Consider the following 121,896-nt stretch of genomic DNA (forward strand, 5'->3'; position numbering starts at 1 on the left):
AAACACTGTCAACATTGTGAAACCTGCAAAAACCTTTTTTTAAATTACATCCTCGTGAAATATATATAAGACATAAGGTTTGGTTCAAAGACCTACGACAGACTGGCAACCTGTCCAGGGTGTACCCCGCCTCTCGCCCTAAGATAGCTGGGATAGGCTCCAACCCCCCGCGACCTTGAAAAGGATAAGCAGAAGCAAATGGATGGATGGATGGATGGATGGATGGATGGATGGATGGATGGATGGATGGATGGATGGATGGATGGATGGATGGATGGATGGATGGATGGATGGATGGATGGATGGGTTGGTTCAAAACCATTGTACACTACTGTACAATATAACTACTACATAGTGGGGCTTTTCACAGATGACCTTGTAGCTTATGTTCCTACAGGTAGAATTAACAGGTACAGTTAACTTTTTTTCTTTTTTCTCCTTTTGTCTTATCTTTACTTGGCACAACAGGAAAAGCATGGTGTCTGCAGTGAAGCAGGGCTAAGATGGTGAAACCACAGCTGCCGTCACATCACACTTAGCTCATCAAAATAATATGCTACAGTGTCCAGAAGGAAAAAATACAGATCTGTATTTTTTCCTTTATGTCACAGCTATATGACATGGCAGCCCAAACAATGTAATGAAAATTAAAATAGGCACTTAGTGTTTGAAGGTCTTCTCATAAGTCCATTCCAGTCCTCCTCAACAGTCATTCCCTCTATGGTGTTGTTTTCCTCAGTTTGAAAGCTGGAAGGTCTATCAGATTGTGGTTAAGTGTTGTGAACTTATCTAGACTTTTACATCAATTGTAGGATTTAAAAGGTCTGTTCAGATCACTTGGAAAGTGAATGGCAGTAGGCATCTTTACAACCTGTATCAGTGGACAGGTCTATCTTTTTAACAGTAATTCAGATATAAATGAAGTAACCAAACTACAGCAAGGATTTGCAGAAAAATCCCTTTGCAAGGAAAAACATACTGTGAAGGCCAACCGAAGATGGCACAGAAATTCTCTTTGGCTTGTGGCTATGAAGGTGCACTGAGCTCTTTGCTGCATCCTTCTTACTGAAAGATTTTTTTTTACAATCAATAACATCATTATTTAAATAACAATCCTTATTTAAATAAAGGAAGATCATAAATGATGATGATGAATAATGAATGACTTTGTACATGTTTTAAATAAAACATCAGTAGTACTGATTAAAAACTGGAGCATACTTTGCATTACCAGGTTTTGCCTTCAGAACTTCTTTAATATTTTGTGGCATAGATGTAAACAATCGGGTTCATTCATTAGCATGAAAGCATCACTCAGTTATTGCAGATTTGTCAGGTGCACATCCATGATGTGAATCTCTCATTTCGCCACATCCCAAAAATGCTCTACTGGATTGACATTTGGTGATTGTGACCATTTAAGTATAGTGAGTTTACTGTCATGTTCGAGAAGCAATATATGATGATTTAAACTGTGAGGCTTGACCCGTCTGCTTCAAAGTTCAATATATTGCGCTTTCATAGATGCTCTTGTGGATACTTATAGCTTCCCATCAGTTTGGCCTGTCTCCTCTGACCTCTGGCATCAACAAGACATTTTCACCTAGAGACCTGCGGCTCACTAGATATTTTCTCTTTTTCAGACCTTTCTCTGTCAGCACTAGAGACGGTTGTTTGGGAAAATCCCACTAGATCAGTAGCTTTTGAAATACTCAGATCAGCCTGTCTGCCATCACCAACCATGCCATGTTAAAAGTCACTTAAGTCACCTCTCTTCCCCATTTTGATGCTCAGTTTGAACTTCAGCAAGTTATCGTCACCATATCTTGTAATATCTGGGTTGCTGCCATGCCACTGACCGATTAGATATTTAAATTAATAAACAGTTGAACAGGTGTAGCTAATAAAATGATCAGTGAGTGCATGCTAATAAAAAAAGGACTAGAATAGCATCACTGAAAAATAAATAATTGTAAATTAAATCCACTACAACTGAAATGAATCCATGATGCTGCAATAATGTAGCACTACTGGGCTAAAAAAAAAAAAAAAAAAAAAAGCACTATGTATTATATATTTGGTAAATAAGATGGAAGTTGAAATACGAGACACATACCCAAGAGCCAGAATATGCAAAGCAACATAGAATAACACAGTGCTCTGTAAACTGGGAGCTAAATGAGACCCAACATACAATATTATCTGTACCCTGCAACTGGAGCATTTGCATGGATGCTTTAACTAAAATGCTGGTGCATTTTCCCTGTGTGTTTTACAATGTCTCCTCTTGATGCGCCCGCAAGTACATTTATTATTCATACGAGAAATGATTATTAAGCACAAAGAGACCTCTATTGTGTACTTACAATGCATGCCCATGCTTTAATAAACAGGTTAACATTGGGGAGGATTCAGCTATTGTTAAAGTGTTTGTGCAGAAAGTATATCCTTAAGAAAGAACTTATTTAAGCTGTCTGAGGGCTGTAACTCTCAAGGTTTAGTTGCCATAAATCACTGTATTTTGCAACAGCCTATAAATTCATATGATGATAACCCAGATCTAAGTAGGTAGTTGGCAGTATTTTGCTCCATCTCAGCTGCCACTGCTAGCCTGGCAGTGTAGAGCAGATGGCGCTTTATGTATTTATAATTGTCCAAACATTGTAAGAACCTCTCAGTATTTGGATCTGTGCACACTAATTAGCTTGATGGATATAAATAAAGTGCTTGAAATTTAGTACACTGCTGAAAAAAGGGGGGAAAAAACTGCAAGTCTCTGTGTTTGTCAGCCTAGAAATAATGTATGGACTCAGCCTGTAGATTGTGTGTTTCGCGTCAGTGTGAGTAAGGTCCTATCTGTTTCTAAGTGGCACCTACCGGCATCCATTATCCCACTATTCAACAGGGTGTCATGAGGTTCACTCAGTGGTACTGCTGAAAATCATCAAAATATCTATAACCTTTCCCCAGCAAACTAGCAAAATGAATATGCTTGATAAAATAAAACCACCAAAAGGTTTAGGTTTTCTATTTTGCTTTAACTGTAGTGAAGACTGCAGCTGTTAAAAATAGTCCATCTTGAGCAACCATCCAAACAACCAGCGTCTTAACAATATGCTGTTTTTCCTGGAAGCTGGTAAAAAATTAATCAGTTAAAAAAAAAGAAAAAAAAAGAAGAAGAAGCAAACCTTGATGATCGTTATTACTGCAAATTATGAATCTGAGACCGGATCCGTGTATCTACAGCTAATGATGCACGCCAGCATTTTCTGGATTTCTCCTTGTAGACAAGTAATTATACAAAAATCTGTCATGCTTTTCTGCATTGCTTATGAGGTGGCTGATTTTCATAAAGCTGTTCAGAGAGGGACACCTATCAGGTTCCCTGGAAAGCCTGGGGATTGACATTGCTCGCTAAGAAGCATAAACACAGCATAAATTAGTAATTTGAGAACGACAGTAACATATTATACCAGCCGCCGCAAGGTAAGAGGGACATATCAGAAATAAAACAGATCAATCCCTCCAGTCTGACACGTCTGAGGGAGGATATTTTCCTGAGTAATGGTAGTGTAGCATTAACGCTCATCAAATGAATATCTGCAGTGGACTTAAAACGCTCCAGCTGTGCCCTGACATTGACAGCGTGCTACTGCAAACTCCTTGAAAGTGGATAAAGGGCATGTACACAAATACAGTGACAAGGAGATGTTGTATACACGATTTATGTCCATAGACTCTCAGCAACAATTGGCAGTAAAACATAAATGTGTCCTGTGAAGAGATAAGCAAGAGGAAGAACAAGGTCTTTCCATCAAAACCTACATATTGTAATTTCACTATCACACGGCGTGGGATGCTTTTGGTTACTTAATAAAAGATTAAGAGTCATTGCTGGTTGCCTGGCAACCTTAAGTATCATAAAACCTCTGAAGGTCCCTGCTTCACCGCCATTCACCAAGAACTAGTTAAAGCAAATAACTCCTCATAAAACCAGAATGATTTCTTTTGCATTTACTTGTGTGCGGATGACTAATGTGTCAGTTAGTGAGTTTTATTCAGAGCCAGAGCTCAAGGCTCATACAGATGTGAGAGAGGGTTATATTTTCTTATGTAACGCTAAGCAAATACTGTGGGCTTATATCTCAAAATGTTGGTCTATTCATTGAAGTTATGGTAAGTAACTCAGGCATAAAATAAACAGTGCAGCACTGATGAGATATGGAAAGGTTTTTAAAATAAGACATTTGCTAAATTTAAATTTATTATTTATGTAAACATTTTGCTGTCCCTAACGGCTAAAGGTTGTGGATAACGGCAATCTTGGATTGGCATGAGATCATAGACTGTAAATAAGGTCATACACACTGGGCATGGTGCCTAGTACCATAATCAAATGTCCCCTCTAATCCCTGGCCTGTGCTCACACTCTTCTTAAAGGGGCAATTATACTCTGTTGTGAACACAGACACAGACAGATGGGGACACCACGGCCAGTAGTCATTCCTGTTACACTCCTTTGAAGTCATCCTAAAGTGCGCATGGATAGCAATACATTACATGTCTCTGTGGACAGATGCAAAAACTATAAAACCCGTGTAATAATCCAGGCTCGATTGCGAATCAGTTTATAGCTAGTTTTTATATTTTTACACTTTACAGTTTTAGACACGGACAGCTGGATAGCTGGACACTGGAAAGTAGAAGCAGTCCATCAACTCACTTTGTGATGACCAAATTTATGTCACTCAGAAGCACACTCCAGGTCTTCATAAGTATAATCAAGCTCTAAAGGACAGTCGTAGATTTGAGATCTGAAATTGGAGCCCAACGGTCTTACATTTCGAACTACCAACTCTTGAGCGATCGTGGCTCAAGAGTTGGTAGTTTATCTTGTAATCGGAAGGTTGCCAGTTCAAGCCCCGGCTCGGACAGTCTCGGTCGTTGTGTCCTTGGGCAAGACACTTCACCTACCACCTACTGGTGATGGCCAGAGGGGCCGATGGCGCGATATGGCAGCCTCGCCTCTGTCAGTCTGCCCCAGGGCACCTGTGGCTAAAACTGTAGCTTGCCTTCACCAGTGTGTGAATGAATAGTGGAATTGTAAAGCGCTTTGAGGGTCTCAAAAAGCGCTATATAAATGCAATCCATTATTTGTCAGTAGGGGGCGACTCCTCTGGCTGCAAATAGACTTGAGATTCTTGGTTGTACAAAAATCCCCTCATTGTTCACTTGATCTTTGAATTTGTGGTTCCCATTAGATTTTCTAATCACTGGTCCAGTTTAGTCTCCAATTTAGCTTGTAGCCCATTAGCCGGTTCGCTGTAGGCTGTTGCATATCTGCTTATGTAACAGCATCTTCTTCATTTAAATTTGTCATACCATAAAATCATATTTCAAATGCATTGAACTGCTCTGCACAGAAATCCAGTGACTGTCTTAAACAGGTTCATCGCTACTTGCAGCAGCTGTTATACTGAAGTGGCTGTGAGACGATATTAATATGAAAAAAAATGTTTATAGCCGTCCCCAGTATAAGTCCAATAAGCACACGGTTATTAGACAGACTACTACAGCATGTTTCAAAATCCACCTTTAAGTCAAACCTTAAATATAAACACTCACACATCGTGCAGTTGTTTATGTAACATGGGGCCACAATAATTATGCAAGTACACCATTGTAATTTATGGGAAACGTGTCCTATTTTGATGTAGATGGATTAAGAAGCCTCCAAGGCTTTTTGACACCAATTCACGCAGGAATGAATACAAAACATTCTCTGCATGTCACCGACAGCCAGATCTGCATCAACAGCATTGTTCTGGGGAAAGGATTACACCGACGATGTGTATGTTCAGTAAGCACAGTCTTACAAGCAGTTTGTAACGTTCTGGGTTTTTTTTTTTATGTAAAACAGCAAAGTTGTCTGACTTCACTTTCCCACAACTGTTCTCATATCAACTGTCTAATTTTCAAACACTGTAAAAATGTTCATATGCAATTTTTGGGGGAAAATGCAGTTTGGACAGGCTATGAAATTTAATTTACTTACCGTTTAAAGTCTAGTGACCCTCCATCCATCTGTAAAGACTTCCTGGCAGATATAATTTGTAATTGTCAGTGTAATATAATTTGAAATCCAAGAAAAGACCTTGCTTTAACCGCTGTATTTGACAGCTACGCCATATCGAAATGAAATGGCTGTATTTCAAAAGAAAAGGCTTCATATCAAATAATTGCATAATAAATTGGAAAGCCCAACATAAGAATGACATTAAATATTCAGCATTTAATTTGAACATTCTCTCTACGCTGTGTTTTTTTTAAACTTCTTTCTTTTAAATAAAAATCTACCACTTCAAATTAATATAAAATGATGCTGGAGGGTGGGCAAGATTTATCTGGAATAAACAGACACTGCTCTTTGGGCAATGAGTGTCTACTGTCATCTTTTCACAAGGACTGAAAATCCTTCTGCTCCCACTTAAAACATCAACAACTCTAACCATGTGGGCAGAGTAAATAAAACGCTGTGACAGAATGATTCTGCTTTTCTAGCCTGACCCTCAACCTCAGCATGCTTGTTTTCCTTTCCTGCAAACTTCTGCGTAGGTTTGGTTTGTCGACGTCCTGTGGTCTGCATTTTGTTCAAAATTAACATCAAACCAAAGTTAACTTTTTTTCCTCTCCTTTTCCGGGTGATATTCTGCTCAGCTGTGATCAGGCGCCCCTTTGGGAGACACAAAAGCCTCCCACTAATTGAAATGACACAATAATTACATCACAGCTGTGAAGCTATTCATGTTAGTTTTTGCAGGTAGAAATTTCGACAAAAAGGAACATAATTTAAGCACTAAGGCAGAAGCTGAGCTTTGAATTGGAAAAAAATTGCATATTTACCACTCTGGAAAATTAAATTAAGACAACGTAATATTTTACATAGACAGAATTTTTTATTTTTTATTTTATATTTAAGCCTCCATGTGGATTGATACATTAGCACGGGTTGACTTTGCTGATTAAAGGGCAGGAAAGCTAGAAGCAGCTCAGGTCGTATGTATTGCTGTGAAAAGATTCTATGAGAGAAATTCACTGCGAGTCTTTTTCTCAATTAGTATGTGAGTGCCGGTCTGAAATTTTCAGTGCCTCTAGTTGGCTTTTCTTCCAAGGAGAAATTCTATAAATATAAATTAGCGACTTAAAGTGAAGCCTTCAATGAAGGTTTTATGTTACTCAAGGACATACAAATATGAGAAACGATTTGACATTGATGCATGCTTAAAGAAAAAGTGTGACCTTTTGAAAATGAAGCACACCAATCTGACTATCAATATGATGCCATTTATTTGAGAGAGAAAAAGGCAAAGGCTTAAAATAATGCAAAACGTAAAGCTACAGGAAGAATATAAATCGTAGCACAAAAACTTAGAGAATTTAGATTTGGTTGATTATTTCTATGCTGTTATAATGCTTCTTGGTAATAAATCTCATAGCACTGGAAAGTTGAGTATGCGGGTTGCAAATCTTCAATGCCCATGCCAAACTACATATTCTGCTATCCATTCTTGTTTTGAGCCTCTGGTACCACAGGTGCTGCCAATCAGGTGTCTGATTAGCACCACCTGTGAGCACGGACCTTGCTATAGTGGTGAGATGGTGTCTGCTCCAAGCATGCCATGTTTGACTGATGTGGACAGAGCCTGTGGTTTAGGGTACCTTCAAACTGGTGTTCTGTAAAAGCAACAAGCTGCGTTTTAGGATCTATGTGAGCTTTAATACGTCTTCAAATAGAAGAATTTCCATATAACGGGGGGTGTCCGATACAGTGAGAAGAAGAAAAATCACAAGAAGATTGTTTTCTTAACCTGTCAGCACTTAGAAACCGTAGGCAGTCTTCTACAGATTTGCAGCAGTTTGCAGGGCAACATGGCCGTCTGGCAGTCTGGTCAGGACTCTCTACCCAGACAGTCCTGAGCAGACTGCACACAGCCAATCTCCAGTCTCACTGGACTGCCAGGAGACCTGCCATGACTGCCCTTCACTGCCAGGCGCGTTTGCACTGGTGTTGGTAACAAGTGCACCAGAAACTGAATATGTGGGGAAATTTTATGTTTAGCAATGAATCCTGATTCTGCCTATAGCAGCTAGATTGTTGGGTCAAAGTGTAGTGAAGACACTTGCTGATTGCTGCACTGATAGGAAAAGTGTTTGCAGAACTTTTCCCTATGCAGAAAGATATCAAGATGAGATGCAACAAGTGGCAATCCCATATCTCCGCAGTCTAGGGCTGAGCTCTATCCTCTTAGATGACACCGCTTACCCCCATGTTAGGTAGAGACTACCCTGAGAAATTGGGAGTTGAGAGGATGGTATGGACTGCCTGCAGTCCTGAGCTCAACCTCACTAAACACTTGTGGAATCTGCTTGTGGGTGCTGTAGTAGCTGAGATGTGACAAATGCTGGTTAAAGAATGGAATACCATCCCACAGTGACCAAGCTGGTGACCAGCATGAGGAGGAGGTGCCAGGCTGTTATAGCTGTGTATGGTTCTTCCACATTCTACTGTGGTTCTAGTTGTTAAATGAATAAATTGTTAAATTGACAATATGTCTTTTCTTCAGAGTTCATGTATCCAATCCAACAAACACACCAAGCAAGAGTCAATACTAGAATAAGCTGTTTGGCATTGGCAGAGAAGATCTGGTAACTCTGCTGCTCAACTCCCATATGCAATTTCCTTAAAAGTGTGGCACCATTTAAGAGGAAGTAAACAGGCTTTCCGGCGGCATAACATTTTTTGCCAAGAAGCATTGTTACAACAAAGAAATCATCTACCAGTTTACTTAGTTAACCATGTCAAATTATACTATATCCACCCAGACACACATGTAAAGCTTTACTTATTTAGGCTCCTTCCAGAAGCAGTTGACAAGACTTAGCAAACTATGACCACTGAACATGTAAGCTATGTTTCATTTATTCACTTGGCGTTTCTGGGTTAATGGTCAATATTTTACAAATACAGATGATTTAAAAAAGCCCTCTATATAGATCATTTACATCCATGCAGCCAAGGTCAGTAGTATTCAGATGACAAGCAGACTACAAGAGACATGTAGAAATGTTCAAATACCCAAAATCTTGTTTCTTGCTTCTATTAAGAGAATTTAACCTTTGTCCTCTTGTGAAGTCTTCAAACGTTTCCAAGCAAAGGATGAGGCTGATACTTGCGGTACTTTCTGCTACAAATTGGCAAATGTTAGCTCACTAATCACCCAGTACTATAAAAATATCACCATGCATTGTCAATTAGAATGGTAGGATTTCCTGTTAATAAGCCACAATTTCCTGGAAGTCGGTTAGAATTTCCTTTTGATATGGACTCAAGGTATTAATCCTTGTGGCACTCGTCCGACTTATCGGTATAAAGTTGAGAGTTAGGTTGTTGTTTTGTTGTTTGTATATTTTACACAACATTGCTCATATTTTATACTTTTTTTATGTTAAAGAAGCTTTTGCATTAGCAGCACCATAGTAATCAATGGAGTGCATTTTCCTTCACAGTCTGTGTTGTGAGCCCACTATTTACAGACATGCTCAGAATGGCTGTAATGAAGCAACACAACATGTTCCTTTCAGGTTCATAGCACAGAGATAGAGTGAATAAGAGTGTATCACACAAGTCTAATCCTAGTGATTGTGTGCTTTGCCCAGGATGATGCCATTGTTTCATGGATCTGTTGTTGGCTGGTTTACAGCACTGTCTCCTTTGTCACATCTCCAGCTCATCATCCCATCTCTGTCTTTTTTTTCTTCCTGGAAGCAGCCCTCTTATCAGGTTTTGCCTCTTCTCTTTCTTCCATTGCTTTAATGCATCTTGTCAGATTGAGTGTCTCAGAGTCACAACTCTCTCATTTTTGGATTACAGAGCCCTCCAGGGTTTGTGCTTTTTATCTGAAACACCACCTCCACCGTTCTTCTTCTTTAACTTTCAGAGTTTTTTTTTTCTTTTTCTCCTGAGACAATGGCTCCTATTCCAAAAAAGCTTCTTACTCCAAACCCTCACCTCATCCTTCTCCGTGTTCTTATGAATGAAGAAGAAAAATCGTGATATCCGAGAAAGGGTCCCGTAGTATGATACTGTGTGCTTCTGTCTTTATGCATCACTGGCTCACGTTAGAAAGGGCAGAAGTCTCCACCCCTCTGAGGACTCCTTCCACTGTGTAAACAGTTATCAGTGGTTATATTTTTACTATCTAGCTGTGCCAAATAAAAACACTCACACCACAAAATCTCCTTCTGTTAAACCAGCAGCTTCACCAGTAGACTACATGTGAGTGCAAAGTACAAAAATACATCAGCTCAGCAGGAGTGGCCTACTTCAGACAGCAGTTATGTGCTACTGTTGACTAATTCAGCTGCAAGTTCCAGAAAGACTTTTTAACCCCGCTGAATGGTCTTGAGGGTCCAGACCCCACAAAAAGATCAACTTGATGCCTTTTTATCCTTAATGTCTTTGGTTTCACTGTAACAATGCATATAAAATATTCATAGAGGGACTGAGAGTTATAACAGAGGGGTGAGTTTCTGCATCAGCAAACTCACGGAATTTCCTCTTTGTTCTTCAGCTAGAATAATGGGATTCGTATCATTCATGTAATTGGTTCAAACTACAATTACACTTATTTTTTTATTTTTTTTAATGATGCCATGAATGAAATCACACACATAAGTCACAGTAAGATGATTCTTTGTGGTTTCTTATCTTAGCGGCAGCTGCTGATTTCCTTAGCGAGTTCAGTGAACTGCCGTCATTCATTAGGATTTTTGCTTGTACCTTTTTTAGTCTCTGCAGGAGGCGGTGTTTGTTAATTTCTCACATCTCTGCACAGGATGCAGAGAGTTGCCAGGATGATAAAAAAGGAAACCTTCTCCTCCTGTCTTGTCCCCCTGTTCTCTTCCTATCAGTCAGCTCAGCACCCTACGGTGTGGTGAGGCTAAGCAGACGGCTGTCCAGACTCCCCAGATCATTACACAGGAATCACACTGGGAAAGGTGTGTGGGAAGTGGCTGCGACTCAGTGTGTGCACCGGTGTTTACTGACATTCATCTCCATATGTCATGACCCCAGCCTATCAGAAGCCACGGATGTGTATCTGGCTTTGGTTTAGGTGCAGTGGACGATGTTGCATGTGGTGGTTGCATGTTACACATGTATTATCGTGCCAGATAAGATTGTATCTCCAGAGTCGTTGTTCATTTACCTTCCCTATCTGATAACTGTACGATATCCACTGTGCACACCACACAGGGTAAAACATACTGTTTAGATGATACAATTCACACACAAAAAAAAAATCTCAAATGAACACTCTCAAATCTCAAATGAAAACGACCGGCTCTTGTACCGACTCCAATTACATTTTGGCGTATCAGTATGAGAATACATACTCCGGAGCAAATTAAACCCCTTGCTTAACCAACCTCCCTCCAGCAATTCAATTCTATGCAGTGCTGAAATCACTTCCCTGACTGCACTGCCAATCTCTCCATATGAGTGGAGAGATTCACTCCAGTCTATTTCTGAAAGTCTAATAAGATGAACCCTCACACTTGCCATGCTTAGATAAGAAGTCACTTGAGTGTGTTGAAGTGTTTACCATGGCTCAGACTTGCTTTCCATATACACAATAACCCTTCTAAATATCTTAACCCTTTCATTTCCTGACAAGTTATGCTAGAACAAATTTGCAACAAGACTCCATTAGAAATGCATGGCTTCTTTGCTTTTGCATGAGTAGACTGTTTAATACAATGGGTGCATCCGTTAATGGCTCTCAGCTTGGGATGGAAACCACTGGTGGGGCTTGAAGCCACTGCAGGTTGGAGGAATATGGAGGTGGTTTCAATTGTATTTGTATGAATTTTGCTGGAAAATAAACAAAGTAGTGGTGTTGTGCTGACCTTTATGTCACTAAAATTCAATTTGGATCCTTTTTTTTAATGTTAATGATTGATTAAAATGAAAGACAGAACTTTTTTCAGCTTCTGAAGTGAGGAATGCAAAAAGAAAAAAAAATGTAGAGAGCCACTGCTTTACATACTGGATGATATTTCATTCCAGCCAAAGTCACAGTTTGTCATTTATAGAGATTCTGGATAACTACAGTAACACCAGATGAGACCGGCCTTAGATAAATATAAAGAGATTGTTCAGATGGAATTCTTTGGCATCTTATCCTATTATTAACCTTGTTATCAGCCTCGGGGCATATAGTTCTGCTTTGTTTATACATGCTCTCTATCATTTCTGTGCCATTTTGTCAGAGCCCGTTCAATTGCAAAGTTGAAGGATAGGATATCCCATCATCTAGAGTGCTCTGAATCACTTCTGTGCTTGATTCAAAGCTGTAAATATCCTTCTAAGCGTGACTCCTGTGTCCTCTAAGAGGACATCTCCAACCTCCTACTTCAGATGCATCAACTTCCCCATGCCCTCTGACATGCACACAAGCATGCAAGCCAGAGCGCGATTAAGTGCACAAGCAAAAATGTGATGTGGTAGTTCTTCATCAATGGAATTACTTTTCAAGTGACCAGGGAGAGGTTTGCAAACATGACCCCACCTGGTAATTTTTCTACACACTCCCACTCGGATAAACCAAAGTGCAAAACTGCCAAAACAATATCCAACTAGAAAATGCAAAAATAAATACATTTTTAAAAAGTCAAATTCCACCCCCAGACCCCCAAAAATGGTTTGTAGAAGGAAGTAAAGGTAATTTATTTTGCACTTTTCAAGAATAAAAGTAAGATATTTTATACTTAAAGGGTATAAGTGGATAAAACTGAACAAAATCAGGCCTGCACAGGTGGGTCTTGGGCTTCTATTTAAAGGTCTCAGTAGCATCCACAAATCTTAAGTCCAATTAGAATCCAGACTGCAGAAGGGATTTCCACAGTCTGGGAGCCACAACCACCTTTTGTCCTTAACCTGGTCCAAGGTACCATCTACAAGCACTAATCAGTTTGAGCTCAAAGACCTGGTAGTTACATATGGATGTAGAAGTTCACAAACATATGAGGCATCTGACCGTGAAGAGCTTTGAAAGTGATCACCAAAATCTTAAATTGAGCCCTAAGGTTTATAGGCAGCCAGTGTAATTGGTGTCACATGGGACCAATTTTAGAGGTCCTTTGAGAAGCCTCACAGCAGCATTCTGAACCATTTGTAAGTGATCCGGGGATAATATGCTCATGCAAAGGAATAACAAATCGCAATAATCGAGTAGCTGATTAAACAAAAACATGTATGATCATTTCTATTTAAATATTTAAAGCCTGACCCATGATATAATAATAATTCCCAGTAAATTCAGTCTTTATTGAACCTTCTGACAAATAAAAAAAGAAATTAAAGATTTATTTGCAGATATTGTATCATGTTTGCTGCACGGATCATTTTTTTGTCATTTATTGCTTAAACATGTATTGTGCAGTTTATTTCGTCACACTGAAGTCTCAAAAACTCATATATCAAATATGACACATGTTGTGGAAGTTTTCCACTTAAATAAAGCCTGCAGACGAGCGGTGAGCGGTAGCTAACATTCTTTTAATCCATGCACACAAAGAACAGACAAACAAGCTTGTGGAGCCCTCCATGGCCGCGGGACAGACGGTCAGCAGAGTTCTCCCTGAGCCTAGCATAGCTCTCAGTTAAATACCTTCTCCAGGAACAAAGGCAGTACACAGCTGTTTCACACCTTAAGGTTCACACTCCCTTGCTACTTCCCAGAGTCCTCAAGAGACAAAAGACTGGTCCTCTGGAGTTCCTGTTTCCCCAACATCTTTGCTACACCCCCTACCATTTGTCTCAAGTATGAGTGTCAGACATGTTAATACAATAACATAATGCGATTAAATACCTAGGTAAAAGAAATTCCTATACACACACTTGACTTTAAAGGGTTAAGAAGAAAATATTCCTCAGATGATAAAAATAAGTTTGTGCAAGTTAACCAACATGTTTATCAAAACGGAGTGGCTGATGAAAAGTAACACCTACATTTCTCACAGTTGGGAAGGACTGAAGATGAAATGGGTCCAATAATCTCCATTACCATGGGGACAAGTTTGGCATGTACAGCTGGATAACATCTACGCAGCAACACTAAGAGATGTCTTCAGTCACTGAAGTGGAAGCATACACACAGCAGACAAAGTCTCAGGACCGAACCTTGGACCACAGCACAAGATGAAGTGGTGGAAGGGGACATGAAATTAGCAGCAGAGACTGACAAGCTCCCGTGAGAGCGATAGAAAGAGAACCAATCCATAGCGGACCCAGAGATGCCAACTCACGTTCAAAGTGTCAGTCAGGATATAACGATCAACTGTGTCAAAGGCAACAGAAAGATCCAACAGTACGAGCCGAATATTTACCTCCATCTCTATTCAAATATGCAGCATATTTAAAAAGAAAAAGAAGTGCTTTTTCAGAAGGGGGACAATAACCAAACTGAAACTCTGTGAAATATTATGTGCGGTTACACCTTCTAAAAGTTGGTTGGAAACTACTTTTTCTCAACTTTTGGAAATAAAAGGCTACATTTTTAAGGGATGGAAGGGTCAGGGCTAAGCTCGTTTTAAAAGAGCCTATCTATACCAAGCAAAGCCCCACAATCTTATTCGTATTGCATCTCTTTGATGAAAAATTCATTTTTTTAGACATCAGTCCACTTTTTTGATGATGCTTATAGATATTTTTAGATACTCCAGCGATGACCAGTGGTTATTTATAGCCACTGATTGCACGATCACTGGGGCACAATCAGGCCATGGCGACGTGGCAGACGTGCATTGGTTGATTGTTCTCTTTGAGCTTCTAGTTCTTTTTGATTATGGCTGGTTGATTGCTCCAGACCGAGCACAGTCACAGATGCAGCTCCAAGCACACACAGATGAACTCCTTACACAATGTAACTTCTTCAGAACATGACCTGCAGTAATCATTGTAACCTTTTTGTAATCACTGTGCATGTTGATCCTGAGTTAGGATGAAGGAATGAGTTTAGACAGGGCACTCTAGAGTCAGCCGCTGTTTAATCTACTTGGCTCCTGGTTTGTAATCCTCTTTCTTATACTCTGACCTCTAGGGTTTAGAGCACAAGACTGAACACACCACTCTTTTTAGAGGATACTATAACAATAATCATCTTTTCTCCTTCTGTCCCGTTCTCCTGACTGTGCCATGTGCCACCATGAATCTTTGTAATTATCCCCGCGCTGCAGATGTTAACATTTGAATAAACTCCTCAGCAAGAAATCCCCCCGATACACATTTCTCCGGACTACAGAAAGTAATATTCCACCTGAACATTCATAGTTACAGTAGCTGCAAAGACTGCTGCAAAAGTGGTTTATCAAAGTAATAGGTGCTTTCCACTTTGGCACAGGGAGGAACTGGAAGGTAACAGATGTCTGTCTGAAGGAGATGTAGGTCACCGAGTTTCCTGCGCTCACACTGATCCCATCAGATAAAGAGGACGTCGTTTCTGTGGCCGCATTCAGCTTTGGCAACATATCAGATCTGTAGCCCCATCTTACTTCCTGTCTTTGAAGAAAAGCTGTGACTTTTCAGGCTTGTGAAGAGGTCATGTCACAGCAATTATTGCATCATGATATCATCTAACCCCATTTATCCTCTGATAGCAACAGAAGCTAAAGTCACGGGTTGTACCCACCTTTGTTTCTGCTTTATCCCTAGAAGTGACAAGCTTTTATTATGAAGCTAGATGTATTTAATTGAATGCACCCATTTTTGTCATGCTAAGGTTTGTTCACTGCTGCAGGGTTAACAAATTGCTTAATGTGGCATAATCCTCTTCAGTGACTTATCCTCTGGGATGCAGGTCAAAGTGCACGATTCAGGAAATTGAAACCCTTCAGAAATATTGAATGAAAAGCTGAGGGGAGTTGTGCCGTGTGAATAATTTAGAAAGGTGTGAAAACAAACACGTTATATCCTCCCCTGTAAAGGCCACACAGCCCTGACTTAAGCCTATATAAAGCTCACTGTAGCCCTGACTCAAATGACACCTCTCCACTCACCCTCCCTCTCCATTTCCTCCTGCTCACACATGGCCTCCACCATCCTGGCTATCCATGGTGGATTATGGGAAGGCCTCAGGGCCGGTTGACTGGCTAGTTTCACTGTCTGCCGGCTGTGACCCACATCCCTCTCTTTGGCTAATCCTTTTGTTCCTGCAATCGCACAGTACCTAGCTACATCTAATCCTTTGTGCTGTTTTATTTCAGCATTAGATTTCATCTCCTCCAAGCGTCTTCCTGACGATACCCTTCAGTCCCCTCATCAATCGTTGCAGGGTGTGAGTAGAATTTTTTATTTGCCAGTTCAAAAAGGAGGGGGAAAACAGTTCTGGTCATTTGAAGAGCTGTGTTGTGAACTCATTTTGTCATAACCCCCAAATACAAAAGATTAGCGGACACGCAGCTACTATACTGCCTGCTATATCAGGCATTTGTTCATAATCTGAACCTGTCAGCAGTCACTTCCAGATGGGAAACTGATGCATCTTATTCCCCAAACTCTTCAGTATATTCAGCATATTGTTAGTTCACATCACGTCATAACTCTGGATCTAAGCTTGTTAACCTCTACAGCAGGTAAATAAGTGGGTTAATACAGTTTGAAACATTGATTCACTTTTCTCCTTGTAAAAAGTGCAGGAGCAGGAATGAAATGTGGGGGGAAAAAGATTTGGCTTCTTGTTTTGGCTACAGTAATCGGATTGGTTTTTTCGTCTCTGGTGGAGATTCAAATCATAGTGGCTCCCAGGTTTAATGTTTTTTTAATGTTTTTTTAATGATGCTACAAAGAAAATAGGCCATATTTATTCCCATTTCTCAATCACACACACACACACTCCACAATTAAATTGGTCAGAGACCCTTGAGGCATTTGGAGCTTCCTCGACAACTAACCCGGGATCTACTTTAACAAATAAAGCCTTCTGCATCTATTATGCATTAATGTATAGACACTTATAGACACGAGGAGGAACCCTAAAGTAAAAATTAAGCAAATGCTATGCTGAGCTATAGATTGAGCTATTGAATGGATAATTTATGATAGTGAGGAATTAGATGCACACTTCTACAATAGCAGTGCAGTAATGACAGTATGCCACCAAAAACACTGTAATCCTGTGAAATGTTTCTCCTCTATTTGCTCTGCTAAATTAGCTTCTCCTCAACTTTTCATTTATATCTGTCTTTTTAGGGCTTTTCGTGACCATGAAAATACGCTCACAGACGCCGAACTCCTAGTAAATGCATGAAATATACTCTATACCTTTGTATAGAAATAGAGTATACCACTTGCCTCTTCACCTCTTAGCAGTGCAACAGTGTCATGTGACACCACCACAGCAGGAAGGAGCAGGAGCTGCACTCAATCTTCCTTGTAAGACACACTTTAGAGATTACCGGGAATTCTCTGAAAGATCTTACTGGCAGATCAGCTGCTTTCACTTATTTATTTAAAATTGGTCTTTGATTTCACAGGTAGAAAAAGAAAAAAAAAAATCTTCTCATTTCTACACCCCCACCTCCAAATCTACTTTCTGAAATGATTAATTCATCATCAGGTTCCTAACTGATTATGATAACACTGATTCACCCGATGGCTACGTATGTGGTAACATACTAAGACTGAAAGGCTACAGCTGCAGCATTGTTCTTGTAATGCACGGAGCTATAGCACTATACAAAATGAGGACATTTTTTCTTGCTGTTGTTGCTTCCTATTGTACATAGACAAGCAAGATGCAAAGCTTTGATTTATGCCTCGTCGTGGAGAGAGAATGCGTTCCGGATAAGGGTGAACCAATGTGTTTGGCTGGGGTGGCTTTGTTACTTTATCCAAATCTAATACAGAGCAGAAGCTGAACAGAACAGCTTCCACACATCAGGGAAAATGCCTGACATCAAATTTGTTTTTCCCTTTACTCTGTCGCCTGATAAAATAATATAGGATGTGTGGAATGCATCTTTGCCTGGAGAAAAGCTAGGTCATTATTAAAGCATTATTATAAGCCAGCCAGTGTGTGCAGTTTTCAATTGCATATAGAAGTGGTTTGGAAAGTGTTTAAATAAGAGGCCACCGTGCACATTACAAACTACACTCAGCAGACACTTTTTTTTCTTTTGGGGGTATACTTTGCTAGTAACAAGTTAACTTTATTAACTGCCTTAATTCTTCATAGCACAGATTCAACAAAGTGATGGGAACACTTCTCTCAGATCACACAGCTGCTGATGGTTTGTCTGTTACCCAACCAATGATGTTATTTTCTCGGTCCACCACATCCCAAAGGTACTGGTTTGAGATCTGGTGATGGTGGAGGCTATTAGAGACCATTACAGTGAAATCTTTTTTGTGTTCACATAACAGTTTGAGATGATCTGAGCTTTGTGACATGGCATGTTATCCTGTTGGAAGCAGCCATCTCTGAGTGGTCAGCAACAATGCTCAGGTGGGCTGTGATGTTTAAATGATGCTCACTTGGTACTGTGGGGCCCAAAGTGTGCCAAAAAAAAAATCCTCACCAGCACCAGCAGCCTGAACCGTTGATACAAGGCAGGATGAACCCATGCTTTCATGCTGTTATTTGGGTTACTGTTGCCTCCCTGTCAGCTCGAAGCAGTCTGGCAATTCTCCTCTGACCTCTGGCATCAACAAGACATTTTCCCCCAGACAACTGCTGCTCGCTGGATATTTTCTCTATTTCAGGCCATTCTCTGTAAACCTTAGAAATAAATGTGCCAGTCTGTGCCAGAACTGCAGCAGATCATACATGCCTAAATGCACTGAGTTGCTTCCATGTGACTGGCTGATCAAATATATGCATTAACAAGCTGTTTAATATACCTAACAAAGGGTATCGGATATATACAAGTACTTGCTAAACTCAATGCATACTGCTTGAAACCATGCAGACCTAACATTGTCTGTTATAAATTGTAATGATCTGGAAATGCTGACCACAGATTTATTATTTTTTTTAAAAGAGAGCCATTTACAAAGTCAGTTTTAAAGTTCATAATATCAATCAGCTCAAATTCATAACATTATTTTCCGATTTCCATATTTCCTGACTCTCAAGTAAGAACCTTTGCAACTGGTGAGTAAAAAAAAATCATTAATCTTTCATGTCATGTGAAGGCATTTGCAACAAAGGATTTATTCATGTAGAAAACCTGAGAATGAATACTGAAAACCAGTATTTAATCTGCATAATTGTACCCAGCGCTGTCCAGCCTTGCATGCATAAAAGGGAACTTTAACATTTAACATGTAAAATGCAATCAGAACACATTTATAACTAACAGACGGGCATAGCTACCCCATTAAGTATTATCCTAATTACCCATCTCAGTGATGTCTGTAGTTGCTTTCAGCACCTTTTATTTTCTTTTTGTTACCCAACGTCTTTGATTGGCCGCTCTACAGATTCTACGGTATGCCACATACAAGATGAACCTTTTGCATTTTGTTCTTCTGTGCTGAACTCCTACCTGGCCCATTGTTCTTTAACTTTTAAAAAGAATCCATGTGGACCTCAGTTGTAGACCGTGTATTATTATGCTGAAGAACTGACTGCAAGTAAAAAGAACTATTTAAAGCCCTGCTGTAGCCTGGTGGCCTGTCTACGGTGTACCCTGCATTTCGCCCAATGACAGCTGACCCTGAATTGGACAAGAAATTTGGTGGATGGATGGAAGAATTGATTTGATTCCCTGTGATATTTTTTTCAAAATCCAAAGGAAACAATAAAATGAATGTATGGACTGTGAGACAGCAGCAGTTATGTTTTGTCTGTGGATCCACCCGTGCTCTGCTTTTCTGTCTCAAAGTCAAAACTTGGCAGCCCAACATCATAACTACTCAATAAATTGCTGTCCAGCCTGCAGTAGGCCTTGTGTATCACGTCTAAGCATTCAGACGACAGCTTTGAAATGCTTGTGGTGCAGTTTCTCTGGAGTGATCTGCTTGCACATGCAAGCCACAATCTCAGCGTAGCAGCGGCTGACTGGGTAAAGTGTGGAAATAATTGTCTGTCGTTGCTCGTTGGCTGCTTTGACGTCTGCTCAATCCCTTCGCGGGGCAGTAACAGAGTTGTTCGGCGTCTCTGTCAGCATGTTGGGCATAGGCATGGCGTAAACGTGCGCTACATGCTAGTTCTCATCTGCAGCGAATTCTACGAGCCACACAGTGTTAGACTTGTCAGTGGGAAGACATGAGATTGGAGCGGAGGCTGAATATAAAAGCTAGAGGTCTGACCCCAACAAATGGACGAGACAGGCGCTGAAAAGAATTTCTTTCTTTTTTTTCCCCCACCAAATCTCATCCTTGGTCTTTCTTTTTGAGACAAGCCAAACATTCAGACAATAGCAGGATGTTTTGTCCAGCCAAGCCTTTGTTACCATTTAGAGTGTGTGAGCAACTGTTTGGTGCACACAGCAGTGACAGCGGAAAATTCCTATATTTTAATTGCAGATGTGCAAAAGACTCTGTTGTAAGTATACAATATAGGATGTTTTATGTGTTGCCTCTTTGATTTGAGTAGAAAATATCAGTGGAAAAAAAAGAGAAAAGAAGAGGGAAAAAAAGAAAATATCAGTGGCATTAATCACAAGCTGAAGAAAGTAAAATCGCCTCAGAGCTCACTATCGACCCTAATGATCGATGTGTCTAGTGTTTATTCAAGCATGTTCTTTTATGTAACATTTACTCCTGTAGTGCTCCCAATCAAAGCTGTAGAAAGATGGAAACCTTTAAATAACTGTAATCAACTTCTCATCCATATTGCTCTTGTCAGAGAGGAACTGTTGTTCATGAAATAAATGCCTGGTGATTGAAAACAAGAGCAGATGAGTGTTTTCTCATCATCCCTGGTCACTCTGCTCCACTGAAAGTGAGAAAGGAAAAAAAACTTCCATCACAGCGTGAAAGCATGGTGAAAGATGGTGGCCGTTTTGCATCTCGGTTATCTGCTCTTGTACTACCCGCATACTTTTAATTGCTTTTCCGAGCCCAACCGGAAAGTTCAGCAAGTGGGACGTAATCCAGGGTGAAACTTTCCATCGTGTTATCAGCTTTAGTCAAATGTCACTCAACGAGGGGAGCAGTCATCAGGGGAAAATTTTGTCCACTCGCGTGTCACTAAGTGATGGATGCCTCCAGAGTAAGTCTGGCTACAGTTGCGGAGCTGCCTGTAGGGCAAATGTGAATAGCGCCAAGGATTTTAGCACTGCTTTTCACAGGCATAGTGGAGATGCCATGTGAGGTCACAAAGTTGTAAATATATCCCAGAGAGAGTGTTAAGGACCTCGGTCCAGGTTCACATCAGATATGCTGTCCTTCCTCCAGCTCTGGAGTGAAAGGGATCAAAGGCGCTTCAACTAAGCAAGGACTGGAGAAGGGCAAGCAGTGGACCTACTGCTCCATCAGGACGTAGCATTTTCTCTCCATGTTATTCGGAGATATATCATTTGTCTTATCTAGGTTGCTGTTTTGTGCTGACTTCCCTCACTGCCAAAATTCTGTACCCTGCCTCTGAAGTGGAAGCATGAACAGTTATCACAATCAGTGCAAATGTCACCTAGCATCATCTCCAACTTGTTAAATGCTTATTACATCTTGTCTGAGTCACAGCATACCATATGGCAAGTGATAAGATTTGACGAAAAAAAAAAACTTATCCGAGCTTCACTGCAGACAGCCTGAGAAAAAAATACAATGAAATAAAGCGATGATTTTGAACAGATGTGCACATCAAAATTTGATTTATTGGGCTTGGAAACGTGATTGGCATCCTCCGGTATCTAGACTGCTGGTGCTCGTACTGATCTTTGTGCACGATGGATAATATTTGTCTTTAGAAGGGATGAATGCACGCCTGGATAAGTGAGTCTGCTGAATAAATGATGTTTATAATCACAGCCCTGGGTGTCAACTAATGTGCCTGGGGAGCTGGGGTGGGGGCGGGGGGCGGGCTGAGGGGGGAGTGGTGTTGAGTTTCTCATTTGTCCGAGCAAGCCCCTCCAAGGCAGAGGATAATGTGCATTTAAACTGCTGCATGGGTGGGTAATGGGATTGTGAACACGCTGGTGTCTTGCTGGATAAGCGGCTCTGATAGTGCCACTGACCTCCTTCCCAACAGCTGGGACAGGGAATCGTAGCAAGGGCTCATTTTGTTTGCGTGTTTAGGTTGAAGGCGCCAAGTATGAGACAAATGGGCAACGGTAGGTGTGCAGGTGGGAGGCGTGAACTTTTCCACAGCTGGAAAATAAATAAAGGGGAAAGGATAGTTTAGGAATTAAAGTGGCAGAAGGGTCATATCTGCTAAGAATCCACTTTTTACAGGAAAGTCATGGAAACTAAAGCCATATGATCACGTTTTAAACACTGTTATAACACTGAGTAATACTGAATTGCATGCAGGTTAGCAGCTTTATATTTTCTCTGTTGGGTAGTTTCAACTTGTGGCCGCTATTCCACTTTGTGAATGCAGCTCGTCTCAGGCGGCCTGTGTTGTAATGACTTTCCAGACAGTTCTTTTCGGGAAATTGAGCAATTCTAAAAAAGAAAAATAAAAGTTTTTCCCGATTTCGACTCATGATTTGTCCTCTTTGAAGGTCCATTGGTTGCCTGGTGTTCTTTTGAAAATTTGCATATCAAACTGCTCATTGCAAGACCTATTCAACAGCTGACAGTGTTAATTAGCATTCAGCTGAATATAAAGCACTGGGCCAATCTGATTAATTCACAGTTAATTCAAGCCATTTCTCTTTAACTTCAAGGGAACAAAATAAAAATCAGGATATAGATATCTATATATCTATCTCTATATACATCTCTCTCCATACTTTCTTGTATCAACATTTTGAAGTATGGTGTGAGCATCACTTTAAAGGTAACAGTTTAGGATGTTATACAAGTGTTATAACATTTGTACCACTGGATCCCAACCAGTGGTACAAATACCCAAAAGAAGACTCAGAATGATCTGAAATGACAAATTAATTAAATAACTGGTAGTCCTATAGACATGAGCATAAAAGTAAGCATAAAGTAATAGTAAATAATTAAAGTAGACAACTATTGGTCAAAAGGTGAAAAAAAGAGTAGCAATAATTTGCTTAAATTACTGCTAACAGGCTAAATTGTTAATAAAACTGATTTCAAAATTAGAGACTATTTTTTTTAATCAAATTGTCAGCTAAGCACTGGGATAAAAAGATGAAAAATGACCTGCTGAAGTTCAAACCGACCATTAGAAATGGTGAAGAAAAAGTAATTTAAGAGATTTTGAAACTGGCCTTTTTGCTGGTGGCAGGCAAGCTGGTTTGAGTGTTTCACAAACTGCTGCTGTATGGAGATTTTCCTACACAGTCATATCTGGGATTTACAGAAAATAATCCAGCATAGAGAAGATACCCAGGGAGGCAGAGGAGAGCAGCCAGTCTGCTTTGAGTGGATACGAAGACAGCAGTAACACAAATAACCACTCGCTACAACCGAGGTATGCAGAAGAGCATCTCCAAGAGCACAGTACTTTAAACCTTGAAACAGATGGGCTACAGCAGCAGATGACCACAATGGATGTCACCATTTCCTTTTTTCTTTTTCTTTTTTTTTTTGCCTGTCCCGTTTGGCTCTTTTGCAATCAGAATTATTGTCTAAAGGCGAAGAAAGATGCCCAACGGATTTACTTTACCAAATGTACCATCCCAGCCTTGCCGTAATGGTCTATTTGATTCGCCTTTTATTGTTTATTTTATTTTATTTTCACTTGCTAAATACGGGACAGACTTGACTGGGGAAAAGAAAGGGGAGAAAGAAAGAGGGAAAGAAAAACAGCGAGGAAGAGGGACAAGGGCAAAAAACAAAAACCAACAAAATAAGCAGACAAAAAAATACATATCAATCACCTGGATCACCTGTTGAGAAAGAAAAAAGAGAAAACAAGCAGAAGGAAAAAAAAGAGCAACATAATAAACAACATCACAATGATCTATGGGAATGTAACAGTAAATACTAAATATTAAACATTATTGTGCAGCACGTAAGATCGAAGGTGCACAGTGGTAGGAGCCAAAATGGGTGTAGTGTACACCTGTGAGCATGAGCGCGCTTGTATTTAAAAGGTTCCTTCATGTAATGATCTGCTAGAGGGTGTGGGGAGCCACAGCCCCGTCCTCCAGGGCATGAAGCAGGTATGGAGGAGATCAAGACTCCAGACATCCAGAGGCCCTCAGAACACAAGAGACCAAGGAAGACCAACAGAGGGGCAGCTGCGCCAATATCCCAGAAAGAGCTGAGGAGAGTCCCAGATGAGGGGTCACTCAGCAGCTGCGGAGCAGAAGGCAGGGGCCGACAGGCCGACAGCCAGCTGTGCCAGAGTGACTAAGCCCCAGGCCGAGAGGCTGAGGGCACCCCACCCCCGAAATGGCCCGAGCGAGCCCCAGGCTCCAGACAAGCAGCCACCGAGGAGTGAGCCGGTGTGTACCCGGACGCCTATCCCTGGACACAAAGAACCACCAACGCACCGACGTTTGAGGGCGTCTGTCACTGGCAGGGGAAGTGGTGGGGGGAGATAGGCCTCCATATCTTCGAGGACCTGAGATGTCCCCAGAGAGGTGGCGTCTGATACCCAACCTGACATATGGACACAGACATACAGGCACTCTGCATATCTCCCCCTCCTGCAGAGTGAGTTCCTGAAGAGAGGAGACCTCCTGCAAGATGTAACAGCCTCCCCCACCAGTTGAAGAGCCCCCCAAGTGGCTCGATGCACTGACGGCACCCTGTGCCAGGGCTGGGCCCCCAGCCCACAACCCCGGCAACACACCAACCAGGACCCAAGCCCTCAAGGCCCAGCCAGGGCCCCAGCCCAGAGACAGAGCACCCCCAGAACCGCACGCCTGTCCCGGACCCACCCAGGGTCCTAAAAACAGGACTCAGATGGGCTTGTGAAAAGTGGACAAAAGATTGGAAAACCACTGCCTGAATCAGATTGAGAACCACTGCTGCATTTCTCAATCTGTGGAGTGGGCCACAAGACAAGGAGAAAATACATAAGGTAAAACTAAGCTTAATGCACGTGATATTTTAGGGAACAGTTTGCCGATTCTATGGTGCTGACCTTTATCAGTCTTAAATTCAGCTAGGATCCTTTTTTTAAAATAGGTAACAATCAAAAACTGTGGGATGCCAGGCATCGACTTTTCTTCGGCATTTTCTGAAACCCAAGAAAAAGTTTGAGAGCCACGTTCGTTCACACTCTCCTCTTTCTGAACAAATTCTGTCTCAAAGCGCTTCTGATGTCAAATGCACATAAATAGCAGATCAAACTTAAAACCCAGTTTGACTTACAAAACATTAGAGCATCTAGATTCCCGCGACGCCTTCCTTTTGGTCTTCGTCAAAGCTTCTTTGAGCTGCATTTTCAAACAACACATAGCTTCCACTGTGGATTTTTGTGCTGGGCTGAAGTGTGCGACAGCTTTAAAAAAAAGAAAACCCCTGGAACCAGAGTGCTATCTAAATGAGGCATATTAGATGTGAGAGTGACACAACCATGTTGAAGGGATGTAAGCAGCCCGAGAGGAACATTGCTTCTAGCAACTCTTGTGTTGCATTAGTGATGATTTTCCAGGAGGCGCTCACAAAGACTCTTCAAAACACTCTCCCGAGTCCCATCACAACCCGGAAGAGGCCCAAAACAGGCCACGTGCACACGGGTGAGTGACACAACTTCACACGTTCTGCTGATAACCAACCCCTAGCCCTAACTATACCTAACCCCCTACTAGTATAAGAAAAAAAATATATGTGGGTCATTCTGGTTCTAAAAATGGCTGCCTGTCCCTGGGGCCTGCCAGAGCATGAAATAGACTTTACATCAGGTTAGAATGAGTAACGGCGACGAACAAAGTTTTTTTTTGGTCATTGCTCATTTTTCATCCTCTCTTTGTTGCTGTAATCAAACATATGGTAGTTCTCTCACTGCCCCCTCCTTCTCTTTCAGTTTATGACCTGAATAAGATATCAGCAGTTTGCCAGGTTTGGAATATGACAGGCACGGCTAAAGTCATGTAGAGATTTAGATAATGCGACTGCTGAACACTATACAATACTTTCCACCTCTGCCTTTCAAACTTCCCCCGTGCTGATAAGCGGGAATTCGGGGGTGGATTTCAAAATGCTTTGGATTTGCAAAGAGCCTGCTGATATTGCAAAGGTAGTCACATGACAGCACATTTATTTCCTACCCATTTGTGACGCTACTCATCCCGCTCAATGACTGGCAGGTGAATTACAACAATATCTAGTCTCCCTTTTGGATAGTGGCTGCAAAGCTTCAAAACAGAGTACACACACACACACACACACAAAGAAGTAAGCTGCTCTTTCCTCTGCTTTCACTTTGACAACTTGGGCTGCAGTTTTTGGAAGCAAGCTTACTCACAGCAAATTGGATAATGCAGTGAGAGTTTTATTTATTTGCTGTAGTTGGAGGACAAGAAGTTTGCTTTTTCTGCAAAACCATATTGTTTCAATTTCCCCCCCTCTGACACGACCACCTTCCTCCTCTCCATGTCCAGTGTCTAGAATCCCTGGTGGCTGCACGCTGAAATGGCCTCATGTTTATTTAAACTTAGAGGGGCAGCAGTTGAGCGCCTGGTGCCCCATTCATTTTCTGTGGTGTTTTCTTATAGCCAGCCAACCCTGGAGCCATTCATCAGCTGGACTAAGTGTAGCTACAGCATGGAGGGCTAAACAGCACTTCACCACAATGAGTGTGACATCAGCTCTCCACACAAACCAGCGGGTGTGTCAAAGAGAAGCACAATTACAGAGGAGAAGGAGAAGGGAAGAGGTGGAAAAATGACCGTGAAGAAATAAAGAAAGAGAGGAAGAGGAAGAGAAAGAGTGGCAAAGAGTGTCAGTCATGTAGCTTCTAATTTTGGTTATGGCTCGAGCACTACTTTGTTCCACCACAGGCTTTTATGCTACAAGCATGAGCAGGCTCAAGATAGACAGAGAGACTCAGAAGAGCTATTGAATTAGCAAAAACCACACTCACACAGTCACACACACACTAAAAATATACTACACACAAATACAATGAGGAGGAGAGACTTATGATAAAAATAAAAACTAAAAACTCCAAGTGGTGATGAGTATATTTGAAAATTCTGTGTCATGTATTTAAACAAGTACAGCCCTCCTCCATGAATGGCTTATTTTGAGCAATCTAACGTCCTTATAAACGTTTCACAAAAGAATTTGTAGCTATAGTAAACTATTTCAAAAACAATCTATTCAAACATAGATAAAAGACGAGGATTTGCATCCACAGTTGAGTGGAGAGCACAACAAAAGGAAAGATCAAAACCAAGAAGGAGAAATGAGAAAAAAGGAAAGGGAATTGGCAAACACCGATATCCAGCTGTGCCACAGTGAATCAAATTTTAAAAAGGCAATATGAGCCACAGCCAAATCACCTGCAAGATAAATAGATGGGAAATAATGAAAGGAAAATTAAGGCAGAATCAAAGAGAGGCCACACAGAGCATAAGTGTGTATATATCTATATATAGATCTTCATTTATTTTAATATTTAAACCCACTAAAAGTTGTAAATACAACTTTTGAATGAAAGGCACAGGAAAAATCAGACAATGCTGATATAATACTCAAAAGAAAAAATATATTACAGTACAAAAAGAGGACAGTTAGTTACGCATGAACAAATCCTTCCAAGTTGACCATCCTCCAGACTCGGGGAAACGGAAATACAGCTGACACAACAAAGGAGAAGGGGGTTCAGAAACAAAAATCCATTAGCCAAACTTGTCTTTATTGCTTTTCCAAACTGGCAAAAGGTCACATCAGCTCTCCAGGTCTCAGAGAAGGCCAAAAAATAAACAAACAAAAACTGCTGTGCTTTCTCTTTTCCCCACAGGTGGAGTGGCTCACTTTTGATTATTCGCCTGTCTGTTGACTGTGCTACACAACACTCCACTGGGCATCTGATTCACAACATCAAAACAGTTGACATATAAAACATATGGAGCCAGAGACGGGTTTATTTGATTTTTTTTTTTTTTTTTTTTAAAGAAAGATCTCTCACAATGCATTATCAACTGATCCTACGCTCATTACGCTTTAATTTGTTGGCCCACCAAGTGTAAAATCAACCCAACCTCTAAGTGGTGCCGAGTGTTTAAATATTCAGCAGACATTTCTGGGATTCAAAAAGTACAAGTCAGAAGCCATTTCTGGAGCAAGGAAGTAATTTGGTTATCTTCATTGCTTTTTATACCGTTGGCTTGATGGAGCTTACTGAACTCAACATTAGTGGGAGCATAGCACAGAAGAATTCATTTATAATTACAGATACTTAAAAAAAACAGAATCTGAAAGAAGAGGCCACTACTATTCACTTTTATCAAGTTTGGAAAAAAAAGATTTATCCTATCAAGAGGCTAACAAAGCAGAAAGGGTTTTGTGACATTTAATATGGCTAATTTATGCCTTAGATCTGCCTAGAGTTTTGGTTCTTAGGAGAGGAGAATCAGTATGCAGGCCTGACAGCTCACATAAGATGTGTGTACACATTAAAGTTTTTCTGGACAGCTCTGGTGGGGAACCAAAAATATAACTTTCTGTACTGCTTAGAATTCCTAATTTTACAACTAGCCTCTTTGGTATAGGCAAATCTGCATCAAGAGACCCACCAATGTCCAATTTGTATCTTCTTTTCCCTAAAAACAGCTGTCTCAAGCTCTCACTGGTCCCATTAAAAGGGAAAGATTTGGGGAGAGGAACAGTCCAGGATGATTGCATCAATTCTATAACTTGGAGATCAAGTGATTGTTTGGAATAGCAGGAAATTATACTTCTACAGACATCAAGGGTTTTCCTTTCGTCCTGCATGAAAATGAAAACTCCAAATTTCTGTTTATCCTCTAAACTCGATGCAGCCTGGCCTTTTCTGCTGCCAGACGGCAGATTCATGCTACTTCCACCTTCTCTGCAGCAATGCTACAGAGGGGGGCAAAGCCATGGCACAGCAAAAAAAGGAAGGAAAAAAATAAAAGAAAAACTTAAACTTGGATTCAGTTTTGAAAAGAACAGCAAATTTAAACAAGAGAAATTAGTGTTATGATCAAACACAACAGTTCGGATGGACTGAGGAATGGCAGGAGGATGGACGTGGTCGGGGCTATGTCATGTTGCCGCGGCCGCTTGGACGCTCTGGTTTGTGTAAGCCTGTGTCCAGTGAAGGATGCGTTTACCAGAGCCCTTTCTCATCTTCCCATCCCCCAGAGATGGCAGCCCACCCTGGGAGGGGAGAATTTACCTCGATTCCCTCTCCATCCTGGTTCTAACCAGAATTTTATAGCGCCACATTCCTCTTTTACACAGGAGCAAAGTAAGGTAAAAGCTACAGCTTTGAGAAATCAGCTTTGAAGTTTGATTCTTACCCTTCCTGATGCAAGAGCTAACACCTTCCAGCTCCAAAGCATAAAGGAGAACAAATGACATCATGAACAAGAACCAGGATCTTAAGAGTCCAGAGACAAAAAGTACAGAATTCAGTCTCTCATTGCGTCAGGCTAACGCCGACTCCATTCATTACCTGGCCATGGCAGAGGAGGAAGCGGCAGCTAGCTGTGTGAGGTATTCGCGCAGTTCCTTTGCTGCCTGAAAGCGGCCGTAACGTTTTTTGGGTTTGGTGCACTCGTCCAACAGAGCCTTGAGTTGTCCATCTTTGGCTATGTGGGCAGGCGGGTCGTGCAGGAGACCTCCAGTGGTGCCCCGCCATGTAGCATACCGTGACAGCAGGTTTTGACATATGGCATAGTAGTTGTGGTCCACAGTGACCCTGGAACAAAGAGAGTCCTTGGAGAAAGACAGACAGGCCTCCCTGTCGCACTCCTCAAACCGGCTCTCGTACCACACGTCGTAGTTTTCCGGCTTGTCTGCAAGAGAACAGATACACAGGTAAATGAATCCACTGCTATGAAAACGTACTAACAGCATTAGTTAAAACAGAAAGGCATCTAGTGGATCATAAGCTTTGTTTTTCCCCAGGTGAATGTAATGAAGTGAGGCTGGGTTATGTAGGCCTTGCAAACCTTTAAGAAACTCCCGGAGCTATAAAATCAAGAGCATTTTTAATCTTTTAGCATTTACACCTTTATTGAGAGTGATACACAAACATGAAACCTGGGGGGGTTGTTGGGTATGTCACGCAAAAATGGTTCAATCTTTGCATTCGGGGAATTCTGCTAAAGAGCTCCCTCAGATCTAGGCAGCCAGTTTTAGATGAATTCTTTCCTGGTGTAGTAAGAGCATTCTCTTTCAGCAAACTGTTTTTCGAAACTATAGAGAAAAACTAAACTTGAAACTTTGGTAATTACAGTCAACTGTTCCACCGCATCTGACCGTGAAGAATATATATATTTTTTTAGTTTGTGCAAATTATTACCCATGAAATCAGCCTCAGCAGAAGCTGACAAGACCAAGGTGCCACTTTTGACACCCCACATGCCCTAATGCGAAATACTACTTTCAAAGCCCAGAGGCAAACAACTCATCTACAGTTTCATTTGACAGAAATGAACCACTTTCCAGATTTATTGAGCAAATAAAATTCTTTCTCCAGCTCATTTCACATTGCTTTTTCCCCCCTTTAGAGGATTGTGCTGGGAAAGAAGGGGGCCAAGAAAATAACCTGGAATGATGAGAGAGCTATTGGTTTGTGCATTAAAAGCCAGATCAATAGCATGGTGGGGTGGGGGGGGGGGGGGGGGTGGGGGGGTGTTGGACCCAGAGGATGCAAACACATAATCAGTCTATCAGCGATGTAATGCACTTCTCCTCTGGCTCATCAGTACAACTCAATCAAACATCCAACTCTGCCCTGTTAGCAAGGGGCCTCCATGGCCCCCCGAAGAGGAGGGGCACATCAACCTCAATCAGTGTGGGTGATGAAGATGGATATGCCTGCGTATGCATATACCGCAAGCAGGCGCATACATATAAAGACGTACACGCCAAAGCAGCAAGGTGAGGTGAAAGCAATTAATGTTTTGGAGCTGGCCATGCATCACACCTCAGCACTGATTGACAGATGGCATCAGGAGAATGTCCTGTTCTTTTACCCACACACACATACAAACACAAACACACACACCTAAAAAGAAGAAGAGAGCAATAGGTTTGTTCTCAAGGACAAAGATGAGCACAGCAAAGAGAAGAAAAAAAAAAGTACTCTGAGACGCAACTAAAGGCTAAAAAGAACTACGAGGTATTTACTTGCACTTCAATGCCTTCAGTTCTCTCCTCCTGCAAGCGCTAGTGTAACAAAGCTAGAAGATTTCCAACACAAACTAAATAATTTCCAATTCAAATGAGTGGAGAGCAGCACATGAGGTAGGCTGCCTAGCCTCACTTGTCTCCTGCATATCTGGTACCTTCCATGTTAAGGAGCTCAGGCTTGACTTGTATACATTCTCCTCACACCTCTGGCTTCACTGGGCTGCACTGAGGGGACATTGGGCCTGAAATGCTTGTTAGCGCGGCCTTACTAGTGGCATTCAAGAGTACGAGCTGGTTTTAACAATGTATGCCTGTGTTAGAGTGCATTATTGAATGTAAGAGAATGAGAACGGTGGTGTGTGTGTGTGCTGCTGCTGCTGCATGTGTGTGTTTGTGTAAGCCAGGGCGTCAGGGAGAATGAGAGAGTGAGTGAAGTGTGCGTTACATTATACAGCATGTGTTTCCAAAAGCCACTAGGGGTAAACTCAATGATGGGGAATGGCTCCTTTCGCACCACTGGACTGTGCAAACACAGCGCACAGCACAACTTCAACGTGGCATGCGTTTTATCTCGCCGAAACCCATCACATCAATATGGATGCCCCTAATGAGAGGGTGGAACAGCACACGGCTTTCTGCGTGTTTGATTTGCAAATCAATTGGCCTTAGTTTAGACTGATGAGATTCGCATCACACTCCTTAGCTTGCTTTCAATCTCAGGCTCTAATTGTAGGGATTGAATTCTCTGTTTGTCGGGCCTTGGGAAGTTACCGTGGCTATTTCCTACCGCTGTCCAACACATTGCACTGACCTCGTAATACTCATTATCGCTGCCGTCCCTCTTCGTCCTGCTGTGCCCCGGCACTTGGCATGCACACAAAGAGATTCAGGCGCGCAAACATGCAAGAAGAAAATAAACTTGGGGCTTAAACTCTGAATAGCCAGGGTAAGCAGCTTGAGATGTCAACCTCTAAATGTGTCGGCCAGACCAAGGGAGTCTCAACCTGGATTGTGCTTTAGGGCTTGCAAAAAGGACTACTTGTGACAAGGTGGAAAATTGCAGCTTTTGGCACCAAGGTAAATATACACACTTTAGTGTGGTGCATTGACATATCGCATTATCACGCACCAAATGAGGGAAAAACTCAAGGGGCAAAAACTACAGGGCATGTTGGAGTACCTTCCCATGTTGTACATCAATTTGCAGTTTTCTGGTGTCAGATCTTGTAATTTGGCAAAATGGCACTTTATCTCAGGATAAATTCATCACAATACTTTCGCCTGCAGCTAAAAGAGTGCATACACACCCCCTTTCTCTTTCTCTCTCTCTCTCTCACACACACACACACACACACACAATAGCTCATATCTGTCACAGGGCATAATGGTGGAATCTCAACACCCAGCGACACAACAGTTTATCACTTTAATAGGATTTCTGCAGGAAGGGACAAATCTAAGAGCCTTACTAGGTGGCCTTGCCTCTCTCTGTAGTGGCCCCTAGAAGGGGGACAGAATTGTAGGAAACTGCAGCACTGAGCGTGTGATGTATAACCATCTCTGTCCTTGTTATGAAGTTTATTCTGAGAGGCAAAAAAAACTAGGGCAGCGGAGATGGCTCGTTATCCGAACTATCTTAGCTTTGATGGGGACGTGCGCGTTAGAGGCAGAAGGGGTGCTGGAGGAGTGTATATTCTTAGAAGAGAGGAGGCTTCGAGCATGCGTGTCCCTTGAGGCCTTTCCTCAAACCTTCATCACTTCCTCATAAGCTACAGTTTGCGGGTATAGTTCTGACATCAAATGCAGTGTTTTCTAGAAAATACAAACTGTGGACAGCGTTTAAAATCACACTCAGGCTTCGGAAAAACTTTTCCAAAGGAGGATTGATTCACGAGTAATTATGTTATAAATAAAAATAATGGTTTATCGGGGGTTCATAACGTTAGAGAAGCATCAATGACAGGTCCATCATTTCTGCATGGTGCTTTATGTGCTAATGTAAATAACACCCTGTAAAGATGAGCAGCAGATCTTTATGAAGCGGTTGTGTTTAAAGGCGTCAATGCATACATGTTCACGAACAATGACCTATTGTCATGGCAACTGGAGGGACAAACTCTGTGAGGCCTTACTCACAGACCTATGGATGTACATGTCTGTGCACACATACCCACAAAGTGAATGTGTGGAAATTTATTGTCAGTGCCACTCACTCTGCTTGATGAGCCTTTTGTCGGCCACAAGAACGTTCTCGGCGTCAACAATGATGACCTTTCCGTCACGTGGGCCGACCGCAAAGTTGTCAAAGCTGACATCGAGCAGGTAGAGGGCGAACTCAAAGTCATTGTTGGTGAGCTGCTCGGCAATGTCCATCAGCTGGCGTGCCAAGTCTACCCTCTTCTCCCACGGCGCATTGTAGAAGCTCCACAGATCCTCACCTACGTAGTTGACAGCTACCACGCGCCCACATGCTCCCAGGTACTTGGCGAACGGCCACCCTTCATCTGACGGAAAGCTCTGGGAAGGAGAAACAGATGAGCGTGGAAGACAGTTTATTAAAAAAAAAACAAAACAAAAAAAACAGATAAAAGAAGTCAGGCTGTGTAATGTAGTTGGCTGACAGAAAAAAAGAACCCAAAAACAAAACAATAACAGTGGCTCTGAACAGCAAAGGTTAACACATGAATTGGAAGAACCTTCAAATATTCAGAAAATATTTGTTTAACTTGCACACGAATCGGCTTCTTTAACACGGACAGATGAAACAAAAATCCCAAAAGGCAAACACAAAGATTCTGTGTGCAGCCTGAGGTGATGTTTTATACACAATTGTAAGCACAATAGCTGAAAATCTGCCAAGGATCACGTGGGTATAACGGATTAAATTTAATAAAAGCAAAAGCCAGTTTGTGTTAAAGCCCTACAGCTATGAGTTGATGTACGCCGCTATATTCAGTGGTTCCAGAGAACTGATAGGAGATGATTTGTGGTAACAGCAGTTAGCAGGAAAGCCTTATGTGTTGTGATGCAGCTGTGGGGCGATTTAAACTGCTGTGTGATGTCGACTAACTGAGTTAATGCAGCTTGGGCATGCTGACAAGAAATCGCTGTGTATTATAGGTTAAACTGATTAATAATAAGGTAATACCACCAAATGAAGGCGGTACTAGCGCACTAGAGCCTAATCTCTCTTGGATTTATTTGCCTCTGCTGGGGTCAGATATGCATGTGTGACCTATCATCTGCAATTGCCTAATCAAGTGGTCACATTTTTACAGGCAAACACATACACAACTGTGGAAAGTTGTACACATACAAACGCACATGAAACTTAAATGAGATAGGCATGAAGCAGCTGTATCTGGCAAATGTTGCAGGCTGCTGGGGGACTCGAATCTCTAAGTCTCATTACCGCTTCGATCTTCCTCCATGAGCTCTGGTGTCTCACACTTTCCCTGCATCAATTTCTTTTCTCTGGGGCCCATTTCATTGTCGCAGGCTGCCACAATGGTCAGACAAATTAATAGAAAATAATAGAATGAAAGCCTGTTTTTCTTTTGTTTCGTTTTTTTTCCCCGCAGACACATGGGTATTGCTGCAAGCGGTACGCCCTCCACCCTATAAACCTGCTGCCATAGGACTTCATCTTTTATAATAAACACCCAGCCATATGCTAGCCTAATGATTGCTTGCATTTCCTATGTAACAAATCTCTCCTGGGTTGCAGTTTTTGGCAGGCAGCCGCCACATGGACACAGACTGAGAATTGGGAGCACTTGTCTTTCACAGCAGCCTCGGTCGCCCTCCCTTTCTGAAACCCAATCGCACCTGCGATAAGGCAGGGAACACATCGTGACACGCAGGTAAGGTGTGAACTACTATCAGTGTTGCATCTCACTTTACACTCGAGGTAATTCAATACTTTACCAGCTTTCAATTTCTGTCATGAGGGTAGGAGGTTAAATATGCATGGCTGCCCCAACTCTTTAAACTTTAATGAAATACAAATTATTTAAAGACATACATTTTAACCCCCTCCATCCTCCTCCTCCCGCACACCACGCAGCTGCTATCTCAAAGACAGCAGCTGGACTCCTGCCACATGGAGACTGTGGCACTGGGAGGATGCAAGTGATCTGGAACCCAAAGGTTTTCAGGTGATGACTATGGTGCGATTTGCAGCTTTGCTTGTGTGCCACTGACTATTTCTGGTGTGTTTTATTTTGAACACTCTGCAAAGTATGCTGTGCATGATGCAATGAAGTCAAGGCAATTCTAAGCCCAACAAAGTCAAGTAAAGCAGCGATGACTCAACGCGACACATCGAGACAGCAGCAAACTTTTTCCAGCCTATCAGTCTGTTAAGTGGAGTAAATCTATACCTTAGGTGTATCTCTTGTTCCCATCAGTTTTAAGAAAGAGCCACAAGCTTGACTGAAGGACAATGATAAGTTGCATGCAGTGTAGGTCGAACCCATTTCCCTGAGGTGACCCGATCAATCGTGGGCCAGACAACAGTCTGTCCATGAAGCACTACTTGCTTCTTGCTGCCTTGTCTGTCTGTGCTCATCATCACTAGACTTGGCAATGACTCACCCAAACTTCTCCAAAAGCCTGTGCTTCAATAACCTTTGTCTAGACTTTTAGATACAGCAAACTCGACAAGAAGAGAAATTAAAGGAAGTCCATCACATGCTCAGAAATGAATGATAATGGTGGGCTGACTGCACTCTCAAATACTGGCTGGAGGGGAGACAATCCCAGGCTACTGAGATGCCATTAGCCACTGGGCTAAGAGAATTAGGATTAGAGATTTAATAGGCTAAATATCTAAAATGGCTTTCTAATTTCTGAGGGTGGTATATAAAGATTAAGTTGAAGCTTGATCAGTTAGGGGGTATATCCTTCTTAGGCTCGCCTCCCTTTGACCCAAATTCAAGCCTTTATGTTGCTGCAAACCTAAGCGGCTCTCTGTCACAATGACAAAACTTGCCCTGTCCAACATTATGACTAAAACCTCCTTTGCCAAGCATCAACCTCTTCTCTCACGCCTGCAGGGTGGATGGTGAGATGTGGGGTTGCGGGGGCAGCCTGAGAGCCAGAGAGCGGAGAAAAGAAGAGAATACGATGGAGACAGCAAACAGAAGAGACAAACAGAGTGTCTTTCACATCTACGCTCCAGTAGACAGGAGGAATAAACCAGCAAAGACCTGCCTGCTAAACACATCTCTCTCTTTGTTGTCAGGTTACAGCCCTGAATAGGAGGAAAAAGTAGAGCGACAGCAGATGGGGGGGATGGCTGATGGGAGGGGGGAGAAGGATGAATGCCCTACGGCTACTTTCATATACTGTCAACGGCTGTTATGAGAACGCCTTCATGTCTGTCTGGCCCTCGTTCGTGGTTCTTAACATAGATGTTGCTCGTTCGCGGTGCTGGAAGGCTCACTGCGCTGCGTCAATTACCTCTGTGCCATTTTTATGAGCTTCCTGTATTTAAATTTTATACACAATAAGTCTGAAAGTGAGAACTACCGAACAGCGTGGGCAGGCACACGAGAGTGGGCACCTGAGCTTTGGATTCAAACTCGCCTATTGCAAGGCTTGATAAATACTCTACGTGTCCCACCAATCATTCTCCCTTAGCGCTCTTTAAACGGTTACTCTGCAGAAGTCATTAACGTCCGCAATGAGGCGTTGAGTGGGGAGGGGGGGATAAATTGGAAAGCCCAGCCTAATATTACATCCACTGCACTATCTCTGAGCAGACCTGGGAGGTACTCTGGTGTGTGTGTGTGTGTGTGTGTGTGTGTGTGTGTGTGTGTGTGTGTGTGTGTGTGTGTGTGTGTGTGTGTGTGTGTGTGTGTGTGTGTGTGTGTGTGTGTGTGTGTGTGTGTGTGGTTACTGCAAAGGTAGTGAATTTTACCAGTCGTCACCCAATCATGTTATGCTATTTAAAAATGCTGAGGGTGCAAAACTGCCAATGACACATCCCAGCAACTTTTACTGCTTTTTAAAGTCTTATCACTTCTTGTTCCCTTCACTGGATAAGAACCTTTTATTTCCTGCTTAGCAAAACCTTGAACTTGTAAAACATGGAGCCCAATGCTTTTTTTTTTTCCCCTTCCTCCCCTGCAAAAATCTTTTGCCGTGTTACAGAAATAATGAGCTGGGCTCGGGAGACAATGAAAGCAAGGGTGGAAAACAGACTCTTCTCATTAAAGACGACCTCATAGTGACTTCTAGGCCCAAGTCTGACTAATCTAATCTTTAAGGTTGTGCCAATTCGCCACCATAGCAGTGACTGGGGGCGTTGTTGTGCTTTCCACCCCCTCCCTTGTAATACAGACACACTGGCGTTCTCTCGGGGGTAGATTGGATTGGGCTGAAATGTAACAGGGCCACAGACAAATGGGCAGCCTCTGGAGAAGAGGATGAAACGAATGGAGCGAGAGGCACAGGAACACACACCTGCGTCCTGACATCTGCTGACAAAGGCATGCCCTTCTACAGGGCCACTTGGGGAGGGCGTGGGCGTGCGTGTGAGAGAAAGCGTTCAAAAAGAGGCTCCTTGTTTGGGTGTGCGTGTGAGTGTTTGTGTCTACGTGAAACGCCACCCGAGTGCATGTGAATGAGAATACGCAACGTGACCAGGGCTGATAACAACCTCTATTCAAGGGCCGAGTAAACATGAGTGGCTCCCAAGATATTGCCTTGGCTGGCTCGCAGAGAACACTGGACCATCGACCATCAAACACACACACACACACACACACACACACACACACACACACACACACACACACGTATATGTTGGACGCAGAGTTGAGTTTAAAAGGAAGCAGTTGCCTTCATCTTTGCAACCACAGCTACTTTCTGCGTAAAGGAAATTAGTAGTTGCAACCAAAGTGTGCAGCTTGTTAAAGCCCTAAGCCGGGCGTGGTGTAAATTCTCAACATTTTCTGTCTTCAACAAAACCTCGCCTCTTCGTAACAAACAAGCCAGGACAAGACTCGTAAAGAGTCCTGGGATCAAACTGTAAAGTTGATGACACGTGGCGGATAGACACATTCAGTCAGATACAACGAAAGAGAGACAGAAAAAAAAACCCCAACAACTTTGAACCTCAGTATTACAAAATGAACATTATTCAGTCTGTTTATCAGGGGGGATTAGTGTTAAGAAGGAGCCACATCTGTTTTGCAAGGCTTGAAAGGCAGGAGGTGCCAAGCTGGACCTAGGGAAAAAAGAAAGAAAAAAAAAAACCCTATTGCTTTTCTGTGCAGCTCTCCTGTTGACCTTGTGTGTCTGGAGGGTGTTTGGCGAACCCCGTCTGGCACTTTGCTGGCCATTTATGTTTAAAATCCAGTCAGTTAGTCTGCAGTGAGAGCTCAGACACCGCAGGGAATCACCCTCATCCTAGCACACATGGTGCAACTTCTTTTCCGTGTCGCGCGTCTCCCGCTGCTGCATTTCCTGCTAACCTAGTTTCCCCTCCCTCTCTCCCTTTGTTCCACCCCCTAAACCTGCAATACAGGACAATGATCCCACATGTTCCAGACATCGGATCCAGGAAATGCCGAGTCACGGCACAACACTGAGGAGTGCATACATGTCTGCTGGTTGAGACAAGCCAACTGTGTAGATCTCTGAATTTAGAATAAGTGACCTCTTTCTTTATCCAGGCGTATGGTTCAAAGGCTACAAAGTTACAGCGCGTACCAATGGCAGCAGTCTTGGGGAACATCCACATCCACTGGTGTACAACTCCACCATTCAGAACCCGTATAAAAGAGGCTTTGGAAAACATGCTGATCTGGCTGTTTCTTGGACAGATGGCCAAAAAGTGTTACCTTTGTGAAGGATAACAAAGACAACTAATCTCTGATTGGGTTTAATGCATCACACAAGTCTTTGTTTCCCCACTCATAAGACTATACTTGCTGTGACCACCCAAGTATAGTTGGAATTAGTTTTTATTTTTGATCCTGTCTGAAAAAAATGTGATAGATCTTTCTAGTGCCCTCACTGTTATTTATTTTGCTACTGTCGAGCAGTCCTTGATCTCAATCAGCTGTCTCGTCTTATTCTGCAGTCAAACAGACTAACTACACTTTCTTGAACTGAGGCCAGTGACTGAGTTAAGGTTAGGGGGTTGGGAGTGCGACATGTAGAGCTAGTGCCAGTAGCTCTACATGTCGCCAGCTGCAATCAAAAGTGGTAGATTTGAAATCATGGGAGGGCCACTGTCTGGTGATACCACCAGAAATACCATGCAGTTCTGCAGGAAACACTGAAAACTAGGCCAATATATTACAGGTAGGGTTTGGTAATTTCCTTCTTTATGTCTGAGTACTCCTTTCCCATTCCCATGGCTTCATCTGACAATGGATGATGTTCATATTACTGGTTTAATATCTTATTATACATGCTATGACAGCCTTTATTTTTCATTTAAAAATCAATTAATGTCCATCTAGACAAGTGTATGAACAGCCTTATGAATATCAGAAATCTTTGCATGTATAAAAACTGAAAGGACTGCTTGTGCCAAGTGGGAGATCAAAAAAGACACTAGGCTCATATGAGAAAACAAAACCAAGACATCGAGTATAATAACCGATCAGACCACGCAGAATTGGCTTGTACAGGGCAGAAAGACTATGCACATGATTCAGTGAGCTGCTTCAAGTCTTGATAGAAATGGGTTAGCTGGCTCTTTGAGTTCTGCAGGTCTTTGCTCTGCAGAGAGAATGAGAGCAGGATGAGGAATGAGTGCACAGGACGGCACACCTCGGGGTTGCTAGTACACACTCCGCCGCTTACTGATAGCTGAAACCCTTTGCCGACCTGAACCTGAGCCACTGCACACGGAGTCACCTCATAAATCCCCTCCGCTGGAAGATGAGGAATGTATTAAGTCATAGGCAGCAGTGTTCACTCAATCTAGGTGGTATTGCCGCCCACACAGTTTGGCCTCAGACCTGTAGGCTGTGGGTTTGAGGCCTACATCAAGGGTTGTATATTTCAGAGCAGGCGCCAATTATCTCAGGGGCAACCATGTAAGCATACTGAGCAGGGAGACTGCTGTCACTGCCCCTGCACTCTAACCTCTCTACAGACCAGAGGGTGCATGAAGAGAATTCCCCTCTACAAAGAGCAAATACACATATACACACACATACATATATATATATTTATTCATTTATTCGACATGCTAGAAAAAGAGTCAAACATTAAAAGAGGGGCCTGTGAACATTTCCCTTTACATACAGTGAGCAGTTAAAATGCAGAGAGTTTTAGAACTAGCAGGGGTGGAAATGCCAAAACTGTACAGATGCTACAGATATCCCTAACCTCTTATAATTTCTCTGACAGGAACCAAGTGCCTTTTGCTTTAATGCAGTGGGCAGTTTTATTACTGCAAGCACCCGATGTGCTGAAAGGCATATTCTTGCTAACATTAGGGCCCAGGCTCTCCAGGGGACAGAGGATAGTAAAGAGCTGCTTGTTACAGATCAATATTGGCTATCTTAAGGGGTCCAGGGAGAGCTGTGAATGACTGTCTCCTGCACTGCAGAACTGTATCTTCAGGAGCAGGGCATAAGATAGGCTGGGGTGCACACTGTAACAGTAGGAAGCTTTGATGGGGGTGTTGAGGGACAAATCTAAAAAAGAAGCTAGTGGGTGGGATGGGAGGGGGGTTAGCCACAGGCATTTACCTAACCAAACACAGCTGTCAGGCGTGTGTGTGACTGTGTGTACTTGTGTGTGTGTGCGCACGTGTTTGGAGAGAGGAAGAAAGAGAGAAAGGATTATGGTAACACAAGCAGTCTGGCTCATTCAAACAGAGGAAAACACCACAAGGCTCTGGCTTGTACAACACGCACACACACACACCCGCGTGCACGCACACAGACAGTCACACAAACCCTCGGTTCCTCTCCTTCTCTTCTCGCCTTTCCACCAGGGCCTCCATCCAGCGAGGGCAGCCAAAAAGAGGGGAGTCGAGCCCAGATAACTCCCCGTCTTATCCTAACAGGATTCAGTCTGTACACAAAGGCCTATAAGAATAATGAAAGGGGGTTTGGGAGCAGTTGAAGGAGGGTTAAGCGGCGTACACAACCTCCTCTCTTATGTGCTAAGAGCGTCACAATCCCCAAGACCCAAAAACAAAGGTACTAATCACAGACTACCAACTTAAATACTATTTACTGGCCGACCTCAGCCACTGAGCCAGCCTTTGAGACAGAAGGCTCTCACTTAAGCTGCGATAGCGTGCAGCGTGTGATTAAATGAAAAGAAATAAATAAAACTAAAAACAAAACAGGTTTTGATCCTCTTTGTGAAGAGGCACGATGACCCAGAAAACCAGACCATAAGGGTTTTCCTGCACGGAAATTATAAAGGCTTAAATTCTGTCAATACTTTGCCAGAGCAAGCATATGCTGCAAAAAGGAAATTTTTTCCCCCTCCATAAATTGACATTTTTTTACAACCCACACAAATCTTAAAAACTATTTTTCTACTTGTTTTTTCTTGATATTTGCACAAAACATCACAACAACCTGTCTATATAAACTTCAATATTGTCTCCAAAAAAATTTCCTCATTTAATTTCTTTTCAACAGCAAACTGTAAAAATAATTGCTTCTGTGTAACAAATAAGGTTACATGGGAAAATTATGTGCATATTAGTCAAAGAAAATAAATAAATAAAAAAATCTCCCCAACAAGACTCTTGGAGCATGTTTCAAAACCACACCACCGTTTTAAATTTACAGTTATAGTCATTTAAACTGAGGGATTTAAATTTATGTTACCAACACAAAAATAAATCGAGGTGGTGCAGGTCGCAGCTGAGGTACCACATTTGCCTCACGTTGTGCCAGGAAAAACCCCAAACACAAACTGTTTATTCTGGCTTAGCTTCCTGAAGTGACAGAACATTGTAATGGATTATGCAGAGCTTCATTAATCAGCAGCATACCAAAGAGGCATCCCCCCCTCCATTTTTTTAAAGATTCAAACAAGCTACTGGTGTGTTTGCTCAGAGAGCTGTGAATGTTTCCTTCAATATTTTCATTAAAATGTTGCTGTCAAAACTGTTAGGAAGAACAGGAGATAAGGTCATCCATGTAATCTCTCCCCTGATTTAGCATCAGTGTCAGAGTTCTTGGGGGGGAAAAATACAGTGTTACGTGTCTCCTTGTCAGGTGGGGCCAAAGTGTTGAATGAGTTGGTGGATCTGCAAAAGGTGGGGAGAGACTGTAATAGAAAAAGAGGCAGAGAGAGCTGAGAGGTGGGGTGTCTGGGAGTGCACAGATTTGAGTTTAGAGGAGATGAGAGCGCCGCTGACTGAGTTAACCCCACAGGCCTGTCACATCCTATTCTCAGCTCCACTGAGCAAGACAGGGCTGAGGACCAAAAAGGGTGCGAGTACAGTCACATGCTTCTGGCAAACTCGCTAAGCTTAATGATTTGGAAGCGAGGACTAGGCTAAATTGTACTAATTTAAGGTTGGGCCAGATGTACTCCATCAAACACAACCATCACCTGATGAATCGGTGAGTCATCTAGCCGCAGGAGAGACGGCACGGATGGCAAGTAAGATTCGAGCCATGGAAATGAGAAAATGAATTACTCGCTTCTCATGCAAACCGAGTTATTGTTGAATAAGAGGTAAAAATTAAACAGCATCATGTAATTCCGCCGCTTGGCAAAGAGACAACCCCTTGAACAAGCAGATTTATCAAAGTAAAAGAGAAACCTTTCCAGGGTAACTTAAACTGCGCCGCTAAGAGGAAATGAGGGGAAAACGGATGAAACTGGATAAGACGACTCTCATTGCACAAGGATTTTTCCTTGTTTGGCTGTCGTCATTTTTGTCTTCCAAAAATATTTATTCCCCAAAGCCAAATTGTCTTCCACGTGACAGAAAAGTGGGGGTGGTGTGTGTGCGTGCAGCACACAAGTGTGCACTCATAGACACAGAGAACACAGAAAACACATTGTTGGCCAGACCCAAAACAACACAGCAGATTGTTTCCCACTGACAAAGAAGGTCTGGTTTCTCATAGTGAATCAGGGCCGATTTACTGCCTGTGGCTTCAAAAGACTGGAAACAGAAGCCTTTCTAAGAGAGAGTGCAGCTCGCTGAGCAGACAGCAGAAATGTTATTCGCATTATTCAACTGTATAAAGCCATAGGAGGGAGAAAGGAAAAAGAAATAAAAATGAAAAAAAAAAATATCCCTAAACCACAACACTGCTAGCTGATGACTAAAGGAAATTATTTACGCTAAATATAGCAAAGTTGAATTATAAAATGAGTGAGAGTTTCCTTTATTCAACCTACTGGAGAGGTCTCATGACAAGAAGGCAGAGTGATAAATAGTTGAAAAAAGGCCCGGGTTAGATTAAATAACGAGTCATAAAACTCGGCCCACATTCCTCTATATCTTCTGTTAAAGCCTGTCCCCACGCAGCAGCTCAAACCTCTAGCAAAAAATAAAGAAAAAAAAAATAGGTAGACCAAGGTGTTGTAGTACAGCACGTCTCCTGTTCAATCTCTATAGACGCTATTAATTCTTTATGGTCTGCTGCTGCCCAACCTTGTGCATAGGGCCCTTTCAGTCTCACAGCAAATTTTCTCTTCTTTTGAGGTTAGTGATGCTGACGAACAGTCAAAGTACTCAGGATCTGCGAGTCTCTGAGAGGTCTCGCACATTTCTTTGTGCGTTATCTATCCCGGCAGTCCACGCGCGCCATCTGCTATCCTGCGGCCTTGCGCGAGCAGAGACCCAACGGTTCCTTCTTTTACCCACAGGTCACAAGTTCAGGGTGAGATCAACAATTCATGAGTCCTTGTAAACATGTAAAGTCTCCACGGAGCGGGAAGTGGAAGGAGTTGTGGACAATGTGAGTGCATGATGTGTTTGTGCGTGATGTCTTAAACTGTGTGTCCAAGATAAGACTAAGGCCGTGGTGGTGGTGGGAGGGGTGATTCCCTATGACTCTGAACTGAAATATAACTGAAGTGATGGAATTGTCTGCACACGTGTGATGAAAAAGTAGGGGAGGAAGCCATAGAGAGGAAAAAAAAGGGATGTTGTGAGAATAGGGGAGAAAGGAAGCGAGGGGGAGGGTTGAGCGACCGCACAAAGCTAATCAGATTTTATAGATTGACCAGACTAAAAAGCTGATCCCGCCTTTTGTCCTCTGAAATGCCTGGAGGTGTCCAGTAACACATGTGGGGGACAGTGAGGCGGGGAGGGGGGGGAGCTAGTGGTGGAGGTCAAAACAAGTTATTGAATGTCTACACGGGCCAAGACCATTGTTGTTCTGTCCCCTCGTGAGACCCTCAATGCCAAACAGAAATTGGAATTGATTGGCCGCCTGTTAATCAGCCGGTGAAAAGGATGCGGATGCAGAGGAATACGCCTGCTTTGACATCAGGATGACTGAATAAAGGTGGGTCAGGGTTTTTCTCCTAACCTCGTGTCAAAGCTAGACGTTAAACTTTTTTTTTTAAAAGCATCCTTTTCATTTCAGCAAGATGAACCGTTTGTTTGGTTAAAATGCGTCAAAATCAAGAATGTTCTAATCTTCCCTGTACCTGTACAACAAAGCATCCTGTTGCATTTTCATCAAAACTAAACAGTACATATCCCAAAATCTTCTTTAAAAAAAAAAAAAAAAGTCATAGATAAAGTAAAACAATTTCTTAAAACTGTTTTTTCTTATAGCAACACTGAAATTCACACAGAAAAAAAACAAGTTAAAAAATATTTTGCAGGACAAATTAAGGATCAAGAATACTGGCACTGATACAGTTTAGCAGCCCTGCAGAGACTGCTCCGTTCCAGTCACACACAAATGAAGACAATCCAGTGGACATAGACTTATATTAAAATTAAAAACAACTTGGACCATTTACAGATGCATCCTTGAATAATTTAAAACTGCCCTACATATGGTGTTAAATATGCAGCACTGCCGCCAGCCAAAAATTGCCTTTTTCCCCTCTCAGAGGCCACAGCTCTTAAACCCTTCTCCATTCTAAGCAGAAGAATATTCTTGCTCCAAATAGCCGGCATGCAGTCTTGAAGTAGCCCTGAGTTTAGGGAGGACTTGATAGCCTGTCTCAGATCTAGGCAAGAGGAAGGAAAAGGATTCCCGCCCTGTAATTTAGTGGGGGCTTTGTGGGCCAACACGCTGTTGCACTGATATTCTGAATCTCCGGGAGTAATCCAGGAGCCGCGTTTTATCATCTGCTCTGAAACCAGCTGCCGCCACGGATCAATTGACAAAGAGGTCTTTGTCAGATGATCCGTGCATCTTTATCCAGATGCAACATTTTCCTCGAAGCGTGTATTTGTCAAACATGATTTAAAACCAAAACAAAAAACAACAACCCTATCAGCTCTAAGACTGCTTTATACCCTGTAAACACCCAGATTTTAAGAAGTTCAAATGTAGACACAGTACCTGCAATACGAGTGGTTCCGGGTTAAATGCCAGCGTCATGAGCAGCTGCATTCTTTCCGTGTCCTTGAGGTTCTTTAGCAGGAAGCTGCCAGAGTCCTTGGTTTCGGCGTACCTGCGGACCACACGGTCCAGCAGTCTCTGAGAGGGGCAGTGCACCAAGTCTGACCAGCCCTCTACCACATCTGGAGTAAGCAGTCGAACATCGCCGTTGATCCGGGCAAATTCAGTCTTGTACATTGCCTGGATGAGGTCACATCGCGGCCTGCCTGTGGCCCTCTTGCAGATTTTCTGGTCTATCTCGGCCAACTCCTGGTTGGAGCCGAGCCGTTTGAGCACCACGCGACGAGTGCCCTCCCTGGGCTCTCCGTACTGCGCGAAGTAAACATTCTTGACATTGAAAACGTCTAGAAACCGCAGGCGACCCCAGGTCTCAAAGGAAACCTGGCCGTTCATGAACTTGCGGCACCAGCTGGTGCCAAAGCAGGCGGGACACTTGTTGAGATTGATGAATCGTCTGTCCGTGAGCTCATTCTTCTGGAAGGACGCGAACAGGTTGTGGGTGTTCATCAACAAGATGACAAACAATCCCACCACCAACAGGAGCTTTAGACAGCGGTACAGGCGGCCAAGTTTGAGAGGCAGGAAGCGCAGCATGATGTGGATGGGTCAGGAGTGGGGTGTTGAGGGACAGGGGAAGAGGAGGAGAGGTATTGAGATGATCGTCAGGGAGCTAACCTCAATGCCTCTCCGTCATGGTGCAAAGGGGAACCTTCTAAAGCGGCAGACAGGGGCGAGGTTGGCACAGCTGCACTGTGCCAGAATTTGGCAGTGGCCAGTGCGTCATGTTCTCTCTGCAGTTTGTATGTAAACTTGGGCCAGCAGTTCTGAAATCAAGCAGACAAAGAGACGGAAAAAAATCATTACATGAGGGAAAATATAAAAGCTACACCTTATAATACCAAAAATCCAGCGTCTTGCCTTAAGTAACAGTGGAAAAAGGTTGATTTAATTTCCTTCTCACCATAAATCCTTACATGTGATCCCACCTTGTAAAACAAAATGCAGCTTCTCTGGAATATGAAATAGTCGCACAAATTTGAATTGCTTGGGTCATTTGAGAGATTTCATTACTTTTTGAGCAGAAATGAGATGGCCCACAGCCAATGCAATAAACCTGCCTGTGCCTGTTTGAGTGTGTTCTCTTTGGGAAATCATTTCTTGTATACTCAAAGTATAAGAAAAATAAATAAAAAGGGAAAATAAAGTGTCAGTGATCAAATTAAGGGGAAATGTAAAACATCGTCCGCAAGTATTAAAATAAAATGTCCTGCATTCAGAGGAAGAGTCCCTCAGTGGGCCCTCCCTCTGCACCAATAAAAATATCCATCACTTTTTCTAAGATGTACTGCAGAATAACTTGCCATCTGAATACCTCAACGGTTACTTCTAAGCTCAGGAATCTTGATTTTGTTTCTCTTGCTTCAGATGGAGGAATCTCGGTTTGCATTGTGATGAGAGTCACACCGTGCAAAGTTTAACCTTTGATCAGAGCTGCCCTGCTTCGTTTTAATCATGCTTTGATGCTGTTTCTTTGAAAATGGCTGCTGTCGCTAAAATAACGTTTCTGGTCGAGAGGGGGAAAAAATGAATCTGAATATTTCTACTGAGATTATTAATTTTAGCCAAGAAGCAGGATGGCAAGTCCTATCTGAAGAAGAAAAAAAATCTGGGATCACAGTGAGAGAACAAAGCACTTAGAAAAACCCTACAAGCCCACTAAAATCTGTCCACGATGAAACCATGTTAGAACCCCCCCCCACCCCCAATCCAGCTTTTAGGCAGTAAGTATTTTAAGTCGCTTTAAGAAATACAATGACTCAGACCATGCAAATTAGCCATCCTCAATTAGAGCTCATTAGGGCATGCCTATTAGGACAGCTGACTTGAGAGGGCATGGCTAACGAGCAGGCACAGTAGTGTGATTAGTTTGTGTGTCGATGGGTTCCCTTGCTTTTAGATCGAAGAGGCGGAGATTCTGGTAGGACACGCGGGCTAAAAGCAACTGAGAAAGCGGCGGCTGTGAGAAACGTGGGCCTGCAGCACGCCAAATAAGAGCCGAATGGAGAAGCTTTTACCCCACACCTCTGTCTGGAAATACCTCGAGCTGATCAGGCCAAGTTGCCTAATGTAAAAATAGACCATATCCAAATAGGGAACTACAGAGTGCCACACTGCATGTTTTTAAAAGGCAAAGAAAAATGTTATTCGAGCATTTCCCCCCCCCCCCCCCCCCCCCCCATTCTCGCCACAACACGCGCAATGTGACTCAACTCAGCAATAAGAACATGATTTTTTTTTTCCTGACATAAATAAAGAGTGAGATAATGAGTTACTGAGAAACTTTACAGCCGCATTTTCTACATGGGTAAAAACCTTTCAATCAAGCTTAAAATGCAATGATTTTAAGTCCTATGACGGCATTTTTTTTTAATTCCTCTATTACAACACATTACACTCAAAGTTTGAGATGCACTGACTTATCAGACAATATCGACCACTTTCACTGTGTGTCTTATTCAGCTTTTCATTAACTCGTATTATTGAAGCTGGACTCTTGTGAAATAAAAAGCAGGAAAGCCGTCATTGCCTGGCACAAAAGGGATAATGTATAGCTACAGAGACACACAATGACAAAACATCTGAATCTGAAGTGGCCTTTGGCTAAATTGTTATTTTAAACATTAGACTTACTATTGGCCTCAAATTAACAAATGGTGCATCCTTAATGATGGTAATATTTGGCTGGAATCATCTAGAGAGCACTTCGTGAATATATTGCAAGTGCTACTGATTCTCACATTATCTCATCTCAAGATAACTCAGAAGCGGGTAAAAAAAAAAGGAGAATAGAAACTTTTTTTTTTTCCTCCAATTTATTTCTAGACAGCATTTGAAATTAGCTCTCTGAATAGGGGGGGATAAATAGATAAGTAAAGTAGGCCCACACTGGGCTGTCTTAGACAAAAGTAGTCAAAAGGATACATGTCTGTGCCTTTTACTACAGGGAGTGAGAGAAAGCTGATTGCTTGAGGGGAAAACCGAATTTCCCGTTGTTATAAAATCTCGATTCAAGTGCCATTTAGCATCTGACACAGGCAGCCACGACACTGACGTGACTGCAAGATCTTGTGAGCAGATATGAAATTTATCTAGGATGAGCTAAGGGCTCAGAGAGGACGAACCATAACCTCAGCGAGGCCAAGAAGTGTTTCACCTCTTCATCCGTGAGAGAAAGAAACAGAGAGCCGGGGCAAGCTTAAACAAACCCTGAACAAGACCTGGACAGCACCGAGTAATGAGAAGCACAAGCTGGCAGCCGGCATGAAGAGAATACATAGCTTTGTATTCCTTGCCAGAAAAAGCGTTAGACCACAATTACATATGGAGCATTACCACCTGCATTATGTTAGTAATCACACAATGCGAAAGGATCATTTTCTTCCTCTTAATGAAAGACAACTTTAACGCTCAAATTATTGTCAATGAAACACACAAATCGGCCATCTATGGGTTTATAGCATGCCACGATTAGCATGGCGCATGAGCGGGTGCAGTTTGAAATGCTAGTGGATTTGAGGTTTTTTATAACCTGCTGCTGTTACAAGCACAGTAATAGTGGGAATAAGATGAAAACATTCAGCTTTATTGGGAGAATGACATGGCAATTTAAGACGGGGATCTCTTTCCCTGGTAATTACCCCACTAGACTGCTTCCTCGTGAATTTTACACCTGCAAAACCATTTATTTAACTCCCTCACTGACTATTGCGGTATGATGGGAGTTATTTAAGAGAACGTGGCGAGAAAGAAAGGCAGACTGCATAGGGCTCTATGACAAGGTTGCCTACTCAGGTTCTCGCTGAGGGTAAAGTTCACTTAAAGTTCTAAATTAAAGCCAGATGTTTTTATTGAAGGGCATTGAAATTTAAAGCAGTGTTTTCTTTGGGGCAAACCTCACTGTGCCCACAGAAATCTGTTTCAAATTACCCCCCTTCCTACCAGACAACCGTCAGTGCCTCTTCAAAAGATGGGAGGGATGTAGAATACCAAGAGGAGGGGGAAAAAAACTGTTTAGAATAAGCACCAAATTACTTCTCATGATACAGGGCCGCTGCCAAAAGTGGGCTAAGAAAGTTTTTCAGCATACTCAGTCTACAAAGTATAGCGGTGAGCGCTTCGAAAGAGAAGCAAAGAAAAGAGGGCAAATCAAAGGATGCCTGACTCCTCATGCATGGAAGATGAGTCTCGCATTCAAAATGTTCCAAGTTTGGCAGATGTTAAGAGCCGCAAAATGGCTCATTACTGGGACTGAAAAGGCAAAAGATGAAGCAATAGGCCCCATGTTGGCTTAAAGCAGAATGACAAAGGTTGAGACAGAGGAAGATGACATGGTAATATTCTAATATTTCAACTTTTATTAAACTTAGATTTTAAAAGAAAAACTCAGATAAAGAGGAGGGGATTGAAAAGGAAATTTCTTTCTTGAATAATCTTTCCTACAGCTCATTGTGTAAGAACCAGCTTCAGATAATGGTGTGCAAGGGCAAGGCTACTCTCCGGCTAACCCATTTCTTGACTCCACCTGAGGCTAAACTTCATTATGATATAATGAAGTCAAGCCACACAAGAACATGCTTGATTAATTCCAATGGAAATGCAAAAGAGAGTGCACGGTGGGAAGTGGGGAAAAGGACTGAAATACAGTGGAGAAGTCGGTAAAATAGAGAGAGAGAGAGAAAAAAAAAAAGATAACTGATGTATAACTAGCGGCCAGCAAGAAAAGAGAAGCTTTGAGTTATTGCTCTTGTGATTGAAATGACTGGAAATAGATCACTTGAATACAGAGCAGCACTTCTCCATCTCTGAATGGATGCACACAAACAAACACACGCGAGAGCGTCTACCTGCAGGACCGCTGGCATTACCCCCGAATCCTCAAAGTTGGAGGGGGGGGGAGCCACCTCTGCCCTTCACCACCACCGCAGCCGCCACCACCGCCACCTCACTTGCTTTGCAATGTGTGGTTCTAGCTGGAGAGAGGAACTACTGTTGCCAGGATTATCGACCGTGGGAGTCAATAATGTTTGATCACAAAAACATTCAGCCGCAGCCGGGTTGCCTCAGTACAGCAAACACATAGACAGTGATGGATAGATACAAATGACAGTAACATTCGCACGCCTAATGGAAAATTGAGTCCTCGGATTATAAGTACCAATTAGCAGCATCCCCACAATGAACATTAGTCCATTCATCTCTGGCCCAAACCAAACACGAGAGGGGTTTTAATGAGAATATCAATAGTATCTGCTTTGCGCCAAAATGACGCAGCTGTTAAGAACACACTGCGAAGACCTACTCTGGATTCCCCAACTGAAAACAGCTTCTCCCTTTTCTGTTTAATTTAAACAGCTGCACGGTTGCACAACCCACGATCTCTCTGGAAAAGTTTGAGGAGTTGGCGTGGATCTGAATCCCATGTTAATGCTACTGCAAGGCAAACATGTCAGCCGAGTGAAATGATTAAAACAAGCTGTCAAAGCGAGCTGCAGTTTAAACAATCGGAAAATGCGTTTGGATGGGGAGGAAATGAAATCGATTACCTTAAAGACATTCGTTCTCCCACCTTTGTCTGTTTCTCCGTCTGCTCTACAACTTTATCTGAGACTGATTTGGCAAGTCTGGAGGTCAAAAACAAAAATATACTGCTGCTGTGGGAGCTTTTAGGCTGCAATTATGAGACGTTCCCCTGCCGAGCACTTAGAAACATTCAAATCAACCACCAGCAGAACGCCTTAAGTGTATCAGGCTATTTTCATAGTTCCCTCGTCAACTAACCTAGCAGAAAGGATCCGCAATTAGTCTCCCGATCTAGAAAAATTAATTCTAAGCAGCCCGTTCTATTCATTAGACTGTAAAGAGAAATTCCATAGGACTTATTATGAGCTTTGTGTGGAACCAAACAAACTCTTGTGCTAATCTTTTTCTCCTTTGAAGGAATCAAGGGCAGCAGTTTTCAAAGAAAGTGCAATCATTACTATGCCACAGAAATCTCATGGTCAGATCTATTCATTCGTTTTATTGTTTTTTTAAATCCTCTCAAAGTTAAGCTTATATTTTAGGTGCTTTTAGGCTTGATGGAGAAAAAGAAACAGCCTCAACCTGTTGTGTTTTTGCCAAAAGGAAGGCGAATCCAAAGGAAACCTGTTGAGATGAAGTGTTTTAAATAGCTTGAAACTACAGTGGGAAATTAAGGGGTGAGAATGGGGGGGGGGGCAATGTTTTGTTAAATAAATACTAAAACGTTAACAGCGCCTCCGGCAAACATGATAGCTCCTGGACACCAGCGTTGTTGCTGTAATTTAGTATGATCTGCATACAAATAGAGTTCTGGGGCAGCACATTTTCTTCACCCTACAGTGTATCCATTCTCATCCATTTTTCCCCCCATTATGCTTTTCCCCCCCTTTTTTGATTCTACATCAAATTGTGCATAGGAGTCTTGCCATATTCTCTAATGCAAGGCAAATAACGAAAAGATTAAAAACAGCGTGTAATTAGAGGGAAACATACTAACCACCTATGCTTAGACTGTTCTGCTGCAACTAAAATGACACCACCAGCAGTAATAGTGGTAATAATATGCTTCTTGTCACCGCACAGTGGATGTGGGCATCTGATAAGAGTTTGTTTTTAAAAAGCGCTGAGGGTTTTTGTCCTTTTTTGCTTTAATTATCTTTGCTTGATCTATGGTCACACGGCGGACACTCGAACTGTTACGCATCCTCTTACTGATATAAAAAAAAAAAAAAACATTGAGTTTTTATTGCTTTTATGGATTTTTTTTTCTTTATCGAACTGCTCAAAAATAGACGTGTGAGCGACTTCTGCGATGCACAATTTACCTGCTCTCGCTTTAAATAAAAAGCAAAACAAAAAAGAAAAAGAAAAAGAGTTGAAAGGCAGCACGGACTGCAAAGAGAAGAAACAACTGTGAAACAAACCTGTGACTTTTCCCCCCTCTCCGGCTTTGTAGTAGTGAAATGGTTAGCGCTCAGCTGATATCATTCTTCAAAGTTGCGGCTACTTACGAGGCGGACGAGAGGGGACTTTAAAACACCGGCGATTGTATCTCAGCCGAAAGCTGCTTCTTCAAAGCTCGACGAAGATCTCTATCAAGCACACTCAAACGGGCTTCCCATTTCTAGCTCTTAGGTATCTAGCCAGCTAGCCTGCTAGCCGCTGAAATAAACAGTTGAGCTGTCGAGTCCTTAACTCTTCGTTTACCGGATGTTTCCGACTGGACGACGGACTCCTCTTTACAAAGGACAACAGCGTCCGTGCGGTGAATTAACGTCCATATCTGTCCGCGTGTTGCGAGTCCCGTCCGCGGTCACGGTATTGCCTCTTTTCTTGTTCTCTCAGGCAGCTGCTCACTCCTCTCCAACACCACAATGGGTTCTGTTTCGACTCTTTTCAACACCAGCCTCTTTACTCTTTACGACAACCGTTCTCTGTTTACGGGCACGGTTGCTAAGCGATTATTCTAATATTGTCTTGTCTGGAATGCCGCCCCCAGTGCAAACTTTAACAGAATTTCTATTTTTTTTCCTTTCATGTCGCTCCAATTAGGCTAACACTAGCCTTTTAAGGAATTTTTAACATTACCTGAAATTAATGTTCATTTTAGATTGTTGTACCGTTTAGTTTAATGTGAGAAGGGAAGAAAGATGCTAGAGGTGGTAAGTAAAAGAAACCATACTGCTAATATAAACGGCTGCATAGTTAAAGTAAACTCATACAAGGCCTAATTGATATACTTTTTTCAGTTTTTTCAGTCAACAAAAGCACAATAAAATAAAATAAAGACAATACACTGCAGGTAAAAGATGTCGTGCTCAGTCAATGTGGCCTAAAATAAAGACTAATTCATAAACCACTTAATTTTTTTTATTCTCTGTTAATTTCTGACTATGAATGATTCACTTACTGATAAAGAACGATAAACAGTACGATCAAGAGAATCGCTGAGAATCACGCTTTCATATGTTTGCATTGTCTGCCATCTGCTGGAAAATAGGAGGATAACACCCAACGTGTGTTATTTTCTGTGGCTTACGAAAACACCGTCAATATTTTTTATTGCTTTGCAAAAACATAATGTCAGCAGAACAGGTAAGTAACTGTGACACGTATTCTTTTCCCACGCGATAAAGGATTTAATACATCTCTCTCTGAATGTCCAGTTCTTGCGTGTGCTTAACTTTTCTTTGATTGTATCTGATTTCATCGGCCTACATTTGTGTTGCTTTAATGACGAAGCATAAAGCAGCTCTGTATTTCGTCATTTATATAAAAACAACAACAACATACCAACACATTTTTATTGCCCTACATTATCTTATCTTTCTTTTTTAATTAAAAATATGGTGCTTTTTCCCCCTCCAAGCCTTCGCACGAAAAAACTGCAAATTCCAAGTATTACTGAAGGCAGCACGGGCTCTCAGGGCGCTGCTGATGCGGATGTTGCTGTGTCTGAGCCAAAAAGTAGCAGAGTTCTTTCCGAAAAGTTTGACCCAGGCTTTTGATGATGTCGGGCGCTGTGCAGCAAAAACAAGATACTGTAGCGTTACCGGTGTTGGCTGCTGTCACCCTGGCACTCATAACCATCCTCAGTGTGTGGAAATTAAAGCAGTTCAAATATAAATTGGTAAATGAAGCTGGGGTTGCAATGTTTTATGGTAAGTAGCCTAAATATTTACAGACTACGGAAGCCGTTATTCAGCAATACTTCCTGGACTCGGGGCTTGAAGGATGTATCGAAAATGTTTATAGAAGACATTTCTGGGGTTTCATAGGCATGCAGTTTTGGACACCGACATCTCATTTTGCTTTATTCATCATTTTATACGAGAACACAGCATCTTTAGGTGACTCCTGATATGCAGGTGCAACAAGCAATCAGTTGTCCTATACTTGATGCATGGAAATAGTTTTAAAATGTGCACATTTATGTCAACATGTGGCACATTGCGCTTTCATTCTTTTCCAGAACCCAAAGTTTTTGTTTTTAGTGTAATATATTAGTGAATTACACCTTTAATAACAGTTTTTGCTGCTTGTAATTCTTTTGCAGGTTTGCTTCTGGGGTTAACTGTGAGATTAATATGGACTGATAAAGGAGAGCAGTGTCCAGGGAACACTTCTGAAATCTCGATGGTCAACATCACGCCACACGGACATGTCGGAAATGAAAAACGCCAGTTTAGCTCACATCCTGAGGTAACTGTAGTAACTGTGGTTGGTTGATTTCACCTTCCCTGACAAAACACATCAAAACAGAATAAATCCAGCAATCTGCCCTAAAATAAACATTTTCTCAAAAAAACAAAAATAAACTACATAATAAAAACTGCATTAAGAATATCTGAAAGCAAATAGCTGCATACAGGATGGTTTTTCATCCTCTGATGTAATTTCTTTTGACTGAAATGGCTTTTGTTTTCATTGTCTTTTCCTGGATCAGATCCATATTGTGCCTCTTGAGTATGCTGGCTATTTACATCAACAGAGTCCTCTAATGGTTCTTAGTTATTGGTTTTCCTTTAAACTCTCATGGTCTGTTTGTTCTTAGAAAAAGTCAAGAGTGGTGGTGCAAGGAAAGGGAGGACGAGAGAGCAATTTAACCTTTATTAAGGTTTTAGTCAGGATCAGATAGTGGGGATTACATTTTCAGGTGTGCCGTGCATACAGAGGGAAATTAAATTTAAGGGACCACATATGGACACAGTTCCAGTCAAGTAAAATGAAGCAACACAACACGGGTTTAATCACTAAACAACAAAACAACTAAATTAAGCTTTTGCTAGCAACGGTAGTGCTTTCTCGCAAAATTGCGCTCTCAAGACATTTCCCTGCTTGTTTACATGCAGCAAGCTTATAATGAGATTCTCTTGCAAGCAGTTTTCTCTGCAGTGCAGGAAAGATGTAAGATAGCATCTCAACAGGCATTGCAGCATTTTCCTCTTAGATTAAGTTGGACACTTCAATCTGTGTCAGAGAACACAGTAATGATACAAGAATGAGGGGCTCTGATAAAGTAAATAATACACCAAAACACAAGGATTTGCTGCTGATGATAACAAAAAGATCCAAAAAGGGGTATGGTATGATTAAAAATCATTTAATTGGGAGCCAGTTTGATGTTTGTGAAATTTGAGCTCCTACAGACAATGATTCGGATTATTCAAGTACTGTAAATTCATGTTATTTCTGTCACTGAGGTGCAACAGGAGTAATGCTGCAACCTTAAGCCCCAGGGCTGCAAACTAATCACAGCAGTTATTTGTTAAAAAGGAATTAGCAGAGACTCTAACATCACTTCTAAGCAGAAAAGCCTAAGCCTCAAGAGCGGACCTTTGGCTGTCATCAGCATGAACACTGTTTTTTTCCGCCGCGCTTTCATATTTTAGCGCCGTGATCAGAGATTTGTCATATCAAAGAAGCCAAACGATAAACCGGAGCTTCAGCCACACATGCACCAACGAGCTTAAGAGAACGCGGAACGAGGGCGTTCTAAATTGTGTTTCTTAATCTCAGTGCCACATTTCACCGCAAGAGAAAGGCAGCAGTGAGGCTTGAACGTTGCGAATCATCCCGGTCGAGTGTAACTCTTCGCTAATGGCTTGGACTTTTTGGCCCCTTTTGAATGCGGGGGTCTCATTAGCAAACCAGCAGAGGCTACCACAAAGGCCATTACATTGGTCAGACCCGTTCTGTGTTGCCTCCACGCCATTAAGCCTGATACATATGGGGTCCTAGCAGGGAGAGATAAGGATTTCATTGCATTACTGAGTCCATTACATGCCACTGGGGAGTAAGGCATTAAAGTTTGTGGTCTGATTAAATTTAGTGCTGCTCAGCTGAAGAGGCAATTAGTGCATACAACACACCTCCATTCTCAAGTCTTTGGTGCAGGTGGCCCTTTGTATAAAACCCCCAGCATATGCATAATTTATTGATTACAGTGTATCTGTATTAGTATGTGTTGCACAGTTTTGTATTTGTCATACACAGCCTGCATAAATGGGGAAAAAACATATATATAGTGCTGTGTGGGTAATTGCAACCACAAAATAGTAATTTGTATTGAGCTGGGTTATGGTAGCAAAGAAAGGAGCAATTTGTAGCTCTAGAAGCACCTCAAGTGTGAATTACTGAGAAAGCATATTGGCTTTCCTAACTCTATAGGGGACTCTACAGCATTCGAAATATTAATTTAAAAACAAAAATGCAATCTTCCAAATGTCCCCAACATGTACTGGGGTAAATATTCACCAAAATGCAGTGCATCCTGGAAATAGGATTTACAGAGAGAGGCCTACTTTCATTCATCTAAATATTCATGCTTCTGTGTTGTTGTTTTTTTCCATAAAGCTTCCTTAAAGCAAGCCAAATCTAGGTCGTTCTTAAATGTCTGTGACCACAGCAGTATGTCAGCAAGCGTCACTTCCCCCGTCTCACTCCTTTGGCCTGAAATGTAATTGAACTCGAGTAAGGTTCTGAGCAATGTAGCAACCAAGAAAAAGTAGTTTTATTTTGATCTGAATTGAATATCGCTGCCTTTTGATCTTCAAAATGTATCCACAATAGACTTAAAAAGGATTCAAGGATGAAGAACATGAAAGGCTACCTTGCTTAGCTGCTTGCATTGCATCACATCGGCTTGGGTGAGAAACAGACAGCGAGAGAGCACGCTATGTACAAAAATACTTGTGCGCGCTGGTTTTTATTTGTATTGACAGTAATGCAGTTGGGGTTTTTTTTAAAGATTGTGTTTCAATGTCATTTACTTGTTTTCTGTGTGGATGTAGCACTGGGTTACCATAAACTCTGGGAGCTGCTATGATGAAGATTGACAGAAGCAGTTAGACCTCTCTTTTCTTGTTATGCCTTGCTTTAATCAGTGTGAGTCAGAAGACTTGGGCAGTACACAGTGATTATATCATCGAGCCACTGAGAGATCTGAAGTGATGTAACCGCACTGTAGCTGCCAGATTGAAAGTTCAGATTGTTGTTGAGAAGATTTTGTAGCCTTTTATTATTAAAATGTTTTTGAGCACACAGATCTAGATAGGTGGGAGCATGCTTTTGCTATATATCATGAGGTGGAAGCAGTTAAAAAAAAAAGTGGTACATAAGAATGAACACGGGTGTTTCCATGATTTTCTAAAACGGGGTGACACGGGGTAGACCATGAGCCAGTGAGGGTGAGCCAACAATCACAAATAATTCCTAAACAGCTTGGAAACTGATATAAAAATTCAGCATTAGCTGGCTTGTATGAATATAAATGCCACAATAAAGACTAAACTAACAACATGCAGCACGGGCTTTTTTGGTCATTAGAAGCAAATCACTGTATTTCACTCATACTTTGATTTAAGTTCACCTTCACAAAAACCAGGACTGAGGGAATAGTGAGCAGCAAACAAAATCATAAAGTTAAAATGTTAATATTTTCATCTATAACTAGAAAAAAGTCTATTATAACATTATTTATTTGTATTATTTATCACTATGCAACATTTCCAATGTTGTACTGAGGAAACCAGGGGTGGGGTTACTCATTGGTAACCTTTACCTCCAGGTGTGGAAAATTTACATGTATAAAAGATGGATGTAACCAAATAGTTTGTGCAGACTTGTTTTGAAGGCTTGATATGACCGTTTCTACGATCATAATCCTGGCTTTAAAAACACACATGTGACGAGAAGGAGCAGGTCTGACTGCTCAGATAAGCCCGCTATCTCAACAGGAATGTGTTTTTCCAGTAGAATTCTATAAGGCCGCAAAACTATCTCCATCTGGTGGCCTTCAGATAGAATGCAGGTTTAAGGCATGCCTATGCACGTAGCACATATCCCATTTTTGTTATTTACAAAATTTGATTTTGTGTTTTTGTTTTGTTTTTTGAAGAAAGGAGATATCAGGTACTTGAACACAATTGAGAAAAGGTGCATGTTTGCCAAAACAGGGCTGCTGAAATGAACTGTGTGTGTGTTTAACTGTGTGTGTGTTTGTGTATGTAATCTGTCTGTCAGTCAGACTCTCTTGCTCCCCGTGAAGCATTGTCAGTCACCAACACAGCAGCTCTGTCTTTTACAGGAGACATTTGATCTGCAGGTCCTTTTCAATCTGTTCCTGCCACCCATCATCTTCCATGGAGCTTACACTCTTAATCAGGTGAGACTGCTCTCCTGACACGTCTCCCAAAAGGGTGTAAAAGGCCATTTCTTTTAATGTACATGGGTTGTCCATCTGTTAAGGACTTCCCATATGGTGCACTGTACTGAATGTTACGCCAGATGTATTTAATGTCTACTAAACTGTTGTCTTGTTTGTTTTGTGAGTGTTACTAATCGGACTAATTTTTATTTGTTGTTCTAGAAACGATTCATTGCAAACCTGGGATCTGTTCTCACCTACGCTTTTGTAGGTACCATAATCAGCTGCATGTGCATAGGGTAAGAATTCTTTGTTTATTTATGCAAATAAACTGAAGTAAAAGAAATACTGAGGTGACAGACAAACGCGGTTAAACAATTCAGGCATAGCTTTATGGTGCAGTGGTTAGCACTGACTCACAACAAGAAAGTCCTGGGTTTGAATCTAGCATGTGGGCTTTCTTTATGGATTTTGCAAGTCATCTCTACATTGGTTCTCTCTGGGTACTCTGGCCTCCCACAGCCCAAAAGCATGCATGAGCTTGAGATTAGGTTAACTGGTGATTATGAATTGACTGTAGGTGTGAATGTGAGTGGGAATGGTTGTCTGTCATGTGTGTTAACCCTCTGACAGGTTGGTGACCTTTCCAGGGTGTACCCAACCTCTTGCTTGTGACAGCTAGGATAGACTCCAGATGCCTCCGTGACCCTGAATTGGATACGTGGATGGACATAATCTAACACATGTCGCCAGTAATATGAAATAGTGTTCTGTAAATGCCCCCATAAGCCAAATCCTGTGCTTATACCTGTGCTTTTGGTTCTACAACTAATCAAAATTTCTGTAAAAACACTACAGTGCACCAAACTCAGCATGAGTAATATTGATTTTGGAGAGAGTACAGATATCTACTGATGCTATTGTAGCCTGACATAGCTAGATGGCACTCTCACACTCTGAAGGAATTTGAGACTTTTTTTTAAACCAGTTGTCACTGATCCCCTAATTGCTGCACAGAGCAAGTGAGAAAACCTCAGAATTCCTTAGTTGTTATTTTCTTGCTTTAACTTCAAGACGTTTTGTGGTTAGAAGAAACTGAACAGTCCAGGATTTACACCCCCCCCCCCCCAAAAAAAAAAAACCAAAACAAAACAAAACAAAACAAAAAACAAAACAAAACAAAACCCACAGCATTATCTCATCTAACATTTCCTTAATAGGCTTTTAAAGCTTCTGCTAGTTGTCATTTTTACTTTTGTGTTTTCTGTTTATGTATAAATGATCTTAACTCCCCCAGTCAGTTATTTCAAACAAGTGGGTTTGAAGGTCATGTGCTTAAAGTATTGCCTGGAATTAACTGGCTAAAGGATGTCGCTTTCCTTCCTTGCTCCATCTATTATTCCTTTACCTGGAGCAGCATTTGTCAAACTTCCCTGTTCCCTCTGGGAAGCAGGAAAGGCTTTGTTCATGGCGCCTCATATGCTCTGTTTTTAATGCTAAGGCACCAGAGCTGACCAGTCCTGCTGCTTGTTAGTGTGTCATATCCCATAGGGAGTTAGTGTCGTGAGAGTGTGGGAATCTTTCAGTCTCAATTTACAGTCCTCTTCCTGTCTTTTTCTGTGCATGACTCTCTCATTTTCTCTCTCTCTCTCTGGATGTCTAACACACACACACACACACACACAAACGCACAATGCACAATTAATCATCTTAACCGCAAGTCTTCCTTAAAGATACACGAATAACACAGCTTAGTTGCTTGACCTGAGGACAGTGCTTTAAATACTGGCTGCAGGGGGCAGGTCATGTGCTGTCACCGATAGAGCTATGCAAGTGGACAGAAAGGTTCCCCAGAGGACACACTGACATACTGATTATTATGGCATGCCCCACACTAACTGGATTAGTACTCAGCATACATCAGTTATCACTAAGGAGCTGAACTGTTGAATGCTGACTGGACACTTTATCAAGTCTTTGTGTACAGTTTTATTTTTTTCTTTATAAATGAGATAACACAGTGGAGATACAATACTAGATTTATTTTTGTATTTGGCTCCAGAGCTGATAACAATATTGTGTCATTTATATTTCTGTCAAAGTGCCCTTCACAAAGACTGTTAGTGGGTTATATTTAGTCTTCTAGGTCATTGTGCATGCACACACACATACACACTTATGCTGTTCTGTTATGTTGGAGAGTACTGTATATAACAGTGTCTTAAAAGAATTCAAACAGCTAGGATAGATGGATACTGACCCCCAAGATTATTTGTGGTGTGTGTGCGTGCGTGGGTGGTTCCATTTAGTAGGTGGATGTGGGGTCGAGTTTGGAGCATATGGATATACACACTCATTCGCATTAACATGGATAAAATAATAAAATTCCCGGCACAGTCGCAGCTTTGTGTGTTCGCTTGTGTAAAAAGGAGCTACGGCCTGGAAACGGGTCAACTCACCTGCTGGTAGCGTCTGGCCCCATTACCCAGACTACTCTAGGGGAAGCCCTGCTGTGGTTAGGGGGATGACTGATAGACCTGCTCTGGCTGGCGCTCCCTGATGACCTCACAGTGTTTCCTTCTGTCTGTTTGTCCTCAATCCCAGGGCTTGCATGTACGGCTTCACCAAACTGATGCTACTGTTGAGCAAACCAAAAGAAGAAATCTTCCTCACTCACTGTCTCCTTTTTGGTGCCATTATGTCAGCCACTGATCCAGGTAGTCAACCTTTATAAATAACCTTCTGCTAATAGCTCATCACTTGCAGTGGCAGCATTGATCTTGTGGTTTTATGCATATGTGTTTTTATAATTTGTAAAGCAAACGTGCTTTTTTTTTTTTTCTTACCACAAGCAAAAGATGAAATGTTTGGCTGTTGATCACAGTCGATAGGCCCATCACCAGGCTCTGCCGTATACATACAAATTAGTTATAGAAATAAAATCCATAGGTGTTGAGCATATTTGAGGTGCTGCATATTGCTCATTTCTGCAATTTTTTGGGGGAGTTTTTATTTATTACTGCAGATTCACTGAGCAGTTAACGTATTAGATAACATGTTTCAAAATGTCAAACCTGGTGCACACTGTTCTTTCACACCTTATTTTGTTTGGTTTTAAGTAACAAGGTGTAACATTGAGATTGACAGACGAATCTTTGTATAACAAAAACATTGACAGCTAAGGCTACTGTATATGCAGGAACAGAGCCACAACACCCACACAGTAGCTGTAACTGCTTTAAATTCAGTGCACCTTTCTCCTAAGTGGAGTACACACAATAAAATCAGTGGTCCTCAAGAGCAGTCATGTAGAGTGTCATACGGCATCCTGTGGTAATGTCCTCATTTGGTAATGAATTATTTATACGGTAAGTGGCTGATAGGGGTGAGTGTCAGCGAGGAGCTGTAGGTTATGGTGCGGCTGTCCCACTGATTGACATTATTTTTGCCACACCATGCTGCGTTCATCTCTGCCGACTCCGGCTCACTTGTAGCTTTGATTTGAATCACACTGTGATGCACCGATGGCCGAAACACAGATATGCCTCACCTGCTTCCATCTCTGTAGCGCTGGTTTTCTGACTTTTGGAGAAGCAGCTGTCCAAATTTTCCAGTTCATTTCTCTTCCTCATGAACTTTCAGTCACAAGGCTGAAATGGAAGAACGCAAGCGAAACAGGCTCAGTCTGTTACGCTGTAAGACAAAGACGTAGTGATTCTCAGAACAATGTAGACGTGTCATCATGTCATAACCCTTGCTTGCTTGACAGCTCTCTGGTTGTGCCACTGCCACATATATGCAGTAAAGCACAAAACTTTAGTGCTCTTTATTTGAGTTTTTAAAAAATATTTATTAAACAATAGCATTGGTGAGCCACCTGACTGATCCCAAATGTATTTTTCTGCTTGGAGATGACTCCAGAAATATAGCTGCGGTTTTAAAAGTGATACAAAATACTTGATTTGATTTTTTTTTCCTGTTTATTCTATGTTGAATAAAGTGGAGGGATAGGTAATAGCATTTGCTGCAGAACTGAAGCAACCTCGCTTAAAGTGGATGCTTATTTTATGCTGAAACTACCACTGAGGACACTAAAGTAATGTTACTGTATTATTTCTTTTTGAAATTACCATCTTAGAGGTATAGGAAAAGTATAGATTTTGAGCTTTAGATGAATCTGATATTCTTTAGAACGTCGTCTTCGAGAAAAAAAAAGTCATACTCCTGTAAGTGTGGAGGGTTTTTCAAAGCAGCATTTAGGCATAACTATTACAGAAAGTCATATGAATATTTCTGTGTTCTGTTGGTATTATCCTCTTTTCAAACACATGGCTAAGCTCAGTATGACTCAACATGTCAAAAGTGTGATTAGCATAGTAACCTCTAAACCTAGAGAGATTATATTTGGGTCTTATCCAGGGCCCTATTCTTCAGAACTGCAAATGTACATTTTCACGTCTTGTCTGTGAAAATTCACACTTGGGAAAGGTAGAGTCTATCTGCTGACTGTTCAAATATCTACGCAGGTAAATTTGCAATACCTCATTGTTAACATTTCACCTTTAATGTTTCATTAGATGAGGCTTCTTCTGGGTTTTATTCATCGTTTTATGTTGGCAGTAGAGCCAGGCCCACAGTCTTGCTTTTCCCATTTGTTCCTTTTTTAAAAAAAAAATGTTTTAGTTCTATACAAGCCACCACAGAACCATAGCTATCAAACCTGTTCCTCCAAGACTCAAAATAAAATGCATGGTTCAGGTCACAAAGTGGAACACCTGCTGTGCTGTATCCTCTAGCTGCAGGGATGGAGGCAGGTCAGTGAAACCCTCACTTAACTTCTGAAAGGAATGACTTCTGTTTCTGTGCTACCATTTTGGCTTTCCTCTTTAAAAAGATATATAAATACTCTAACACACACACACAGACAGAGAGACAGAGAAAGAGATGAGCACCGAGAGCCTTTGGAGGAGGTGGTCTTGGTCCATTTCCAAATGAACTCCTGAGCGGTTCTTTTATGGTGTGAACGTGATCAGGTCCCGATCTGAACCATCGTGTATTTGCTTTCGTTGCTCCCAGCCCAGATACATCTGCCCAATGACCAAGGTGAACATTCTCATGTAGTTTGTTGTGACGCAGTTTGGTTTGCTGAAAGAGAAATGAGAAAGTAAACAAACCATAGGTATGGCTCAATATACCAGCAGCATAGCGTCGTCAAACACAGAATTTTAGGCATGTTATTGCAACAGAGGAGCAGAAGTACAACATTAAGGTAAACATGGAAGGCCACAATTGGTGCTCACTAAGCACACATACAGTATGTGTTCAGTCTTTATTAATATATAACAGGCTAAGACAAGTAATGTAATACAGAATTCTGTGACCGGTGTGGTGCATAATATACAATAATTCATTGTTTGATGTCACAAACACTTTACCAGTTGCACATTTTAGAGCACTGACACTGACTTACAACAATAATTTCCACCGTCTTGCATCACCTCTTCTTTTAATAACCCTTCGGTTTTTGGAATGTGGGTTTATTTTTCATTCTTTCTGTATGTAGGATTTCATCCAGTCAAAAATTCAGGGCTTCCTTTGTCTTATTTTTCTTTTCATTGCCCAGACTCAGTCACATTGAAGCCATTGTTTTGTGATACATGCAGAATGTGGTTTGGAATTTTCTTGTTGAAAAAAGACAGTTCCAGCTATTGGGCAAGAAAATTGAATTTTCACACAGAAAATTGCCGTCAGTTTTAGTCTTAGTCAGTCAGAATCATTTCAAATCAGCCAGCTTGCGCCTATTATCAACAGTCTGCATTCTGCCACTCCTCAGTTTCACCTAAGGAAATGCATTTAGCTCGAGGTGGAGAAAGAAAACCATCACAACATTGTAATGGGGGAGCTGGCACTGCAAAAGAAGTAAAACCTGAAAAAAACTAGCTCACAAGTGTTTAATGAGAAAGCCAGAAAGTGTTTCCTCAGTATAATTTTTTTATTTTTTCAAAGGGCCATGAGTATTATTTTTTAAGACAATTTCTCTAAGTAAAGTGAATTAAAAAATAGTTTTTTTTTAAGTGAACAAAAAAGGCTAACAGGCAACTTTATGAATGCAGGTTGTTAACCACACTTGCTAGCTTAGGTACATTTACACACATATTTACACTCCACTCTTTCATCCATATGAGGTAATTCCCTAGGTCCAAAATATCAACATAGCAGTGGCTAAATGCTAACATTAGATAACTTTAACTGGTTCACAATGAAGCTTCAAAATGCAGTGTATAGTGGCTGATGTCACAGTGGCTATATCCATACCTCATACTGTCTATTGTTAAAAGTGGTACCTCTTTAGTTTGTTGATTCAGTTGTGTTATTTATGTTTAATGTGTTTTTGTTGAGTATTTAATTCAATTTATGAGTAGCATCAGTATACAATTAGCATCAATTGTGCCTTCACAGATGTGCAAGCTACCCATGCTATGCGTACTCATGAGCCCCTTGCCAGATGCTGAACTGTGAACTGTTAACAGATCACTTGGTTCCTATCTAGAATAACTTTTATATATTTTACATGCTATATCTGCACTACTTTCATTTACATAGAAATAAGTGACTGTTTAGCAGTGACTTTTATATCTTAAATTTCTATTGTTTTGGTTGGCTGTTTTTATATTATCAGTATAAGCATATCAAATTGATGTGCATCTTAAAGATGTAAACATCTGGGAAATACACTGAGAACCTTAGTTAACTTGTTCAGTCCAACTTGAAATGAAACCGTTATAAAAGCCTCAGTTTTGGGTGGTTTTTTTTTACAGAGCTGGGGAGATTATAGTAATTCCCTGTTGGCTGTTAACTCCTTCCTAATCCTTCATCACTTTGAGTATTATATCTGCCTAATTTGGTCAAATCAGCAAGCAAATCCCATGCTTTCTGACTAAGATGGTCGCAAGCTTTGCCTCTGCTAAAACTCAGCAATGGGTAATTTGACCTAATAAAGTTCCCTTCGACCCTTTCAACTGTATTATGTCTGAAATAATTGTCTAGGCTCTCTACCTTATGGTGTTGCTGTGGAAACTGATGAACACTTGACAGCTGTAGGATGGAGTTTCCATGACAACACAGCCAACCAGCACCTTGTGAGTGTGAGTGTGTGAGTGTGTGAGTGTGTGCAGCGAGGGTGGGTGTTTTTATTTTTTTCCCTTTAGTGTTGGAGTGTGAGGAGTGCATGACATACTGTCATCGGCCAGGCATTATGGAAGCAGGGAGACGGAGCAATCCTTACTCCAGGGCCTACCCCACACTCTCCAGATAAAGGATTTCCCCCAACCAGAAAGAGCTTTAAACCTGTCAAACACCAAAGAGCCAGATCTGTCAAAACAAGTCCTGAGGCCGCTCTCTGGCCACCGCTTGTATTGTCAGTCTGGTCGTATCTTTGCTGTCCTGCCACCGTTGGTCTGTGTGTTCACAGGGCAAAACTTAGCAATCAGCCTTGGCTCTTTTTCCACATCAGAATGTTTCCATCACTAACTCAGAGTACTATTTTTGCATTTTGAAATCAACAAGTGGAATACTAATCCACCAGGAGTTGTTATTGTTTTGAATATGATAATGTCTGGCCTTCAGAATTGCACATATCCTTGCATGTGTATGTTTATGACTCTTGTCTTTCCTCATATCTGACATTGTTTTTTGTTATGATAATTTTGTTTTCCTTGTTTGGAACCTGGCCTGACTTCTTCTCTGGCAGTTACTACTGTCCATTATTAGATGCCTGCATTTATCTGTTTATATCAGTCTGTCAGTTTGTGCACCTATCTCTGCATCTCATGTAAAACACTGTAATCTAATCTACTGTAATTGAACCAATTCTAGAGCTGATATCTTGCAGGAGATACTTGAGGTGTCTGGAAGTCTGGAGCTACTAGGCATGTCACTATCTCTTCAGTGTCAGTATTCTGCCTGTCACTCAGTGTCGACACTTAGTCGCCTGCTGAGCTGAGGATGCTGTGTGTGCATGTGCTCATTCATATGCTCAGCATCTTCTACGTGATATTTACTCTTCGTGAACTCACCGTGGAGTTCAAGTCAGCTGATGCTGTGTTGAGACGGGTTTGGCTAAATAATAAGTAAATAATCAGTTTATTAGTATTTTCCACCACCGATATGAATTTCCTCACAAATGATATGAGAAATTAGGATTCCTGCAAGCCAGATTTCATAAATCTCATAAAGAATTTTTACTAAGGCTCTTAAAAAAAATCTGTGTGTGTTATGAGCCGTTCTCTTGCTGATACAAATACAGCCACCTACAGGGTATACATGATTTCAAGCTGTACCCCAGGAGTGAAAGAGGCATCGACTCACCGATCTACCTCAGCAGGATCTGCTCACTGATTGTATAAGTGTTGCTGCATTGGAAAGAGGGGAAGCAATCAGGACTAAAACGGTGGAGTGACCAGAAGGCGGGATGGCAGACATATAGGACCGCTCTTTTCCTGCTCCTGATCCCTTGAGCAAATTAGAGCTGTGATGAGGATTAAAAGGAAACCAACCACAACTAAATACTGATTTTCCCAAAGATATTGAAAGAAATTTCTGCTTTAATGAGAGCTGTGAAGTCGTGCTTTAATAGGGTGATCAAAGGTTGCCCACTGGCGTTCAGTGGGTTGAGATATGACGACTGCAATAGTCATATTGTAGCATATAATTTACCTCATTTTCATACTTTTATAACGATTCAGCGTCCCTATGGATAGCCTGGTGTTATAAATGCTGGTAAACTGAAATGGCTAAATAGAATGAAGCCATTGTCAGCAGCACCTGTCTATTCTGCTCTTACATCAAATTGCCTAAAGTAAGCTGGACAGAAGGGGAGATAGAAGCTACTGATGTCAAGACATGAGAAGTCCTCAGCTATATTCAATTTAAAGTCAAGAACTCTGAGAATCTATGAGCAACGAAAAGAGGGCCAGAGAATTAATGTGTGTCAGACTTACAATTTAGGATAATAGAAGGAAAATCCATAGTTAAATTAGAAAAATGAACCCTACATGTGCCAGATAGCAGAAGATGAAGAGGAATCAATTGGAAGTATCATTCAAAGAAACTGGCTGGCATCAATAAATACTGCCAGTCACTAGAAAAGGCTGGCCTAAGGGATAGCACAGTGGTGGTGACACATGGTGATGTCAGAACACCCCTGATGCAACAGAACAGTAAAGATGCCACTAAATCCAGACAGTAGTTGTAATATGTAAGATCAACAAGCACACAGGGGAATTAATAGTGCCTAGGATAGTATCCAGGAGCATCTGTGCTGACTGTGGGTCAGACTTCCTCAAGCCCTGATGGAACGCACCACCGGAAGTGGTTTAGAAAAAGAGATCTTGTGGAATTTTAAGTTCCAGATTCACAAGCAGCTGCCAACCAAACAAGCAGACACAGTAGTAGTTGACGAGGAGCAGAAGAGGACAGCGGTAATAGATGTGGGAATCCCATGTGACAGCACTATAAGGAAGACTGAGAGGGGTTAAAGAATCCACCAAAACAGATATGAAGGGTCCAAAGTGGTACCAGTACTAACAGGAGCCATAAGTCCTGTGATAGACTGGGAGAGTAGCTCCAGCCGCTAGGAATATGTTACAAAGCAGGAAACAAATATATACAGATGGAGAAGACAAGAGTAAAAAATAGAGAACACTGAAAGTAATGAACAACCTTCCATAATTCATCCAAGAGCATACTGACAACATATCCAATAAGTCACCAAAAAATCCAATGAAAATGGGCACAGAATGACAGGCGTCTCTCACCTCAGTAAAGCTCAGTGGTCAGGAGTTCACTATCTAAAGAGAGGGAGAGTGGTGAGACAAGCCATTAAGGCGTTGCTGAATTTCCCTACAACTCACCATTTGGGAGAATGCTCATTCATGCATGCACGCTGTCATTGCATTCACCTTCATTTTCTCCCATTTATGGGAGTTTATCCCATAATTGTGGCAAATCTTTCATTTTAGTCTGACAGATGAGTCAGTACTTGTCCTCCAAAAATTTCCTTCTTTTACTTCAAGTCTTACTTATTTCATAACTACTTTAATGTAAAACCTGCCCCCCATCCTCCCCCCATTTCCCCTTACCACAACTGCCAGTTGGAGCTTTGCATTCAACATTAAACATTCAACATGCTCAAAGTTGCATCACACTTGGTGCAGTTTCAGTTGACAGTTTTAAAGAAAACTATTTATTTACTGACAATTTGGAACCATTAGAAAATCATCCAGTGTATATGGAATTTTCAATGTGGGTTCCACACATGATACACGGTGACATGACATCTAATTTGTAAGTGTTCTTGTATGCTACCTAGTGAGCAAAGGAAGTTATAATTCAATGCTCAACATATCCATTTGAATGCAGGAAAATCTCAACTGCAACCTGTAAGTACACTGCGCATTGGGGAAGTAAGCACAGTGTACCGAAGCGTAGTAATCAGTCAACCTGTGAGTTCAAAATGAAAAAGATCTGAAGTTGTCTGGTTCCTGTTGAGATGCTCAAAAGCTCTTCAACTGGAATAAAGTTCAGGGAGGGACAGACAAGCTCAAAGCTGCCAGCAGGGTCAGTATAAACAGTATATTCAGGTAGCAGTTTTTTCTAGCAGTGAGTTAATCTTTTATTTAAAGCACCACACAATCTTATCTTTTTTCACAGCCAGCTTCCTCTGATTCCCAGTAACCTAGTTGTTATCGCTCTCTGTAGTGAAAACTGTATTAATGCCTCAAGCTAAAGAGTGTATGTCGATGTATATTCACGGTCACTGAATATGAGTATGATATGAAACAGCAACACTTGCAGCTCTAAAAAAAGGATACAAGTAATTGTAGCAGCTGGTAACTGTGAGTGGCTAAGTATATCTGAATCATGTCAAGAAATTCAGTCTTTCATATGTCTACCCTCACTACTCCTCCCAGCAAACCAGTAATGTTGTATATTATGTCTTTTAAACACAGGAAATGTGACCCATGAAACACAGACACGGTTCTGGACTTTGTTTTAATTATATTGTAAGTGGATTTCAAATGTAAACAGGATTTTCATGTTTGAGATTTTCAACTTTGGCATAAATGAATGTAATTTTTGTAAAACTATTTGTTTATTTGATTTGTGCTGACACTAATTTGTCATTGGACCCTTTATTATTCTCTTTGTATATGCTACCCTTGGGCTGCATATTTGAAAAATACAATATTTCTTATCACTTTTACGCTGATGACATTCAAATTTATTGTCAACTGACTGATGATCTGTCAGCATCACTGCACTTCCTGTTCGATTGCCTGAGAGAGGTCAAAGATTGGCTGTCAGATAATTCTCTCATTTTAAATGAGAAAAAAACTGAAGTTATGCTGTTCGACCAGCTTGTTGCCCTGCTGGGGCCCCTGCTGGGGCCCCTCGCTAACTCTCTCTCTGATTCTATACGTAACCTGGGTGTCTACTTGGACGGCTCCTTTAAGCTCGCTAAGCAAGTGTCATCTGTAGTTAAATCTGGCTTCTTTCAATTGCGCCAGATTCCTAAAGCTAAGCATTATATACCACACAGGGACCTGGAAAAACTTATCCACACTTTTGTGACCTCCAGGTTAGACTATTGCAATTCTCTCTACTATGGTCTCCAAGCCTTCTCTCTTCGAAGGCTGCAGCTTCAGAATGCTGCGGCTCGCCTTCTTACTGGAGCCAGAAAATCTGATCCTATTACTCCGGCTCTTGTTGATCTACACCGGTTACCTATCAAATATCGCATTGAGTTTAAAATTTTGCTACTCTCTTTTAAAATCCTGAATAATATTGCGCCCAGTTACCTCACCGACCTCCTCAATCTGTACACTCCTTGTCGTGCATTAAGATCATCAGGTCAATTACTCCTGGCCCAACCTAAGTTTAGACTGAAGACCAGAGGTGATTGTGCCTTTGCTTCAGCTGCACCCAACCTTTGAAATAGCCTCCCTGCTTCTTTTCATGCCTTGGACTCTATCCAATCCTTTTAATCAGGATTGAAAGCATACTTATTTGACCTGGCTTTCCTGACCAGTTAATACCCTTTTTAAACTTTTTTTAGTTTTAAACGTTTTATTATTAATTTTACTGCTGTTTTTATCTTCTTAGTAGATATTTTGTATTCACGATCTGACCTTCTTTCTGTATTGGGGTTTGATACTCTCTTCTGGTCTATTGGTGCCTCCATTCTGTCTGTGCTAGTGCCCGATCTGTACCCTGTTATTGACTTGAATGTTGTTTCTCCGTATTACTGTGAAGCACTTTGGTGTGCCTTCAGGTTTTTAAATGTGCTATATAAATAAAACTGTATTGTATTGTATCATCCATTGTTTATTTAACAAACACTAAGTCAACATGTGGAATCAGATTATTAAACTACTGTATGCCTGATGACTCAGTAGTTTAAAGAACCAACTTTACAAGCAATAACTTAAATACTGGTTATTGCTGTGCTTGAGAGTTGGTAGAGTATGGTGTTGATGCCGATGTGTTGTGTTTTGTTGTCAACAAACGTGGGACTGTACAACAGCAGTCCCCAATGCCCGGGCCACGGACCGGTTCTGGTCTGTGAGTCATTTGGTACCAGGCCATGAGAGTTGAGGCTCGGATATGAAATTTATGGTTTTCAGGGTTTTTATTGTTAACTCCGTTTCCCTGGGTGTTTTTTTTCCCCCCGTGTTGTAGTTGTGAGCCTTATTTTGAAAGAAATATTTACAAGTTACCATAGCAACCAGAGAGCATTAAGGGGCAGAGAGGAGGATGTTACTCTCAATGTTGTTGGTGCATTTCAGGAGGACGCTGCTAATAAAGTACACAATTACACAGTGAAAAAAAGACCTTTGTTTTCATCTTGGTGGTATCATTTTATTTTTTTGTCTTTATCTAAGACACCTTAAAGGCCGGTCCATGAAAATGTTTTCTGATATTAAACTGGTCCGTGGCACAGAAAAGGTTGGTGACTGCTGTTGTACAATATGTCTTTACTTTGGTCTCAGCTGTCCAAAGGTTATCGTTGCAGATGTTTTGTGGTTTGTCCAGATGCAACTTTGCAAACGTAAGCCATGCTGTCACATTATTTCCAGAGAAGCTTTCTCCTGGCAAGCCTTCCAAACACGCCATGCTTAATGTTTCAGTTCAATATTTTTCTACTTGCACTGCCATAAACTTTAAGTCCTGGGAAGACCAGATTATATTTCTTATATTCAGATACATAAAACCTTAGAATTGAAAGACAGTCTACATTTTTCCCATAACTGTAGCGTACAGGTGATTGATCCAGCGACACAATATAGGCCAAAAACTATGATAAAAGTATAATAATTAAATAATTTACTTTTTCTTTGTGTAAAACAATATGTGTTGTGTCCATGATGTAGCATTAGAGAACACCAAGTAACTGTATGTCATGTTGATTTAGACCATTACTATATGCAGATTGCCCATTTCAATGTAATGTAAAAGCAACTCTTATCATGTTTGAGACTATTAAACAGAATAGGAAGTTTAAGGCAGATTGAAGTTTTTATATTGGAGATACAACAACTTTATAATTTGTAGCAAAACATCCAAACTCATCATTGGACCATGAAAATGACACACTATTCGGTTACAACTCAAAAGGCTTAACCTTTATCATCACAGGATACATCGTAAAAACTGATCATTTCATTCTTGGTGGGCAGCTGGGTAGAGTAGAGTCTATGGAAAGGGGGAAACTAAAAATGGTAGGCTTCCTATTGGGTTTACGCATGTATCTAAGAATCTGTTTTTATTTCTTTGAATATTAAAAGTGGCTGCATAATTTCATGCATGTAGATAAGAAATATCGCATGTTGGTTACTTACACTTTAAAGGGTCTTTCTTTTGCTAAGGCCCACTCACATAATGTAAAGTTTCATGAGTTTTCAAACATGTGGAGCACTCCAAAAGCCTCACATCACTCAATGCTTGGATCAAAAAAAACAAAGAAATAAAGTTCCACTTATGTTAAACTTTGCATTTTACTTTCATACTCCAATTTCCAGTTGTTACAGTGGGGGGGAAAAGATTATGATGAGCAATGCACTTAATTTGTTCATGTATCATTAACAAACATAGATATTATCTTTCCCAAGTCATTGTGTAATTTCTACATCCTGTTTAGCTTGAACAAATCTTTGCTTAGTTTGCCCAGTTGTCAAAGTCTTTATCCCACTGCTGTCGTCATACTGTAGTTTTTTGTCAGCTTACTTATTAATTCTTGTACTTTCTGCTCTTTGTAATAGCACGGGAGATACTGGAGGACACTTCTGCTGTGTAATTAACTGAGAAGTTTTTCTGTTCCTTTTCAGGTTGCTCTACTTCCATCAGCCATTAATAGCAGCACTTCTCCTGTTTTGTTTTTCTTTCTTTTTTTAAAGTCTCAGTCCTTGGCCTGTTATCAGATCTGCGTGTGGACTTGGATCTGCACATGCTGCTGTTTGGCGAGAGTGTCCTGAATGATGCCGTTGCCATCGTCCTGACACAGTGAGTATTTTGCTTTAGTATTTCTCCAAGCCCTGAGAATGCAATCTATTTCAAGGTTTAATTGTGTGGGTGCTCAGACTTCTCCAAATGGCATTATGGGGGCGGATGTGGAGGAAGGAAGCCTGAGTGGGTGCTGCCAGCTTTAAGGAAAACAGCAACAATCCCTTAAATACTATGCAGCGAACTGCATCAGTGAGTTGCCCCAAGCACTATCAGCATCTCATTTAGGTCCTTAATGCCAGAGTAAAGAGACAGTCCCATGCTGCGAACTTGGTTATCATAGCTAATGTTGACTTTGGAAGAATACAACACAAAATTCTTGGAAACTCAGAGCAGCCAGGATGCAGTCATGCATTCTCCGTGCATTTCATTTGCTTAATTCTTTCCCCTTTTCTCCAGCTTTTCACAAAACTATGCATGCTTCTGTCCTCGCACATAGCCGTCATTGTCTGCTCTGTTTACACAATGCTAGTGAGCAGAGCTAGTCGTGTAGATGTGAAAGCAGATGGCAAGCCGGAGACAGAGAGGGGCAAAAACTCACATCTCCACAGTCACAGACAAGCAGGCAGACACACAAATAAAGCAGGAGGAGAGATGACATGATCCGTGAGCATCTGTGCTTATTATCTTTAAAAAGACTGATGCAAATATATAGAACCTGACATTCTGACATCTCACTTTCCAATTGAATAAATAGGCTTGCCAATTCCTAGAAGCGGAGTGCAAATTGTTGCATTGTGTACATTGAACGGTGGAGGAGGGAGCCTGCAAGTCTTCCCAGACAAAGAGTCAGATAGTGTTCTGTTTGTTCTTAGAGTGGCGTGACCAGCCTACATGCCATCTCCTTTCACTCGACTTGGTCACTCGCCTGCCGGTCGCCCTGGCCCCATGCACAAAGCTGGCCCTTATTAGTGAGCCAGGCGGGGTCCTGGCACTAGAATTTTAACAAGCTCCCAGAGCAGCTCAACCTTACGCTGATGTGCCATCTCACAGTTGCAGAACGTCCTGCTCCAGCAGCCCTGACCCAGCCACCATTCAGCCAGGTCCTGCTTTAACATCTTGGGATCCCAACTGGGATAACGGCCCAAACCATCTGAAGTTACAGTCTCCAGAAGGTCACTCTGATCACTGACTAGTGGGCAAATGCACCACAGGAGTCTTTCTTTTCGGGGAGGAGGGTGGGGGTGGGGGGGGGGGGTAATAGATTTCCTCTTTTCAGCATGCTGAGCTCATTACCATAGCTTGACTGATTCTTCCCCTCCCGTGTGCTCGCTCATTCGAACCTGATGGTACTGAAATTGCAGAAACAAAACTATTTTAATGTTAGTAGGAGTATAAGACAACTTTTTATGAGTGGCTACCAGATGCTGTGCGCGGTGTGTTTGTTTCTTTACTGTGAGCAGTAGCTCTGGGTCCCATTAAATGCAGGGAAACAAAAACAAGTGCCACTTTGCTACCGTTTTTGTTTGTGTTATAGTTTGTGTTATAGTTTGTTTCATTTAAAACAATCTAGGTCCACGGGGGAGTACATGGGAGGGTCTTTGCTGGCTAAAGAGATTGTGTCATTCCACAAAGGCAGGCTGCTCCATCAGCCACTCTCTTGGTCGCTTGTCTGGGCTTGCATTACCACAGGCACCCCCTCCATCCCACCACACACAGACATGCACACAATTTCTTCCTCCCTCTGTCCTCCCTGTGAGGCCTCTTTTGCACTCAATGACTTCCATATGGAGGCCTCCCTTCCTCTCACAAAGTAAATATTTATAGCAGTGTGAATAATGCTGCCATCTTTTTATTTATTTATTTATTTTTTTTACTTGTTTCTTACTAACTACACTGAGATGTCTCTGAAACAAAGAAAAAATCCTAATATTTTTCTTTTTCTTTTTCGGGAAAAGATGGAAGTTCTAAGGGAAACCATGTAATCTAAAAAAGGAATGACTCCAGTAAATAGCACTTAGCTCAGCATAATAGGAATGTAAATTTATGCTCATTGTTTTCCACTAAGAACCCAGTTGGTCATATTTCTGATGACTGTTCTTATTGCAGAGTCATAAACAATTTTTTTTTAAAATTTGTATTCTCAGCATCTGTAGCAATCAAAGTTGTCTCTGTTGTAATTATGCCTCTGGCTTGTTTTTGTTCCATAACGGCTCCGTTTGCATTTGCTTCATGTTTCTCCTAGTGCCATCACCACCTACACTCGGATGGATGCAGGACTCATCTTCGACCCCACTGCCTTTCTCCACGCCTTTGTTTTTTTTCTCGGAGTGCTCATTGGCTCCTTCCTCTTAGGTCTCATTTTCACGGTAATAACAGCCCTCATATCCTTTCATCCCGTCCCATCTCTGCCTCTACACCCCAGACTCAATTATCACCTCAGCATCCGCCGCAGTATATCCTGTTCCTCAACACTGTAATTGCTTCTCTAACAAACCCCTACTGTACCACTTTTACCAACAAAAGCGATGCAGCTAAAGTCTAAAGTGCTCCTGCGACATTAATGGCTGCAGAGAGGTCGTCAATCAAGCCAATAGCCTATGATGAAGTTTCGACTTGCGCCGTTGTCCGGCGTTTCTCTCTGATCTTCAAGTAATTAGACTTTAGGATGAAAAATGGGAATGTGTCATGAGGGGTTTGGGCCAGGACTCAGCTCTTATTTACAGTGACTAATCTCTGGGTGTAGGCAAACCACAAAGTGAGCATTTATTAGAGTTTGCTGATGCTAACCATAGCAGCATCCTGCTCTTGTGTCTGCTATTTGTTAAAGAAATTCACCTTGATGTGTAGTTGCTCATTTATCTTTTAATTAATAACCACACCTGTCCTTATTAATTACAAAAACAATCAGGCTTAAGAAGGTGTATTTTTATTATTGCATGCCCGAGGAGTATTTTAAGCGCAACCTCTTAAATACCCTTCAGGCCTAACTTTGTAATATTTCCAGTAGCCAAACTTACCCTTCTTTTCTTTCTATGTGGCTGTCATAAATATGAAAATTCTAGTGTCTACTGTTTTGCCCAGAACACCGTGTAAAATATTGCTCTATGGTTTGCACCGAAGCTTTGCCGGAGGGGATGTGGGACAGTGGAGCTCACAGCCCGCGTTTACTCTGTATGGCCGATCCCCTGGCTTGTTGAGCACTATTTGCATTTGCTTTATTTTTGCAGGCAGCGTACCGCAGTTTCTCTATCTCCAGACTGTAGCACTGGAATGCACTTGTGCAACAGTGGGAAATTTGTCCTGCATTCGCAATATGAACCCTGGCCTGATGCAAAGTGTTAAATACTTCATGATTATCTTGTGTATCTTTAACTTTCATTTCACCTCACCAAATTCACTCGGCTGCATGAAAATCCCCTGCTGGAAACGTCAGTCTTCTCCTTGCTGTCCTGGAGCAGCTACCTCTCGGCTGAAGCCTGCGGGCTATCAGGTGAACACTGTGTGACTTATGTCGTTTGTGTGTCTGTGGCCATGTCAGTGCTCTGGGTAGCTGCCCTTCTCCCCTCAGGCGTCTCTTCTCAACTGCTCGCGCTGGCTCGCATACTGCCCTACAGTATCAGTGACACCCAGCATCTGTTTGACTGGCTTCAAGGCATTTTCTGTTTCCACTCACACTCCAAAAATCTGGAAATAATGTGCGCACATACTGCTGTCCAGTCATGGCCATCTGCACAATTCCCTGCTTGCATATAAGATTCAGTTTTTTGGGGTTTTTTGTCAATCAACCAACACTCCCTGTACAGTCAGTGATCTCTCGGTCAGATGCACTCTTTAACCCACAAAGTGTTTTGCATTGTTCCAAGAATCTTCTCATCACAGACAACTGGAAGTACCAGTCCTATTCTTCTTATTTTAAAATAGCTGCTTCTCCCTGAGAACGCTTGTAGTTTTAGTTTGGAGATGACACCACTTACAGGTCCTTACCCAGAGTGGCTGCTCTTTAAGAAAGTCAAAGTGATGACGTATCTTTGCAAGCTCATGTTTGGAAAAGACCATTTCTCGACTCTGCTGCCTAGAATTGTCTTCTGATGCTTTACTGATGTGGTGTAATGTTGTTTTGAAATATAATTCCAGTATACATTAGCGCACATTATTGTTCCCGGGCCGTTCCACTTGATTCGCTGATACTGTAGAGCTCTCTCTTCCTTGGCACTGCTCCCTGTGGCCTGTGGAGGCAGAGAAGATGGTTTTAATGAAAAAGCTTGACCTTTGTCCATTAAATTCCAGATGCCCTGTTTATAAAGTGCATTTTAAATACTGCCCAGTGTGGGAGTCGCACCACAGCAAAACCTCAGTCGGTAATTCTCAGAGCGTCTAGTTTTCTAGTAGAAGTATATTTCTACATGCATTTCCTGGGCTGGTTTTAATAATTTGTTTTGACTTGAAACCTTCACTGTTATAAAATCTAGTTTAATGCTGATATTGTTGTCTAGGTAGTGAAAATTACTGTTTTGGTGATGAATGGTACCCTATAACCTATACAGCACTAACGGTAAAGGCGTTTAATGGTCGCTTTGAGATGAGGCAGCACATCATACCAAAGAATGCAATGACTGATGCGAGTCCTCCCTGGTGTCCTTTGGTAATCGAGGCTCTTTCTATCTCTGTTAATTGCTAGAGTTTAGTGAGGGTGTGTCTAATGACCCTCAGCCTTGCAGGGAGCCCTGCTGTCATTAATCTTATGCCCCTCACAACTGCTCATTATGAGAAGCATCTAATCTGTTGCAAAGTGCTCTGTGTGGAAAAGACTTAGAAAGAGTCTTAATGCAGCAGACAGGTGATGTGTTATGGCTGTCAGTGTTATGTAAACCAAGGACGATGTTGTTGCCCCCAACCAAATGGAACCAAAATGAGATCTGCCACGATACTGTGCTCCATTAGATGTCGTTGCACAATGCTAAGAGGTATATTTTGACCAAGAATTACTGGAACTAGCATAGTGCAGGTCCATGTCAGCGTCCCGATGTAAAGGCGGATGGTGAAGAGAGACTAATGGACTGGCTTAATTTAGCAGTCTGAACCACAGCTGCTATTTTGTCTCTGCTGCCATATTTATTACAGCCAACCCTGTCTTCTACCTATTGCTATACCCATCGCAGCAGTTTCACATTTTTCCACCTTCTGTGATTCGCTCAATGCGAAGGAAGCTAAAATGTGAAATTGAATTTCTGCAATGAACCAAGCGTGTCCTGCGAGGCAGCAGCCCACCTTTCATGCTTTGTGCTTCAAACTCCAGCTCTCTGGTCCAACCAGCCTCCCCTGTGAGCCTAATCACTCTCTCCACCCTCTGTCTTAGGAGCAGAGGCTGCTGTCTGTACGTCTTTCCTTTTTGTACTTTGCTTGTCGTGCATTTGTTTTTTGTTAGTATCTCCTCCCACGCAACTGACATTGTGATTGTGATTATATCACTTTTAAAACTTTTTTTTTTAGAATTAATCGTTTCCAGAGCCTCATGTATCTGGACAAGTAAATGTTTTTATCAGATATATAAAGATGCTTGAGTTGGGTTGGGCAGCACATTTTTATTGGAACCAGGAGAGTGGGTGGATGCAAGGTTGGGCTGGTCTGATCCGGTTAATTTTTATATGAGTGGCTGCACACAGGAGGGTTTAATTTTTGGATGTTATAAACCAGTGCTTTCATGAATTACTGTAACAGTGCTTTCATTTAATTTATCATTGTCCTCATTTCCCCACTTTTTTCTGAATGTCGGCGTCTCTGACTTGTTAACAAAAAAAACCATGGATTGAACCATGGAGACAAAAGCTCTTTTTAGAAATGATCCTCCTGTGATGGTAGAACCTCCTACACCATACTCTCAGCGTGACAAGTCTCAAGCCTCTGTGTGTTAAGCAGCTCCCAAACATACAGATTCTCTCATCCTGATTACTAATATATGCACGTATAAGTGGTTTTGCATACTTTCAGCTGATCAGATCCGGCGCATTATCAACTCCCTGCTGTTGACAGGATTCTCATCTATGAGTTTTGTCCACAAAATGTAAATGCTCACATTTAGAAGATGCCGTGGATGTTTGGGGGGTTGTTTAGGTGGTGGTGGTGGTGGTGGGGGGGGGGGGGGGGGGGGCTATATCATTTTTGAATTTTCATTCATTTCAGAAGTATTGTTTATCTTTCAGGTATTGTGGCAGTGATGTTTTGTGGCTTGAGTCAGGCAAGGTACACAGTTCTCAACTTGTCCTCTGAGGGCAGGGCAAGGATCAAGCAGGTGGGTTAACAGAGCGCAACAGAAACTTGTTTTCCTTTTGCTTGACAGTCATTTTTAGTCTTCTCGTTTGTGTAGAATGCCTCTTGACGCCAGCATTTGCAGTTCGCGCTCATGTGCAAGCGATCATTAATTGCCATTAGTGCTCAGTTGTCCAGCGGGCGTCCGTGTGGGACATCAGTCTCCAGCTATCTACTTAAAAGGCTGAGCACAGATGGAGGCTAGCACACTGTCACACTTTGCCAGCAAGCTTCATAGAGGAGCAAAACAAATCAGAAGTACACACATATACTTATCTGTGAATTTATTATTCATTATCAGCACCATAGTGCAGCTGACTGTTTATCACAGACACTCCTAAAAGGCAGCACAGTTGAAGCCTCTGCCTATAAAGTGGACTGGCTATGCAGGAGAGCATGTTCACTTGGCAGAATGCCTCTATCTGTATTTTTTAGGGTTTATACATGCAGCTTATGGTAAAATGTGATTGAGTGTATACAGGCAGTAGTTGAATAGCTAGTGGGACCGATACTTTTCTTTCTATGATCCCCAAAAAGTGCACTTATTCAGCTGGATATCTTTTTTTTTTTTTAACCAGAGCTCTAAATCATATAAGAAATAAAAAATATGGTTAATGAAATTGTAGCATCTCTTATAATTTAATGCCATTGCATGAATAGTATATGACACCAAAGTTCCTCAGCTTGGCTTAGAACGTGACAAGCTGGAGCCTGAGTCGATGAGTTGTAATAATCTTCTAATAAAAAGCAGAGTTCATTAGCATATGGCTTTTTGGGTCCCTAAAGATGTGCTGTTTTATCCCCAGTATGCTTAAAATGAAATTATTTCACACAAAGATTATGACAAGACCATGTCTGCTGTTACAGGAAACCATATTATGCCCTCAAGCTGTAGATGTTTGCAGCTGCCGCCTCAAAGGGAATAACATAAACACTGGATTTGTCGTGTTTGTACAGATCTAATGCTATTTATCCATTCCTCTACTTCACTTTCAGCCATCTTTTGGCACACAAAGTTGTTTTTTCAGAGGATGTCAAGTTGACTGCACTCATTGTGTACTCGGTGCTCGCCTGATTCTGGCCCCTACCTTAACCTTAATATGGCCTAACCATAAACACTCACTTGTGCCCTGTTTGACCCATTTGTCCTCCAAGGGGAGGCAGATATCCAGAATGAGACTCTGTAAATAGATTTATGTGTTTCTAACAACACAAGCAGACACACACGCACTTCGAACAGATGATCTCAGATGACCTTCTCTCTCACAATCCTCCCAATCCCTTTTATAATTTGCAGCTCTTTGAAGTCTTCAACTTCCTCGGGGAGATTTCCATCTTCGGCTACATGGGATATATATTGTTGAAGTTCACTTGCCATAAATTTGAACCACTCTTCATTTCTGGGGCACTTGTATCCTTTTCTGCTGTATGACAGAGGACTTTACCCCCTGTTGTGCAGCTTCTGAATTCCACTCCCTTCTCAGGAATAGGACTCAGTTCTGTGTCCTATTAGTTTAATGACAAGTCATTTAGTAGATCGTACTGGTTATCCTGTTGTATTTCTTGCTACCTCATTGCAATACTGTGACTTCCCCAGTCCTTGGGGGAGGGGGGGGGGTGATCTTGAGAGCTCTCCAAATGTAATCCAGCTGGTTTCCCGCAGTCAAGATCTCTACAGATTCTTATTGTTACTGATGTTTTTGTTTGGTTTTTCTTTAGCAACGCTGTAATTAAACCGTTTAAATCTTTTTGCTGTTTAAAATAATCTTACCATTCTTTCATTTAGCGGATTGAAGATGACGCTGCACAAAAATGAGAAAATATTGATTGGTTGTATTTCAAATATGAATCAGATTGTGAATGTGAATAACGAAGCAGAAAATTAATCAGCAAAAATATTCCAGCTATCGTAGAGCAAGCAGCCCCACCCCGGACAAGTTTTAGGGCTTATGCAGAGAGACAGACAACCATTCACGCCTACGGCCAGTTTAGAATCACCAATTAACATGAATGTGTTTGGACTGTGGGAAGGAGAATATGCAAACTCTACACAAACGAGCTCTAAGCTGCCTGGCTGATTTGAATCTTCTTGGTGTAAGACACAAGTGCTAACTATCACACCACCGTGCCGCCTCACGTTTATCTTATAGCAATGAAAATGAGAGAATTTGCCATTTTTCTTACTTTTCTGTCACTTTACAGTGTTTAAAGTTAGACCAAAAAGCTGTTACATTAATCAGCTAGTCTTGACATCTAGATATTTATGCTGTTTAGCAGAAAAAAATCACAGTTAATATCAAAAATAAATGCCAGGTTTTGAAAAAAATATGCTCGGAGACATCCAACGATCATAGCTTTTGTCTAGATTTAATATTTTGCATATAGTGTCAAATATGATACAGGAAAAAATCCATCACAGGCAGGAGATGCATACGTTTCTCCCCTGGCAGCAGCCTCTGTAGACCAGAGTACAGTGGCGATAGAACTCGAGTCATCTTATCAAAAAACGATCTGCTCTTTAATGATAAATAGAAAAATCTTACTATCATAACAGATGTCTCGTGTTCAGGAGCTTTATTGTATCCGTCAGCTTTGCTTTCTGAGAGAAATGATTGGGCAGTGATGGACTGATGGCTGCTTGCTGTACAATTGTCCTTTCCTGAGAGCTGGCACGACCATAGTGTATGCTGGAGGAGCGACTCTAGTGGCTGCACTCCAAGGAGCTGTTCTTTCACAGTCCAGTGCCCAGATGGCCAGCAATTATTATTACAATCCATCTTCTACCATAGGGTCAAAGGGGCCGTAGAAATAGTTGACTGAGCAGATTTTTTATTCCAGTACTCTTATGTCCAGCAAAAGGGACTCCCAGTTTTAAAAAAAAGACAGAAAGAAAATAAACAAATGATTTGAGCATTTGGTCTGATTTCTTTAAAATATGTTTTTGGCAATCCGCCTTCATTAGATGGAAGTCAGGAAATTTGGGGAACGAGTGCACAGGAATTTAACAGGAGTTTTAAAAAGCTCCGGCTAGCTATCTACACATACAGGAAGATCAACCAGATGGCCAAACATGAGTAAGTGGAGGTCGGATTCCAGTTTTACGGCTCTAAAAGTGTCTATGAAAAAGAAATAACCCCAGTGATTCCACCCTGTTAATCGCTCTTTGGTTATGCTGTAGATTTTAATCGCTGTAGCTTGCAGCCTTTGCCAGTGACAATAGAGATAGGCTTTATTGGAAATGAGGCTGAGATGAAAGTGCTTAATTACCTCCATTCGAATAGCTCAGAGGCCTTTGATAAAGAAAAATGACTGCTTTTGGGAGCAGGATATTGCTTTTGAAAATCCATAGGGTGCGTGAGATGTAATATTGACTGCAGGGTGCGAGGGAGTACTGTTTTAGTAATAGCCCTGTCAGGCCGAGCTGCCCTGCCTAAAATATTGGTCCCTTTATTTATACCGTTATATTTAGACTTACTAAGGATAAACTCAAATCCCTTCTCTTTCTGATACCAAAGAAGGGTTACCTGTCTGCACAGATTAGTTTTTATGCAACAAATTTCAAAGAGGATCTCTTTTTTTTTCTTTTTTAAGAGCAAAGAGCTTTCCAAACCCTCTTCACTTTGGTTCACTCAGCTTACCCTTAACTTACGTCAGACTATCAAAAAGGGGGGAAAAAAACCTATGAGAGGATCTGAGGCTGTATTTCTAACTTCTTCTAAAAGCATGACCGATGACGTGATGTGTATCCCGGATGGCAGCTATGTCCCTGGTAATTGTACAGATATCATCTTGATAACTTCTGCCCAGGACACTTAGCATTCAGTCTCATCCTACGTGAGACATCAAAGTGTGTGTGGAGGGCAGAGACAGCTGGCGCAGCCTGATTGGCTTCATGCCTCGGCATGGTGCCACGTTGCCGTGTTTTCATCCCAAATAGAAAATATCCAGAGATTTTTTTTTCTTCGCGTGTTTGCGCACGTGCGTAATATTTAGTGTTATTCACAGGTGGACGTCTATAGCCTGACCTCACAGCGTTGCATTTATTTATTTCTGGATGCAAAGAATTGAGCAAAAAATGTGATTACTTATCAATGATACCCAGTTAACCAGTGTGATTTACGGCACTTTTTTATTCCCCGACAGATTTTCGACAGTATAAGACCGAATGATCAACTTTCCGTGAAACCTGCAAGTCTCATAAATGTTCTCCTTAATCTGCATTCAATGCATACAGCTGTCCGTCTTTATTTCAAGAGCATTCAACATCTACCCCTTATCTTTCCTGCTGAACCTGGGTCGCACAAACAAGATACCTTGCAAGTTCCAGCACTTCATGATGTTTGCAGGTACACTTTTCATTCTAGTTGTTGTTTTTGCTACAAGAGACTGGGGGGGAGAAGAAGAAAACTTTCAGCCTGATTTATCCCATGAAAGCTCTAATTATTCCACTCTCTTCTTCGCCTGCAGCTAATGGCATGAGTAGAGATGCTGAGAAAATGTGTCCTGTGTGGAACAAGTGCGAGCTGGTGTGCGCATTAAGTCAGTTAAGGCGAACACAAAGACCAGCACCTACCTCGGGGTTTAGAATAATTCACCTTGTTGGAGGAAGAATTTTTGCATTAATCAATACTGTCTGAATTTGAGATTTGTGTTTTTTAAAGAAGCTTTTTATCTATTTGTTGCCTGTGAGTGGAAGCATATATAGAAGTCTTAGTCTTACTTATCTGAGGTATCTGAGACTAGCGGTTGGCACCCTGAATGATTTGATGATGCAGGAGAAGGGAACCTTTGATGTGGGGTAGCGCCACAGCAGCATGTTTCTCTGCTTGTCTGACCCACTTTACGTCTTACGTAAGGTTTCTTTATAAAAAGCCCTTGTCTTGCTATTTTTCAAAACTCCCCCACCGTCGCCGCTATCACCTCCCTCATCTTCTTTTTTTTCCTCGTGGCAGAAAAGGATTTGCTCTGGGAATTGTTTTGGCTTTAAGCATTATGTCACCACTGTACAGCAATCTTGGAGTTTGTTTCAGGGCTATTTGCTGGTCAGCAAGTGGTCAATGATAGTGACTGTCAGGGTGTTATTTGTTACCCATTGACAGAGTTATTAACTGGCTCAGTTTCTGTGTAATTGGTTGGTAGATGGTTGTCTGGTGGTTTAATGGAAGGCATTAATCCAGCTGTTTGCTCATAAATGTCTTCTCTTGCCTCAGGTTTGAGGGGGGCTGTGGCTTTCAGACTGGCTGTAAAAGACACAGCTGGAGAAGTGAATCGCACCATCTTCACCACCACCCTACTGATGATTGTCTTCACCATCTGGGTACTTGGTACGGCTGCTGATCCCATGCTGCGGCGTCTGGACATCAGGTTGGTTCTAACACCTTGTCGAGTGATACAGATAGTGGGATGCGAGAAAGACCTGTCGTCCTGTCTCTCCATCTGCCCATCTGTGTCTTCTTCATTTGTTCCGCCAGTGCCCACAAATTTACTTAATTAGACTCTCACGTGTATTATCTCTCAAAATACAACAGCTCTTTGTAAAAGGAGCACATTTGAATTCTGATGCCCCCTCCTCTTCTTCCTCACCATCCACACACAGCCTTTGTGCAAACGTGCCCTCCATTAGTGACTGGCACAGCTGGAGTGCACAGGTGCTCCACACAGATAATAGTAAAATATGTGCTCATATATATATATATATATATATATATATATATATATATATACATATATATATATATGTATATATACATATATACATATATATATATATGTATATATATATATATACATATATATATATATGGGAGTGCATATCAAAAGATTTAAAGTCTGTATACTGCGATCAAGGCCAGTGGGTGATAATGATTAAAGAGCGCACAAGAGGCGTAAAGGATGCAAGGCGGTAATTAGATACTTATATTGTTAAAGGGTAATCTATGGCCCAGATCACAGTGGTATAATTGACTCCCACAGTCTGTGAAAGAAGGCTGTGCGGTATACATGGTTTCAGCTTGATGCAACTCTAAGAAAGATATCCTTACAAATCAACTAAAAGCAAATGTGTTCGGTATAATAGAGAGAGTACATAATAGTGAACACGTCCTGATTGTTCAAGGATAAATGACACTTCAATAAAAATTAATAAAAATTATGAATATGGACAAATTTTGTTAAGTGGGAAAGATCAACCATAAACAAATGTTGATCAAGGGCAAAAACCAAAACAGTAAAGAATATACAGTAAGTAAAGAAGAGCTAAATGAATGTGTGCCTGAGGATCTTAGGATGAGATCTGGCTTGTAGGATTGCGTCAGTCCAGCTGTACAGTAGGTCCAAAAGCTCCTTTGATGGGAAATTGAAACACACAGCAGCACAATTTGTGATGAGAAGCAAAACCTGGAGCTAACCTGCTGCTAATGAATTGCAGATTGGCTTTTGTAATTGAATCTAGTTGTTCATTTGAGCTTTTATAGTCAAATAAGCTTCATTTAATTGTAATTCTACAGTTTATGAACCAGAGAAAGAGCCAGTATCCGTGTGAGATCTCCCTGGATGCTGGATTTGTATCCACAAACCCTCTTCTTTTGTGTGGTACAAGCTGAACTGCTTTGCAAAGGTTTTAAGGCATTTGGCTGTCCACTAATCAAGCAGTTCAGTCCTCAGCCACTCCACATGCTGAAGTGTCCTTGAGCAAGACACTGCGTGGCAACCAAAGGCAGGCCAGTGCCATGGAGAGCAGATTTGCCAACATTTGTGGGATGAGAAACTTTTTGTAAAGCTTTTTGTACAGCTAAAGTAGAAAAAAAAAAAACATATACAAAAATCAGACACTCTATTAGGTACACCTGCTCAGTTAACTGATAATACAGATATCTAATTGGCCAATAACGTGGCAGCAACTCATTTACACATGTAGATATGGTCAAGACAACCTACTGAATTCATCATGGAGCATCGCAACGGAGAAAAAATGGTTGGTCTGAATGTTTCAGAAGCTGCTGATCTACTCTTATTTCCACCCACAACCATCTCTAGCTGGTAACAAGCTGGTCATTGTAAATGAAAATTTGTTTCCAGGGCATATGAGTTAGCATACAGCACCTTATGACTAATACACTAATGTAACAAATACTGTATTTTATTAAATCATGTATATTTCTTTAATTTGATTTGTACTGGCATGCACTGTAAATCTTTACATTATCCATTATGTTAGACCCTTACATTTAGAGAGAGCTGTTGAGTTGTATTGCTCTTATACCTCCCACTCCCTCCCTTCTTCTTGCTTTTGTGTCTGTGTACATACTCTACATGTGCACCTGTGGGTATTTGTCCTGAATAATGCATCTGCCCGCTGTTTATCCACATGACATGACTGTCTTTATGAGTAGTCATTCCGTCAACGCATCACAGTACAGTCGTACAGTCGTCAGTGCATCGTGCCTCCAGGGCTGTCATGTTTCAGAGACTAACTCTTTTCCTCACTTCCCATCCCAAACTCCCACGAGTGCTTCCCTCTTCATCTCCCTTCCCTCAACCGATTGCATGAAGTAAAGGGACAAGAAGCAATTTTGAAAGACTTCATTTTGGTGAATAATACATTACATTTCTTCACCTGGAGCAAATTTACCTCCTATTCCATCTTTGAAATATAAAATGGTTTTGTGGAGGAGTCTTTGAAAGTTGTACTCTGTGTAAAATTATTTCTGTATATACAGTGCAAGAGGGTGTGCAGAGTTAGAAAGAACTTGAAAAACACAAGAAGTTATAACTTGTAAAACTAAGGAGAAATATTTGGGAGTCTGCACTGCCTCTTTGTCAGAAAGCAAAGGTACAAAAATCTGTATGTAAATCTGTAAATCTGACTTCTTTATGTCGTATCCTCTTCTATTATAGGTAATGTGCTACTGAAAAGATATGTGGGTGCATAAAAGCATATCAGAGTGCTCTTACATGCATAGACCTGTGAAAAACTTAAGCACACCCTTACGGCCTCCATGGGAATTAAATGGGTAACCAGCAGCCAGGTGCTGTTAATCAGATGCACTTGATTAACTGATAATCAGCAAGTGTGAGCAGCTCGATAAAACAGAAGTTTTGGCAGTTTTGCTTGTATGGAGCGATCAGGTATGTGCTAACAAAATGCCATAATTTTCCCAGGCGTGGAAGTTACAGAAAAAAACAACAACAACAGAAGAGATACTGTACATCTTTGAGTCTACAGACCTTAAATGTTAAAGTGCATGACAGAAAGTATAGTTTAAAAAAGACTGAACAAATATGGCTTATTTGGATAGTTACCTGGAGAAAGCCTCTTCTATCTAAAAACAACATGGGAGCACAGCTTAGCTTTGCAAAGTTGCATCTGAACAAACTTCAAGACATCTGGAAGCAATGTCCTTTGGACAGACGACATCAAAGCAGAGATGTTTGGCCATAATGTGCAGTACCATGTTTAGTAAAAACCAAGCACAGCATATCAGCGTGAACACCTCATACCAACTGTCAAGCACGGTGGGGTACTTGACAGTTGCCATTTGGATTTGTTTTGCAGCAAAAGGACTTGGGCAGCTTGCACTCACTGAGTTTATTATAAACTCTGTATACTAAAGTATTCTAGAGTCAAATGTGAGACCATCTGCCCATCACCTAAAGCTTGGTCCAGATTGAGTTGTGCAACAGCACAATGCTCCCAAACACAGCCAAGAGTCTGCAACAGAATGGCTGGCAAATAAAATAATCATGTTTTTGCCTTTGCCCTGTTCAAGTCTGGACTTGAACCTGATTGAAAAGCTCTGGCAGGACCGTAAGAGAGCTGTGCATAAAGGAGTGCCTTCAAACCTCGATGAACTGAAACAATGGTGTACAGAAGAGTTGGCCTAAATTCTTCCACAACCATGTGAGAGACAGAAAATGATTTCTTCCAGTTACTGCTGCTCAAGGTGGTTTAACAAGATACTGAGGGCATGGGGTTTTCTTTGTTGTTCACTGGACTTCATAGGAAACTTTCGTTTTTTTACATGACTGCCTAAGACAGGAAATGACCAGATTATCTGTCAGTAAAGGTTGCTTACAAACTGACGTCAGAATTTTATCTCTCATTATAAAATATCCTGGGAGTTTTCTAACCACAAAGTGGACACGAGAATTCAAGAAGGACAAAGAAAGTAGCTTTTATAGCCAGGCACAAATGGGGAAAAATGTATTTGATTGCACTGTTTTTTTTTTTCCTCTATTCTTCTATCTATAGAGGTTCACGTTGTGCTACACAGACACACAAACAAGTATACGAATACAAAGCCACTGATGCATGCTACACACGAGTGAGTTGAGCTTAGAGGGGGTGAAAAGTCTTTTAGACTGCAATGTGAAATTCATGTGCTGCATGCTTAGATAGACTGTTAAAACCATGGACCATATGAGCACTGTGTAATAAAAGACTCCCTCAGTTTTCAGCTCACTGTCCAGACATCACACTTCACTTGATGAAATGTGCTTTTAAAGCTAGACTGTCTCCCAGTCCTCATCTCCCTCTCTACAGTTCCTCCATTTCAGTCTCAATTTCAGGGTACATTCTTGCCCACACTCACAGCAGCATGAGTTTCATCATGATGCCACAAAATAAACTGATTATTTACACCTTACTGCACGTGGTAATGAAAATGCTATTTTTTCTTGATTGTACAGTCCCTTGTAATTATTGATATATTGGGACACAACTGCAAAGCCGTGTAATCGTTATTTTCTCTGGTTCTCCTCCTCTGCATTGTTGCGCTTCTTTCGTAAGCTCAACAGCAACCTCCAGAGATGTTGTTGTACTCATCAGGAGGTGCAACACAAATTTTGGAAGACCAACTCCCAAAATAAAGACTCCAAAAATAACATTAAAAAGGAACAAAAAAAAGGGGGTTCTGTTTTCACTGAAGTGCAATCAAGTGCAGGAGGAACTAACCAACCAAAGATGAAAGCTCAACCTTGATGCAGTGCAGTAAAGTCTGACAGCAGGAGGAATTTTATTGTTATTGCGAAGCCAGTGTTTAAACATTGGGGCAGATTGCAGTGGACTTCAGAACAAGTCACTTTCAAATCATTTTTATTTTTGCTATATTCATCTGATGCATGGCACCGATAATTATAACAGCTATAAATAGTTGACATAATTATATGTTGGCCTGTGGAAAAAAACAAAACGCAGAGACACACTCAGATGCATAGTGTGTGTCACACTTCTGGCTCACAGTCTCGGTCCGTCTCCTCGGCTTTAATGTAGGCTGGAGGTGGCAGGGTGCCCCTTGGGGGATTTGAAACTCAGTCACAGTGAGCAGTCTGGGGCCAGTAGGCTTTGAAGAATAGCCAGTCATGTCCTCTTCAAGCCATTTCAGTTTGAATGTCATTATTTTCCTCAATCACTGTTATTATTTATGATCATCTATTACTAGCAGTGAACTGGTGCTTTGCATACTTATGTATTTATTGGCAAAAAAACATACATTGCTTAAAATTACTAAACCAAACGCACAATGTAAGGTTTATGCCACAGCTGCCCTAAATTAACAGTACTGGTAATTACCAGAATACATCTCTGTGTTTTTAATGTTTTAATGCTGAAATTTGCTGTTTTACAAAAATAAGACAAACAATAAAGCTTTTTTTTTTTTCACTAATATCCTAAATTACAGTTAGTTCCCTCATTCCTGAACAGAAAAAACAGTTTGAGTGGTTGAATGTTAGGCTACATTTTAAAATTGTTGCCATAAAAATGTGAGTTCAGTCAATTCATTCATTTTTAATTAGTTTTGAAGTAATACCCCCAAAGAATCAAATTTTGGGGGAAACACAGGTTATTTCTATCAACATAAGCTCTGTGCATAGCTACAACAAGGAGGCTAACTTGTGACAGAAAGCATAGTGAAAATTAACTGCCAGCTATCACTATTAACAGTATCATTGTAAGCATTTTACTAAAATCTCAGCTCTTGCATTGTACAGCCTCACAAAGAGCCTAGGTCGGCTATAGACTTGTGTAACCTGCGTTCTTCATGTCGTGAAAATGATTGATCGAGGATGTGAGAAGAGAAGAAAGCTCCCATGTATCCTATTTGCCCTTTGTGAAATTATGCCATTTCAAAATACTTCATGGTGCCTATTGAGGCCAGGCTTTGCTCTCTGCTGCGTGTGTGTGTGTGTGTGTGTGTGTGTGTGTGTGTGCGCGCATTCAAATGAGCAGTATTCAAAATTTGGAAGCTAAGGCATAACAGCTGGAGTCTGGCTAATGACTGGCCTGCTTGTTTTGAGAGGACAGATGGACGGGTGGAAAACTGATGTCACTTACTCTCCTTCATGCCCCACTGACCTCTTATCTCTTTCTCACTCCCTCTCTCCTTCTCTTTCTGTGCCTTTGACATCCATCTGCCTCTCAAGTGTCAATATTGGGAGCTTTAACAGCAGCTTTCATCAAATTATAATGTACATTTGCAGTTTTTGCCCTTTTCAAGTCTTATCCAAGTATTAGAACAAGACTTAACACGTGTAGATCCTCCCTCTTCATAGTAGGCTGAAGGAGAAAGGAAAGTCAGCCACATATCCTCATGTACACAGGCAAATACACACTGCCCATAATAAAGAGACGTCAACCTGATCGGAGGGAAGATACTTCAAAGAACTCCAAAGATGAATGGCTCCTGCATAGGTTTGCCCCTTCTGATAATGAAAGAAGACAACGGGGACAGAGAGACAGAAGCTTAAATCCATCATTGGTATATTCTTTATTCTGTTCAGTCAAAGTGATTGCTTTGCAACAAAGGAAGATGGAAAAACATAAGAAAAGTGTGTATTAGAAAACAAATCTACAACAAGGAATGACTTTGAAATTTAGACAGGGAACAAATACTATAATTTCTTCCCTTAGAAAAAGCAATATATATTCAGTATTGAGATTTCAATCATAGCTGTACAATAGCCTTGTGAACGTCAGAACTTGTAAGAATGCTCGTTTTTCTTTAGTCCTTTTAATGAATAGATTGAGGGGGTTAGGTAGCTGTCTCTCTGTCAGTCTGTTTTGTCACATAACATGCATCTGTCCATTTTTTGCACTCCACTTTGTATGCCAACAAAACACATTCATTATTAATGAAGGCCAATGATCCAGTGATGGATTGGAGCTACAATGCTGAGCCCTGAACACTTTGTCACTGTTGTTTTTCAATATAAAAGGCAGCTCACTTCTTATTCTTCTTATTGTTTTTGTTATCCTTACTTCTCTTATTCCCCTGTTCTCCCCATCCTTTGCTGTACCGAAAGTTAAATCTTATTTTTCATTGTATTAGTCTCATTGCTCTCACACAGTGGGGACTTGCGAGTTCAGCCAGCCGCACCAACCACTGATTAAGCTTCTGAAGTGTCCAAGAGCCGGGTTTTAACTTAACATTTCAGATGACTCTCTTCAGGGAAGAGAATCTGCCAACAAAATACACTCTTGGTCTCTTTCCAGCAGGAGCTCTCAGCTCCAAATATTCATGACCTCAAGCAGGCATTAGCCAGTTTTGTCTAGGCAAAGCAACACAACACTGATACCAGTGAAGCCTGGCAATCGCTGCTATGCTTCGGCTGAAGTTGTATTTCAAACTCATTCTGTATTCATGAAGGAGGAAAGCAGTCACTGAGTTCAGCTTGTAAGGTTACCTGCGTTGATGAGACTTCAGTGCCATATTCGAGGTCTTAAAAAAGGTTAGTTCCTGGAACAGGTAGGGACCTAGGTAAGGATGTTATTGAAGAGGAACATCGTGAGACAGATGGAAGCTGGGAGATGAAGGTAAATTATGATTCTGATGCTGATCAGACATGAAATGTTATCTCTTCACATTAGCCTGCCAGGGTTACTCTCAGGCACCAGATACAGATAGTCCTATCTTATCTTACCTATCAACACACATAAGAGTGTAGATAGTTGAACACTGTGTGTGTGTGTCTGTGTTTGTGGATGCAGACGAAAAAAGGTGATAGCTTGAGGGGAGCGTCCAACCTGCTCTTGGTGTGCTGGTTTTCCTACACAGTTCAATAGGTTACTCTCATAGTGGATTGATAGTCGTAGCAGTGTGCAAAGACTAAACAGATTGCCGTGGTAACCGCATCTGTCAGATCGGCCAATACAGCAAGTTTATCAGGTGGAGATTGACTCTGGACGGAGGACTCATACACTGGAGCCCTGTGCTTCAGCTTTCACTAAAAAGGCCCAGAGGCACGACCTAATGGATATGACGTCAATACAGAGGGAGGAGGAGGAGGACCATTAAAAGGAACATCAGGGCAAGAGAAGCAGCCACATGTGTGTCTATTCATGTGAGTGTTTCAGGAAACAATGATGCTATAAATATAGAAATAGGGACATTTCATATGAGGATGCAAAATATGCAAATGGAATAAACACAGGGTTTGTGGATGAACATTTTTTTGGTCTTTTTAAAGAAAGAGGGAAAGAGGTGGGGAAGAATATATTGAGACTGGATCAGTATGTTTTGTGTGTAACAGTGGTAGGTGTCTGTGGGCTTAAAGAGGATCCACACATGAGTTTGAATAGTAAAATAGACGTGGGGTGCTTCTGCTACACGCCCTCTCACGTATTCACAGATGCAAATGCACATGTGTGCACATTTTTCCACTCTGCTGGTGGATGAACAGTGCTATAAGAATGCGGACAGCATGGACTGCTCAGAATGAAAGCGGTAATGAGGACTGATGGATGGTACCGACGGGGCCAAAACCACTGCAGAGAGCTGCAGAGGTAGAGAGAGGAAGAGAGTTCGAAGCACTCCGGATCCCAGGGCTGCATCACTGCGCGTGCTGTTTACAAGGAGGCTGTGCAGTTTGTTTTTGTGTGAGAATTGTGGGAGCTTCCTTTTGGAAGCGGAGAGGGCTAATGAATTCAGCTTTCCCAGCATCCCCAGCTGCCTCGCGACCTCACCTCTCAATCACTCGCAATGGGTACCTTTTATTTATAGACCCATTATTTTTAGCCCTCTATAATTTCAGCCGTCTGCCTCTTGAAGAATTAACGGCAGGCACATTGGAGGGAAAGATGGAGAAAGAAAATGAGAGAGAGTCAGCCAGAAAAGATTGAAAGAATCAATTGAGTCAAGTTCATTTTTGTACTGCATAAAAGAAAATGATTTTCTTTACAACCTAGTTCTTATTTTCACAGTTTGGGCCTTTGTTTTTTTATGAATTATTAAAACATTTTACTCACAGTTTAATTGGCAAGACTTGGAATGCAGCACTGAAGTCAAGAAGGTGAGACACATTAAAAATCTACATCTTCATATACTGTCTGGGACGTCTCTTTGAGGCTGTAGCTTTCCAAAGTGATGCTTCGAGTTGAATGTTTACGTCAGCATGCAAACGTTTAGGGAAGCTCATTTCCCTACACAGCACTTTTTTGCCTAGATTTTATTACAGTTATTTCCTCAATTATGAGCTATTTTAAGTTTGAGTCAGGAAGTGGTAAAATTTTAGATACCTAATTCAAAAGGCCGACTTATGGGTAGCAAAGAAAACATTTGATTTGAGATATATATATATATATATATATATATATATATATATATATATATATATATATATATATATATATATATATAGATATAGATATATATATATATATATAGATATATAGATATACATATATACATATATACACACATATATATATATATATATATATATATATATGAAAGCTGGGCTTTTTTTCAGTAAAGTTCGCCACAAGGCTAAAACCTGACCATTTGATCCGAAATCTGCACTCTTAGTCCCAACTGTTATTTCTAGAGTCAGGAAATCATCACCCAGAGAGAGGACAAAAGCGCTGGTCAAATGTGGACTCCCAATACACAGATGAGGAAAGAAGGAAAAATGTATTGTTTCAGCAGATAGAAGGGAGTTGTGTGTCTGTGTGGGGTGGTGGCTAGAGACAGAGAGTGGAATGGATGCAGACTAACTCACTGAGAGACAATCAAGTGAAACAGGAGAATGAGTGCTGGGAACATGGTCATTTATTCGACCTCGAAAGCCTCCGAGCATTTGCACTGCACAAATCAAGCCCATACAATCAAATCTTCATTGAAGACATCTGTGCAAACCAACCAGCAGATAGCTATGGGTGACACTTCACCACAGAAATGTGGGTTTGTGTGTATGTGTGCCCGGCATCTGAGTGTACGGCCTCCTGACTGTTAGACCCCTGCCCCAAGGCAGAACCAGAGGAAAAGGAGAACAGTCTTGGAAGCCATTGAGTGCGCCATCTGTTCCCGTGGATGTGGTCAGTCTGAATTAGACCCTTCTGGATCTCTTGCACGCTCAGACACACACACAGAGATAAACAATCCCATCTTGTTTCTGCTTGCTTTCTCATCTACTGTATTTCATGGGGCACAGTACATCTGGCTGTCCAGGCTGCCGCGGCCCTCTGGCCATGTGTCTGGACTTCTGTTCAGAGGGTCCGTGGTTTCAGGGGGAGCAAAGGCAAAAAAAAGAAAAAAAAGAAAGGAAGGGTTGGGGCTGGGGAGGACTCATATCGATTCATACCCGCCAGCAACGTGCCAAGAAACTGCTTTCATAATCCTCCCTCTTAAATAATTCACCACTCGCCCTCAAAATTTCATCAGCACCTACATATAGAGAACAATCTCCCCCACAGCAGCAGCAGCAGCAGCATTTTGAGGAAAGTAGAGGATGATGAGGCAGCAGATGAGTGAGCAGGTGGAAGATAGCCTGTTGATAATATCCCTGTCAAAACCCAGAATCAGCTATCGCAGGCCACTTGTGTGGCTGCAACACATTCATCTGTGCGTCTCCAGACATGACAGTATACCCGTTTTTGGGACGTGCGATTTATCAGGTACATTTGACTAATGTTCAGACCAGCTGGCTGCAGTCGTAGGAGACAAATTTTACACGATACAGCCGGCATTATGGAGCAAAGTACTCTATACTGAATAATCTAAAAGCAGAGTGCTGTTAACCATTCAACCATTCCTACAGTCGTCTCTGCAGTGGAAAGAAACAAGCCCATTTCCCTGGGCAACATATAAAATACAAAACAGGATGAAGTTATTGGAATTGCTTTGTCAAGTTAGTCTTGTTACCAGTGGTTTCTTTCTCTGAGATTCTCCTGATGTATTTAGGTGGTGTTGGCAGTTATCACCCTTGATCCTCAACAAGAAAGAGATGGCAGCATCCAAATACGACAACCAAAGATTAAGACATCCCCTTAGAGCCTGCCGTGGCTCAAAAGAAGGCACTTGATCTCATATCCTTGAGGGTAGTTTGGCAGGAGTGAGAACAGGAAGGAAGGAGAAATCAAGGCATGCTAAAGGGGCTGTTCTGCCCCAAAGGTATGAATGATGTAGCAGTTGCGGGCAGATGCCACTAGACTAGTAACATACTTATTGAAAGATGAATAAATTTGTGATTAAATCTGGTTTGATTTCCCTGATGCCAACGCGGTGCCTTGTCAGCAGTAATGCAAGAGGTGAATAATATATTTTCAATCACTTTGGAAGTTATTAACAGTCATTATTCAAGTTGATGTCATAAAGCAGTTCAGCCTTCAGCATGAACCCAGCTCAATATCTGAGCATCTTTACTTTTTACTTATTTACTTACTTCACAAAAACTCACAGCCACTAGTAGTTCTTGCCAAACTCATCTTTAACTTTGCATGCATATTTCTTTAGCATTGATAATATTATCACTATGCATGTAGACCCTCTAAGACTAAAATAAACATTGTTAAAAAAGAATTCATGTTGGATTTGTGCAGTATTGGGATGTTATGTTGCATCCTTTTGGACAGTTACTGTCCCGCAAAGTCCACGAGACTAAATTTAGGCTGTTTCCTTATGACATGCTGAGACATGCAGGTGGACAGCAAGAGGGGAAATTAATTCTGTACAATAATAATATCTTTGGCTCACACAGGCTTCTCTACTCCCAGCCGTCTTTGGATACCTCCAGCAACTCAGCTGGCTATAATGCTAAAAACGCTCCTTCCTGCTGAAATGTCACTGTTTGAAAAACTGATGGCCAGCAGTTCACACAGTGAGGAAATACTGATAGCGCCTACACTTTCTTTTATACTCAAAACAGCTGAAACATAAGCTATAATGGATTTATCGAACAAAGTAGTTTGAGCAGAAAGCACCTTTGTAACTGATCACATGTAATACTACTGATCATACGTTTTGCACTTAGATTTTCTTGCCCTTTGTCTTGTTATCTAGATTCGATTCACCTGTGCGTACATATGGACGTTGTGTTTTGGGCATTTTTCTGCCTAAAATAAAGTATGCATTTGAGTCCTCGATCCTCACAATTCATGACAGTTACAGCCAGCAGCCACTTAAATTAGTTTTTCACAAACTCAAATAAAATGAGAGAAATTTCCATCGATCCATTTTCTTTCACTTATTCACAATGGAATATAGAAAAATATCAAATGAGGGGACAAATTGAAGGTCATTTTGAATTTGATGGCAGTAATACTTCTCAAAAAGTTGGGACATGGCCACTGTGCAGCATCCACTCTTCTTCTTCTTCCCTTCCGCCCATAAACATCTGAGGAGACCTGCAGCTGGACCTTTTGGAGATGACTGTTGTCCCGTTTTTGTCTGATATGTCATTCAGTCCAAGGTCTTCCCTGAAAATGACATCATCTAGATGGGAGCACGTGTTGTTCTGAAACCTGTGTATACCTTTCAGTATCAGTGGTGTCTTTCTAGATAGAAACTAATGCAAGATGATGAGATACTCAACCGTTGTTTTTGGACTTTTGGTTGTTGTTGCAGATTTGTGATCCTCTGCCCATCTTTATTTCTGAGAAACTCTGCTTTTCTAAGAAGCTCTTTTTATATGCAGTCATGTTACTGACCTGCTGCTATTTAACCTAATTCATTGCAAAATGTCCCTCCGGCTCTTTCTTTTTTTTTAGCACCACCTACTTTTCCAGCCTTTTGTTGCCCTAGTCCCAACTTTTTCAAGACGTGTTGCTGTCAAATTCAAAATGAGCTAATGTTTAACATACAGTAGTAAAATTTCTCAATTTAAACATTTGATACGTTTTTATACATTCTATTGTGAATAAAATGAGTGTTTGTGAGACTTGTAAATTATTGCATTTTGTTTGTGTTAACATTTTACACATGATGCCAACTTTTTTGGAATTGGGGTTGTAATTGGTGAGCTTTAGAGTTGCTGGTAGATGGTAATGTTACTTAGGGTGGTAGATGTTTTCCCCTATTACCAGTCCTTAGAGAAATATGTGCAGCTGACTGCTGTGGCATTATTGTGTTGTTGTTGGAAGAGTAGACTGCTATTAATCTCCTAATCTCATCTGTGCAAAAATGTGAAGTCATATTTCCAGAATGTCTGTATTTTCTGTTATTGTACAGCACACGTTTTGATTGATTCTTTACTTTGTCAGACTGAATATAAACATAAAAGTTCGAACCAAGCATCAAAATGGGGAAGAAAATTGATCTAAGTGACTTTGAATTTGGTTATTAGAGCCAGATGGGCTGGTTTGAGTATTTCAGAAGCTGCTGATCTACTCGTATTTTCACACACAACCATCTCTAGTGTCTGAAAAAGAGAAAATAGCCAGTGAGCAGTAGTTGACTTGGCAAAAATTTGTTGTTAATACCAGAGGTCAGAAGAGAATGGCTGGGTGTCATTCCTGTCAGCGAAGAACAGGAAACTGAGGCTACAATTCACACAAAATTGGACAACAGATTGGAAAGACATGGCCCGGTCTGATGAGTGTTGGTTACTGCTGCAACATTCAGATGGTGGAGTGCATGCCTTGTATCAGCAGTCCAGGCTGTAGAGTCTTTACCACACAATATAAAGCGCCTTGAGGCGAAAATTGAATTGAACTAAATTGCTGGTGGTATAATGAGGGATGATCTCTTGCATCCCTTAGTACCAGTTGAGTATGAGTATTGTTGCTCACCACTATTGCATTATGGCCACAGTGTACCCATTTTCTGTGGCACGCAAATGATGTCACAAAACTCAGATAATCTCAAACTCAAAGGACAATGAGTTCACTGCCCTCAAGTTGCCTCCACAGTCACCAGATCTCAATCCAATGGAGCATCTTTTGGGATTTGGTGCAATGGGAGATTCATATCATACAGCAACTGACTGATGCTAACATGTCAATGTGAACCAAAATCTCTGGGGAATGCTTCCAGCGTCATGTCGAATCTATCTATCTATCTAATCTCTGAATTAAGGCATTTTTGAAGGCAAAGGGGTTTAGCTATCACTTCTCAGGCAGATTATTTAAATTTTTAGTTGATTAAAGTCTTTTGTCTACATGAAATGCAAATTAAATGCATAAAAAATACAGCCCAAGTTACAACAAATGTATTTTAAAAATGGAAAAATTCCATTGCAATGACTGTGCTAAATCTGTGAGTAATTTGCTCAAGGTTATGACTAGCCCAAACGTCCAACTTGGTATTACATATCCAGAGTTATTTCTGGCCATCAATATCTCATAGCTCAGTTCAAACAACAGAAAAGATAACATAATATTTGGACATCTGCTGAGTGGGTGATCATTCATCAGTGAGCAAAATGGCAGAGCATATCAAAAGTTTGCCTGGTTAGATGAGATAAGAAGAGGACAATTAACCGTGCACTTATGTAAATGCTTTGCGCATCCCGCTAATATCTTCAGTACACGTGCATCTCAGGCACACACGTCCCTCTACACTACCCTGCCAGTTTTATTTTTACACCAGCTCAAGTGATTTGAAATTTAGGTTAAAGCACATTCTGGGTCTTTGTAGCTCGACCTACATATTACAGTCGAGGACTTGGTCATTTATGACGCTTTGTTTTGCTAGACTGCAGTATCAGGAAGGGAAATTTGTGTTCCAGTTTTATGTCCTTATCCACAGCAGAGTCAGAACACTGAGCGATACAGGGCTCGGCCATGACCGCATGAACTTGTCTGTCTTAAAGCTTGGAAAGACATTATGTTCTAATGTCCACATCCAAGATTGCAGTAACTAGCACAATATGTAATGTCTTAAACAGTCGCGCTTGACTTTTTAGGCACTTGAAGGTTTTGTTTCGTGCATAGTTGTGGAGCTGATTGCACTGCAGAGCTCACGGTGGGGTGCTAGAGTTTTGTGGGTGTGAGAGAGCTCTTGGCTCGACTTTCTCATGACATCTGCAGTTCAAGTTCAGGATTTTGTTTCGGATAATGTGTGATTGTGGTTAGTTATCGCATATCAATAACTTCAGTGTTATTCTTCGGCAGCTCCTGCAGCCCGCAAGGTTTTTTAAATTCACATTGGCTAGCAAAGTATAAATGCCATGTAAGGATCAGGCGAATATATTTACACGTCTTATGAAGTCATAATCATGTGTGTCATTGTGTTTACTTACACGTAATGCTCGCACAGTGAGAGGGGGGCACGTCTTTAATTTAATCTTTGCTTTACTTGAACTGCTGCTTTTTTCGATTGTCAGTGCAAAGCCTACACTACATTGAAATCTTAAAACCAGCCTACGAGTCATTGCAGGTATTGATGTCTGCACTGTTTGGGGATTTTATTTTGTTTTATTTCTTTAGCTCAATGCCAGAGCTGGAGTATAGTCATATACGTCCTTTTTGCGATATAGCCCGTATAACCTGTAGCTTGAATTTTGCATCTACACACAAATTCTACTGGATGTTGTCTGAGCATCTACTCACGTTTACTGATGAATTAACTGTAGTGCGATAAATTATTTGTTATTCAAATACACACATGTACATGTATTTTGCTTCCGTTGAGCTTACAGTCGCCTCTATATGATATGGCATATGTAACAGCATCTGTACGCTTACATTCAATACTTTATCAGCAAATGGCTTCTAAATTGACTGATCGGCACTGCAAAACAAAGTGCTCTGTTTTCTGGAAGTACTCTGTAGTTATGATTGGGGGTAAATTGTGTTTGCTGTAGCTGGAAAGTCTGTGGGGCAGAATTTAAACCCAGAAAATATCCTTGCGTATGTGTCAGCTTTGGTTCCAGGCTCTGTTGCCGAGAGCTGTCAAATATGGTATCAGTGTGTCCCCGGTGAGAAGAACAGCCAAATGGGATTTTCAAACAGGAAACTGGAAGGATGAGCTTTCCTCTTGTCCATACTCACAGTATAGTGCAAACACAGTCCCTGTGAGACTCTGCCTCTTTGTCTTCGTCTCGCCCCCTCCCTATTTCGATTTTCTTCCTTGTTTTCCTTATCCCCTGCCTCTCTGTCGGAGCAGTGAAAAAAAAGAACTTGTACATTGCCTGTGCAGCACAAGGGAGGAGTGCTGTAACTTAATTTACCCTGCCTGCTAAGTATTTCATGCTTGAGCTCTTGAACTTAAAAAGAAGCTCATTTGATTGTTCTTAACTTAAGCTTCCAATTATATCTCATTTTCTTTTCCTTAATAAACAATTGCACATCTTTTTTGGGGGGCAAAATCTCTGTCAAACACATTGAGACACTACCTGTAGACTCCCCCCAGTGTATAAATGAGGTATACATGCAAAGCAGTTGTAGTCTCTCAGGGGGCTTCATGTTCAGTGTGCCTGCAAGACAGTGAGCTCAGCTTTATCAGCCCATTACTGTCAGCTAGAGTGATAACAGTCCAATGGAGACGCGAGCACATATACATTTGCGCGTACGCATTCCTACCGCATACTTCGTCATTGCCCAAGGCCAAGTTATTTCGCTCTTCCACTTCTCTCTCAGGCACAGTGGAAGTATTAACTTGTAAGGAGATATTTATGAGTGTGTTAGGGTGCTTTCTGCTGTGTAATTGCAGCTTTTATGTATGGCTGCGCAAGATAAGGTAAAGAAAAAAAAGTTTGTTCTCTTACATAAAATAACCCAGGCCTAAAAACATGCTGTTATTAATAGCAAAGTTCCCCAAAAGAACCGGATGAGTCGTCAAGTAAGGGCCCCGTACAAAGTGTTGTGTAATCCTGGAATATGTCCAGAGATGTTTGAGAAGCACTGGAGCTTATTGCGACACATGATTGTATCAGCACATAAAAAGGCACTGATGGAGAAAAGGCTTTGATTTTGGACAATGCTGAGGACTTGCACAACAGGAGCACCAACTCAGTCTTACAATCTTGCCAGATTGCAGGAGATTGAGTTGCTCCTCTGTGAATTTCTTTTTGACTGACTTTTATTGCATGGGATGTGATTTCCTTACAGAATGGGGGTAACTCTGCCTCATTTGGAGAAACAAGTGGGCCATGGGAGGATCGCATATTCCTGTGGAGGCTCATTACAAAAGTATCTATGACTCAGCTGTCGTCTGCGCCCCTATTTTCCTGTAGTAGATATAAATTTATGCAAAGTTTACACGCGTTTCCTCCTCTGTTGCGCTTTCTTTTCTCTCCCGCTGCGTTCCCCTGGCTGTCCACTTTAATTCATTTACAGAGTTATTCATGTGAACTCACAGTCACAGGGTAGTTAGTTTGGACTTGATTTGTCTGAATCCCAGTGCACTGACTGTTAAGGTAACACTGCACAGGGTGCGTATCAATTTGAAAAGCAAGGCCGTGAAAGGACACCGGCTCACAAACGCCCACTGCCTTGTTATCTCCTTGTTCCGCTCTTGCATTGGGATTGAGTGAGAGCCCCACATAACTGTTTTTCCATTCTCTTTTATGTCTCTCCCTCTTTGTCTGTCTCTGGCTGTCTTGTCCTATCTTTCACTCACTCTCCCTGCCTCTCACACACACTCTCCAACATAGCATCCACTCATTCTGACACTGTCGGCAAAGATATTCTTCCGTCATACTCAAGAAACTCAAAACTACTTTTTTTGTTGTTGTTGTTGTTTTTTGCTGCACTCGCCATCTCCTCTTTGCTCACACCCGCAGCTTTCTCTTCTCGTTCGCTTCCCTCGCAACATATCTGCCCTTTCCTCTTTCTTTCAGCTCAGCGACAGAGCCTGTCGCCACAGAATGCATTCCACCAGCTGAAGGGGATGCGTCACATGCAGTGCAGGCTGCATGTGCCTGTCACAGCCTTCCCCATCCACAAGGTTCTTCCACAGCCCTAAAATAAATTGCTCCATTTTAGCCCTTGCATGATAAAAGCAGTTCTCAGGGAATTTAAGAATAATTCAGCACAAATTTGATCTCAGTTCCCTTTCTGGTCCTGTTGAGAGAAAGAATTGATCCACGTGGTGGTGAGAAAATAGAGAAGAGAGAGATGGTGGTGAGAAGGAAGAACGAGGATTGAGAGAAGGTGAGAGGTGGTGATGACAGGAAGAGCGATCTGAGAGAGTGAAATGGATATTGAAACGCTAAAAGGGGAGACAAATTAGCAAAGAGAAGATGAAGTGGGGTTGGAAGACAAAGGGGAAAGAAAGGGTAGAGATGATAGCGATATGAAAAATGTTACATTAAAAAGAAGAGGAGAATGACGGCTGGGGTTAAGTGATGTAAGGTAAAAACTGATGATGTGATAGAAGCTGTGATTAATCATATGAGGCCAGTTTCACTAGCTACGCACAGGCCTGATTACTCCCAGATCTGTTAAATCAAGAAATCACTTAAATAGCACCTATGTGACAAAGTGATGTAAGCTAAAAGATCTCAAATAGCAACACATCAAGCCACAGTCTAAAGAAACTCAGGAACAGATCAGAAAGAAAATAATTGACATCTGTCAGTCTGGAAAGGAATAATTATTCATATTTAGGGGTTCGTGATTACAGTCTATCAGAGTGAGAACATTATCCACAAATGGAGAAAATTTGAAACACTGATGAAACTTCCCAGGAGTGGCCGGTTTATCAAAATTACTCGATGACGCCTCCAGGAGGTCACAAAAGAACCCAGAGCAGCATCTAAAGCAATGCAAGCCTCACTTTCCTTAGTTAAGGACTTTTTAAAAAATATTCTGTGGACTGATGAGAAACTTGACTCCCTTTACATCTGCTGTAAAACTAGCACAGCATTTCATAAAAACAACATCAAGCCAACAGTTAAACATGGTAGCGGTAGTGTGATGGTTTGGGGCTGCTTTGCTGCGTCAGTACATGAACAAGTTGGTATGACTGATGCAACCACGAATTCAGCTCTCTACCAGCAACTCCTGAAGGAGAGTCCAGCCATCAGCTTGTGCCCTGAAGCTCAAGCGCACTGGCAGCAGGACAATGTTGGGAAACACACCAGCAAGTCCACCTCTGAATGGATTCAAAAGGTTTTGGAGTGGCATAGATAAAGTCAAGATTTAAATCAGATCGAGGTGTTTGGGCATGAACTTAACAAGCCGTTCATGCTCGAAAAACTCTCCAAATTAAAACAATTCTGCAAAGAAGAGTGGGCCAAAAATTCCTTTACGGTCATGTGAAAAACTCATTGCCAGTTATCACGAATGCTTGATTGTAGTTCTTGCTGCCAAGAGCAACATAACCAGTTATTAGATTTAGAGGACAATTATTTTTTTTGACATAGGGTCAAGTAGGTTTGGATAGCTTCTTTCTCTCAACAAATGAAATCATCATTTAAAAATTGCACGTTGTGTTTACTCGGGTTATCTTTGTCTAATATTAGACCTTTTAGGTTTATTAGGTGACAAAGTGAGAAAACTCTGTAATAGGATGTGCTACCAGTGTATATCAGGTGAGACAACAAATACATTCACGTCCAGATTTTTCTTTATGACAGTTTCAAACCACAGCATCTGTGTCACACTGAGGCACAAAGCAGCCTCCATTGTACTGTACAAAATACAAAGACTAAGCTGAAATTCGAGAAGCAAAAACAAGATGAGCAGTCATCTGAGAGGGAGAAACTGAAGCACAGTCAAGACAAACATTGACAAAGAGATGGATTATGGAAGAACGGCTGCCAAGACACAATCTGTACAACCATTCGCAGAGCTGTAATGCTCTGATGAGAATCTCCTGTCTTTTGTGTTATTGCACTGCATTCTTAGTAAAAGGCTTTAGTATAGCACACTAAAAAAAAAAAAAAAGCAAAAGCACACATACACACACAAACACACAGACGGCTATTTCAAAATGTCCCGAGCAGTAATGCCAGGCTATTAGAGTTAACTGCTGACCTGCAGGAACAAGAATCGACAGCCATCTCCCTCCCTGCATCTCTTTAAGCCCCCAGTCTACTGATGGTGCTGCTGGTGCACTGTTTTGTGCAGTCATATATATGTAGATGATTGCAGGTGGTACGTCGTTACATCAAGATTTTCACCATGTGGCTTTAAGAAAGTCTGACAGTTTTAGGCTTAAAAGCAGCAAATGCTCGCACACTCTGAAATAACACTCTCATTGCGACATGAAGTGGCTCATGGGGACTGTGTCGGGCTGTTGTTGAGTCACTGTATTTCAGCTCAGAGTGAACAAGCAGCCAGTCGGCCTCTCCTCCCTGCCCTGTCGCAGCAAAGTGGGGTCCACACACCTTGACAGGATAATAACAGCAGCCGCGCATGATATCGAGCATAATTGCGTCGCTGTTTGTCATTTATCAAAAGTTTACCCAGCTGACATTTTCCCAGTTTGATGTGGAAGATGAGGCTGATTTTGATGAAACTGTTTGAAAGGTCATGTTCAGAACTAAACCGTGTTACGGGACTGACTGTCACCTTCCCTGCTAAGCTGCATGCAGCATTAGACTATTCAAACATGTATAGTTTCACCAGGATTGGAGATTTTCTCCAATACCTTTGTTCTATTCTTATAGCGCAAAAGCATCTGAGAATTCTTCTTCTCATTGGAAATTCTTATTATTATTGCACAGTGAGTCAGGATTTCACTGTACTTCTATTTTAATTCACTCTAGAGTGGGGGTGGATCCAGATGAAAACCAGGAGGACCGCATTTTTGAGGTAAGCGCACTTGCTTCTACTATAAATAAATCTTTTTTTTTCTAAATTCACTATATTTATTCATCCTCTTGTTTTTGTTCTTTCTGGGATCAAATTTTGCCTTTTTTAATAGAAATGTTTATCAGCTTCCTTCTTTATGCACAACATATTATGTGACTGTCAAATAACTGGATTCGGCTAAATATTCCAAATTGATCCTTTTTTTAATCAGTGCTTTCTAAATCCTTCTCAGCACAATTTGCATTGATGTGCAGGCATCGCTTCTCCAATCCCATTTAGAAGATTGTATATTAGTGCCACTGTTTATCGATGGGTTACGGCGAGTTAATTGTCATTCCGTGTGCTTTAACATGCTGAAGCTTGAACATCATTGCAGTCTGTTTACGAATTTATCTGATTTGTTTCAGGGGGCTTCTCTAGTTAGAAAGAGTGCACATTAAACTTAAATAATGCTGCCAAGAATATGCTCAATGCCAAAAAAACAAGTATTGGCCCAACAGCTTCTAATATTGACTGTCACACAGTCACTTACACTTCACTGTGTTACAAGAAGTGATTCTGCCTACATACGCATTAGGTCGCACTGGAAGCAGCAAGCTTCGCTGAACATGTGAGAGAGGGCAGTCACATGACTATAAAACTTCGAGTGGTTTTGTGGTCAACACATTCTTCTTTCACACTATTTCTTATTTAAATATTGAGAACTCTACATTATAGGGATTTAATAATATGTATAATTTCTGCAAATATTGTACTTGCAGCATATTCTTCCATCCTCTCCTACTGACACATAATGGGCTTCCAGCCTTTAATCTTGGGTCTGCTGTTTATTTTAAGACCACATGGCATTAAAGTGAAGAACACTTCAAGAGGAAATGCGGTTTCGCTTTCACTTTGAGTGATAGTCTGCGCAATATCCAGAACAGAACACAACAGAGGCCCTCTGAGTGTGGCCTTTTGTTGTGCATACACCCACCCTGCCATCGCTGCTTCCCAGCGGCTCGCCATTCACTCTCTTATTTGAACTGACGATTATCTGCACGGTATGAATGGGACAAGGTCTGGGCATCTCTCTGGTATCAAGCAGCCAAATAGATAGTGTGGCCAAGTAAAGCTGGAGGAGGATCCCGGTGGGGAGACGAGCTTTTTTATTTCTTTTTTTTATGAAAACAGTTGAATGCATGCAAGACCAGAGCAGTTGTTCTTACTGTAATGGGGAGTGATCTCTATTGGTAGTTCAGTTTTTGGGAATAGGATTTTCCCTTTATTAGGTCTGACCCTCTTGTTCAAGCTGTGGTCATGTGATATGGCCCTGCTGACCATGCACAGTTGCAGGTTTTCAGCATTTCCATCAAGCACCGTATACAGCCCACCGCAGACAGGCTTTGTTTGTCGGCGAGTAACATTGGTTCTCTTCTGGTTTACAGATTGCTACAGAGAGACCAGACACAACACAGGGCCTGTGGCACTCTCTCGACTACAAGTATCCTTTCACTGCTTTTTTCTCCAAAGCACTCTCGCATCTGCTTGCACTCACAATAATTAACGCAGCGCTCTGTGGAGCCCTACTGTTCTGTGAGTATAAGAAAAAAATAATGCTTCGTTACATAGACTTTGAAGAAAGACCCTTATCTATCAGGACAAACAGAAAGTTCAGAAAGAATGTGTGTGGCCTGCTAGCAAAAATAACTGTGTATGACCTCCTTTGTGCAGTTATATTAGGACCATTTGCACACATGCTCTCATTGTAGTTTCCCTGATATAAACGATTCTTTAGGATGCATTTATCTAAGAGGCTCTTCATTTTCAAGTCAACTTTGAAACACGATTATCCATGTGACTTCTCTCATGTGACAGTTCTCAGCAATCACTTCTTATGAACATCGTGACTATTAAAAGAGTACTCCAACAATGCACTCCTTTTCCAGATAGAAAAGCAGCAAATATTATATTATATCTAAAATCTAATATTTAAGTTATTTATAATTCATTTCTGTGGACCAAAAATCCACAGTCTTTGCTCCGTGCAAAAATACATTTTGTACATTCCTTTGCCGTTATTAGATAAATTCACAGGTTGCATTCAGAAATTTACTTCATTGTCCACCTTTATTTTATTTTGCAACAATCTGGAAAATATATATATTTGCATTTGGTAAAGGTTGATGTTCTTGTCTGTAGCAACAATAAATAAAGGGCCAGTCAGCTATAGTGACTGTCTGAGGATAACAAAATCTGGCCAGGACCTCTAAAGTTCATTTCCAAAGCTAACAGTTTGCTTCTCTGTCAGTCTTTATTCTAACCAAAGTTAAGGGTTTACTAGCTGCAATCTTATTCTGTGGGAATGGTGTTGAACTTCCCTCCCCAACTCTGCACAATAGTGAGTACGTGTTATTTCCCAAAATGATTTACTATTGCCGCCTCTGTTGGTGTTAACTACATGGTAAGATGTTCTTGTAAGCAGAGAGTGTAGTTGGAGAAGGAAAACAGTTGTACTCTTTGCAGGAAGATTTCACGAGGATTGCATTAAGTTTAAGCTAATTGAATTTTGCTCCCTAATGACTTCATGACCTGGTGCTTGGTAAGGAGCACATCATCTTACTTTATGGGCTTTATCTCTTCTGCAAAACAGTGCAATGTTGGATTGATGGCATCATCATTAAGAATAGTCATTTAATGCGTAATTGAGCTTTTGTTTGTTTTGTTTGGGGTTTTTGTTCTTTTAAAATGAATGAGAGTGCAGAAATGGCATTATCTCGGCTACGTAGCTGACCTTTGATTATGAAACAAATCAGGCTACAAGGTTAATATTATTTTGACAGCATGCAAAATATATTTAAATACATTTTTTTATACCGTACCCATGAAAATGAATGGGTGAGTGTGTTCAAATGTGACTGATAGTTTAATACAGAGTTTTTTCCCTTCTTCTCTTTGATGGAATTTACATTAAAGCAGGAAGAGTTATAAATAACATAAGTAACTCCTAAACACTCAAAAGGGTTATATAATTATCTATTTAAATTTTATAGGGATATCTAAGAATATATATATATATAATTTGCTAGTGTAAATGTCTGACAAGGGAAGTAAGCAGCTTCCTCAAGAAATTCAAGTGCTGATGAGCTTTTTTAAATGATGCTGAGGGTGTTACCACTCTGGGTAAGGGTGTTGTTGAGATCTATTTCCACAACTATACCAATAACTCCTGCCAGTCTGTGGGATGATTGGGTTGAAGTTGGAACTAAAATCCAAAAGGAGCAACCTCACCTAAGAGTCTGTGTTCTTGTTACATCTTGAGGCCCATTGAAACAGTAGCCTGAGACTGTGAGGTATTAAATATGTTACTCATGAACAGTGAGAGCTGGTATGTGTAGTTCTGAAACCAGATACGACGAGAGAGGGTGGATCTGACTGTAAAACGGTATATTGGCTAACAGTAACAAGCTACACCCTGAGTCCTCCTGTGTGACACTTAGATTAAACAAACACGTTTAACTATGTATGGCCTGAAATTAGTAATTATTTTTGCAGTAAAATAACTGTTTTCTAACATTTGAAATGAAAATATCACATATTTATTTCAACTTATATTAAAAGAATATTAAGTTGAAATAAAAGGGACATGTCGTTTGAAGGTGTACAAATTAAGTTCTTACCACCAAACACCACATCGCTGATCCAGCCTATGGATCAAGGCATTATTCTCACATTTAAGGTGCTTTATATGTAAAACACCCTGCACCACCTGCCTTTAGATGTACATAAAATAATAAAATAAACATGTTTTCTAATTGATGGTTTTTCACCTATCACAGGGGTCCTGGAACGTAACCCTCAATATTATGATATTACATATCTTTTTTTTTTTTATCTGATAAACAAAAATTTTAAAACTAAAGAAGAGATGCGAGAAACACTCTTCAGCCATGTTGTCTGTCGGTCTTGCATAAATTGCCCAGCAGATTTTGAAAAAATTATGCAATTTTGCAGGAGCACACATTTAGCAGATGTTTAAACCCTCAAGTATTGGTCTTAAAATTCCTTTACTGGTTGAGCTCTGACTAAATTGATTTCATGTAAACAAGTGTAAACGGGGTCATTTTTGCTAACATTTCAATAAGTCTGTGTCTTAAGTTTTAGTCTTGGAAAATCACTGCAAAGGAGTTCATTGTGACATATTTTACTCTGAGAACTGTTTTTAACAGGCAGTATTGGTTTATATTTCAGACAGATTATAAACCATAAAGTTTGTAAAGGTTGTAATCAAATTCAAATACATGTAGTGTTCAGGCTGCTAAACCACAAAACACAAGCAAGGTGGATGTGGCTGAGTGTACTGAGAAATTCTTTGATCTGATTAGGACATATTTCCGTTCTGTTTATGGGAAACGGTTTCTTCATTCTAGTTTTGCAGCTTCCATTTAAATGTTTAAGACATATTTAGATGTTAAATATTGACTTGAGAATGAGCAGTGGGTTAATTTGATAAAGAATTATATTCACTGACCAAATTTTAAATAATAGTAATCTACTGTCTACTGTCTTATGCAATAGCTTCACTAGTAGCCTTGTGACAGACAGACTGTTCTTCACTATTTTTAAAGAGCCAGCTAGCCAGTCCCTACATGTGCTAGCATGCTAACATTCGTATGATATGTACGAATGTTTTAATTGCAACACACAATTAAAAGCCAAAAAACAGCACGAACTGTACCCCTGCCATGGCTATATTTAAAGCTTATAATATTGGATTAACTTGCACATTTTAACAGACTGTGTGTTTTTACCAGACCTCGTGTATATATCATGGGTTTTTGGAATCATGTAAAGCATGCAAATATGACAGCGGGCGAGAAAAGAGGAGATGAGAGAAGCAGGATGAAAGGCCCGACCAATGTATCCTATTGATGAGGAGGAAAAACATATTCTGAAGGTGCTTTGAAGTGGACCAGGTGAGAGGAGCCTCGGTCGGAATCCTGCTGCCAGGTAATTGAGCCTCAACTTGGCTCGCCATCTGCATCATTGAGGCACACTGCTGCTTCCTTAACTATTTCCCTGTCAGCCTGGCTTTAGGGTTCATAAGGACAAGCACTCATTCTGGGGGACATCAAAGCCTGTTTGATCTTTCCAGCTGAATTGGTTTGCATACTGTGGCTTTAGCCCAGCAACCACATGTTTTTGTTTTGGATCTGGAATCCCAGAAGCCACCCATGTCTTCTCCTGTGTTAAAGAAGAACAATGTCGTTAATTACATGGGTGTTCCGTGGCTTGAAAATCCAGTCTCGGTGTGTTACATATTTTTAGCATTACGAGGATAAACAATACGATACAACAAAGAAGCACCAAGTAGAGCAAAGTGGCACCCACTGTAAATATCTCCTCCTTACATTTTGATCTTATGTAAGACGTGTATACGTATTCATTATGCAATGCAATCAAAGTCTGCAATCATGGAAATTCCCATGTCTTTAGGAGAATAAGCAGTACTGAGAACAGTGGGTGTATCAGTGGAAGGGGCTAACAAAAGGCCACGCATCTCATGCGGCAGGTCTTAGTCTTCTTTAATGAAGGAGGCCAATTCAACTCAGTCCTCTGAGCTACAAATGTACAGTAATTGTACTGTCAGTAAGGTATATTTTGACATTTCACACTCCTGTGTGCTTTTGCACTCGCTGTTGTAGATGCTGCTGTCTAACAAAGTTATCTCTTCCAGGTTGGATGAGTCACTGACAGATAAACTTAGGGATATGTTATCAACTCAGTTTTAAAAAAAAAAAAAAACACAAAGCACAAACTGCCAAGGCAGCTCATCCTCTTTCTCTTGACAATATTTTCTTTAAAGATAAAACAAAAATAAAAAACTTTTTATGACAGCTTGACCCTATTTGACCTTGAAGAAGAGGTCAGAGGTCCAAAGTAATACACATATCGAATTCCCTATATGCGTATATGTTCTCAATACAAACAATGGTGGCAAGAAACATAGTTTTAAATAGCTCTATATAACATTATCATCACTTTGGAATTCAGATCGAGGTCAGAGGTTAAATGTGACATGATATTTTACATTTTTATACAGTATTTCTATGTCGACAGTACACACCACACTTGTGAGATACTTCCTAATTTATAAGCCTTTTTGTCATTTTTCTACCTATGAATAAATAAATAAATAAGTGGGCCTTGAAGTACTTGGTGGATGTACATGAAATTTTAATGGATTGTTACCTGGACCCCACTCTTCACCCCTACAAAGTTTTATCAAAATACTGTGCATTGGTGTTGAGAGTGTGATGAGTTAGGGTAACTGCGACCTCTGTTTGTTCTCTTGTTTCCTCACTAGTTGTACCACTGGACGTTTTTGTTTATTAATTGATTTGCATTTCATGTGTAATCAATAAGGCTGCCTGTAACAGCGCGTGTATTGGACATTTTCGACTACAGCGTTTGCTTAAATGTTAAAATACTGGTAAACCCCCTCCAGGGCCACAAATATAGCCTCTTCAGGCCTCAGACCAGGGGAAATATAGAGGGAAATTCAGTGAAAGAAAAATGAACAACTTCACCAGCGTTGTTAACCTTTGGGTCATTAAAGTGGGGCATGTCAGGAAGTCTAAAACCACTGACCCAGATGCAACATTTTTTGCATTGTAGAAACTAAAATAAAGATGATTTTACATTATCTGCATTTTATCTCTATTGCAGAATAAGAATATTATTAGTATGAATGTAGAATGGTTTGCTAGTAAAATCAAAATCTGCTTATTAACATGTAATTAGCTGTCAACAGCATGACATTTTGTAATTCTCATTTTGTATATCTATATCTCTATCTATCTATCTATCTATCTATAGATAGATAGATAGATAGATATATAGATAGAGATAGATAGAGATAGATAGAGATAGATATAGATATATAGATAACAGATTTAAAACAATGGGAAAGTTTGTCAGAGATAAAAAATCTAAAACTGGCATGGAATGAAAAAAATGCAGATCTGGCTGTCACCACAGAATTTGACAGAAAGCTCAAGCTGAAGCTTTACTACATGGCTTCACAAAGCACAAGGTGATGTCACACAAGGTTTAAACAGACTATTTACAACCAATTTCCTAAATAGCACAAGTAACTTATGTTAGACAAAAACAGTGGGTTGTTGTTGGAGACGTTTTGCGTGCTATGTGCTAGACTATTTCTTAGAATGACTTGCTGAAATCTGTGTTGGTTTCCTGGCAAACATAGCATGAAAAGATTTCATGAAGCCCATGAAACGCAGCAAGCGTTTAACCAAACCAGACTAACCTGCTTTGTAATTTCTGAACTCTAGTAGCTGATCACATGTATTATACCTCTAATACTTGCCCTAACTCGTGAAAGGTCAGTAAAAGGTTACCTGCGGGTTGTGCAGCGTGGGACTTGTGCTTGCTGTGATGGTGGCTGAAGCAGCAGTTGGTCTTCTACTCCCACATAACTACTCAGGATCTTTTCACACACACACACACACACGCACACACATATAATCTGACACCATTGTGTAGCAGAAAGCAGAACCAGCAGTTATAATTACCATCACTGTCGAGTATCATGCCAGCATGGAACAGGAGGACGCAGTGCCAACAGGAAGACAACTCACTCAGGCACATCCCAAGGAAGACATTATTCTCTCCTTTTCTTCCTCCTCAGACCCCTCCCCCCTTGTCCCCTTGTTTCTCATTTGAGACATTTTATGAATAAATCCTGTTAGCTGCCAGAATGGTGCTTATAATTCCAACCTCTTGCACATTTTCAACAACAGAACCCGAATGGCGAGAGCTGGTACCAATTTCCATATTAGATTATTTTCCACTTACCCTTGTTCTTTTGTTCACATGCCAGAGGACTGTGCAGTTGTGTGCCACATTAGTCCCACATTACTCATAAAAGGCAGTGAGGTACAAAGGTTGACACTGATGGCACTGGTAAAATAGGAATTTGTCCGGTTTTTTTTGTTGTTTTTTCCCCTCCAAAGCAAAAATTGAGGAAAGTATGACCCCTTGCAGAAAGGTGATTATAAATTAGATGCTAGCAGGGGGCTCCGAAATGTCACAAACATACTCACCTCCACTTTTCAGACCAGAGCTTATAAATATGCCACTGTTATTGTTTAGTAACCACCTGCCACCTGCACCGCTTCGCTTCCACCGTCTCCTCTCAACGCTGATCAAAAATCAAAATGCACATATCTGCACTTTATCACATTTATAAGGCATTCGTGACCTTGCCTCTAGTTTCAATCAAATGCAAGGCTGACCCAGTTTGCTGAAACTAGATAACGACCCATTTGCTACCTTTCCTTTTTTTTTCTTGAGCAAATTATTTTTATCTCGACATTGGCTCTCATGCAACATCCCCTCCTGGAAAATCTCTCTGTGTTGCATGGGAGCTTTTATTCCTTAAGACAACTACTCAGCTGACAAAGGCTATGTATATTAAATATGCTAACAGCATAAGAATCTGGAACAAAAATAGCTCAAGTACCTAAAGCTTGAATGACTAATATCCCAGCTCTCTGCAGTGTGCCATCTTCAAAACGGAAGGCCAACTGCACTGAATGCCAGTAAGCTGACAGTGACCTCATAAGGGAAATAATACACTTTCATAATGTTTTTTTTATTGCTTTGAGCACAAGGGGACTATGATTTATTACACTTTTTTAGATTTGCATCTCTCATTTCTGTCTTCATATATAAACAACTGGAAGTCTGATGGCTTTGATCTAAAACAATTTGCAGTCACACGCTCAGTGATTATGTTTATGATAAACTGCAATGATTCACTTTAACCACTTCTTTCTAACAAAGAGTTGGGCTTTCCCTCGAGCATCAGCTGCTAAAATAGAAAACAGACCATACCAGTTAACTCTTTACTGGAGCGCAACACCAGTAACATGTAAATTCCCTGACCTTTTATCCTGCACAGGTAAAACACCGTACCTGGTCACTGTCCTACTCATTCTTTCAAAAAAAAAAAAAAAAAAAAATATATATATATATATATATATATATATATATATATATATATATATATATATATATATATATATACATAAAAATCTGATATGTGCTTTAGTGTTGTTAGCTATTACTGTGACTGTGGAGCTGGAGGACAGGCTAGACTACAACCGACCATTTCACCTTATCTCCTGTTTACAGTCACTGACACGTACACACGTTTTGAACAGTCCTTTAACAATGTCACAGATATCTAAAGCCAATGCTGACTCATTGTGGCCCCCCGCTGACTGAGTCACTGCCACAGTGTTGTGGTGTATTTGCCAGAGTCTTCAGTAGCCCCCGTGTGCAGGAGGTAAGACTTTTTTTTTCTGTGTTTACAACATTCCCGAAATATTGAGGAACATATGAGTTATTTGCCACTCGCAATTCAGGATGAAGAAGAAGAGCTGTGTGAGATAGAAGCAGGAAAAAACACCCTGGATTTGGGGGAAACGGAGAGCCAGCGGGGATCGTCCGAAAGCGATTCTGCATCCGAGCACCAAGAGGACCTGCTGGACGGAGATCTGGGCCTCGGCACTGCTCCAGCTCAACCGAGGGAGGCAAGCGGCTCCAGTACTCAGCTCTAACCTCGTCTTATCAGCTATTGCTCCCTGATGTCAAAACCCCCACCTCCCACAGTGAATGGAGGTCACTGGTCAGGAAATCTGCCAACAGCTGACTGAGAGTTAGAGTTTCAATGGTTCCCAAAAGGTCATGCACTCCCCCTGTGCTGAAATGCACGCAAAGACACACACTCACACAGGAAGGGAGACAAACAATTACAAAGGCCACCGCTCTTCCTGTTGCACCGCTGATGATTTCCTTGTCTCAAACTGGGGAAGTTAGAAACTGAAATAGAAATGTTAAGTGTGCCTTTCACCTTTGTCATAAAGCAGCAGCAGTCATAAAAATAAATAAAGGTAATATGTTAAGTCACAGATTCATTATAAGCACGGCAGCTACATGATACATGGTTACGTAATGCCCGGGTTTCAAGCTTTAGGGAGAATTACTCATCACTGTACTCTGTGATTGAACACTGCAGTATTTCCCTTAATCAGCTGAAATGGTATTTTCTTGCCAACTTTGCTTAGCTCTTCCCCAGCCCCTTATTAAACTTTTATTGCACTGTTTTCTGCTGCAATCCTTTTAACTCATTCAAATGTATTCTGCTAAATTTATTACCACCCCCACCACCCCATCTCCCTCCATGTCTTCCTTAGCATTCTTTGCTGTGCAAGAATGTATCCAAATGGTTAAAAGTACTAACAGCTTTCAGGAGGGAAAAAAAAGACTATTTGCATGTGAAGTTTCGCTCCAACTGCTTTAATTAAAGATTGCACTTTGCTGCTTTCTATGTGCATCACTGTAAATCTCAGGGCCCCATCTTTTTCCCCCTTGAGTCAAACAGGGGTGTTGTTTACTGCACAAATACGATTTGTGAAGGTTAGGCTGTGCGAATATGCAGATGGTTCGACGTGTATTAATAAAGCCATTGTCCTTGAAGCGGGGGCTTTTCGTTTTATGTTGTGAATGCATGGGTGGGTCTCTGGAATGTGTCTGTTAAAGTATACATTGCGTTCCTGTTTGTATGCACTCAAATTTAAATTTTTGAGCTTTTTCCAAGCAAGAGATGATGATTAACAGCTTTCCACCATTATTAGGCCTGTTTCTTAAAGCTGCAGCTAACTATCAAAGTAAACAAATACTTACTGAATATTTCACACGGTGCACAATTACTATTTTTTATGTCATTTGGCCAGAGGGGCCGATGGCGCGATATGGCAGCCTCGCTTCTGTCAGTCTGCCCCAGGGCAGCTGTGGCTACAACTGTAGCTTGCCTCCACCAGTGTGTGAATGTGACAGTGAATGAATAGTGGGATTGTACAGCGCTTTGAGGGCCCCGAAAAGCGCTATATAAATGCAATTATATATTATCATTATTATTATTATTTGCTAATATTTGAAGCAACACATCACTGTTATATAACACAATCTGTTTGCTTCTGTTGCATATCCGTTTGATGCAGAAAACTTCTTTTGCATTTCAAGGTGATGCAAACTTTGTTTTACATGTCAGTTTCCATATGGTACGTAAATCCAATTTCAGTGTTCACCAGGATCTACTTCCGCATGGGAGGAAGAAGCTTCTCTCAAGTCTCCTTTGTCGTTGTTGTGGGAGTCGCCAGCGATTGAGCTTTCAAGTACAATTTTTAGACGTTTTTGCATCCCGAGCAAAGGGCTGAAACTACAGTCAGGTGTGTAAAAACGCATTTAGCACAATGAATGTGTTTGGATGTTACTTTTACAGGTGACTCTTGAAATGGGAAATTTTGCTAAGGTGCTGTTGCCAACAGAATTGAAGTTGACAGTAACTGTAATTACTTCTTCCACCCAGCTATTAAAATATCCCCAGCTATTGTGACTAACGTTTTTCAGCCATGCACTTAAAGATACCGTGTGGAGTTTTAAATACTACTCAGTAGTTGTTTTACGTCAGGCTTTACTAGCATTAGTTTGCCACAAAAGAAAAACCTAAACAAAGCAGGAAACCTAAACCAATAGAGAAGTACACAGACTCGGTTTATAACTTTTCAAATGTGGCTTGCAGTTGTTTCCAACCTGTCTGACAGATATATATACACACACACACGCACTTCATGCTGGTGAGCAACACCGAATGTAAACAGTTTGTTTGCCAGAAACCTCCACAGGGCACCTTTAGGTTATGTAGCAAATAGCAACAAATATATGACACCTCTCCAGCACAGTGGTTCTCAAACAGTGACAAAAGGTGTGCACTGAATAAAGTTTTGATAAAGCTTATTCATTTAAAGACAAAATTTGTTATACATCCTGAGTGTAAATTAAAATAAATGTAGCACATTTATTATTATTCTGCTTCAGGTTTCTTCCTATTAAAAAGTGTTTTTCCCTTCCCACGGTCTCTAAGTGTTTGATTGCTGGGTCTTTACCTTACAATAAAAGGCACCTTGAGGAGAATGCTGTTGTGATTTGGTGCTAAATAAATAAAACTGCATTGAATTTAACCGAATCATTCAAATCTGCATTAAACCCTTCATCTTATTTTGGTGTGCTAACTTCCAGATTACTCCCTGCAGCCAATTTTGTGAACCACTTCCACTCCCCCCCCCCCCCCCCCCCCCCCCCAAGAAGGCGTTAAAATAACTGAGTTCAACACAAATGCATAAACTGTATTGTTAACTATGAACTTTACTCAATGCAATATTCCCAGATGTTTTTTTTATAAGAGCAAGCAATTGTAAACATTGGAAATGGTAGAACAAGCAGACTGCCGACACCAACAGAGAGACTTTTCCAAATCTGGAGCTATGACATTGTCCACAGTGTATGATATCATCCTGTCAGGATGTGACGACAAAAAAAAATAAAATAAAATAAAAAAATGTAAGAAAAACCCAAATCAAAACGTCCCCCTTTTTGTAAAATCTAGCCGTAACACTACTGCTGTTCTGATCACACCTCTACCTATGGCACAAGAATCCAATCCAGTGATTGTCTCTGACACGTCTCAAATATTAACATTAGCAGTCAACTTCTTTTTTTCTATTTTTTTTTAATCAGTTGGATTTTTTTTAACCCTTCCTTTAACTAGTTTCACTTTTACAGACAGTATGAAGACTGGAAAACAGATTTTTTTTTCTTTTGAACATTCAAAAAATATCCCCAAAACATCCACTTTGAAGTGTCATCATAACAAGATACATGAATTATACAGTAGCTTCTTTTTCCTTTTTTTTTTTTCTCTTCTCTGAAAGTTGCAGCTTTGAGTCAATTGTTCTTAGACGTTGCAGTGTCGAGGTCTAAGGTCCCGTCTGGTGTTCCGGTATAAAAGAAGTGGTCCTTTTCAACGAAGCTGCAACTGCTCGACTGACGGTACATTCCAAATGCGGCCGATGTAGATCCAGGAACATTGACTTAAAGTAAAGCTTTATTTCCACAATATAAGGAAATGGCACTCTATGCAAAATTAACATTAAATTAAATGGTCTTTGGTGGTGAGGATGTTTTCACAGTCTGGAGTGTGTCAGTAGTGATTTGCTCAAGTCTTTAGCCTCCCCGGCTGTTCTCACTCTCTCGTAACCTAGAACTGACATGGAGTGGTGGCAGTAGTCTTCCACTTGTTTGATCTGTTGGATGCTGAGCACTGTTCTCCATGCACTTGCAGCTTGTGTGGCATTCCTGGAGGAGACTATAAATGGCTTAGATGAGGAACTGGAGCCACTGGTCATGTTCAAAGCAAACATCTCAATGTCATGGTTGGTAGTGAGGTTGGCAAAGCGGTAGACGCTCCTCAGGGTCTTAACTGGGTTTTCGACCAGGTCTTCGTAACGTACGGCCATGTACTTCCCCTTCAGCCAGCTGGGTGGATTTAAGGCAGTCCTCAAAGTCCTGGAGGTACGGTCGCAGATCACCTCCATGGCTCCAATGGAGTGGTAGTCTGAGCCATCCTTCTTGTTAGCTTTGTGCCCGGGATCCACGAAAGGTATCCGCCGGAGTTTGGGGTCTCTGCTGCGGACCACCTGTAAATTCTCCCGTATCAGGCCGTGTCGGGATTTGATCCTGGAGTTGGCTACTGCCCGTGGGTCTCTAACTAAGTGTATCACCTTCAAATCCAAGGACGGATCCTCCATGAGCGGGGCCAGCACATTTACATCCAATATGCGGACCCCTTTAATGACTATGGTGCTATATTTCAGGCACTCTTCCTCCAACAGTCTAAGGCTTTGAGGGGGACACTTTTTACACACCTTATCATCCACCATCCCCACCACCTCCTTCCTATAGGCTGAGCAGAGGGGATATGAGCACACCACTTTATTGAGGGTGGCCCCAAACAGTCCGAGGGAGGTGAAATTCTTACCTCCCGGGCTGTTGTAAAGTTGGAAAACAGACAGATCACAGCGGTATAAGGAGCTGAGCATGTCCCTGGCCGCCCCTTGCAATGACACGGCATCACCGGGGTACAGTTTCTGCCAGATGTGCCACATTGGCTCATACAAGAAGAACACATCTGCATTTTGATTAAACAGCTCCCCAAAAAAGGAAGAGCCTGACCTCCAGGTGGTCAGCACATAGATAAGCTGCCTCTTCTTAGCCAGCGAGGGCCTGTACAGGAAGCGAATGTCAGATCTGCTCTGATAAGTGGTGCTCCTCATCTGATGATTACACTGCTGCGGCTCCTTAGTCCATTTATAATTAGCCAAGTTAAGCATAGTGAGCACGAGCAGTAACAAATAGGCCATAAATAACACAATCCTCTTCCTGCGTAGCACTTTCATCACGATCCCAGGCTGTGCTATTATCTTGGTATGATTCCTGTATGTTTTAAGCTTCCTTCCAAAGCCTGCATCCTTCTCCCAAGGCGCTGTCAACTTCAGTGGTTGATGATATTGTTTGCCTCGCATCTGTACCCTCGGAGAGTGGCTCTCACCGCTGGACGAAGCTCCTTACATTGACTGTGCACCAACACGCTCGGTAGTGTGTTTATGGGCTGCAACGGGAATTAACACCCAGATGAATTAGGTAATGTATTCGGCACCAGTTCGACAGCCACTAAACGATATAGCCTTTTCACTGCACTGCGCAATGTTCGTCATAGAAATGGCAGAAGAGAGGAGCGTTAAAGTTGTCCATATCAGGCTTTGCAGTGATTCTGTGTTTGGCCCGCGTTCAAAACAAAAACCAAGAAGCCTTCAGCATTGTAACAGACGCCCAGTTTGGGCACGTTCAGCGGAAGCATCCTCGCGCAGTTACCAGCTGAAACATCCTCAGAAATGCGGTGGATTCGGGCGTCGCTCACGATTCCGCGCGACGGGCCGGATCTTCTAAATTACTCCGCAGCTGCCATGATGGAGCAGAGAAACGCATTTATCCTCAGTTAGGGCTCTTACACGTTTCTCCGTCTCGTTCTTCTGCTCGTCCAACTAATACAAACTGGGCCGATTCAATCTGAATAGCAGGACCAAGACCCGCCCTCCGAGAGAGCGCATTGGAGCGCGACGAGTCGACGCTCGTCAGCCAGCTTACGTCATTGGACCTGCTGCGAGCCTGTCACGTTAATGGTGGCTCCGACAGATCACAGCAACGGTAGATGAGGAGGGCATGGGGGATGGATGGTGGTGGTGCTGTTGTTATGTTTAGGTGAAGTCCACCTCACATTGTCTGAACCGTGCTCCAGCCTCTCGTTTGTACCCACTGAAAGCGATTAGCAGTTTTCTGTTTTGTTTTTTTGTTCCCTTTTTTCAATATACAACCTGTTTTTAGTATTTCTTTAATAAAAGTCTTAAGGCCGTGATTTTATTCCAAAGCCGGTCTTTACTTTTCCTTTTACGCATGTCGTCCTCATCGTGCGTGACTGCAGGAGAGAATCAATATTTCAGATTAAATGTATTAGCCCCCCTCACGACAGCCACAAGAGGGTAGCCCGGGGTTTGTCTTAAAAGCAGCAAAGAAAACCCCTGTTTCATTACAAAAGAGCTATGCACATACCGCCGAATTATTTATCTAATAAAATGAAAAATAGAAACACTTGAATTTTAAACTGATCTGAGAGTGATGGCCTACAGCATGATTGTAGAGGATGTAATAATTTTTCATTGGACGTGATAGAAACACTCAGCGGCAGTGACAAGCACTCCTCTCAAGTGGAATCAGCTGAAATGGGACATTTGACAGCTGTTCCCCAGGAACTGGAAAGGCCATGATGTTGTATGAAGGGAAACACATGCTCTGCAGATTGAAAATCATCTTTCCTAAGAGGCTTGCCTGTGCGGGATTACAACCTTGAACAAGCGGGGTGGGGAGAGCATAGACTGAATGAATTGAAACCGCTCGAGTCCCTTGACCCTCCCCAGCGAGGAACCTCTAAATATGTAGGGTAATATCCACG

The 121,896-nt window shown here is 41.3% G+C and overlaps 2 protein-coding genes and 1 pseudogene across 5 annotated transcripts; 1 reads left to right on the forward strand and 2 right to left on the reverse strand.

The window, feature by feature from the left end:
- Positions 1-27,678: 27,678 nt before the first annotated feature.
- dipk2ab (divergent protein kinase domain 2Ab) lies at positions 27,679-53,430 on the reverse strand. 3 transcript variants are annotated; one of them, XM_085173261.1, is made up of 4 exons: positions 53,263-53,430; positions 45,916-46,799; positions 33,643-33,946; positions 27,679-30,087 (listed from the first exon to the last, which is right to left on the reverse strand). In XM_085173261.1, the coding sequence occupies exons 2-4, from the start codon at positions 46,567-46,569 to the stop codon at positions 29,741-29,743; spliced, it is 1,305 nt and encodes a 434-aa protein (XP_085029387.1). In that variant the 5' UTR covers positions 46,570-46,799; positions 53,263-53,430; the 3' UTR covers positions 27,679-29,740. The 3 variants fall into 3 exon arrangements, with proteins under 3 accessions (XP_085029387.1, XP_085029386.1, XP_085029385.1); XM_085173260.1 differs by having other exon boundaries at positions 53,067-53,430; XM_085173259.1 differs by having other exon boundaries at positions 52,980-53,430.
- Positions 53,431-53,552: 122 nt separating this feature from the next.
- LOC146511472 (sodium/hydrogen exchanger 9-like) lies at positions 53,553-118,456 on the forward strand (annotated as a pseudogene). The gene is made up of 16 exons (XR_014876208.1): positions 53,553-54,716; positions 55,112-55,257; positions 59,144-59,221; positions 59,426-59,502; positions 61,808-61,920; positions 73,657-73,762; positions 75,948-76,091; positions 77,095-77,195; positions 79,906-79,994; positions 81,309-81,422; positions 84,246-84,357; positions 85,222-85,375; positions 105,878-105,923; positions 107,351-107,406; positions 115,170-115,275; positions 115,355-118,456. The product of XR_014876208.1 is annotated as a sodium/hydrogen exchanger 9-like (transcript).
- Positions 118,457-118,690: 234 nt separating this feature from the next.
- On the reverse strand, positions 118,691-120,974 carry chst2b (carbohydrate (N-acetylglucosamine-6-O) sulfotransferase 2b). Its single transcript, XM_085173256.1, has one exon. It carries the CDS (start codon positions 120,410-120,412, stop codon positions 119,015-119,017), a length of 1,398 nt encoding a protein of 465 aa, XP_085029382.1. The 5' UTR covers positions 120,413-120,974; the 3' UTR covers positions 118,691-119,014.
- Positions 120,975-121,896: the final 922 nt, after the last annotated feature.

This window comes from Neolamprologus multifasciatus, chromosome 9, assembly GCF_963576455.1.
Source record: "Neolamprologus multifasciatus chromosome 9, fNeoMul1.2, whole genome shotgun sequence".
NCBI classification, from domain to species: domain Eukaryota; kingdom Metazoa; phylum Chordata; class Actinopteri; order Cichliformes; family Cichlidae; genus Neolamprologus; species Neolamprologus multifasciatus.

What these genes read in the sequence shown, in the direction of transcription:
- chst2b (XM_085173256.1), bottom strand. Translation starts at nt 120,412, where the DNA reads ATGCGAGGCAAACAATATCATCAACCACTGAAGTTGACAGCGCCTTGG.
- dipk2ab (XM_085173261.1), bottom strand. Translation starts at nt 46,569, where the DNA reads ATGCTGCGCTTCCTGCCTCTCAAACTTGGCCGCCTGTACCGCTGTCTA. An exon ending in CGGAACCACTCGTATTGCAG is followed by an intron (nt 33,947 to 45,915) that starts GTACTGTGTCTA and finishes TCTCCTTCCCAG; the next exon opens with AGCTTTCCGTCAGATGAAGG. An exon ending in CAAAAGGCTCATCAAGCAGA is followed by an intron (nt 30,088 to 33,642) that starts GTGAGTGGCACT and finishes GTTCTCTTGCAG; the next exon opens with ACAAGCCGGAAAACTACGAC.